General features: G+C 38.5%; 1 protein-coding gene across 1 annotated transcript; it reads right to left on the bottom strand.

The window, feature by feature from the left end:
• Positions 1 to 5,969: 5,969 nt before the first annotated feature.
• Positions 5,970 to 105,966, bottom strand: JMY (junction mediating and regulatory protein, p53 cofactor). The gene is made up of 11 exons (XM_058568160.1): positions 104,642 to 105,966; positions 68,904 to 69,077; positions 51,751 to 51,901; positions 43,265 to 43,434; positions 31,461 to 31,626; positions 30,784 to 30,971; positions 27,836 to 27,922; positions 19,888 to 19,983; positions 17,587 to 18,187; positions 15,913 to 16,223; positions 5,970 to 11,911 (listed from the first exon to the last, which is right to left on the bottom strand). The coding sequence occupies exons 1-10, from the start codon at positions 105,680 to 105,682 to the stop codon at positions 15,916 to 15,918; spliced, it is 2,982 nt and encodes a 993-aa protein (XP_058424143.1). The 5' UTR covers positions 105,683 to 105,966; the 3' UTR covers positions 5,970 to 11,911; positions 15,913 to 15,915.
• Between the last annotated feature and the right edge of the window lie 15,930 nt (positions 105,967 to 121,896).

Genomic DNA, 121,896 nt, shown 5'->3' with positions numbered 1-121,896 from the left:
ATTTGGATTATTTTGGTTGTTGGCTATTATGATGAATGCTGCTATAAGCATTCTTGCATGTCTCTTGATTCAAGCATATACGTATTTCAGCTGGGTCACAGGGTAAGCATATATCCAACGTTTGTGGATAATGCCTAGCCATTTTCCAAAACAGTTGTACTGTTCATGCTACCCACCAGTAGGGTATGAAAGTTCTTGTTTTCTAAATCCTTGACAACACTCGAAATTTTCAATCTTTTAAATTTTAACCATTCTTGAGGGTATAACGCTATCTCATTTTGGTTTTAATTACGTTCTCCTTGTTATTAATGAGGTAGACTATTTTTTTGTATGCACACTGGTGATTTGAATTTATGAATTGCCTACTCAAGTCTCATGTTCATTTTTCTACTGCATTGTCTGTCTTCTTTTCATTGATTTATCAGTGTTTTTAGACAATGTTAACTTTTATAAATTTAAATTTTAATTGTTTGATACTAGTTACAGGCATACCTCAGAGATATTGAGAGCTCAGTTCCAGACCACCACAATAAAACAAATATTGCAATAAAGTGAATCACATGAATTTTTTGGTTTACCAGTGTATATAAGTTATGTTTACACTATAGTGTAGTCTATTAAATGTGCAATAGCATTATGTCTAAGAAAACAATGTACATACCTCAATTAAAAAATAATTCATTGCTAAAAAATGCTAACCATGATCTGAATCTTTAGTGAATCATCATCTTTTTGCTGGTAGAGGCTCTTTTGTAAAAAATGCAATATTTGTGAAGCGCAATAAAATGCCCCTTGTGTGGCAGAGTCATGCCAACCAGATAATCCATCAGCTCCCTCTACACGTGACTGCCACACAAGGTATGCCTGTATACAGAAATTCTGCTGACATGCAAATATTGAATTTTATCAAGCAATTCTTACTAAAACTCTTAATTCTAGTATTTATCTATAGATAGTTTTGGATTTTCTACATACATAACCATAATATCTGCCAAAAATGTCACTTTTTCTTTCTTTCCAATCCTTTACCTTTTCTTGCTTAAGTGCCATGTTAGCACCTCTGATACAATGGAGAAAGTCAGTGGTGATGGGGGCATCGTTGTCTTCTGTATGATCTCAAAGGAGGCTCCCCTGTCTTGCAGTGCATGAGACCTGTCCGTTTGCCACGAGAGAAGGGAAAGATTGGAGCAGTTTTTATGGACTTTTCACTGCTTCAGGCTGACAGTGACACACATTACTGCTTCTTCTATTTCATTGGATAGAACTAGTTATATGGCTCCTCTGACTGCAAGGGTACTAGCAAATGTAGAGGGAGTTGATGGATTATCTGGTTAGCATGACTCTGCCACACAAGGGGCTGACAGAGGATAACAGGGGGACCTACTCAAGGAAGAGGGGGAAGTCCTCCATGAGGACATGACATCTCAGTTGAAACCTTAAGGATGATGTGTTAGTTTCCTAGGACTGCCGTAACAACATACCACAGACGGGGTGGCTTAAACAAGAGAAATTTATTGTCTCACAGTTTAGGATGTCAGAAGTCCCAAATCAAGGTGTTGGCAGGGTTGGTATCTTCTGAGGACAGGGAGGAAAGCATCTGTCCAGGCCTCTCTCCTTGGCTTGTAGACAGCCATTTTCTACTTGTCTCTTCACATCATTTTCCCTCTACACATGTCTATATCCAAATTTCCCCATTTTTAAAAGATACCAGTCATACTGGCTTAGGGCCAAGCCTTATGACCTCACCTTAACTTCATTGTCTCTGTAAAGACCCTATCTCCAAATAAGGACACATTCTGAGGGTTAAGATCTCAACACACAGATGTTGAAGGGACACAGAGAAGTTGGTGATTTCAAAAGAAAGGGAGGGAGGAGAACAGTTCTAGGAAGAGGACAATTTGTGCATAGGTCTAAGGTCAGAAAGAGATTATGTCTGTGGCTAGAGCTCAGCAAACCATGGGGTTGAAAGGAAGGGCCAAATCACATCCAGCCTTGTAGTCCAGGGGAAGGAGATTTGAGATCTTATTCTAACTGCAATAGAAAGCAACTGGAGGGTTTCCTGCGGGGAAAGACATGATCTCACCACTTTGTGGGTGGAGAATAAGTTGCAGGAGACAAGAGTGGCAGTGGAAAGATCAGTTAGGAGGCGACTGCAATAGTCTAGTTGAGAGACGAAGGTGGTCTGGACCAGAGGGTGGTAAGGGACAGAGAAAGCAGTGGATATATGCCAGATGTGAATTGGAGTTAGGCTCAACAGGACGTGTTGGAGAACTGGATGAGGAGGGTGAGGGTGAAAAGGGCAGCAAGGATAACTTCCAGGTTCTGAATTGCAGAACTGGATAAACTGTGAAAGCTGGGTAAAACCGGGACGGGTTGGGTTCATGTGTTGCTGGGGTGGGGGTCCAGGGAACCATTTTGGACATGTTATATTTGAGATATGTATGAGGTATCCAGATGAAGAGATCACTAGGAGCTGAATACGTACAGATCTAGTGTTCTAAGAGCTATAGACCAGGGAAAAATTGGGAATCATCACGACACACAGATGTCATTTAGAGCCATGGGAAAGAGTGAGACAAACTAGAAAGAGAGAGAAGAGAGTTATAAAGAAAGTCTAGAAATATTTAGAAATGGATATTTCTTCATCTCAACCATCTACAAAAGCCAAAGATAAAACCATTATGCTTATATATAATGCAGTGAAACCATTGCTGGAGTTGGTGAAATAATATGTCTAGGTGTTGCCTTCTGATGATTCAACTTAATGAAAGATATTCATAATTGACATTAGCAAACCTTTCAGCAAGTGCTGGGCTACAGTAAATTTAGGGTTGCATTTTCTGACCAGTGTACAGAGTTAACATTCTCTTTCAAGAATTGTGGACTTGACCCATATACTTGCCCAGTTGGCCATCCTATTTCTGAAAAGAGGTGGGTCACAAAGTAGCCTATAGGGAAGACCCAATAATTTTTAAAAGGAGATGTGAACTACTGGAACACTTGACCATTTACTCAAAGCAAATCCCAGAGGTTTGAGAGTCTTTCCTTAAGCATGAAAAAGATCATTTTGGCCTAAAACATTTATGGGATGTTGTTGCCAACTGGACTACTTCCACCACAGAAGCATAGTGTGGCTTTTGCATAATGTAATTTTGAGAAGACTATGTCACGATATGCCCATGACGGCTACAGATGGTAACTTTCTTCCCCTCTTCTTACTCCTCTCCAAGTCACTGAATGGTGTTAATTTATTCTTCTAGCTTAAAATATATATTTACATGCTGTAGAATATCTGCAAAATAAAGAAAATTCAGAGTACAGTTTCTTATTCTAAATCTTTCTTAAGAAGTTTTAGGAATAACTATTTGATTGACTCCTGGTAGACTTCATTTTCTTTGCATTGAAAAATAGCTACAAACAACATAAGGTTTCTTGTAGTTTGCCATCTCCCATCATCTTTGATTACACAAAACATCTGTTGATGGAGGGAGTCCAGTACCCCTGGGGTAACTTTTTAATTGTTCTTGGTAGTAGATTATTCTGACAGAAATTGGCCAGGAGGTTTAACTATTTACGGCTTTTCCTCAAAAAACATTATTATACTCAAGAGTTGCAATGACTTGATAAAAGCATTATTTAATATTATTTCCATATGAAAGGGCTCCAGATGACCAAGGAGATACAGCAAGACACTGAGGGCTGAAAGAACTCAGACTGGCCGCAGTCACTGGGAAAGTTCTAGGTCGTAAGCATGTGGAGAGAAATTAATTGCTGAGGCTGAGTAAGAGCACCTGCAGCTTTGAGATGTCACTGAAGTGAGACAAGTAATTGTCTAGGCATATCTAGCAATATATGTTCCTAGGAGTCTCCTTGCAAAAACTATGTCATGGGGAATAAGGTTCGTAACCTACACTACGTATTAGCCTATGTTGAGCCCAAAGCACTTCAAAGGAATTTGCTATAACTCATTCACATCTTAGGGTAAGTTGCCTCTGAAGAGGTTTGAACTTAATACCCTTTTTTCTGTAACTGACTTTATTTGAAGTCACATCTTGATGACTTTGATACTTTTGTTTTTTTCCTTCTTGAACATTTTTACTGATCAAGAGTTTCTCTAGCACCTCTCCACACAGGAGACTCAGGTCTAGTTTTAACCCGGAATGAAGAGCTCTTCTCAAGACCATCTCAACTGAAAGCTGAGCACTAGTTGGACCTTATAGGGTAAAGCTGAAGATGCTGTGGGGATAATGGAGGGGTTTTAAAGCAAAGCTCTCTGCCACTTAGGAGTTGTCACCTTGGATAATTTAGTATCTAACCCCTTTTCTTGTGCTTCAAGTGATTGATAACATTTGTAGAACTGTGAAGATTAAATGAGATTTTGTAATTCTTCCTTTCACATTTTAACTTTCTTACTCCCCTACTTTCAATGTTCTGATTAAGAATGTTGAGACACAGGGAGGGTTAGACACATATTGCCCAGTCTTTCCAACTCAACGCTCAATGGATGGAAATTCAGATGGTGTCAAGATAAGGAAGAGACGCATTTTAGACAGACCCATGTGCAGGTAGAAAGGCATGAGATGAGTATGTAAAATGGAGATTTGGGGTCAAGGCTTGGAAAGGAGACCAAAGGCTGCCCACAGAAAGCCTTGTAGCATTGTTCCATGTTTTCCTTAGCCAGCGTGGAGGGAGGAAGTCCAGGACTCTACTGAATGTACTACAAGGCCTGACCATCAGAATTAGGGACAGGGAGGAACTTGAGATCAGACAGATGCTTAATGGCTTGAGTATATGGAGTCATTCACAGCAACAGCCAAGAGCAGATGGAGGAGGCAGGAGTGAAAGAAAGCAGTAGGCGGTAGCTGTGATTAGAGGATGGTCCCATATGAACTCTGTCAGAGAATTAACGGGTCATCAGTCTGTTAGAGTTTAAGCAGTTGACAAATAGCCTAGTTCAGAGATAGATGACAGCACACAACTGGTGAGCAAGAGGATCTTGTGAATGGGCAAGATTATTAGTGGAGAGATCTGGAGAAAATGTCAAAAGTGAAGAACAAAGTTTCTGGTGAGCAACAAAGTTGTGGGGTCTCTGGAAAGGGTATCCATGTAATAACTTGGCAGAGGGACAGAGTGCTTAGGAAATACAGTTAAACTTCGTTTTCAATCAGTAACTGTCAGAATGTGATGGAATGTTGGTATTCTTGCACCAAAGAATTTTAAACCTTTCCCAAACAGCTTCCTGTAGCAAAGAATTCATGAGGTTTTCAACCAGCCTATGAACTCAGCAAGGTCAGGATGAATGACAGAGTCACAAAGGACTAAGGAATTCTAGTCAGGCCTAGATTTCCAGGAGAGATTCCCACCTGTCTTAGTAAAGATGGCTAATCCAACGAAACGTTACCCAGTAAGCCCATCCCAAGCCAACCGCACCATGATTTTCACAAGGGTGAACCAGGTACTAGGATTCTTCTGAAGTACTATGAAGTACTATGCAGGGTAGAGATGGAAACTGGAGCCCTTTCTCAGGCTGGGCGGCATCTGGGACCCAAGTCCTAGCATGCCTCTTATGTGCAGGGGCTGCAGCAATTCAGCATCAGGTGGGGACATCTGCCCGGCTCTCGTTAAGCTCGTCCTATGTTTCAGTAGAAAGCCAATAATCTCCCCCAATTTAGATGATCACAAACTGACTGCTAAAATGACAGGCACTTAAAGACCTTCCAATTTTGGAGGTCAACATTTCCAAACTATGTCGACAGTTACATGGACACGAATAAGGCTGTTACTAGCACAAGTAAAGTTGCCATTCAAACACTTCAATACAAACAGTGATTGGGAAGAGACAAAAGTACAGGGGTGGATAGTTTCTGAATCCTGCTCAACATGTTATAACAAATGCACAACTTGCTATGTTCCTTCTATTTGAAATGAAATGACAGTATCACCACCAATGCTATTTTAAACAAACAAAATGAGGTTAACTCAATAAATATCTTTTATTAAAGAAAAAAGGAATACCGTTAAGCACCAAAACTGTACGTTGTTACATTGCATGTACAAGAGAAAGGTGATTGCAATACTTGGTGTACAAGTACTTAACTCTGAAGTCATGAGTGTAAAAAACATGAAATACAAAGCAATACAATAATTACAATGCAGAAAAGTTGCACTAAAGAGCAAAAGGCAACAGTCAAAACAATTGGAGATTTCATAGTATTGCTATAAATGCTTGCTTAGTTTTTTCTTTGTACTTTTAATACTTTAGAATGTTAATTGAGCATATTAAGTATTGTAAATTTGCACAAATTGGCATTTACAATACACTGTGCCCACTGTCCAATTAATGTCTCGGTGTGAAAGCCATCCTTACAAGCCAAGCACAGTGTACTAGTGTTTTGCTTCTACCAATATAATATTGCACAAAGCTAGTAAATGGTGAATCAGTTTGCCATTAAAAGTTGCATTTAACCAGAAAGGCTAAAAACGTCCGTTTCATCAGCCCTAATGGGCTTTATTATTCATGCAAAATGATCTGTAGCCTTTGATGTTTCATAAACTATATATTATGGTCTCACACTTGGCAAGACATACAGTACAATGAGAAATTCAATGAGACAGTTGGGATTCTGTCCAAGTCAAAGAATTCAGAAGTCACTGTATGGGTTGTATTGTCTACCCCTCTTGGTTCATGAAGGGAAAATGCCATCTTGTGATTATAGAGACTTCTTCAAACCAATATAATTAGAACTGGGAAAAGCTGGAGTAACTTGTTACACTCTTTGATAGTTTACCATAGAACATGCAAGTTAAAAAAAAAAAAACAAAACTTCCCGTGTTAAAATTGAACTCTAAAACCAACACCCATACCTTCTGTATACATCTAAAGATCACTTTCCATGGTCTTTCCTTTCCACCCCTAACTCCCCAAATTGAGCCACTCTTAGTTATACCTGACTTTAAAAAAAAAACAAACTTTCCCCTAACCCTCAAAACAAATGACTACTTTGAGATTCAGTGTGAAACAACACTGATAAAATATTTAATATGTCAACCTCAGAGGTATTTTCTGTACATGCACCTTACAGTGGCATAATAAATATGTCTGGAGAAGGGGAGAAACGTTTATAAATTTGGAATGCAATCAACTAACTTCCTCAAATACCAAGCTGTACATTTACCCTGGGAAAAAAAGAAAATTTTAGAATGAACATATCTAAAATAACTCAATGGGCAAACATTTCACATACACACACAGACACACACACACACACACAGAATCTAGACTCCCTCTGACCTTTAAAAAAACCTCTGTTTACATACATGATAGTTTAGGCAGCAATATAAACTCATTTTGTAGGAAAAACTTTTAAATTAGACTATATTTACAGGATAAAAAATACCATTGCATCATTTTACAAAGCTTCATCAAGCAGAGACTCTTCTTTATGTGCTTTAACTATAAGAGCGCTCTGCAGCAGTTCAGAAGTAACTACTGAATGGTTCAGTAGCTTGAAATAAATGCAACATGCTCCAAAAGTAAGGTGCTTCTACTTTCTTACCTCTCTTCCATCTGAAATAGATCTTGTTGGTCAATCCTCTAACACTAAGCATAGTTCTTCTTTTATGCTAAGCAATAAAAGGGAAATAAAATCTGTTTAAAATGCACATTTAATTTTATATTATCATTTAAATTCAGTGCAAGAATTAGGCAAAATTTGTTAAGGTTTCTGCTTTCACTATCAAATGGCTGCATGTTAACAATGCGTCTGCCATGGTTTTTAAATGTTTTACAGTTGTTCAAAAAGATTTTTTACAAATAACCTAGTAAAGTATATAAAATTTCAACTCCCTGATAAGGCCTTTAAGGACCCATGAGTACTTTACAGGTTGGTATCTGATGTTGAGTGCATAATAATTAAATTATAAGGGGAAAAAACACCTTCTATTTAGTGAAAAAAAACTTTCCTTAGGCTAAAAGCATTGACTTAAATTTATACACACACTCAATGAATGTAATTAAAAAATAGAGTCTCAGGCAATGTATAAAGTTAAATTATATTAATTGTACACTGGTCCCATTCCAAACAGAGAGGATGCTGCCCATTAATTTTTGTTCCACTGATATAACAAGTTTTAATTCTTAGTGTCTGCTATGGCGAAAGTATGCTTTACGATTGAACACATTTTATGACATCAAGTGGTCATGCCATATGCTACCATGTATTGCTACATACTGCAGCTTTGTAGAAACAAGGATTTTTTTTTCCCTCATTATACAGAGTACATGAAAGTGCTGAAAATTTTCTGTGGTTTCATGTAATGAGAAAAGCCCCAGATTCCCACCGTGGAAATGCTACTCCTGGATCAACTGTTACAGCTGTGACTCAGAGTCTTCTTAAAAACGCATTTGACAGAAATGTTTCAGTTCCACAATGAAGAAGGAAGGAATGATTGTTTTCATGCTGCTCACAAACTCAGTAGGCCTATAAAATATACATCAAGTAAGCAAGACAACTGCTGATCTTTTAAAAATCCTGTTTAGCCAGGCCTTTCCTCACACCACTACGCTACAGTACCATTAGGATTTTTAAATCATTAGGAATACCTTTTCTACACATGCCACACTGGTTATATATACATAATTTTGGTTGCATTAGTAAGAGAAATACTTAAAATTGACATTCAAGTGAGCAGTAACATTAACCTCAAAACATCCCCAAGTCATCATCTGTTTCCCTATTTTAAATATATTGCTGTTGAAACTAGATTGGTAAATTCTGACTTGACTCAGCATAAGCAAGCAGTTGTTTGTGGATTCTTAATACAGAAATGACACATTAACAGAAATATAACTGTCAAATATTTTAAACCATATAAATAGTACAGGCAAGTTTGGAACTTGAAACACAATCACCTGTAAGTACCATCATAACTAAATATATACAAATTTAATAGTAAGGCCGAAGATGCTCCTTTTATTAGGGACAAGGGGAAAAAAAGAAAATTTAATCATGTTTACATATAATTTTTGTTGGGTTCTGAAACTTCTTTAAAATTAACATGAGATGGGGCTGCCTTGGTGGCTCAGTGGTTAAGTGCGCACAGTCCGCTGCGGCAGCCCGGGGTTCGCAGGTTTGGACCCCGGGCGTGCACTGACGCACCGCTTGTCAAGCCATGCTGTGGTGGCGTCCCATATAAAGTAGAGGAAGAGAGGGACGGATGTTAGCCCAGGGCCAATCTTCCTCGGTGAAAAAATAAATAAATAAAAAAGAGGACTGGCATCAGATGTTGGCTCAGGGCTAATCTTCCTCAAAAAAAAAAAAAATTAACATGAGGATTCAGTTGGTAATCTCACTTTGATGGACAAGTGGACTACAGTTACTTGAAATTTTAATATTATTTATGAGAACTGCAAAGTTGATGACCTGCAGTTAAAGTGTAACTTTACGGAAGTAGGAACCTGAATCTTGAGGAAGGGCAGTGGGGGTGTTGGAGACTGCTATTTACCAGAGAAGGAGCACAGCGGCTGCTAATGAGGCTTTGCTTTAAACCACTCACTTTCAAGCGTGAAATAACCTTCATGGAGTGCTACAACGGGATGTGCTTAGGGCTGTCGATGCACCCTACAAGGGTTCACAGGCGTCTGTACACCCTCCGGTATTTGCTAGAGACTTATTACAACACAGCTTAGGAAGACAGATCACAGGAATCTTGTATAAGTGAGCATGTCTTTTAATGGAATCCCAGCTGTAACACTAAATAGTTAGCAACTCCCTCTCAACATATGCAAGTTCCAGTGCCTCTGCTGTTAATTTAACACTAGATCCTCCTGTATTTTTCTAAATGTCAATGAATGAAAACAAACAAAAAAACAAAACAACTTATGTAATGAACAAGTATCCAAAGGCATAAAATTGATACATGATTTTCTTAAGGTTTGCAAATTTGCTAAAAAGATTTTTTCAAATGTATTAACAATCAAACCAATCATTCTTTGGGTTAAAAGGAATGCTTCAATGCTTTACTGAAGGTGTATAGCAAAAAAACCTACCCCTGCCCTCATCATGGGATGAAGGTTTCTAATCTTCCCAGACAAGATGTGGGAATAATGCTAGAATGAAACCAATGTATTGTGAAAATGCTGTGCAAAAAAGCTCCTAGTCTCATCAATAAACATATTACCAACATTTAAGAAGTAAGATTTTGTTTTATATAACCTGTTGCCAGAAAATTTTCCCCATAATTATTTTAAAGGAAATAACATTTTAAAGCGATAAAGGTGTGAATATTTCTTTTTTCTCCAGGAACACCAATTCATATACATTGGAGGGCTTTCACTCTGGGACTGCTTTCTGGGTCTAGGCCAGAGAATTGCCTCATAAGAAATAAAGTTCTTTTTGGTACTTCAGTCCTTAACTCCTTTCAGATCAAGGCCAACATCTGTCTTAAGCAGAATTACACTCCACAGCATAATGTAAACTGAGTCCAACATATCTACCTTCATTCAAGCCCACAACAGTCCTGCTGAGAATTCATAATGTCTCCATTCCTATAAATGGAGACATTTATAGGACTCCTTTAGGACTCCATTACAGCAAAATCAGCACCTAGAGCTACACACATATGTTTAAACATTTAGTGACAATAACAAAGGCTCTCTCCCAAAATTCCACTCAAAGCATGTGAAGACAGTGAAATGCCAGCTGAGGAGGCTTTTCTGCCTGTCTACTTTCTGTATACAGTCACGTGCCACATAATAATGTTTGGTTGACAAAAGACCGCATATATGACGGTGGTCCCATAAGATTAGTACCACACAGCCTAAGTGTGTAGTAGGCTATACCATCTAGGTTTGTGTAAGTACAGGCTATGATGTTCACATAATGACGAAATGGCCTAAAGACACATTTCTCAGAATGCATACCCGTCATTAACTGCCACATGACTGTATTTGTAGAGCACACTTTTTTCACTGTGGAGCATAAAAATAAAACTTAAAACGGTGCATGTTAAAAAGACTCAAGATCTGCATCCCTATTATTGAAGCCTGATTTTTGATTCTCAATAGGAAAGTCATGTTGAGTTATAGTCATCAAGCAATAGGTTCAAACAAAAAGACTAAAGATAATTTGAAAAATTATCAAATTACAAAGTATTGCTTCTCATAAAGCTGCACATAGAATTCAAACTATTATAAATTCACAATTATGAAGAGCAAAGCATGGAAATTTTTACTTCAAAATCTTACAAAGTGTAAGAGTGTGGTCTTCTAAAAATATGCCATGTTAAATGTATCGTGTTGTGGTAAACACATTAATAGGTGTATCTCCATGGTTATGTATCTTTTCAGATGTTGTTGAACATCTTTATGAAAATTCCTTTGGAGATGAGTAATGTGGAAATTGTCAGTGCATTTCCATCTGATTTTCTTTCAATTCTTGTCATATAGCTATCGTGATAAATTTCTTTTTCAGAGTGTCGAACTACTTATATAAGCTGATATGGAAGAAGCTCTGTATTTTCAAGCAGATGACTATTCAGTGCACTGAAAGGTGGATTTCAAAGCAGTCTCGATACAGCTCACAGTAGCTCTCTGTCAACCCAGTGTTCTTCCAACTCATAGCAACCCCTAGTTTTACTGGCCACTACACGGACGTGAATGGGTGGACAGGAGGGGAAGGCCTTTCTTCACTGCAGTCAGGAACACTGCGCATCTAAACTCACGTTAACCACCATCTACCGGAATGATGGGAGCAGTGACAGCTTGCCAATTGTGCTTCCTTTTTCACACCACTGAGCCAATACACTGGATCTAATGGAATCCAACTGTGAGCCAAGTGCTTAAAATTTTGTTTTCCAAAAGAATAAGAACCAATCTTCAACTGTAGGCATCTTTTTCTTTCTGTTGGGTCACCTGTTTACAAACAAAATAATACAGTGTATTACAAAAAAGACAACCTGTGAAAGGTACTGTGTATATATGCTTCCTCATACCCTTTGCAATATCCAGGACAAACACTGATGGTTTTTTCTTATAAGTGGCCATTTATAGATAGTGTACAGGAGACATGTTTTTTAAAAAAAGAATATGCTTGTATTCCTAAAGCAATAAAAACGAAAACAAAAATAATCTGAATATGGATTTTGAACACTGCTAAAAAGGTTGTATGTTAGATTCACTTTCCCTTTATTCCTTTTTGCTCTAACATGTTATGTCAAAACTATATACTAAAAAGGAAAATACAACCTAAAATATTTGCCTCATAAAATGCTAGTATAACAACTATGAAATGGTATCTGTAAAATTCACTAGAGACTGAGGTTTTTGTTATACTGATATTTAGAGGACAGGATTAGTACTGGTCTTTAAATGGATGCTTTACCAGGACTTTCTAAAATTCAAAATAGTTGTGTTTGAGATCTATGAGCTTACCCACATCACATCACATATATAAAAACTAATTTGTCAGATAAAAGCTGACATGCATTATCTAATACTGTTGCTACATGTGGCTGTTGAGCACTTGAAATGTGGCTAGTGTGGCTGAGAAAGTGAATTTTTAATTTGATTTAAATTAAAATCTGGAGCAATATAAAATATCTGTCCATTAAATACAATTTTACTGTTTCCATAGGACATTTCACTTTAACCACTGAATACTTATTAGCATCCAAATTGAGACGGGCTACTAGTAAGTGTAAAACAAACACTGCATTTTCAAGACTCAGTACAAAAAAAGTATAAACTACACTGTGAATTTTTTATATTGATAACATGTTGAAAGATACTATTTTGGATATATTGTGTAAAATAAAGTATTACCAAAATCTATTTCACCTGTTCCTTTTAACTTCTTTTAATGTGACTATTAGAACTTTTAAAATTACATCTGTGGCTCATATTGTATTTCTACTGTACAGCATCATTATAGTTACTTCATAAGTTTAAGAAGGATCCTGGAGGAAACAAATTAGAAACTCCAGTTTATATAATTACATGTATTTCCTTATGCTTAGAAATCCCCTTCAAGGAAACTATTACCTATGGCTATCTCTGGGAATAGTTTTTAGAGGAGGATGAGGCAGAACACGGACCTTCTTTTTTTTTTTTTTTTTTTAGTGAGGAAGATTGGCTCTGACCTACCATCTGTGCCAATCTTCCTCTACTTTATACATGGGATGCCGCCACAGCATGGCCCGATGAGTGGCCCGTAGGTCTATGCCTGGGATCCGAACCTACAAACCCTGGGGTGCCGAAGCAGAGCGCATGAACCCAACCACTACATACCACTGGGCCAGCCCTGGACCTTCACTTTTTATTTCACAAAGTTTTGAGAAATCAGCTCTTCAAAAAAACGTATGTGATTACATTAATGATTTAAAATCTAAAAGAAAGAAACAGATTAATAATAGCCAATACAAATTATAGCCTTTTTAGTCAACTGTAGAGAAGTACCTGAAATTTCAGGGCCTTTAAAAATGATTTCCCAAGCCACACATACAGCAGAGATACACAGCTCCTTGGTCACTGCCTGCTCAACTAGTGGGGATTTCAACTACAGCCATGCACCAGGTAATGACCTTTTGGTCAACGACAGACCTCATATACTATGGTGGTTCCATAAGATTAGTAACATATAGCCCAGGTGTGTAGTAGGTTATACCATCTAGGTTTGTGTAAGTACACTCTATGATGTTCGCAAAACAACCAAGTCACCTAACAACACATTTCTCAGAACATATCCCCGTTGTTAAGTGACATATAACGATAGTCTATGGTTTGTTTCTGGTGCAGGATACACTCAGTCTTAAAAGTGACTTTGCAGACATCCAAGCTCACATTTTCTGGGAGTATTTCATTGTTTCTCTCAACATTATACTACATACACCACCCATAAATAATCAGCCAAAAAAAGAAAAGTTTTAGGCAATTTTCAAAGTGGTATTCCTCATGGACCATTTTCTTAACATCTGATATATGGCTAAATTAGCAGCCAAAAGCTATAAATAACATCCCAGCCACTTGCATATACAAAATGCTGTTGCAATATCTATGTTTTGGGCAGGATCTGGTGGGATGAGAGAACACAAACAGGGATGGGCTGGCCTGAGCAGCTGCTGGTGGGTCATGTACCCTGGCTGGGTCACTGCAGGCAGGGATAACGAAAGGACTAAACAACGATTTATGTGAAGGCCCAGCTGCGGGATTAACCACTCAGCACTAAGATGCTAGTTTTAGGCACAGGCTTAGCAGCTCGCTGAGAAGTGACAAGCAAAAGGAGACAAGGCAATAGGTAACAAGCACTGTAAAGTGGGAGACAATTCAGTGTGGAAAAGATTCCCAATCAGACACATCTGCGTCCCCAGACACATTCACACACTGAGTAGACACACTAATATCTTTACACTCCCCTATAAAGCATAGTGTACATATGTACAAATGCAAATAGTTTACAATTATTTTGGGATTCAAAAACACTAAGTCATACAAAGTAAGTGATAATTAGGGCCTCTATAAATAACAAGAAAAAAAGATACCAACAGTCCAAGACCCATGGCAGGACAGTGGTACTATCCACTGTTGGCTGAAGCACATTAAAGGTAACACAACCATGTATCAAGAGCAATGTGATTTTTCACCCTTTTTGTTAAGCCACTGACTGCTGCATATGCTGATGGGAGGGGCGGGGCTGGCAGTGTAGCAGAGGAACATTTTCCTAATATACCATGCCTAGAAGGAACAGGTAAAATTGCTTTTAGTAATATTTTATTTGATATATCCAAAATAGCATCTTTTGACATATAATCAATATAAAAAATTAATGACATAGTTTACATTTTTTTTTTTTTGTATGAAGTCTCCCAAATCCAGACGTATGCCTGCATATACATCAGATCTCCTCAGTCAGAATCCTTGGGAGTGAAGGCCAGGATCTTCATTTTTAATCAGCTCCCCAGGTAATTCTTATGATCAGGCACTTTTAAGAATTACTGTGATAATGAATAAGTTTATTATTCCTTTACTTACTCCCTCCAGGACTAGAGTCTTCCCCGTTTTGGGGAATGGTGTGAAGCCCACAGAAACATATTTCATCAAGAGAGCATAATAATAAAATATATTTGTATATTTTATATTTTGCACACATTGTAACATTTCAGTTATGATCATTATTATCAATCCTATATCCTATTTAATCTATAGCATGTGTTATCTTTACCGATTCTATATATTTAGCATAATTTGTGCCACATTATCATCAGCTTATTAAAATGTAGTGGAGTACAACTCTCTATTACCTTAGGAAAATGCCAAATGTGTAACCAATACCCACAGAGGTACTCAATAAGATATGTATACAATTTTTATATATTTATTATGTTAGCTGCAATTTTATCTAGACAAGGCAGTAACTACGGTAAGCCTTAAAATGATAAACTTTAGTTTTAAAGGCTTAGAAAGCTAAATAATAAAACAATACAACAATCTTTCCAGACTGATCTTAAAAAAGTCCTTTGTGGGCAGCTAATGAGACATCAAAATTCAATATGCATTTTAACAGTTTGTAACTGAAATAGTCAGAAAAAGCCTTTCTTGTTTTTTAAAGCTAGAATAAGACCATGCCTCTACTAGAATAAGACCATCCTCTTTACTTGGGATATAGCTGTACTGCAGAAATTTTTAATGAGCAGGATATAAAAAACATAGCATTTACATAGCAACATCTTTAGAAATTTCTTCTCTGTTAAGTTCCTTGAAACTACAGAAGAAAAACTTGAAGTTTACAAATGTATGATCCATGCTATAATTAATTGAGCTGAATAATAAATAATAAGCCTCAGACTCAAAACAGAACAGACTTCATCACCCACTATAAAAGCTGTATCACTGAAAGCTACCAAATAAAGACCATTTACTTGTTAGTTTTCCCAGTCTGTGCAAGGCAAAGCCTCCTCTTCATCCTCTGACTCAGGGGATGCTTCTTTAATTCTTCTCAGAGCTTCATGGATGCTCCGTGTTAGAGGGTCTGTGTCGGGCAGAAGCGTGAAGGATTCTCTTAAAACTTCCTTCTGTACCTTCTTCAATTTTACCCCTTTCCTTATTTGTGCCAAGATATTATTACTATCATCTTCATCAGGAAAAGGAGGCAGAGTTCGCTGTTCAACCTTTTTCAGATGAAAACTACCACGCTTCAAGGAAGCTAGCACCTCATCCATGGGTGAGCTCACTTTAGAAAACGAAAGAGAACAATTATAGTTAGGATAACACTTCAAGTCAAACTGTACACCTCTAGACTTTAGGACTGTGATAGCCCAGGACACTGAAAACAGCATCTACATAACAGACCATGAAGTGTGGACAGAAGGTTGCCAGAGCATAGGGGATCCTCAGTAGGCTTGTTTAAAAAAAAAAAAAATCCCAAGACTCAAATTCCATGTCAGAGATTATTGGTATTCCTATCATTTCCCACGTGAGAGAAGTGAGCAGACTCAGGGCTAGGAGGTAGTCTTTAGTAATATCATGGGTGAGACTCCCAAACCATTTCCATAATGCACAGCCCAAGCTAAATTCAGACAGTGACTGGGTTACACATTTAATTTAAAAAAATTAAATTTTGGTTCATTATGGTGATTGTGCAGTTTTTTTTCATTTTGTTGTTTCACGTATGAAATTCTACTCGGGGTATAGTAAGAAATATTTTACAGGATGGTCTCTCAGATTAAAATGTAATATGCAAATTGTTTTACATAATATTCTTCCTATGCAAGCTAAAGCTCCTTAAGGGCCAGGACTATTCTGTTCTTTTCAAAAATAGCTGTATTAAGGCATATCTGACATGTAATAAAGTATACATATTAGTCCCTCTTCTTCTTTGCTTCTCTATACAAAGAGTATACCAAGGTCCTCAATAAATGTAATCAAATGTTACATGGTCCTACCAACATCATCCTAGTGTGACAGTCTTGACCAGATGGCTTACCTTTTCTGATGTGAATACCTTTCTTGTATTTCCCAAGTTTAAAACCAGATTTTCTTTCTATCACAAAAGGAGCCACCTACTATGTATTACCAAATAGATCCAGTATCACTTCAGAAGATATATATTTTTTTTTGTGAGGCGATCAGCCCTGAGCTAACATCTGCCAATCCTCCTCTTTTTGCTGAGGAAGACTAGCCCTGGGCTAACATCCGTGCCCATCTTCCTCCACTTTATATGGGATGCCTCCACAGAATGGCTTGCCAAGCAGTGCGTCAGTGCGCACCCGGGATGCGAACTGGCGAACCCTGGGCCGCCGCAGCAGAGTGTGCGCACTTAACCGCTTGCACCACTGGGCTGGCCCCCAGAAGGTATATTTTTAAAAACAGTCTCAGAGCTCAAGGAGGTAGACATTTCTGTGTCTGTAGACGTTTGCTGATGTGGGTTGGTAAGAATTCTGCCCTGCTGCGACCCTGAAAACCTGTCTGCTATCAAATAATGTTCAAAAATAAAATAATGTTTCAGGCTGTGTAAAATCCTATGAAATAAAAAGTCTTTTGATTATGCCTCAGTTTACTCACTAGATGGACACGAAAATATCTGTTTCACTTACCTCTCCTCCTCTGCAAACCTTCAGCAGTCTTTTTGAGCTTCTTCCTGGCACTGACCAGCTGGCTGCTGTCAAAGAGGTGTGCTGAAGGGGCACTTGCAGACTTTGGGATCCTCTTCTCGTTCCCCTCCATTCTAGGCAGGCCTTTCTCCAGTGTCTCTAGGGTGTAGTCCTTAGCAACAGGCAGAGGTGGTGGCGGTGGGGGAGGGGGAGGAGGGGGTGGTGGGGGAGGCGGTGTTGGAGGAAGAGGTGGTGGGAGTGGATCTAAGGTAACAGAACCTGGTTCAAGGTCAATATTATTCAAAAGTGGAAGAGAGACAGTGGGGGGCAGTTCAGAGGTAATACCACTGAGAGGTAATGAAGTGGCTTCAAGTTGTGCTAACGAAGTATCTTCAAGTTGTGGGTGGCTTTGGGCCTCTGTTGTCTGTGATGGCCCAAGCTTGACTCTTCCTTCCTCCACCTCTTCGCTTTTCTCTTCTACCTGCAGCGCTCCTGGCAGAGAGTCACACGGGTCCTCGCAGGGCACAGGACTGGCTGCACTTCTTCTTCTTGCATGAGCTAGTCGCAATCTGGTTGATTTCAGTATGACTTGGCCAGGGTACCTCTGAAAAATCAGAAGTTATTGTAACTGGTTACATAATTATTAAAACAACTTAGGAACAAATGACTATTTATTTTCTCCCTCAAATGCAAGATGTTGTTTTGGAGATCTTGTGATTTTCAGGGAAAATTCTTTAATAAAGCTACCCAGAAAACCAGAATACCAAAGTGTAATACCTTTCAAACTTATCACCAAACTCTTTATTATCTGTTTGTCATTAACTTCTTTATCAAGGCCCTGTCCCCTCTTATCCACTTAAGAAGACAGCTGTTCAAAATTACCACATGATTTAAAAAAGATCTTTAATGATAGGCCAGCCTGGTGGCATAGTGGTTTAAGTTTGTGCTCTCTGCTTTGGCGGCCCGGGGTTTGCCGGTTTGGATCCCAGGTGTGGACCTACACACCGCTTATCAAGCCATGCTGTGGCAGGCATCCCACGTATAAAGTAGAGGAAGATGGGCATGGATGTTAGCCCAGGGCCAATCTTCCTCAGTGAAAACAGGGCAGTTGGCAACGGATGTTAGCTCAGGGCTAATCTTCCTCACACACACACAAAAAAAGATCTTTAATGAATAAAATTACTAATTTAAAAGGAAAAATAACAATAGCAATGTAAAATACAAAACATAAATGATGTCAAACATACAACGTTCTTTTTAAAAAGGTTACTTGACATTTAAAAAAGCTCTGAGGGCCGGCCCCGTGGCTTAGTGGTTAAGCGCGCACGCTGCGCTGTTGGTGGCCCAGGTGCAGATCCCGGGCGCGCACTGACGCACCGCTTCTCTGGCCATGCTGAGGCTGCGTCCCACCTACAGCAACTACAAGGATGTGCAGCTATGACATACAACTATCTACTGGGGCTTTGGGGGAAATAAATAAATAAAATTATAAAAAAAAAAAAGCTCTGAAAACAATATATGCATTTTGTGTTAGAAGGAAAGGGAATAGAACTTTTTGGAGTACTGATATACAGAACTCTTATTCTATATGTTTTACTGTAGTAAAACGGAGCATTAACATACTTGGTAGACAGTTATTTAACACAAGGCTTATCCCTGTGTTATCCCCCCTCGCCCCCACATAATACTAAGAGGACTTGATCAAAAGCTTCCTTCACTGATAAGGTGATTCCTCAGCACAGACAATGGAAGCAAGGCTCCTGAGCACTTTAACAACTAGAACCACTCAGCTTAAGCACGGTCCCAAGAAAATATTTAGCTGCTGGGTTATCAGTGTCCAGAGTCACAGGTTAGCCTGGCAAGAGGACTGCTGAAGCATTTCTCATGTATATTGATCCACCTTCTAATTTTGCCACCGGCCATTTCCATAGATCATAACCACAGGTTGATGTATGTGGAATTAATAACAAGTTGATGCTTGAAATGGATGGTCGGTTATGAACTAACTAATTTTATAAAACTCAAGAGGCCTTCCCAGAGGCCCTGAACTCCTCTTATGCTACTGAAGTGGTAGGCTAAGGGTCACAATAATATTAATTCTGGAAACAACCAGAGGAAAGGTAGCCATGCAATCAAAACATTAATAAAAAGAAATTAAAAAGGACTGCCATGATTATAATTATTTTCTAAATAACAAACAGAAAATCAAGTTTTTCTCATACAAAGAAATCTTACAATAGGAGTGTGTATGTAGCTCTGTTTAAAGAGCAATGAAAAACAATAAATTGACCATACTTTTATTACCTGTTTGAAAGTTCGAAGTCTATCCAGTGTTCTCTGTCTTTCTTGGCTAACCCAGGCACTTTTTCTTTCCTCTTCATCATGTAATTTTTCTCTCTTCTGGTAAAAAATAGTAATTCCATTATGATGTGTCCCATTCATTTTTATCATTAAAAGGAAAAAAAGAAGAGTTCTCCCAATATGTAAACTGGATGACTCCAAAGAATGATGCATTAAATAAAATGTTTTACAGCACAAAACACTATCAGTTTTTAATAGAAATCATTTTAAAATTCATAATGACACGTTGACAAAAATACTATTTCACTTTTCTGCATTTACTTCCAAATAAAAATGTTTGCTCTGTAAAGTAAAATAAAATCTTCTCTGAACTAAAAAAATGCTTCTTTCATCTTTGCAGTTCTGGCTTAAACAATTTTAGTATGAAATACTTGTAGCTGCTGTATTCTGCTAACTCAAATAGTTGACCTTAAAAATAAAATCAGAGGCCAGCCCAGTGGCGTAGTGGTTAAGTTTGAGTGTTCCGCTTTGGCAGCCCAGGGTTCGTGGGTTTGCACCCCGGGGGCAGACCTACACACTGCTCACCAAGCCATGCTGTAGCAGCATCCCACATACAAAATAGAGGAAGATTGGCACAGATGTTAGCTCAGGGCCAATCTTCCTCAAACAAAAAGAGGAAGACTGGCAGCAGATGTTAGCTCAGGGACAATCTTCCTCACCAAAAAAAAAAAAAATTATAATAATAATAAAAAAATAAAAATAAAATCAGCAACCACTTGGTCAGTAATTTAAATATTACACATTACTATAAGCAATATAAACAGGAATTCGAGAAAAAGAAAGTACTTCCAGCATTATACATGAATCATTTGGTTTAACATCACACCTTATAGTTGGCAGTTATCTGTACAGAAATTTACAATTTTTCCCATGTCATTGAATCACCTAAAAGCTGTCTAACTAAATCTCATTTGGCAGAACAAACATTAAATAAATGAAGAGACTTACTAGATAGGTAATTGGGTGATGGCTTTATTTTCCTGCTTTGTTTTAAAAAATTGGAGATACCTCCCACAAGACCAGACAATTTCACATGGAGATGACGGTGGTCTCCAGTGTGTTATTAACCTGCTTTCTTCTATCATCTGTTGTCCTTTTCAAATTCAATCCTCCATTATTCTCCTAGATTCTATTATCTCTCTCTTTCTCACCAGCTTTTCCCTGGACAACATAATTTCTAATGAGTTACTCCTATATTTGCCTTGGATGATTACATCAAAATTTAAAGGACAACCTGGATCCTCAGAGTGAAAGTGTACATCATGTTTCAGAAAACCCTGGTGCACAAAAGTGACCTGATAAAGTTACTAGACTTTACAATAAAGAAAGACTCTTTATGGGTCTCCACGCAGAAACATCAAGTCTCATACGGAGGTGAGAGGAGGGAGGGGTGACTTCGGGCCTCTCCACTGCAACATTAAATGCTACAAGACATCGTAGCAATGTCTCTAGAATTCTGATGGAGAGGAAATATGATAGTACGACCCAGCTAAATTATCCTTTACATACAAAGGAAACAGACAAGCATTCCCAAAACATGCTGGAACTCCGAAAATACAGGAACCATGAAACTTTCCCAAAATAACACCTTAATGAAATCTAACAACTCCCAAGATGAATCAAAATAAACTCAGGAGTAGAGAAATTGCGATAAGAGGACTGGCACTAAACAATGAATCCACTTAAATATACAACTGAATCTAAACAACTCTGGGAATTAGGATCACATGAAATAACTGAATTCTGACTATAAAATAAAGAATATAAAAGTTATACAATTATTTTTACGTTGTGAAGGTTCATAAAATATTGGGAGCTGGAAGGAAAAGGGAGTTGTGAGAAAGCATAAGGCAATAATTTCTTCATTTTCATGAAGCACGAGTCTAAAGTTGAAATAACTTTTAAAACTATGATCACAATACTCAATGTTTTGCTAAATCTTACTGTGGTCAAGAAATTTATTGAAATTTCAGTAGTTCTTTCAGATTCACTTAAGTTATCCTGTTAAAAGTAAAAGTTATTTTGGCGTTGATTTCTTCTTTGTAACTTTTTCCTATATTGCTTTAAAATCTTTTATAATGATCATGTCTGTCTTTATAAACACCATCAGCGTTTTTTTTAAATGTATAATAATGGTTGAGAAACATTTCTGCAAGCCACTAATTAAAACTGCTCACAATAGAAGGATTTTTAAAGTAGTAATGAATAAAAGAAGTGTTTAGGATATATTTTTTAAAATCTGATAAGTGATCAAAATTTATACACAGACATCAAGATACTCAATTATTCAGGAAAAAATCACCTTGCTTAGATAACAGGATCAAATTAGAAAATACTAAGTAAAAAGAAAGAAAACATTTTAAGATCACAGAGTAAAAAAAGTCATATACCATGTTAAGATACCATCTAAGACAGTAATACGGCACAGAAAAGGCTGCTTAAGAAATTCCATTCTTTTAACATTTATTATCTGTCAAACTAGGTACTCTATTAAGCCCTAGGAAAAAAAGCAGGGCTGTCTTAGGTGGCAGAGAGAAGGAAAAGGCATGTTAGACATCAGGTTTAGTGCTGTCAAGCACCAAGGAAGAAACTGACCCTGGTGGAGGTGGTGAGAAAGAGGAATTCAAGTTTTCTCACTTGGCCAACATTGGGTGGATGGTGGTACTGTTAATCCAGATTGGGAATACAAAATGAAAGAGGTCTGGGATTGGGGAATGGGCCAGACGCTACAGGAAATTACACTGAGAAGAGTGTCGAGGATAAAGTGGAGTTCTTGTCAGAGGATCAAGAGTGGAAGCAGTGTTTTGATAACAGCACTGTTGGGCGACAGTGACGGATCTGCAGTTACCAGTCAGGGAACGCAATGAAGAGGGCATGACAGCCAACCTGTTAACTATCACACACAACAGAGGTCAGCCTCACTTTTTATCTCTTGGTGAGGTGGGCTGGATCCTTTGTATGTAAATTAGCCCCTTGGATTTATGGGAGGGGGGAGGCGAGGAGTTAATGGGTAAGGAAAGATGAACATCCTTCCATCTCTTCCTCCTACCAACGGTCAGAAAAACCTTTTGCCTTTGCGTAGAGAGCTCTCGCTGGGAAAGTCTTAAGAGTTCTCAAAGACCATTTATTAGTAGATACAAAGTCAGGCATCTCTCAGTAATAGTGCCAGATGCCAGAAGACTTACTATATAATCCTAAGTTTCCAGATGGGAAAACAAAGAGAAGATATGACCTGAGCTCTGCATTAAAAGCAGACATAAAGGTCCCATGTGGATGCTCTCCTTTAGAAAGGAAAGCCCAGAATAGCTCAAGGACACAGTAAAGCAAGAACTTATCCCACCTCCTCGTCCCTACTCCATGCTTCTTCCACTTCGCATAGTTATAACGGGCAACTCTTCCAGCTGAGTCAGCAAAAGGAAGGAACTGAAAAAATCTCATGTACATCTGATAACCACCTGGAACTGGGAGTGAGCTTGTACCTTCCCACACCTGGATACCTGCCACGGATACCTGGGGACAAGAGTCTTTCTAAGGCCTGTAGAGGAGCACTGACTCCAGAGGTGAAGAGATCCTTCTATACTTAGAGAAAGTATATTATCTAATGGATAGAGTTCTTAGTACTTGGGGGAAAAACATTAGTTACTTAAGAGGTACTTAGTTTGAGTTTTCAAACTGTGAATGTGGATCTCTAAACATAATATATAAATAGTTGGATGTGGAGTTCAGAGATAAATTAACTGATTAATCATATTACTGGTCTGTCGGCCAGTATATACAAAGTCAAATCTTACTATAATCTAAAAGATCCCAGATGGAGAGAGAAGGAGAAAGCTTCAGACTCCTGAGGCATGAACTGATGAGCCTGCATGGGGAAATCAAGTCGTTATAGAGCACAGCATCAGAGTTACGTTTAAGAGCATAGCAAGTAACAGACAAGCCTGGGTTGAACACCAGGTCCTCCCTTACTAACTGGATCATTTTGGGAAAGTCATTTAATGATTCTGTAAAATAAACATAATTTACCTTTTATTTGGGGGGGAGGGTACTTACAGGATGGTAACACAAGGGGCTTTGGGCTTCTGTTAACATTCTGCTTATCAGTCTGAGTGCTGGTACATAGGTATGTTCAATTTGTGAAAATTCTTCAAGTTATATACACTTATGAGTTGCACATTTTTCTATATGCATATTATGCTTCAATAAAAGTAATAAAGGTTTTCATAACAAAGTACTGTTTTAAGAAAATGAGAACAGACAGTGATTCAGCAGGGCACATATCAGAGCATGGAGGAAGTAGGTAGTATTAAAAGAAGCCATTGTGAGCAAAATAATCTAAAAAGTTCTGATCAGTTTCCATAAACTACAGTTTAAAAGTATTCTATGTGCACTTTCTTGAAGTGAAACCCATGAGTTATGACTGTGGTTTTACATAATACAAGACTGCATTTTCTAATGGGGAAAACTGACTAGTTTCCTGACCACTATTTCCTTCTCTTATCTAATTTGTCTCTGAGCCAAAAAAGAAAGAAGTAACTATACTGTTTTAGGGAGTTTACAATCAAATATTAAAATAAATTCCTTAGTCTTACTTACATACTTAATTTGCAAGGATTTCCAGAAGAATTTTTGAAACAATAAGGTTACAATATAAGGATCAACATTTTAAACAATCTACCACCCAAGAGATTTTGGTAAAAGTGGTTTCAAACTGGCTTTAAAAAACAATGATTTATTTAGATCTAAGCCAACTTTCATCTTCCTCTAAGCTATGCATGTTAAAGATGACTAGGATGGTTAATAGATTCATTCTCCCACAATGAGTTTTCCACTCAAAGCTGGTATTAGGCAAAATTATAAGGTAGATAACATTTATCTTTGAGATTCCCCCAAGTATTAATTTCCTCATTTTTATTCCTCTATGTCCCATAAAACTCTTTGAGAAAGGATTTGATAATCATTCTAAAAAGTTAGTTAGTTACTCCATCCACCAAAGTATTGGTGTTTGATCAGAAGCCCAAATCTCCATGTAATAAGGAACAAATTCTAAGTGTGGATCTCAGTAACAAGCTGACAACACAGGGGCTGATGGTGATGATAGGGGGCATTCTGATTCACCTGTTATGCTGGCCCATTGTTGAACCTTCCTTACAAAGCAGTTTATGACCCATGAGAATAGTAATGAAAAATAAAAGTGTGATAAATTAATTTTGCTATTTGTAGCTTCTGGACAAAGATGACTCTTACAATTTATGGGTAGTTTGGCTACTTTTATGTGTTTAAAATCAAGAGTAAGAGGTAGCTTTAGCTATCATGCCAAAATGAGCTTAAGGAATAATACAAATAAATTTAAGTCCTTTGGCCTTTGGTGTGACACTAAAGAAAGAAAAAATTTAAATAAGCATAGTGATATGGTCATGTCAGCATTTCTCCTATTTAATGAAATATAAATTATTAATAAATATGTGTCTAAAAAGACCACTATCAGGATAATATACTGCAGGAATGATGAGGTGCAGCAATACCAGGGGTAGAAGGTTTCTAATGTGATTTTTTAAAAAGCAAACTAAGGATCTTGGCAAACTACAAATAGAGGGGAACTTCCTCAACTTGATAAAGAACATCTACAAAAAACCCTATAGCTAACATCTTACTTAATAGTGAAAAACTAGAAGCTTTCCTATTTTAAGATCAGGAACGGACAAAGATGTCCCCTCTCACCACTCCTTTTAAACATCATAGTGGAAGTCCTAGCTAATGCAACAAGAAAAGGAAATAAAAGACATACAGAGTGGGACAGAAGAAATAAAACTGTCTTCATTTGCAGGTGGCATGATTGTCTATGTAGAAAATCTGACCCAAAAAAGTAGATAAAAGAACCAACAAAAAAAGAAAACTCCCGGAACTAATAAGCAGATTATAGCAAGGCTGCAGGATACAAGGTTGACGTATAAGTCAACTGCTTTCTAATATACCAGCAACGAACAACTGGAACAACTGGAGTTTCAAATTAAAAACTATTGACATTACCACCACCAAAAAAAAAAAAAAAGGAAGACAGATTTAGGTATAAATCTAATAAAATATGTACAAGATCTATATAAGGCAAACTACAAAAGTCTTATAAAAGAAAATCAAAGAAATAAATAAATGGAGAGATACCCTTTGTTCATAGATAGGAAGCCTCAATAATGTTAAGGCGCCAATTATTTCCAACTTGATCTATAGATTCAATGCAATCTAAACCAGAATCCCAGCCACTTATTTTGCGGTTATCAACAAGCTGATTCTAAAGTTTCTTTGGAGAGGCAAAAGACCTAGATCAACGGAACAGAACAGAGAGCCCAAAAATAGACCCACACAATTATAATCAACTTGTCTTTAACAACGGAGCAAAGGCAATTCAATGGAGAAAGGACAGTCTTGTCAACAAATAACGCTGGAACAACTAAACATCCACGTGCAAAAAAAAAGGGAAGTTTAGCCACAGACCTTGCGCCCTTCACAAATATTAACTTAAAATGGATCATAGGCCTAAATGTAAAATGCAAAAGTATAAAGCTCTTAGAATAAAACATAGGAGAAAATCTAGATGACCTTGGGCTTGGTGATAACTTTTTAGATACAATATCAAAGGTATAACCCATGAAAGAAAGAATTGATAAGTTGGACTTCATTAAAATGAAAAACTTCTGCTCTGTGAGAGATACTGTCAAGAGAATAAAAAGACACGCCACAGACTGGGAGACAATATTTGCTACAGACATAGCACATGATAAAGGACTGTTATCCAGAACATACAAAGAATTCTTAAAACTCAACCATAAGAAAACAAACAACTCAATTTAAAAATGAGCAAAAGATCTGAACAGACACCTCACCAAAGATATACAGATGGCAAATAAGCATTATGAAAAGATGCTCATCATCATATGCCATTATGGAACTGCAAACTAAAACAAACCATAACAACTACAACTACACACCTATCAGAATGGCCAAAATCCAAAACACTGACAACACCAAATGCTGGTGAGGACATGCAACAAGAAAGCTCATTCTTTGCTGGCGGGAATGCAAAATGGAACAGCCATTTGGCAGTTTCTTCGAAAACTAAACATACTCTTACCATATGATCTAGCAATTGCACTCCCTGGTATTTAATCAAAGGAGTTGAAAACTTACATCCACACAAAAACCTGCATGGATGTTTATAGCTTTATTCATAATTGCCAAAACTTGGAAGTAAGTAATCAAGATATTCTTCCGTAGGTGAATGGATAAATAAACCGTGGTACATCCAGACAACAGATTATTATTCAGCACCAAAAAGAAATGAGCTATCAAGCCATGAAAGGAAATGAAGGAACCTTAAATGCATATTACTAAGTTAAATAAGCCAATCTGAAAAGGCTACATACTGTATGGTTCCAATTAAACATTCTGGAAAAGGCAAAACTATGGAGACAGTATAAAGATCAGTGGTTCAAGGGGTTCGGGGAAAGACAGGGATGAACAGCTGGAGCACAGGGGATTTTTAGGGCAGTGAAAATATTCTGTATGATACTATAATGATGGATTCATGTCATTACACATTTGTCAAAACCAAGAGAACATACAGCACCAAGAATGAACTCTAATGTAAAGTATGGACTTTGGGTGACAATAATGTGTCACTGTTGGTTCACTGATTGTAACAAATGTACCATTCTTTATGTGGGATTTGGTTGGCAGGGGAAGCTATGCATGTGTGGAGGTATATGGGAACTGTATTTTCTATTCAATTTTGCCTAAAACTGCTCTAAATGATAAAGTGAACTAATGCTAACATCTAGTTATAACACTTTCTTATTCTCTATAGTTTTGTTTTAAGTCTCCAAGAGTCCAAACTTACTAGCTGTATTGTGTGATGGCTTCTGTATTCATCTTCACTCCGAAGGCGCTGTTGGAATTTTTCATTGTGTTTTGCAATACAAATTTCCTATAAATACAAAAAATAAGTGAAATGTAGAAGACTCAAAACACCACACCAGGGTTTATCTGATAGGCTAAATTTTAATCTTAACATATACCTACGTAGCAAAATACCAAGTACGCTACCTCTGGTTTCTCATCTGGAGTACTGAAGCAGCATAAGCCAAATAACCAGGATCTTAAAAAGACTCTTCTTCTGAACTATTAACTTCTCTAGAACTCCTGATGTCTCTTTTTTTAGAGGGAGAGGGATGGGGCAAGGTAGAGTGGAAGAAGATGTCCTTAGATAATCTCAAATGTCTCTTTCAGGGGTCAGCCCAGTGGCGTAGTGGTTAAGTTTGCACGCTCTGCTTTGGTGGCCTGAGGTTCATGGGTTCGGATCCCCAGCGTGGACCTACACACTGCTCATCAAGCCATGCTGTGGCAGCATCCCACATACAAAAATAGAGGGAGACTGGCAAACATATTAGCTTAGGGACAATCTTCCTTAAACAAAAAGAGGAAGATTGGCAACAGATGTTAGCTCAGGGCCACTCTTCCTCACCAAAAAAAAAAAAGAAAAAAGGTCTCTTTCAGCTCTGAAGTCTGTGGTCAGAAGATTCTAAGTCGTACTGGACACTTTAAACTAGTCTGGGCAAAAAAGGATATACAATCTTTGGCTTAGTCTGTATTCTTAAGCTCTCTCTGATGAGTTAAAGAACATGATTTTGCCCAGATGGTTTAAACATTATCATAAAATCTTAATCTTCTGTTCATAGACTTCAGAGTTAAGAGGACTTAAAGATTAGAAAATCAGAATTATAAAGAAAATATAGGTTTGATTATTCTAATCACATGAAAATAAAAACATAATAATAAAATAGGATGGGGCTGGCCTGGTGGCATAGTGGTTAAGTTCGTGTGCTCTGCTTTGGCAACCTGGGGTTTGGATCCCGGGCATGGACCTATGCACCGCTTAGCAAGCCATGCTGTGGCAGGCATCCCACAGATAAAATAGAGGAAGATGGGCACAGATGTTAGCTCAGGGCCAATGTTCCTGGGGAAAAAGAGGATTGGCAACGGAGGTTAGCTCAGAGCTAATCTTCCTCACCAAAAAATAAATAAATAAATAAAAATAGGAGATTTGTGCTTCTTTACAAAGTAATGCACTATCATCCACAACTTTTTAGTGGCACCACACTAAGTCTTCATTTCCCTGGGTCTTTCTGGAGAAGTCCTCCAGAGAAAAGGGTTAACATTAGTTTCCAACACTCTCAAAGCTATACCAAAAGATCACTCTTCTAACCAGAGAAAAGTCATAATGAATGACCTTTTAAGCCAGTAAACTCTATTTTAAAGTAACTATTTCTATCAGTTGACTGATACAATGGGTTGACTCTATCGTATCAGTCATGAAATGAACCTGTCCAGGGCCATCTCCAGGGGAAAACAAAGGTAGTACTATATAGTGACACAATATAGTGATATACTGACTCAGCACTAAGTCACAGAGACCTAGGACAAAAATCCTACCTCTGCCTCACACCAGCTGCTTTTCCTTGGGTGACTGGAAGCCTTGGTTCCCTTGGTTATGAGGATACAGGCCCACAATCCCTTAACCATAACAGAGGTCAGATGTGTTTTGAAATTAAAATTTTTTTCAGATTTTAGAAAGATGATATGTTGCATATATCATATATTACCCAATAACTCCAGCAGGATCTGAAGCAGCACCCCACAATAAGTAATACTAATATTTTTGCAGTGAAATATATGAATAGTCAAAGTAAGTAAGACAAAGAAATAAATAACTACTTCATATCAGTGCAAACCGGGCTTGGGTTTGCCACTAAATTAAGTATGAGAATGCTTTTGATTTTCAGAACTTTCTGGATTTCAGGCAAAAAATTATCTCATTTGACTAGTGGCAGAATTAAAGATAAAATACATAAAGAACAAAGTTATTTCCATTATTCTCCTTGAAAAGTTTAACCACAAAGCATAGACTTCAAGTCCTCAAGGCACAGCCAGAGACCATCTTTGTTCTCTCAAGAGGAGAGGCAGGGCTGAACCACTTGCAGTCAGAACTACTCCGGGTATGAAATCCTATTGTGGGTGCCAGATAAACCAAGCAGCCTGTGACCCTGGGCATGTTGACATGGAGACAAGGAATATAGGACGATGTTACATAAAGCAGCATATTTTTATCTTTTGCATTGTATGGTTTTTCTTCTCATTCTCTTTCTTTTTAGGACTCAGTGTTTCTAGTTTTCTCTTTCCAGCCTTCTTCTGTCACTCCTCCTTCCCTCTGCAGCTCTGCCAACTCAGTTGGTGGGCCTGAGTGGCTGGGGGCAGGGAGGCGGGAGCCCCCCGACTCTGTGTGACGTGGGTTGCAGCAGATCTGAGGCTGCGGGTATAAATGGCCAGATTCTCTGGGATGAGCTTCCCTACCTCTGATGTGGATTAAAATTAGAATGAAGAGTGAATAATATGGATTAAATTGACATTAGCTTATATATATAAGACCGAGGTCAGAACTAGGACTCAATTGTAGCACATCACTGGCCTCCTTAAATAAAAAAGGAGCAGGAATTGCATTACATGGGATCCTACAGTCATGCCCTTTAGCAGAGCCACCTTCAGGGTAGCTAAGGCAAATAGCACATCTGGCTGTTGTAACGTGTTTAAGAGGGCGATTCTCAGAGAACTACACACGTTTAATACAATGGCCTGAGCACTCAGAAGAGGTAACTCTTACTTAGTTTTAAAAGATATGTAGGTATTAGTGACAAATTGCGTTAGAATTATTAGATATGGTCAAAGATTAATTAATAAAAACAAGATTTTAAATTAAGGCCATATATTCAATGAATACCTAACCTATTATACCTTTTTATTTCTGAGGTAGGCTTTCTTGGCCGAAACCCGTCCACGTCTTGCTTCCAGCTGGCGTGCTTTCTGCTGAAGTTTCTGTAGCTCTTCTCTCTGTAAATGCACAGATGCTGCCATCTCTTCCTTCTCCAGCATCGCCTCCATGCTTTCGTAAGTGTCATAGTACACCACTTCATCTCTCTTTTCTGTTACAGAAGAGCAACAAGGCGTGGTGATTAAGAGCATTGGCTGTGGAGCCAGACAGCATAGGGTTCTAATCCACTTACTGGCTCTGTAACCTCAGGCAAAGCCATTACCTCTTGAGCTTCTTTGTAAAACAGTGATTATTAGGAAATACACCTTATAAGGCGAATGTGTGTGCAAAGTGCTTAGCAGTGTCTAGCACACAGTTAAGTGCTCAATAAATCACTATCACCCTCCTTGTTTTCCAAATTCAAAATTTTTGAGAATACAGTAACGTTTACCAAGTATTTTACAAAGGTGATAACACACAGTTGCACTGCTCAGTCTACTAAACCACTTGTCTGACTTTACGAACTCCTTAAAAAGATTTTACATTAAGATTTTTTTTCAGTCTCAACAGAAGAAACATAGTTGACCATGTCAATGTCCATGTCCATTTTCCCTACGTATGTAACCTTTTGCTGATTTACGTGGTTAAATGCACACCATACCCGATATAAGTCTTTTGATGCTTTCCAGTTGTGCTGTCAACAGTAACTCTTCACACTTCAAGATTTCAAACTGTACTTCATACAACTGAAGTTGCAGATCATAATAATCAGCTTCTAACTGATCCAATCGGGCTATGGCCTCTGTACCACCCTGCAAACTCTGCATCTGCATCGAAAATAAGAAGATTTCTAGTTGGCGGGACAAGAAAAAAAAAAATCAAGGTATGATTTGAAATGAATGCTAATCAGACAGGACAAATCCATGAAGCAACCATTCTAAGAAACTTGTAGGCAACAAATGATGATTTTAAAAAAGATCTAAAAACAGTAATAATCAAAACATAGGGTTTTGCAAATAACTGGGAAAACATGGTAAAAAGAAAGTTTTTAAAGCTTATTTATATTACAGCTCATTCATATTTAGGATGATAATCTATTATTCTAACTGTCTTGACATAAATATCAATAGCATCCCTTTTTACTCTCAAAAGTAGATGCTAAGTTACGCAGTTATCCTTTTCATGTAAGACGTATGAATTAGATTAGGCCATACTCGGATAGTTATCACAGAGGGGTAAAAGTTTGGTCAACCCCACCCATCTGGAGCTATGTTTTGCTCCATGGTTACAGCCTGATACCTTCTAGGATCTGCTGACTGGAGAGCGAGGTGAGTGAGCGTGAGTGGAGCAGCATGACTGAATTGCTTTTCCTGGAAATCCCTGCAATCTACTGATAATGATCACTATTAGTATCTTTAAGTAAATGCACTCAGGGTCCGACACCAAACCTAAGGTGGGATTCAGAAATTTCTGGGCGTGTCTCATGAAGTGGTGGGCGGTCTCCCATGAGCTTTGCTTGGCTGGTTGGTTCTCGGTCCTGAAGACAGAGGGAAAAGAGATTTTGCCAAGCACCACAAGGAGATCACTAAGTGGAAAGTATGCCTCAGATATTGGTTCCTATCTCCCCACTGTTTCAATGGATTCCTATTTGGCTCTACAGAGAAAGGTAGCTGCAAGAAGCAGCTGACAGGATGGCTTTTCAGGAGTTTGTAAGAAGTGAAGTACAAGCATAGTCTCACGGTGTGCGAGAGTAAGCATTCTTCCAAGAACATTTCTTTTAAGAACACAGCACCACTGCTTTGGCAGTTTAAAGGTTCATGCTTAGAAGTTCCAGGAGACTCTTGGTACAGGTATCAGTGTGCCTGGGGGAACTAGCAGCATTGCTGAGGAGGCCCCAGCCTCAAGTGGCATCCCAGGGAGCGACTACCAAAGGGGGTGTGGGAGGAACTGAGAGGAAAATGAGAGAAATGTTTATGAGCTCATGTGAGGCATCACCTGGAGCTCCCAGAGTAACAGGCAAACACTTGACTGGTAGTCCTGGGACAGCCATAGCAGCAAAAACAGAGAATTCTTACTGCTGCAAAAGAATCCCTTCTGTCTGGTAAGGTTGGTAAAACATGTTAGCACATAAAGAGAGCGTGTTCTAAACAAGATTCCAGCCTTTCTTTTACATTCCCGATATCCACACAGTCTTTTACCCAATGACTAGAATGTTTTTTGTTTTTTGTTTTTTTTTTGTGAGGAGGACCAGCCCTGAGCTAAGATCCAATGCCAATCCTCTTTTTTGCTGAGGAAGACTAGTCCTGGGCTAACATCCATGCCCATCCTCCTCCACTCTATATGGGACGCCGCCACAGCATGGCCCAACAAGCAGTGTGTCAGTGCGCGCCCGGGATCCGAACCGGCGAACCCCAGGCTGCCGCAGCAGAGCGCACGCATTTAACCACTTGCGCCACGGGGCCGGCCCCTAGAATGTTTTTCTTAGAACATAATTTCAAATTCCTTTAACAAAAATTTTGAACCACAAAGCAACAGTTAGGCTGTCGTCTAAATGTACAATGGTATACATTAAAAAATAACCAGGTGAATTAAACACAGCGCTATTTAATAAATGTTATAAAAATTTTGTAAGTAAATACTTACTAAATTATCTAAATTGGAAGCCAGTGATCCTGCTGCAGTAGGAAATATTTTATGAGTGACAATAAATATAGAACAACCCCAATGGGTTTAATTACAGTAGCTCACAGAGGGAAATGTTGACATTCTGCTGCTTCTGTCCTAAGTCACAAAATAGAAACCTCGGAGTGATTTCTTTCTTGAGACTCCCAGCCTCACTTTAAATGATAAACATCCCTTTACATACCGTCTTGGGGCTCTTGTCCAACTCTGGAGACCACAGCCCCAGGATGCATCTACCTCTGCTATCTGCACCCACACTCTCTGTGAGCACAGCATACAAACAGGTAAAATACATAATGTTAGAAGGCTTTATCCTCAAAGGGGGGAATTATAATCAGTTAAGCTAAAACCTCAGTGTGAATCAGTCTAAACACCTTCATCTAAGATCATTACAGGGGCACTGTTTAAGTGCAGGCTGTCAGTTCCATCTTCACCACGTCCAGTTCTCTCCAGCTGGAAGTGACCACTATCTGCCACGTTCATGACACTGTGCTAAGGCTTTGGCTAGCACTCTCTACGTCTGCCTCTCCTGTCCACTCCTTTGCTAAGGAAGGAAGCGGAAAGCCCCCTGCTGACATACCTTTACACTGTCAGCTGCTTCAACTGCAAGTAGGACAGTACTCCGCTCCCTGCTCAGGGCCCACTTGAACTCCAACAACACTTGAGATGCAGAGTGACACCAGACTATAGCAAATATCAAATATCAAACTGAGAAAGCAAGGGGGTATTTTCTTACAAGATGTGACCTCAATCCCCAATTTTCTGGTTTAGTGAGTTCGATTCAGACTAAGGGAGTCCAGAGGCTGATTTGCCATGGCTGGGTTCGAAAGAAGGACAAAACCTCATCAGAGGCAGAAATGGGATCTGTTAAATCCCAACCTCTGAAAGAACAAGCCATAGGGCAGTGGCGGGCCTCAGAAACGGAAAAGGGTGATAGGACCACAGTAGAGAGGACTTTTGCGGGATAAGCTAAGGAGAAGGGGATAAGAGACAAGTCAGGAAATCCGGGAGGGCAGAACAGTGCTCTGAGGTTTATCTAAACTTTATCTAAACGCACGGCGGCAAAATCCTCAATGAAAGGCATGAATGGGGTATGGGAAGGCTATGCTGCTCCAAGTCTCTTCCCTATAACATCTGAAATTTCCAGACTGATTTTTTCCAGATACCTAACCCAGCTGACAGCCACCGCACTAAGGGAACAGGAACCCAGAATGGAAGGAGCACTAACTCCGGACAACGGAGCAGTGCAGAGAAGGTAGGTGCCGCAGCTGGCGTGTCTTTGTTACACCTAGGAGCAGTGCTTCCCCAGGCAAGAAGGGAGCCTAAAATGTAGGTTAAGCACTCAAAAAAGCAGACAATCAAGTGCCAATGAAAATTTGGCTACTTTGAAATTTTACTCAGCTTAACTTTCACCCTTCTAAACAAACTTAAACTATCAGGATATCAAGACCCCAAACCAAACTGTGACCTCCAAATGTAACCCAGGGAATACACTAGCACAGCTGGAGCCAGACCTGACTCTCCCAACTCCTACGAAAATGGTCTTTCCACTAGACAAAGGTAGGGAGCATCACTCTAACAAATACGGAAAAGAAACAAAGAAAAATGTTTTTACAGTAACTGTAGCAAGGAAATGAAGTACCAGTTGACGTCCCTGTACTCACATAAGTACATCACACACTACTGACCCCACAGATGATCACTCCCACCAAGCACAGTAATGACAGTTTTCATGTGTACCTATTTTGACTGACTGTAGTGTATCATGAAACCAGATATAAAGCAATTTATACAAACTAATGACGCCTCTGTCCTACTTTTGACCCTACTGTGCTAGAAAACCTCATGGCAGGTGAGGGGCTGTGGCAAATAGAGCTTTCAGAAAACCTGTGGGTTCAGCCATTCATTCAACAAATACTCACTGAGCACCCACCACTGTTTGAGATACGGAGTACAGCAGTAAACAAGAAATGAAGTGAGGGCTCAAAAAGTAGTCATAAATGAGAGCATGAGAGAAATGACAGCAAGAGAGAAATAAGATTAAAGGCAAGCTTGGCAAGCTCTCAATCAAGACTAGCCCTTTTACGTGGAAAAGAAGGAAAGAACATGAGACTTAGAACCAGACCAACCTGAGTATAAATACAGGTTCTATCAATAATAGCTGCACAAACATGGATAATACATACAAGCTGTCAGAATTATTTGGAATTCCACATTTCAGAAATCTTGGAAAACTGAAAATATCCATAATTTCTTTGATATCAAAACCTAATTGCACAATCCATTTGTAGAAAAATATGATACTTGATATGAGTCCTCACTTATTCTATTTAATGTGAATATCTATACGTTTCATTATTGGAACAGTAAAACGTGTCCAGAAGTTATATGCTCTAAATTACCTTTCTTAAAATCTGAAAAACAGAATTCTGAAACATACCTGGCCTCGGGGGTTTCAGATAATGGTTTATGGACTTGTAGCATAAAGGGTTATGTTTCAGAATTAAATGAGATAATATCCACAAAACACTATGGACAGGGCCTGAAACATTGAACACATTTCTATTTACTTTTTCTTGTTTTGTAACCACTACAAAATATAATTTAGATGGCTAAAATAGAATTTCATAATTAATATAAATTAAAACTTTTAGAGTGGAACCTAGCCTGTTGTACTTACAGACTTTAAAATTTCTAGTGTGCAGATATGGAACAGACTTATTGACAAATAAACTAAAAACAAAACAACAGCCTCTCTGCCTGAAGAAGCAGCCCAGCTTCCCTACGTCTGTTCAGACTGTGTCCACAACAGCTCCTTGCTGTTGAAACTTTTTGGCAAGGCCCATAAGAAATGCCAGTGAGGAGCCGGCCCGGTGGCTTAGCGGTTGAGTGCGTGCGCTCCACTGCTGGCGGCCCGGGTTCGGATCCCGGGCGTGCACCGACGCACCACTTCTCCGGCCATGCTGAGGCCGTGTCCCACGTACAGCAACTAGAAGGATGTGCAGCTATGACATACAACTATCTCCTGGGGCTTTGGAGGAAAGTAAATAAACAAACATTTTAAAAAAAAAAAAAAAAAAAAGAAATGCCAGTGAATGTCGTAAGCATGAAAATTATATTTTTCTCATGTTTGTATTCCCTTCCATGATACTTGCACAATACCTAACATAGATCAGAGTACTAATATCTAATATTTATTGGGTTCTTACTCTATGCCAGGCACTATGCTAAATGCTTTATATACATTAACTCATAACTGTCCTAGAAGGTATATATTATTTTATATTTTATAGAGAGGTTAAGTAATTCACCCAAGGTTACATGAGTAATAAGTCTGCAGAATCAGGATCTATAGAGCTGCTCTGTCCAAAATAGTAGCCACAAGCCACATGTGGTTATTTAAATTTAAATAAAATAAAAAATTCTCTTCTTCTGTCACATAAGCCACATTTCAAGAGTTTGATACACACGCAGCTAGCAGCTACCCTACTGTAAAGTGCAGAAACAGAAAATTTCCATCATTGCAGGAAGTTCTACGTAGATCCTAAACTTCATCCACTATGGTATCCTGTAAATGCTCAATAAATACTTGATGACAAATAAAACTGACATAGGGGAATATAACCTTAATTAATCTAATTTAGCTTATGCTTTTAGGAGAAAGACAAAATTATGAAATATAAGGAACTAGCCTCAGGACTGGTATATATTCAGCTCAATATTCTAGCAGTTTTTATACATTCATAGAGATGACCTCAAGGAATCACAGTTTTAAAAAAATGGACGGAGAACAGTTAAAATCCTCTGCCAAGTCAAGAAAGCACACGATATACTGTTAGAACCTTCAACCACAAGGACTGGAATCCAAAGGGTTTTCTGGTTAATTCCCTGTTAACCAGAGAACGTGGTTAACCAGAAGATAACAGTCTACAAGTTAACTGAGATATAACTGTACTTTCTATGATTTGTTTCACGATGGCATCTTAATTTTAGTATCTCCTATTTCAATTAATAACTATAGAGAATCTCCTTATTTCATTAATAAACCTTATCTGAATAACACTTCTAGTATACATCCTACTCCTAACCCTGTGTGATTATATGTATTTTAATCTTGTCCAACAGTTTAAAATATATCTGATGTGATCTGTAAAGAATACACATCTGAAAGTAAAGGTGTATTTGCATGGTCAGATTGTGCTGTTATTTTTGAATCTGGGTTGTGGGGAGTATACTATTTAAAGAGTAAATTACAGCAGCTACAACTAATTAAACTCACCCTGGATTCTTTCAAAAGTATTGGGCCAAAAAAACATTGATATTTTCAGGAGTTTTTGATGGGAAAATCTGAACACCAGAGGACAATCTGGAATCAGGGGCTCAGGTACAGATGATTTGAGAACCTACTAAATTTGTGTGCAAAGCTGTGTGTATACGTATATTTCTCTGAGTACAGGGTTCCAAGCTTTCAAATTCTTAAAGGGGCAGGAGTCTGTGACCTAGAAAAGGTAATAACAACTACAACCAAGAATCAGAACCAGTTAACAAGGAGATAAATTAAAAGGAATAGTACTTACTCCTCAGTGTAGTTAAAGAAAATTTAAAAGTCAAATGGAATTTTTCTTGCTTAGGTGATATTTAACATTTCAACATTTAGAAATTTTTTTTTAAGTTCAGCATTATACTTGTGGCAAATATTACTAAATATTTAAATTTAATTTCTAATTTTAATTTTTAAAGTGTTTTATTGTCACATCAGAAAGAAGTGTTCTGTTTTTAAAATAATCTAAGGAGACACAACACATCAACATTTTTTTAAAGAACAAAAGTCTCCTCATAATTTAAATCACAAGGTAGCCCTTATTATAAAGCCTTCACCGGCAAAGCGTGTCTGGGATGGGCTTAATAATTCACATTTGCTCTGTTTCTCATGAGTAATGCAGTCACCTTAAATTAATGCTAATAAAACTGGTGCAGTACATCTTCACAGATATATATAAAAAGTACAATATGTATATTATATACACATAACAAGCATAAACCTGGCAAGAATGACTAACTGACAGTTTTACCAAATCCTTTGAAGAATGCCAACACAATCTAGAACATTAAAAACCAGGCTATTAAAGTAATGGAATGGCCCCAGGGAAAATGACCCCACAGATAATCATCCCAAACTCTCGGTGCCATTTCAGCCTCGCCCTTCCTCTACCACCCTAGACCAATTTCAGTAAGAACAATGTTCTTAGGACAGCAAGTAGTCAGAAATCTTACCCTCAGCAGCTCTTTTAGGCACCCTGTGTTGACAACTCAATGTCAGGCTGGTGAGAACAATAAAGCTAGTCAACATGATGAAGACCGAGTGATAGTCTACTTTGCAGGCAATGAAATGCTAGGATTTTAAGTTTTAAAAGTTCTGGAACTTAAGAAAATTCCAGACAGCTAGTAACATGAAGGAGAAAGCTAACTAGAAAAGGAGAATGCAGTAGAAATGCTTCAGGGGAACGCAAGATGGGGCTGAAATCCTCGCAAAGAGATTTTGAACATAAAGTGTGACGAAGTTCCAGGACTAGACAAGTTCCAATTTTACCTTAACAATAGCAGCAAATAAAAAAATGTAAGAGAAAAATAATATCACAATTTAAAATCCATTAACAAAAAGATTTCCTTCTAGATCACAGCCACGATACATTATAGGTTACCTATGATGCTACTTTTTATTTTTTTTGGTGAGGAAGATTCGCTTTGAGCTAACATCTGTGCCAATCCTCCTCTATTTTCTATGTGGGAAGTCACTACAGCACGGCTGATGAGTGCTATAGGTCCGTGCCTGGGATCCAAATCCTCAAACCCGGGCCGCGGAAGCAGAGCGCACCGGACTCAACCACTAGGCCACAGGTCTGGCCCCCTTCATGTACTGCTTTTTAAACAAGGGTAGATATGAATATGCACTTTTAAAATGTCAATGAGGACTATCTTGGTCTATCTCCTAAGACAAAGAAACTTTCATAAAGCAATGAATTTTACATAAAGCTGCATTAATAAAAATGGAGACAACACTTGGTTCTTCTCTAGAGACTAAAATATACTACTTTCACAAATATATAGCCAATGTTTTAGAAACCAATATGGTCAGTCCACAGAATGGGAGCAAATATTTGCAAATCATATATGTGATGAAAGACTTGTATCTAGAATATATAAAGAACTCTTTCCACTCAGTAATAAAAAAAAATCCAATTTAAAAATGGGCGAAAGATCTGAACAGACATTTCTCCAAAGAGGATATATATATGGCCAACAAACACACAAAAAGATATTCAACATCAATGCCATCAAGGAAATACAAATCAAAACCACAATGAGATACCACTTCACACTGATTGGGACGGCTATAATAAAAAAGACAAATTGTAAAAAGTATTAGTGATAATGTGGAGAAATTCTAACCCTCATAGACTGCTGGTAGGAATGTAAATAGTACAGTTGCTTTGGAAAGAGTCTGGCACTTGCTCAAAAGGTTAAAAAGGGGGCTGGCCCTGTGGTGTAGTGGCTAAGCTTGGTGTGTTCCCCCCTTCGGTGGCCTGGATCCTGGGCACAGACCTACACCACTCGTCAGCCATGCTGTGGCAGTGACCCACACATAAAGTAGAGGAAGACTGACACAGATGTTAGCTCAGGGCTAATCTTCCTCCAAAAAAAAAAAAAAAGTTAAACAGCAGCTTCACTCCTAGATATACACCAAGACAAATGAAAATCAATGTCCACATAAAAACCTGCACACGAATGTTAACAGCAGCATCATTCATGACAGCTCCCAAAGTAGAAAGAACCCAAATGTTCACCAACTGATGAATGCATAAAACATGATATAACCATACAATGGAGTATCATTCAGCAAAAAAAACTAAATTAAGCACTGACACATGCTACAATGTGGATGAACCTTGAAAACATCATGCTACGTGAAACAAACCGTAAAAAACTTACATGTTTTATGATTCCATTTATATGAAATGTCCAGAATAGCACATTTATGAAGATAGAAAGTAGATTAGTGGTTTCCTGGGGCTGGGGAGGCTTGTGGGGACATGGGGGATGACCACTAATGGGCAGGGTTTATTTTGGGGGTGATGAAAATGCTATAAAGTAGATTGTGGTGACAGTTGCATGATTCTGTTAATATACTAAAAATCATTGAATTGTACACTTTAAATGGGTGAATTATATAGTACATGAATTATGCCTTAATGTGATTTAAAAAAAAACATTTTGGGCTATAAAGTACAACAAATCTAATGATGAATCAAATAATTTTATTCTTACCTAATCCTTCTGAAGTATAATTGCTCTTTCCAAATAACTAATATAAATTCAGTCGCCTCACCCAGCTCATTCTCCTGTGCCCAACAAAAAATCCACATTTCTTCCCTCCTTTCCCTATTCAAGACTGCAGTACTATCTGCACAAAGACACAGCCCACGTACCCTGAGGCGCCCAGGCATGAACAATCTGGATCTCCCCGTCAGGAATCTGCCTTTACTGAGTGCTCAACTGCCCAGCAAAGTCCTGCAACTCTGAGCAGCTGTAAAAGCAGCAATTTCAGGTTGCCAAAACCTAATGTAAGTTTAACTTTTCCCAAATCCCTGTTGCCTTCAACCTGAACTTCTTTCACTACTGAGCTAAGGGTCCAAATTCCTGATATTTACACTCATTTCCGAGAAATGCTTTGCTTTCTACTGTCAGCAATGAAACAGTTTGAAAGGCAGAGTTTCCCACGTAAGGAAACGGGCTAAGGATTTAAGAATGGCCCTCCAATCAATTCTCTATAAACTGGCTGGAGTAAAACTTCATATAACCAAATTTGATCACTGTTACTCCTTGATTAAAATCTTAAAATGGCTCCATACTGGTTTTGGGTAAAATTCAAACTCCTTGGCAGGACATAGAGGACCAACTCCAAACTTCACTTACTTTTCCAACCTCATCTCTCACTACCCCTTCTCCAGGTAACAAGGCTGACTGACTCTTCCTGCCCACACTGGAACTCCTGGAACATGCAGTTCTCTGCAACTATGGCCCTCTGGTCAAAGCTGAGCACTCCTCCAATGATCCACTTTGTCTATGGTGATACCTGCCTAACTCACGGCTCCTTTTCTCACTGCACCTGTCTTGCCCCACCATACTCTAAATACCATAACTGCATTTTATTCATGTTTTAAAAATATAGCTTTAAAGAGTGGGGGAGGGCAGTGGGGGAAAAGGGGTATTAAATATGTCTTTATCCTCATCATCCATTGTAATTCCTGGTAAACACATAATAAATGTTTGTTGAGTGAATAACTGAGCAGGGACATCTGAGTTGGGCAGAATTTCAAAAGGCAAAAAAAGAAGGCAAAGGAAAGGGAAGAGTTAAAAGTGACCCTAAAGTCTAGGCCTGGAGTATCCTGAAGAAGCAGGGGCCCTTAACAGAAAGGGGAAATTTGAGGAACACCTGCTAGGGGGAAATAAAGGAGTTTCGTTTTTGAAATAATTCATATATGGCATATTGGCAAAAAAAATGTGATTTTGTTTTTTTCCAAAAATGGCTTAATAAAATAATGTATGATATAATTAATTGTTAATTGTCTCAAGTAAGGTAGAAAATGAATAAATGAAATCAATGGGAAAACAATCCAAAATTAATTTAATAATTCAAACACTTTTCATCTTTGAAGTATTTTGAGTTTTAACTCTGGGTACAAAAGGCACAAACTGAATAGCTGTGCCTAAACCATCAAGTCTTACTTTATGCCATCTAGAAAACCCTCTGAGGTTCATCTCTAACACTAGCCTTAATCTTCATTCACTATTTAAACTACATACTTTCCTTATTTTCAAAAATATCGTACTCCTAGACTCCAATATTTGCTTCTTCTAATACTTAGAAAAACTATCAGCAAATGGCCAATATAGATGTTTAAGTACCCTTTCATAAAAACAATCTGTTCTGGCCCAGTTTAATAATAAAACATAAAATAGCTTTTAAAAATAATGCCGTAGGAGATAAAGAAAAATAGTATACATCTAACAGTTTCAATATTTTCAAGCAAGACTTGGGCAACAATGGTATATTCAGTGCTGTATTAGGCACTAAGAGGAATACTAAAACCACTGATGAACAGGATGACAATAAAAAAGTGGTTAATTTTTAAAAGATCACTTCAGATACGCTTTAAATATATATACCAGCAACGCTTTTCAAGGATTTCTAACGCTATTCCTATTTTTTTCTGTATCCATGAAGAGGTCTTAATGAAGCACAATCAAGAAAATGGCGCCTCCATTAATCCTGTTTTGTTCCAGTAGGAATAAAATGGGAAGTTCCAAAAGGTAATGGTTTGAGCATAATAAAATCAATTCTAACAAAATGCTACTGCCTTAGGATTTTTACTCAATTCCTCTGGGCAATGAAACTTTCTTAATAATTGTCAGAAAGCTATGAACTTTACATTACAAAAAATTTTAAAGACAACAGAGAAATTCTGATGTCTACCCCTTTTTGTTTTAACATTCTGTTGCTGCCTCGGTCACTGCAATGCTGTGAAAATACTGTGTGTCTAACTCTTCTGGTTAGTGGCAACTCAAATCGTAGGCCCCATCGTGAGTATTGTCAATCTCATGGAGACAGTGCAAAATTAACAACTGCCATAGAATTAGAAAAATCTGTCTTGTACAAAGATAAAAATCAAATAGCAAATCAATTATTTTAAATTTTATATATTTTTTGATGGTTTTTATTACCTCTTCTTTCAGTACATGTTTTCTCTGTTCCAAGCAGATCTCCTTAGCTCTCATCATCTGCAGAGTCTCCTTAGAAACTGCATACTGGAGTTTCTCCATACGTTCAGCAGCTGCGGCCCATGATGCTTTACCAAATTTCTTCTGATCTGCTCGCATTCGATCGTACACAGCTATTAATAATAATTTTTTAAAGAGACATTAAGACATAAAATAACTTGATACTGAAGCATTTGAAAGTCTTAGATTTCACTGACCACACATTCAATGATAAACACACACATCCTACCCCCATGATAAATTACCCATAATAGCTCTAAAATATAATTCAACAATATCTTAGACTCTCTCTATTGTCTTCAATAAGAATTTTAAATAATCATCCTCAGAAATAACTTTCCGAAGATAAAACTGAGTTGTCAGATTAATTTTAAAACTTTTAAAAATACTCTTTTACATGTCCAGTGTTATTAACTTTCAAAGTTTCTAAAAAACTTTATTCTGTGAGGGTTTATACTTTTCCTGGGTATGTTAGTTGAAATCAGAGCCACAACTATTCAAGAGTATTTAAATCCATGTGCTAAATTTTATCATTCTGACTCCTCCAAAAATACTGTAATAATCTGATGTAGGAACAAATAAATCCCAGCTGTTAACATCTAGATGAGGTTAGAGTTTGGAGTGGTAACCCCCTCTGCAAACCACCCCCCATACACACACACAAAAGGGGAGAAGGAAGAACTTCCTGGTTTGCCACAATAGAGGCCTAGTTCAAAACCTATTTCTTGGCCATCAAAAGTTACTATCTTCCAGTTAAAGAACTTGATCATTGATAGTAGTATGTTAGTGGTTCATCCTGGGTCCCTATACAGTTAACCCAACCATCCTTATGCCCAAACACTTTAATAGGTCAGAGACACGCTTTAATTATCCTAAAAGAGGTAGACAATCTGTTAAGTACCAAATGTAATCTTTAAGTCAGTACTCCTTCACTAGTAGTTTCTTTTATATGTTCAGAGCTAAGTGATAATTTTTACTGCTACTATGTCCTAACTAGGTCTACCTTTTGCAAAGAAGTATATCTCAGTAAACTTTGCCTCAGACTTTTATAAAATCTTTATATTTTTTGTAATAATACATGTACATTATTTAAAAATTAAAACTGTACAGACAGCCTTATAATGAAAAAGAGCAGTTTCTTGTGCTCAGCTCTCCCTTACCCTTAGTCCCAACGCCCAAATGCAACCAACCTTTAATCGCTTCTGGTGGTTACTTCCATACAAGAATACTGCTATTTCTTGATTTACTGTCTTTAAAAATTATCTGTTGAGTTCCAATTATAACAGATGAAGAATTTGCTAACTTAGAATCTCCTCTCAATATAGTTATATCAGTTCTTCTGGTTTCTCCATGGCTTTTAAATGCTAACATATAGGAGGTAATGTTTTCAATTCATAATCTCACTCTGAATCTCAATTTTAGGGTTTCTAACAAATAAAAGCTACTCATGTTGGTTGAATATCAAATGATTCTGCCACTTTTAATTTCTGCCGATCTTTTAAAATTGTATTATAATATTTATGCAGCCATAAGATCAATATAGTAGTCCACTGTAGGAAAAAAACACCTGGGGATTTGGAGTTACATAGCTTTGAGTTAAATTCCCAATTCCACCCATATTTGATATTTAACTTGCGGCAAGAAACTAAACTGTTCTTGGGCTTGATTCCCTTGAGCAAAAAAAGTAAAGAAATACAGTACATAGTCGGAAGGCTTATGAAGGAATTAAGTAAAAGAATGATAGGTACTGAAATTCTCTCTGCCACTTCACATGGCAACATGAATTGAATAGATGGTCCGTTTTGTTTCTTTTCTTTTTTCTCTCATGTATACACCACCGCAATCACTCATACTTATATGATGTTATATTATTTTCAAAGTACATTTTCCATATGTTATCTCTGTTTATCTGCCCAGCAATCCTATGGAAGAGGCAAAGTATGCACTGTCTACCCCTTCTGATTGCAAAACATGATATGCAAAACTGAGGAGGTTTGGTAACTTAAAAGCAAGGTTACACACCTTAGTGTACAGTTAAAACGAGCATCTAAGTTGTTTAAACTCTTAGTCTACTACCTCTACCATTTTTACCTGAACTTGTAATCACAGCATACAGTGAAACATTCTGCACACTCACCAACTGTTGGGAGCCTTTTCTCTTGCTCCCCACTTCAGGACCATGTCTAGGAAGCAGCTGCCTGTTCTAAATCAGTCCTGGGTTGTCATCTACCACAAGAGCTAGTCAATACTTTGTCTTCCAATGTCTTTGGACAGAATGTTTTCTTACATCTAACTGCTGTTCACTTCACTTGGAATTACTTTCCAACATTTTAGGAACATGAAGGTAAAGAAGAAAATTATTTGTGAATATAGAATGCTTGGAATACCCCTAGAACAGTATTGGAATACATCTAAAACAGAGTCTTCTCTTCCTCTGATGGCAGGAATAAAGATTCTTGCTAAGATGATCATTTACATTATCAGGATAATAACCTGGTAATAATACTCTATGATGATCATTATATATAAAAAACCTCTGAAGCCAACACAGTCCTGGTGTTTACAAGGTATCATGTTAAATCTATAAAAAAATTTAACGTACTAAATTGTGTATCCTTGTCAGAAACAGGTCCATTTAAGATGTTTTTAAAAACTAAGGAGTAATATATGAAAATGAGGTTACATCTGGCTTTATACAAGGAAACAAATAAAAATTTTACTCCTCCTCTAAAAAGAGCAAGTAGAAAGTTACCTTCTGATTAGAAACATAAAGGAGGGCTATTACTCCCAACAGCATAAATCCATACAGAGATCTTCATTCTGTTTCTCTTACATGGGAGGCGAGAAACATGCCCAGAAAAGGAAAATTAAAAGATCAAGCAAACTAAATATTTATCTCTTCTTATTTGGGCTCAAAGGCTACCTGCTAGGATAAATTAAGTCACCAGAATTGAGATATAAAGAAGTCTAAAATGACTTTGATAAAGCATTTGGAACCCTAGAGTGATGCTCATCACACAGAAAAATGTCTTGTGTAAAACTGGAGCAGCAAAGTATAAAAAAATAAGAGCAATAATCAAAATTACATAGAATCAGAACCAACAAACTATGAACTATACATGAAAATATATACAGAATCATTGCATTTATGTAATAAATCATCTGTAGAGAAAAAGAATTGACAGACACACAAAGTAGTCACATAAGGCTGGTAGGATTACAGATGTGGGATTTCTTTTTCCTCTAATATTCTAAATTTTATATAATGGTTATATTTTTTAAATTATAATGCAAAGACTTTTTTTAAATGTTAGAGAAGAGTGCATCTATAAAGCAGATTCTAAGCCAAGTTTAAGTACAAAGCTATCATAAAAATAGTTTACAGCAGGGAAAGATCTTTAAACATTCAAAGAAACTATATTTAATATAATGCATTATTTTTTAATTTTTATTTAAAAAATTATCATACTGCTCTAGGGCAAATACTCAGGAGTGGGATTGCTGGGTCATATGGTAAGTGTATCTTCATAAGAAATGCAAAATCATTTTTCAGAGAGACTATAGAATTTTGCATTCCCACCAGCAATGCAGGAGGAATTCCTGTTACTCTGCACCCTTGTCTGCACTTGGTATTGTCAGTATTTTTTATTTTAGCCATTCTAATAGACATGCATTGGTACGTCATTGTGAGTTTCATTTGCACTACCCTAATGACTAATGATGTCGAACATCTTTTCAAGTGCTTATCTGTCATCTTTATCCTCTGGAAAACTGTTGAAGTCCTTTCCCCATTTATTAATTGGACTGTTTTCTTATTGTTGAGTTTTAAGAGTTCTTTATATATTCTGGATATAAGTCTTTTGTCGGATATGTTATTTGCAAATATTTTTTCTGAAATACTCTCTTGTCTTTTCATTCTCTTGACAGTGCCTAGAAGAATAAAAGTTTCTAACTTTAATAAAATTCATATCAATTTTTTCTTTTATGGTTCATACTCTTTATCATTTTTATCTTTTACATTTTATCTTTCACAGTTTTCTTTTATAGATTTTTATCTTTTACAGTTTACCTTGTATTTGTGGTGTCATTGCTAAGAGCTATCTAAGTCTAAGTTACAAAGACTTTTCTCTCATGTTTTCTTCTGGAAGTTTTATAGTTTTACATTTAGATCCATTTTGAGTTCATCTTTAAGGTATGAGATTTAGGTCAAGGTTCATTTTTCTGCATATGGGTGGCCAATTGTTCCAACACTATTGATTATTTTCCATTGATTTGCTTTATCAAAGATTAAACACTCATGTTTTGTGAGTTTAGTTCTGTATTCTCTATTCTCTCGCACTGATTTACGTGTCTATCCCTTCCACAATACCATGCCACAGTTGCTCTACAGTAATTTGTAAAATCAGGTAGTGTGAGTCTTCCAACGTTGTTTTGGTTTTTTTTTTTTCCAAAACTGTTTTAGCTATTTTAGTTCCTTCACCCTTCCACATAAATTAAAACCAGCCTGTTAATATTTACAAAAAACTCTGCTGGTATTTTGCTAAGCATTGTGCTAAATCTACAGATCACTTTGGGGAGAACTGACATCATTACTATGCTGAGTATTCCAATCCATGAACACAATGTCTATCCATTTACTTAGGTTGTGATGTCTCTCATGAGTGTTTTGTAATTGTCAGCATACAAAGCCTGAACATGTTTTGTTAGATTTATACCTATTTCATTTTGTGAGGAATTAATATAAATGGTATTGTTTTTTAAATTTCAATTTCCAATTGTTCACTGCTTGGACAGATAACTATGATTCACTTTTGTGTTGATCTTATTTCCTGTGACTTTGAGAAAGTCATTTATTAGTTCCAAGAGTTTTTTTTAAATAGATTCCATACAAATTTCTACATAAACAATGTTATCATCTATGAATAGGGACAATTTTATTTCTTCCTTTCCAAACTGTTTGCTTTTTATTTCTTTCTCTTGCCTAAGAGAACTGGCTAATATTTACTACATTGCGTTGAACAGGAATGGTGAGAGTGGACATCCTTGATTTTCTACCTATTTTAGGGGGGAAGCATTCAGTCTTTCACCATTTAATGTGATGTTAGCTGTAGATTTTTGTAGATGCTTTTATTAGGTTAAGGAAGTTCCTTTCTAGTCCTAGTTTGCTGAGTATTTTCATGACACACAGATGTACTTTGTCGAATGCTTTTTCAGCATCTATTGATGATTGATCATGCTTTAAAAAAAAAAAAATCCTAGGGTTTCTCAACCTCAGCATTTTTGACATTATGGGGCAGAAAATCCTCTGATGTAGGGTGGGCTGTCCTGTGCAACACAGGATGTTGAACACAATCTCTGGCCTCTATCTGCTAGACGCTAGTAACACCCTTTGCAGTTGTGACAACCAAAAACATCTCCAGTCACTGCTACATGTTCTTTTGTGTGGCACAATCACCCCCAGTTAAAAACCACTGTTTTAGACCTTTAATATGGTGAATTACACTGATTGGTATTGAAATACTGAATTAGGATAAACCTCACTTGGTCATGGTTATTAATTTTTTTAAGCATTTTAAAAATCTGCCAATATTTTGTTGACGATTTTTGTATCTATGTATGTGGGATGCTGGTCTGAAGTTTTTTTTTTTTTGTGCTGTCTTTGTTTAGTTTTGGATTTAGGGTATTGCTAGTCTCATTTAATATAAATTAGAAGTGTTCCTTCCTCTTCTGTTTTCTGGAAGAGATTGTGTAGAGCTGGTATTTTGAATGTTTGGGCAAAATTTGCCAGTGAAACCATCTGGGCCTGGAGAATTCCTTTTTGGAAGATTTTTAACTACAGTCCAATTTCTTCCTTAGTTATAGGGATACTCAGGTTATTTACTTCATCTTGTGTGAGTTGTGGCAGTTTGTGTTTTTTAAGGAATTGTTCCATTTTACCTAGGCTGTTGAATTTGTAGGCATGGAGTTGTTTGTAGTATTCCCTTATTATCCTCTTAACATCAGCAAGTTCTGTAGAAATATCCCATCTTAATATAATGTATTTTTAAACGAAAAATATTTTTGTATTTGAAACGTACATGAAAGAACAGGAGATGAAGAATGGTGGCAGAGTAATAGAGTACATGTGATTTGCAAAATTCTTTAATGATGTTATACTATCTTTCTAATAAAAATGAGGATGGGGAGACAAGTAATATGGTTTATTTAAAACCTTCTAAGCTAATACTGCCACCTGCTTAGCCAGATACCTCTATTTTAGGAACAGGCAAAATGGGACACATTAACCTTGATGGCTGAAATTATAAAATGAGTTTAAAAAGTAGCAATAAGCATCATGGTCAGATACCTTTTCCAGCATCTATGCACAAAAATCACTCAGGTTAACATTAAAACAAAAAGGTATATAGTTGACCAAAACATACCTTAAAAGAATGAAAGAAAGCATTTACATCCAAACACTAAATGTTAACTATATTCCACCTATCTGAAGTATTTTACTAAATCTAAGAAACAAACCACATTCACTTTACTTTTCAACAAATAAAAATCTCTTATAATTACACAGTTTTTTATCATAGCTATCAAATTTCACTTTGTCTAGAAGTAAAACATCTGAGTAAGCATCTCAATACATTCTATATCACATTCATCTCCAAAAGAGGAACAAAGGCTTAAAGATTAAAAAACAAAGCTCAAAATCTATTAAAAGTAATAACATCCCTTTCATAATCATAACAACAAAAATAAAACATAAAACACCCAGAAGTGAATGGAACAAGAAATGTGTAGAACCTAGATAAAAAAATAAAAACCCTATAAAACTCCCCTGAAAAAAAGAGACTTGAATAAATGGCAAGATATACCAACCACACAAATATTTTTCTCAAATTACCACATTAACATAGAAATAAACCAAGCATTTACTCTTCTACATGAATATTAAAATCCTCTTGTCAAATTCTAAGATATTGCATTTCTGATCAGAATTACATTAGTTTGAAAAGAAATAATTCCAATTGTTAAAAAAAGAATTACAATACTATCTTAGGAAAGAATAATTGAGTATAACCAAGAAAAATTTGAAAAGTAATGATGAAGGGTTATATGATAAACTGGGCAATAAATTTCATTATAAAGCTACAATAATCACAGCATAAGAACAGAAGAGGCATACCAATGGGAAAGAGAATTCAGAAAGAAATCCAGGTACCTTAAAAGGATTTTACTAGGGTTTAACTATTTGGAGGAACACAGCAACCTACTTTAGAAAATGCAACAAATTAACATAATTTAAAAAGACATCATTCTTAAAAGCTGACTGTTTTTACAAATAAAATTTGTGTAATGAAAAAAGTCATAAGAAAATTTAGGAATAGATATTTGTAACAGATGTCAAGAAGTTAATATATAACAATAATATAAATATCAATGAATATAACATACAAACCTCTTACAAATCAACAGAAAAAAACACCACCATAGAAAAAAAGGCACAAGATATTAACTGGTAAAAAAGAATGGATATGCAAACACCAATTATTACATGAAAACAAAAAAGATCAATACTTAGTAATAACCAAAGAAACGGAAAATTTAAAAACATGATACTATTTTTCACCTATCAAATTGTTGGTTTTATTTTTTTAATGACAATGCCAAATGATGCTGGAATCAAGGAAAGCGATCTCATTCAGCATTGACATTCTGAAGGAATAAACCGCTTCAAGCGAAACTTTTAAGGAAACATGGATTTGCTGAAAGAATAACCTGAATCCTAAACTATATTAATGCCAGGTAGATAGATTATTAAAATAAGGAACACCAGTGATTTTTAAACTGCCTATTAAGGAGCCATGGAAGGATTTCTGCGGCCACCTATGGAAGGGAGTTGGAAGGAATGCACCTTCACAGATCTTGCTTTATGTGTCTCTTCATTTGGCTTATCCTGATTTGTATCATTTATAAACTGTAATCATAAGTACGTGCTTTCCTGGGTTCTGTGAGTCATCGTAGTGAATTACTGATCCTAGAAGGGCTGTGGGAACCCCCAAATTCGTAGCCAGTTTGTTAAAACTGCGGACGGCCTGGGGACTCCCCCAAATTTGCAAGTGGTGTCTGAAGTGAGGGCAGTCTTATTGGTGACTGTGCCTTTAAGCTGTGGGGTCTGTAACTGTGAATCGTTGCTGTCAGAAATGAATTATGCTATACCAATACCCCATTACTATTATTTTTTAAATGTGGGGTATATGTAAACATATATGCCTAGAAAAGACTGACAGGATAGACCTTAATTTGGTAATAGTGCTCTTCTTCAACTGCTAGGATATAAGTGGTCTTTATATGCTTTTCTCTATAACTACTGCAAACATAAAATACTTAAACCACTCATTTTCAGAAATACCTAAGAACAATTTTACTGGGAAACTCACCTTTTTGAGCTTTAGCTGTTATTTCAAAATATTTGACAGTAAGATCTTGAATAGATAGCACAGCCATGTGAGCTTTCCGCTGCCAATCAGCATCTTCTTTTTGTAGACTTTCAATTCTTCGGGGACCCAGATAATCATTCTCCATGGAAATCTTTAGAGAAAAGAAAGAAAAATTAAGAAGTTCATTCTTTCTTTCTTTTATTCATTCCTTAAATATTTACTGAATGTTTATAAATCATGCATTGCATCTGGTGCTAAAACAGAGAATACTTGTTTTTCCCTGCTCTATAGTAGAAGCTACTAATTTACAAAACAAGTAAATTAACAATAATGTTGAAGATATTTGACACAGAAATTTGTTCCCCTTTCCTCCTTCACTACCTTCTCTTTCATCCTTCCTTCCTCCACATATAAACAAAGGACATAGAGCAAAATGTTAAGACTGATTATTTTTGGGTGCTGAAATAAGAAATTTAGTTCTTTCTGATAATTATATTTTCAGGTTAGGAATTATTTGTGCCAATATAATACTTATTTAATAACTGACAAATAAATAAAATAGTTCAAAATTTTTAAGATTGAAAATATATAAAAATCAGCCCATCTACCTACAGAAGGACTCTGCATAAAAATGACAGAGAAAAATCAGCTATGTATTATTTACAAGAGTCACAACTAAAACAAAAGGACAAAGGAAAGTTGAAAATCAAATGATGGACAGGGATATACCAGGTGAATACTAAAATAAAATTCACAGAAGTCACAATATTAACATAAAAGTATATAAAAGCACTACACAGGTATGTTTAACCTGTAAGAAAGGTGCAATCAAGCAAGAATAGCAATGGATCCTTTGTACACTCCATCCTGCTTCACCATATATTGAGAAAAAACTACTAAAAATTAAATAAGAAGTTAATAACACTATATTAGGATGATGGAAAAAAACATTACAGAGAAAAATGTTAAGCCACACATGGCACACTTTAAAAAACTGATCAAGTATTATAAGACACTAAAAAATTTGTAATAAATTTCATAAGTAAAAATAATACAGACCATATTCTCTAAATGGTGTAATAAATAGAAATTGAACAGTCTAAAACTAAAATAAAATTTTAATCACCTGGAAATTTACACTCAGAGGAAGGTAACATTTGGTTTTAGTCTTGAAGCAACAATATAGTACTCCTCAAGCAAATGAAGACGTCTTCCAGACAGAGGGAAAAATATATGAAAAAGTACTTACTATAGTGTCCAGCACACAGTGAACAACTTATTAGCAGTGTTAAGAGGGACAATGGCAAGGCAGAGAGAAGGGTCAAGTCAGAGAGAATGACTCCAGGGTCACTGGGAAAAAATATGTACATGGAATTGTCAGTTCCTCAAAAAGTAAACAATGGAAGAGTAGCTGATTTCAAAGAGAAGACCAAGGATTTCATTTTGCATATGTTAAGCTTGACTTTGCAAAGGTCATGGCCAGAGATACAAATTTGGGTATCCTTGATACACAAAAAATATTTAAAGCTATGAGAGTGAATGAGGTCATCTAAGGAAGTCATGAGAAAAAGGCTCATGACTGAATCCTAAGGAATTCCAACCCTCAGAAGTGTGTGAAGAAGAGCCCACATAAACCAAAATGGGGGGGGGGGGTTACCAGGAAAGTGTGGAATCACTTAAGGAACAAGATTCAAAAGAGGAGAAATCGACCCTGTCAAACACTGCTTAGGGGTCACATAGGATGACAACTAGTATCCATGGACCTAACAACATGAAGATCACTGAACTTAGCAACAACAGTTCTGGAGGACAGGCAAATTTCCTTTGCCTAGTAACTCCCATCACATCTTCAGATCTCAGCTCAGTTACTGGTTTATGGAAGTCTTCCCTGACTCCCCATTATAAGCTCTTCAGTGCAATACATATACCTTTCCTTCCTCACACTTATCACAATCATACTTTATATTATTTTGTTAACTTAAAAATACTGACTGCTTCCCCCTCTGCAAGTTCCACGACGGCAGAGAACGCATAGGTTTTTTGCTTTCACTAGCACACAGCCTGGCATGAACTAGGCAATCCAAAATATTTCCTGAATGATTGAATGAATAAAAAATTCACTTCCAGATATGTTTTTAATGAGAGGAGAGAAATGTAGACATATGTATAAATAATACTCTTTTGAGAAATTTGATTGTTTGAGGGAATAGAGAAAATAGGGTGGAGCTAGAAAAGGAGAAGACTTAAGGGTAGGCCCTTTGATTTTTGTTTTATTTTAATGGCAGATCATGGAGCAGGCTGAGTGGTGGTAAAAAGTATCCAGCAGGGGGAGAACCTAAAGATGCAGGAAAGAGATGGGGCTAAGCAGAGTAGGGAGGTCCTTGAGAAGAAAATGGGAAGGGACAGGATCCAGAGTACTGGTGTAGGGATTTGCTCTTGGTAAATGGAGGGACAATTCCTCCATGGGAACAAAGAAAGGCATTTTGGATTTGGTAGAGGTAGCATAACGGGAACTCCTGTTTGATGATCTCTGTTTTCCCCTGTGAAGAAAGAACTCAGACAAGAATAAACTAGCGCAGGAGAGGGGAGGAGAGAAGACACAAAATAGCTGTCTTTAAATGGTAGGATAACAAGCCATTTAGAAAGACTCATTAAGTAAATATTAAAAATCAGACTAACCAGGGTTAGTGTAGTCATGATGAAACAGGCACACACTCATACACTGCTAGTGGAATTATAAATGGATTAAAATCTTTTCCGGGAAGTATTTTATGATATCATACTCTTTAAAGGTACTTAAGAAAATATCTTCAAATAATGATAATCAAAGATGTTCACTGCAATCTTGTTTGAAATAAAGGAAAAAACAGATCCCAGATATCTATTAGTTATATATGACACACCCATAAAATATAATTCTATGCAAAAATTAATAATGCTTATAAAGTTTTTAATGACAAAGGGAAATGATTATGCTATAATAAAGTGAAGACAGATCAAAATCATAGATAAAATTGCAATTACATAAAAGAATGTCCAGGGGCCGGTCCTGTGGCGTAGCGGTTAAGTGCGTGTGCTCCGCTGTTGGTGGCCCGGGGTTCGGATCCCAGGCACGCACCAATGCACTGCTTGTCAGGCCATGCTGTGGTGGCGTCCCATATAAAGTGGAGGAAGATAGGCACAGATGTTATAGCCCAGGGCCCGTCTTCCTCAGCAAACAGAGGAGGATTGGCATGGATGTTAGCTCAGGGCTGACCTTCCTCACAAAAAAAAAAAAAAAAAAAAAAAAAATGTCCAGAAAAAAAGACAAAATATGTACAAGTATTATTATTGATGTCATCTTTTGGTAGTGGATTATGGGTGATTTTTTCCTTCCTGTTTAAAATCTGCCCTTTCCAAATCTTCTTTATTGTGTATATACTGCTTTTACAATAATGAACAAGAAAAAAATGCTTTTATCTCTTCTCGGGTTCATAAGCCACACCAACTAGACAGGCTGAAGACACATTATCGCAGAGGTTTCCTGTTTCCAGTCAAGCAAACAATGAGCTCATGTTTTCATACACGAGGCCCAGCAAGAGGCAAAATTATGAGTTACCTCTTTTTTCCAGTGTGTGGGGGAGAGAGGGGAAATGGAGATATGAGCACAACCTAAATGTCTTCCTTAATAGTTGGAAAACAGAATTATGTGAGCTCCATTTCTGGGACTATATAAATAGTGCCAAGCAAAGACAATTAAGCCAGTAGCAGCAGCTTGGACTCTTGATACCGATTCCCTACTCATCTGGACTGGAATTTTTTAATTCTCAGAAGATGATTACTATATTTCTAGTCTGACATCACAGGAGACAAACTTACATGATGCTAGTGGATATGGTTGATATTTTCTCCCTTTTAGACTTTCCCACGGCTAATATTTGGAAATCATTTCAATTATATACTTTGAATAAAGAAACCACTGTACTACATGCTTCAGGGGATATAAATATGAGTAAGATACATAATCTTCTCCCAAGAAACTTACAGTCTAATTGGGGGGTGGGGTAGGCAGAGATATCTGTGATGTAGAAATCTGTCTTGAAATTAGGAGACCTGGCTCTACTTATTAACTGTGAGACCTTTGACAAATCTTGTAACATTCAATTATTCATTCAAAATGATGATGCATTACATCTGCTCAGTGCCAGTATTTCACTAGGCACTAGGCATAGCAAGATATTCAGGCTAGGGAGGACACAGACACCCAGATAAAGAATTACAATAGAGTATGAAAAAATGTCATGGTAGAGTATGCCTAAGATACCACGGGGAGCACCAGCTGTGGAGGTTGGAGTGCAAAGTCTGGGCAGACTTGCTAACGGAAATGATGAGTAAGTGAATTCTTAAAGAACAAGCAGAATTGTAGCCAGGTATTAAAGATGGTGAGAGTGTCTCTGTGTAAAAAGAATAAAGGTAGTTAAGACCTCTAAGAAAAATGAAAGGTTTGTGGGGAGAGAACATATTTGGCTGCTTAGATCAGGACAGACTTTAGTGAGGCTCATAATTGAGGGGGGCTTTGAAGGAGGGGTAGGATTTTGACAGGTAATATAGAGTATATGGGAAAGAGAACCATCCAAAAGGCATCCTGGAGGCAAGAATTAATCTGAGCAAAAGCCTAGAGGCAGGTAATTTCAGTGCGTGGTAACAGAGAGCAGTCGAGCCTGGAGTTTAGGCAAAACAGATAAGGGTAATGGGAGACAAAACCAGAAAAGTAGGATGGGGTCACTACGAGGAGGCCTTTAGCCGTCAAGCTGAGGAGTTTGTATTTACTTCGACAGGCAACAGGAAACCACTGTGGGATTCCTAGCAGTAAGTGGCATATTTAGACTTCAGCTTAGATTTAAGGGTTCTAGAAGCCCTGTTTACTGTAACAAAGCCATCAAGTTTTGTGCTTTTTCTTTCTTTTTTCTTTTTGCTTAGGAAGATTCGTCTTGAGCTAACATCTGTTGCCAATCTTCCTCTTTTGTAATGTGGGCCGCTGTCACAGCATGGCCACTGACAGATGAGTGGTGTAGGTCCATGCCTGGGAACTGAACCCAGGCTGCCAAAGCGGAGCACGTTGACCTTAACCACTAGGCCACCCCAGGGCTGGCCCTGCGCTTTTGTTGTGATTACCTCTGATTTTAAAACACGTACGTTAAAAAAGCATAAGATTAGCATTCACAAGTAAGGAATAGAAATTTAATAAACTGAGCACTGCAGCCAAAATTTTAAACTCTTACTCCGCACATTATGATTACTCCGCACATTATGATAGAAGTCCATTTCAATGACATGATTAAACTTCGTACCCTTTAAAGAACTTGTATGTTTATTGTACCAAAGACCATAAGCTAGGTTACTAAGTTGTTTTCCCTAACTTGGAAAGTCTGAAGATGTATGTAAATTCTAGTCTATCAGCTTCAAGTTCAACTTTCTGCCTTATGATGCTAGGGTTTGGGCTCTGCAAACCACATTTAGGCTTTGCCAATAGGAACAGCTGGAGGAGGGAGAAGGGATTTGCTTCTTCCTATTTGCAACACTTGACTTTCCTGTTTGCTGTTCTTATGAGCATCATCCCAGACTTGCTTCTTTACTCCAGAATCTGCAATTCCTTCCTGAAGCAGTTAACAGAATCCATTTTGCAGTTTCCAACCTCTGCAGAACTAGACTCACTGTGCACCCCCCCAAGACAAACCAGCACTAGCCCACCAGTGTCCTATCCCTAGGGGTCCAGGCCTCTCCATTGAGCTCAGACACACCAGCAGAAGATGAGCAATGTTGTCTTTCTCAGAGGGCAGCTCCACAGGGCCCATCCTCTACACCACACTTTTAAAAATTACCACCTCTTTGTACCCCCAATGCTAGGAGTGGTGGTTATTTTTGCAACTGTTAACTCAGATATTTTAGAGTTACCTTCTTGCCTTCTTAATTATCTAGTTAACTTTATTCCTAGTTAACAATTCTTTACATTAAATTCCCTCTGTTGAAACAACTGGTTTGATTTTCCAATCAGACCCCAACAATGGAATAGAAATTTAATAAACAGAACAAGCAGTGTTCAAAATTCAAAAATCTTAACTCAGAACACTAAGATAGAAATGTTTTCCACTTGCTTGGCTAAACAATACACAGAAGTGAGAAAACCTTGCATTACGGCTTTTTGGACAGAAAAAGTAAAAAAAAAAATCTAGTGGTCATTATTGAAAGATAACTTGTACTTTGCTGTGGGATTATCTTTACCTTCACTGTACATATATATTCAAACATACAGAACACAAATGTGCTTTCTACACTTTTTTAATGCTTTTTAACTGACTTCTGAAACTCAGCAGCTAATGCTACAGATAACTGTTTGAAAATCTGTTTATAGTTTATTGTACCTAAGACATTAAGCTAGGATCCTAAGTTCCTTTCCTAACTTGGCGAATTTGAAGATGTACAGCACTGGTCAGCTGAATCATGTGCTAAAAACAATGACACTTCTGTTTTCAATTTCAGAGCTAGAAAGAAAACAGTGCCTGTTTTTAACATGGAAAAAAGTATGTGTCAGTTTAGGTAGCTAGGATAGTGAGACTAGTTTATAAATACAAATTCTTGGCATGGAACTACTTATTATAAAGTACATCATTTGCTTGGATATTGAGTTTTACATGAGAAACTTAAGCTTAAGTGTATTTCCTATCTATTGTTGGGACAGTGAAAAAGAAAAACAATTCAGATTTTTAGGCGCAACAAATGCCAAGATAAATTCATGAATATATTGATGTAGTAGTACCCTTAATGCAAACTTTTGAGGCCCAGGAGCCACCTGAAGGTGACTCTTGATTAACATAATTACATGATTAGATTTGGCAGCATCTATTCATGTATTTTTATACTCAAAGCAAATATTAAATGTAATACTCTCAGGAAAGAGGGTGAAATGAGGCATTTTTTTTAAAAGGCGAGGAAAACTAAAGGCAAGGAAACCAAAGAAAAAAAAAATGCTCAGATAAGAGATAAGTACCTTAACGTATAGTGGTGGCACTATATAGTTCACAGTGTGCATACTACACAGCATATAACGGTTCAACAGTGTAAACACTCACTCTGCACAAAAGCATCCAACCAAGGGAGCAGAGTGGAGACTGATATCCAGCCCGAGCTTTGCCAAGCCATGTGCACTGCTGCACGTGCCTAGCAGGGGGCCCTTTTCTAATCTGTCTGCTGGGGTAGGGAGTAGGGGTGCGTGTCTATTTTTATTGTCACAAAGACAACTATAGATTTGCTTGGTCGAGGGCGGGGGGTGGCGGTAATAGGAGGAAGAAGCGCACATTCAAGATTCAACCAGGAGATAAGTAGCAAAATGAGGTGACTGGCTACAAACAGGAGGGGAGAGTTGCCGACGTCTTCTATTCTCTAGCTTATTTACTTTCAGCAAAAATTAAAAGTAAGTTGCACAATGTGTTTGAAGTTCTTATAGTTGATCCAGGAAGATAATCAGTAGGCCAACTCACTAACTGACCCTGACTCATTAACACGCTAGGTTTAAAAATCTAGAGGGGATCATCTACTTTAAATCTCATTTTACGGATGTGAAAACTGAAGCCCAGAGAGACTGTAACTCTGAGTTCAGTGTGCTCCATCCCTTAGCTGGTTCAAGTTTTCTTAGACTTGTGGTTCTCAAACTTTAGTGTGCATCATAATCACCTGGAAGGCTTGTTAAAACAAAGATTGCAGAGCCCCACCCCTAGGGTTTCAGTAGAGGAGAGCTGATGTGAGGCCTAAGAATCTGTTTCTAACAAGGTTCCAGGTTTGTCTGGTCACGCTTTTGAGAACCAACATATCAGACTCAAGAGTCTGAGAGGTGGTGTGTATCTCAGAAAGACTTGCAGCCTAAAATAATGCTGGGTAGGGAGGAGCTGCTCAATGCTTATATATGAGACAGAGGGTTAATGAAAACTCTTTACCACTTACACTAATATAATAATTAAGACTATATTAAAATATATTTAACATAAAATATATAGTAAGTGCATTAGGTATTAGTGTTAACATCATAAAATATTAAATATACAAATACATTATACATTTGAGGTGCCAAGTTAACTTCTTTCCTGTCATACTTAATATCTAGGTTAATGAAACTACTGGAAATTAAGTTCTTTTTTAAAGAGACTAAAGAGTAAAGATCAAACTCCACAGGATGCCATAGCATTCTAGCTCTTGACCATCTTTCCTCTCATCTCCTACAAATCCTGAGACCCAAGGCATACCAAACAATTCACACCCTGTGGTGTAACTACAACAGCAGGCCTTGCAGTCAAACAGACACGTTTCAATTCCAGCCATGCCACTTACTGGCATCTACCAATGCTGCTGGGTTGGTGTGATGATTCAGTAATTTGTTTCAATAATTAGCACAAGTACTATGCCTCTTCACTATATCATTCCTGTTTTTATATATCTCTATTTGGAATATTCTCAATTCCAATCTCCAAGACAGACATACCTACTCACTCCCTGCCGAATTCTTATTTATTCTTCAACAGCAAGGCGCTCAATCTTTCTTTTTCCATTTATCTTTAGGCAGTGTTAATCACCCCATTTTGTGTGCCTCTACATAAATTTGTACATACTGCTCATTTACTTTTCTTTAAAAAAAACATCTTTATTGAATTATAATTTACATACAACATGTACCCATTTAAGTGTAAATTTTGACAAATTTATATACCCATGTAACAACCACTATAATCAAGATATAGAGCCTATCAATCACCCCAAAGGATTCTGTTATACCTGCTCCCTTCTCAACCTCCCCTGCCCCACCCCAGGCAACAACTGTCTAGCTTTCTGTCAGTATAGATCAGAGCAATCATTTCCAGAATTTCACTTAAACAGAATCATACGGTTTATACTCGGCGCCCGGTGTTTTTTGCTCAGCATGATTGTTCGTAAGCTATTTTATTAAGGTTTAATTTACATACAATCAAGTGAATCCATTTAAAGTGCTCAATCTGATAAGCTGTGATAGCTGTATCCACCCAAGAAACAACCACTACAATCAAGATACAGAACATTTCTATCACCTCCAAAACCTTCCTCATGCCCCTTTGCCATTGCCATCCATCCCTTCACACAGTATATACTCTTTCGTATCTGGCTTCTTTGACTTAGCGTGACTTTGAGATTTATCCATGTTGTTTTGTCTACCAGTAGTTAATTCCTTTGCATTGTCAAGTATTATTTTATTATATAGAAATACCAGATTTTGTTTATCCATTCACCTGTTGATGTTACTTGGGCTGTTCCAGTTTGGGGTTACTTTTCAATAAAGTTGGCATGATCATTAGTGTACAAGTCTTTTTTGTGAACAGACATTTTTATTTCTCCTGTATAAATAACTAGGAGTTGAATGGCTGAGTTCTAAGGTATGTATAGTTCAACTTCTGAAGAACCTGTGAAACTGTTTTCTAAAGTGGTTGTACCACTTTAAAATTCTGCTGGCAATGTATGAGAATTCCAGTTATTCTACATTCTCACCAGCTCTTGGGACCAGAAATTTTAATTATACTCATTCTAATCGATGTGTAATAGTATCTCATTATGGCTTTTTTTTTCCTGAGGAAGATTTGCCCTGAGCTAACATCTGTGCCAATATTCCTCTATTTTGTATGTGGGTCACGGCCACAGCATGGCTGATGAGTGGTGTAGGTCCACACCCAGGATCTGAACCTGCGAACCCAGGCCGCCGAAGCAGAGCACGGCAAACTTAACCAACAGGTCACAGCCAGTCCTCATTATGGTTTTAATTTGAATTTCCCCGATGAAAATGTTGAGCACGTTTGTATGTGCTTATGTGTCATTTCTTTAAATGTCTTTAAATATTTAGCCCATTTTTTAATATTTTGGTTTTTGTCTTGTTGAGATGTAAAGTTCCTCTTTCAGATGTATTACAAGTATTTTCTCTCAGTCTGTGGCTTGCCTTCTCATTTTCTTAATTTTTCAAAGAGCAAAAGTGTCTGATTTTGGTGAAGTCCAATTTACCAATTTTTTTTAGTTTATGGGTCAAGTTTTCTGCATCCTATCTAAAAAAAGCTTTGCCTTTCCTTCCCAAAGATTGTGAAAAGTTTCTCCTATGTTTTCTTATATAAAAGTTGTACAGTACGAGCTTTTATGTTTAGGTCTAAGATTTCAAGTTAATTTTTGTGTATGGTATTAAGATAAAAACTGAAGTTCATTTTTTCTATGTGGGTATGCAGTTGTTCTAGCACCATTTGTTGAAAAGACTATTCTTTTCCCCATTGAATTGCCTTGTCACCTTTGTGGAAAAACTAACTGACCATATAACTATGGGTCTATTTCTGAATTCTATTCTGTTCCATGGATTTACATGTCTATCCTACGTCAATACACACTGTCTGGATTACTCTTTTTCAGTACATTTTGAAATCAGGTAACGTAAGTCCTCCAAATTTTGTCTTTTTCAAAATTGTTAAGGCTCTTCTAGGTCCTTTGCCCTTCCATATAAATTTTATAGTCAGCTTGTCAGTTTCCTAAAAAAAAAAAAAAAAACCTACTGGAATTTTAATTTGAATCTATAGATCAATTAAGTGAGAACTGATATCTAAACATTATTGAGTCTTCCAATCTATTACTATGGTCCATTTCATGGTCCATAACATAGTCTGTTTATTTAGCTATTCTTAACTTCTCCCAGCAAAGTTCTATAATTTTCAATATATAGGACTTTTACATATTTTAGTAAAATCTATCCCTAAGCATTTCATGTTCAGAGATGCAAATGTAAATGATATTTTTAAAACCTTTTTTTGTTTCATTTCTAGAAGACAGAAAATGCAACTGAATTTTTAATACTGACCTTGTAACTAAACTTACACATTATTTACAGTAGCTTTTTTTTTTTAAGATTTCTTAAGGTTTTTACATACATTATCATGTGCTCTACAAATAAAGAGAGCTTTACTTTGTCCCTTCCAATTTTTATGCTTTCTATTTTTGTCTCAGCTTACTGAACTGACTATGAACGCCAAAAAAATACTGAATAAAAGTGGTGAGAGTAGACAGTCTTGCCTTTTTCCCAATATTAGGGGAAAGAATTCAGTCATCTACTGTCACGTATGATATTAGGCTTTTCATAGACGCCCTTTATCAGGTTAAGGAAGTTCCCCTCTCTTCCTAGTTTGTTGAGTTTTTATCATGAATGGGTAATGAACTTTGTCAAATACTTTTCTGCATCTGTAGAAATAATATATTGGTTTTTTTTCCTTTATTCTGATAATATGGTGAATTACATTGATTTATTTTTTAATGTTAAACCAACCTTGCATTTCTGAGATAAACCCTAATCACAGAATATCATCCTTTTTAGATTACTGGATCCTACTGTTTAACACCATGTTAGGGATTATCACAACTAAATTCACGAGGGATGTTTATCTGTAGTTTTCTTTTTTTTTTTGGTAATGTCATTTGATTTTGGTATCAGGATAATGCTGGCCTCAAACACGAGTTGGGAAGTAATCCCTCCTTTGTTTTCCGAATGAGTTTGTGCAGGATTGGTATTATTTCTTCCTTAAATGTTTGATAAATCCTCCAATGATGTCATCTGGACCTGGAGTTTTCTTTGTGGGAAGGTTTTAAATTATGAATTCAACTTTGTTAATATAGGGCTACCAAAATTTTTCTATTTCTCCTTGAATCCTTTGATAATTTGTATTTTTCTAAGAAATATATCTATTATATCTAAGTTGTAGAATTTATTGGCACAAATTTGTTCATATTCCCTTACTGTGGTAATAGCTGTAGAATCTGTAGTGATATCTGCACTTTCAGTCCTAATACTGATATGTGGTTCTTTTTTTTAATTGACGTCTTAATAGTTTATAACTGTGAAATTTTGGTTGTACAATTTTGGTTGTACATTTTTGTTTGTCAATCACCATATACATGTCTCCCTTCACTCCTTGTGCCCACCCCCCACCCCCTTTGCCCTTGGTAACCACAATACAGTTCTTTCTGACCATGTGTTGGTTTATATTCCACATATGAGTGAAATCATGCAGTGTTTGTCTTTCTTTTTCTGGCTTATTTCACTTAACATAATACCCTCCAGGTCTATCCACATTGTTGCAAATGGGACAATTCTGTCTTTTTTTTTATGGCTGAGTAGTATTCCACTGTATATATATATCACATTTTCTTGATGGGACATTTAGGGTGCTTCCACTTCTTGGCTATAGTGAATAATGCTGCAATGAACATAGGGGTGCATAAGCCTCTTTGGATTGTTGATTTCAGGTTCGTTGGATATATTCCCGGTAGTGGGATACCTGGATCACAGGGTATTTCTATTTTTAATTTTTTGAGGAATCTCCATACTGTTTTCCATAGAGGCAGCACCAGTTTGCATTCCCACCAGCTGTGTATGAGGGTTCCCATTTCTCCACATCCTCTCCAACATTTAGTTGTTTTTTGTCTTGGTGATTATAGCCATTCTAACAGGCGTGAGGTGATATCTTAGTGTTGTTTTGATTTGCATTTCCCTGATGATTAGTGATGTTGAACGTCTTTTCATGTGCCTATTGGCCATCTGTATATCTTCTCTGGAGAAGGGTCTGTTCATTTCCTCTGCCCATTTTTTGATCGGGTTGTTTTTTTGTTGTTCAGTTGTGTGAGTTCTTTATATATTATGGATATTAACCCCTTGTCAGATATATGTTTTGCAAATATTTTCTCTCATCTGGTGGGTTGTCTATTCATTTTGATCCTGGTTTCGTTTGTCTTGTAGAAGCTCTTTAATCTGATGAAGTTCCACTTGTTTATTTTTTCTTTAGTTTCCCTAGTCTGACTAGGCATGGCATCTGAAAAGATTCCTTTATGACCAATGTCAAATAGTGTGTTGCCTATATTTTCTTCTATGAGTTTTATAGTTTCAGGTCTCACTTTCAGGTCTTTGATACATTTTGAGTTAATTTTTGTGAATGGTGATAGCAGATGGTCCACTTTCATTCTTTTGCATGTGGCTGTCCAGTTTTCCCAACACCATTTATTGAAGAGACTTTCTTTTCTCCATTGTATGTTCTTAGCTCCTTTGTCGAAAATTAGCTGTCCGTAAACGTGTGGTTTTATTTTCGGGCTTTCAATTCTGTTCCATTGATGTGTGTGTCTGTTTTTGTACCAGTACCACGCTGTTTTGATTACTATTGCTTTGTAGTATGTTTTGAAGTCAGGGATTGTGATGCCTCCAGCTTTGTTCTTTTTTCTTAGGATTGCTTTAGCTATTCAGGGTCTTTTGTTGCCTCAAATGAATTTTAGTATTCTTTTTTCTATTTCCGTGAAGAATGTCATTGGGATTCTGATTGGGACTGCATGGAATCTGTAGATTGCTTTAGGTAATATAGACATTTTAACTATGTTTATTCTTCCAATCCATGTGCATGGGATATATTTTCATTTCTTTATGTCATGATCAACTTCTTTCAATAATGTCTTGTAGTTTTCATTGTATAGGTCTTTCACTTCCTTGGTGAGATTTATTCCTAGATATTTTATTCTTTTTGATGCAATTGTAAATGGTATTATCATTTTGAGCTGTTAGTTCGTTATTAACATACAGAAATGCAACTGATTTTTGTAGGCTGATTTTGTACCCTGCGACTTTGCTGTAGTTGTTGATTATTTCTAATAGTTTTCCAAAGGATTCTTTAGGGTTTTCTATATGTAAAATCATGTAGTCTGCAAATAGTGTGAGTTTCACTTCTTTGTTGCCTATTTGGATTCCTTTTATTCCTTTTTCTTGCCTAATTGCTCTGGCCAAAACCTCCAAAACTATGTTGAATAAGTGTGGTTCTCTTTTTTAAAACTCAATTTAGCTAGATTTACAAAATATACAGAGTTTTTTGTTCCCAAATGACCAGATTTTGGTTTCACTAATTTTTATCTATTGTTTATTTCCTTTCCTTGATTCCACTCATTTTTTTTTTTTTTTTTTTTACTTTTGTTTATCTTTGGGTTTAACTTGCTCTTTTTGTTTCTAGCTGCTTAAGGTGGAAGCTTGGATAATTGATTTTAGACCTTTCTTCTCTAATAAGCACTTGAAGCTATAAATTTCTCTATAAGCATAGCTTTAGCTTTATCCCCTAATATCTTGTCAAGGGTTCAGACTGAAAGGTTATGGGTCTAAGGCTGCTCATTTCCCAGAAAGACACAGAGAGGAAATGAGTAGCAAAAAGAACGACATGAAAAGAAAAACCTCAGAATGAAATAAGTCCCCCCAGAAATGGCAATGAGTCCTGCCAGACTATATTGGCTCCACACAGGGCAATCACTTCTGAGACACGACAGCACTAGCAATTTGGACTAATAAAAGTCACTGTAGGCTAGTACTTAGAAAAAGCATTTATAATACCATCAATTCAATGCATACCCTTCTTACTGACACTTAAGAAAATAATATACTACTAGAGTAAGTCTGAATATTAATGATACTACCATAGATATAAATACACATTCAATTGCTTTCCCTACCTTATCTCATGTTTTGTTTTTTTTTAATTGATGATTGATTAGCTCAGTGCATACAAAACCCACCACACTGACAGCACTACTGTCAGGGTGAAATCTTACTCTGTTCTAGGTGCCAATTCTGTATCTTGATATACAAAAGTTACTAAACGGATCTTACTAAATTAAGATTCAAAGATTAATTTGAAAGTTTGTGCGAGAAAGATATTTTTATTAATGAAGCTAGCCTGACTTAGTAACACAAAAAAATATATATATTTTTTTCTGTTTGATATCTCTTTTTTTTTCTGTGTGTGTGAGAAGATCAGCCCTGTGCTAACATCTGCCAACCCTCTACTTTTTGCTGAGGAAGATTGGCCCTGGGCTAACATCCGTACCCATCTTCCTCCACTTTATATGGGACGCCGCCACAGCATGGCTTGACAAGCAGTGCGTTGATGCACACCCAGGATCCGAACCGGCGAACCCCAGGCCACCGCAGCAGAGCGCGTGCACTTAACCGCTTGCACCACCGGGCCGGCCCCACAAAAATATTTTAAAACACAGAAACAAATGGTCCCATTATGAGTTAGCTGGCTGTAAATTATCTCCATAAAAACTAAAATATTTCTATGGCAAATATCCACACAGTAATAGTACACAAAATAATAGTTTTTAGTACTACTTATAACAAATACTTTACCAAATTGATTATAATTGCTTTTATCCTGAGTATGAATTTTTTAACTTAAAAGTAACTACTAACCAGTAATGCAGTAAAAAAAAACAAAAAAAAATCCTCTGGGATCAGAGACCTGAATTTGAATACTCTACCAGCTCCGCCACTTACTAACTGCATACAGGTTACATAAATCATCCCAATATTAGTTTTCTAAGAATTAAACGTAAGGATTTAACGAGCTATTTTATGTAACAGCACCATTTAACACACTTGTCTGACACACTATATAAGCTTGCAAACTAAATCTAGTTGTTTACTAACAAATACTTCTAATTCAAAAGTTGACAAGAAGAGTAAAGAAAAAAGAGTAGTCATAGGCCGGCCTGGTGGTGCAAGCAGTTAAGCGCACGTGCTCCGCTGCAGCGGCCCAGGGTTCGCTGGTTCGGATCCTGGGCGCGCACCGACACACCACTTGTCAGGCTATGCTGTGGCGGCATCCCATATATAGTAGAGGAAGATGGGCATGGATGTTAGCCCAGGGCCAGTCTTCCTCAGCAAAAAGAGGAGGATTGGCAGATGTTAGCTCAGGGCTAATCGTTCTCACAAAAAAAAAAAAAGAGCAGTCATAGTTGATGGGGCATTTTAGGGGCAGTGTCATAGAAAAAGAAACGTAGTAAAATACCATTTTTACCTTTAAAAAAGTTATAAACTTTAAAAATATATTGTCTCTTCCTCCTCACCTATCCTCTGCTTCCCAAGAAAAATGGAGAAATAAATGATGCTGGTAGACAAGATGGCCTAACAAATAGGTTCAATCAATTTGCTAATGTGAATACTCAATACAAATCATGATATAATTAATATAAAAGTAAAAATGCATATAGATTCCAATAGTCAATGCTAAGCTGTATAGGTTATGTCTGCTAAACATTGCAGCCTAGTCTAGAAGTAGGTGGCACCTCCATGTCATCCAGTTCATTCCTGGCCTTCCAGTCAAGTTCTCAACAGACAAACATCTACAGTTCATTTTTAAAAATTTGGAGGAAATTCTAGTGTCTAAAAATTCTTAGTTACAAGTATTTTTACCATTTTAACCAAAATGCCAAGTTTATGATAAAATTGACTGACAACCCATTACTTTTCAAAAGTATTAATAAAGGAGAGTGTGTCAATTGTGTGACTAAGTCTGTGCTGTTCTATATCCTGATTCATTAGTAAAGGGAAAAAAGACACACAGACATGCTTTACATTGTCATAATTTTTCAAATATACTACTCATCCTTGCCCCTAAGCACGAAGTTCTCAGAATAACTGCCAATTTTTTCAAATACACATTTCTTACATAATGTTCCAACTTAACCCATTATGCAAAAACAGAATTTTACTGTCCTAGTGCAGCAACATTTCCATGTGAATTAAACATAGTAACATTGATTTGAGGTCAACCATAAAACCAAACCCTTAAACACTTGCCTCAAAAAATGTAATACATACTTTATACCAGAAAATTAAATGTCATGAATTTTAAAGCTTCACATTAAATCCTCATAACTTTCAAAACAAGGTCTTCCCAAAACAGATGTTTCCAAAACTTCTGGTAAAGAAATCTAGGATTACATAGTATCCAAAACATTAAAAGGGAGGGAAGAGTAGACGGAAAAGAGAAGTATAGGAAAAATGGGAAAATGGGGATCTCTCAATGTATTAATGTATTTACAACTTTACTTTCTAGGATGTTCTCAACCCTGGCTGTCCAGTAGAATTGCCTTTTGAGGGGTGCTCAGGCTGTATGTAACCCAAACCTACCAAACCAGAATCTTTGGGGAGAAAGGAGCAGATATCTGCATTTTTAAAAAGCTCCTCTAGTAATTAAGATGCATGGCCAGTCAGGCTGAGAACTATGAAACAGGCAGGCTATTTAGGTTTAAAAATATATACATACTTTGATCTGCTGTCGTCGTAGCATGGCAAGTTCTCTCATGTCTCGGAACGGCTGTAGTAAGTACTGATAGAGCTCAGTTGTGGCTTCTGCAAGGCTGCTGTAGGCTTCATCCTCCATCTGATACAAGTCTAGGAGCTCCACCATGCTCTCTGTATTCTTGTGCTTATCCAAAAGCTGCAGAACAAGAAAGTTTCACTACAAAGAAATCTGACAATAGCCTATAAATATTTGCTTTTAACTCCATCACCTCAGGACCTTGGAACCCTGAAACATAGAAGCAAGAGGGAACAAAAAGCCCTGATTGCTTTTTATCACTCATTTCCGTGCCTCAGGTATATTACTACTCACGACCACTGCCTGAATCATCCTTTTCAAGCTGCTTTTCCCCTATTATTCCTATTCTCTGTATTTTCTGGGACTCCATACTATCTGCCTAGCCTTAACTCTTTAACAAATTTTTTCCGCCATCTTGTAGCTTTCTCCATATTTATAAAAAACCCTTTTTCATCCCTAATCTACAAAGCAGTTATTAACTCTTGCCAATATTATTTTACTAATTTCCCCAAATCTTCTTTCCACTCCTTTCTTCCTCCCAATTTGGAGCATTCCCTCAATAACTTTCTTCAACTCAAGCCTATCACTTCCTTCAAAATCTAGGTGAAAAAAAAAAAACCTCAACTCCACTAAAGAGTTTAAGACAGACTACATTAGATGCTTATAACTCTCGTACTTTGCATTCTTTGGTACTCATGTATATATGTATGTATGTGTATATATACTCATTCCTCAACAAATATGGATTGAGCATCTAATACATGTTAGGCACTGGGCTAGAGCTGGACATACAAAAACATGGTCCTTGTCCTCATGTAGCTTACAGTATAATAAACAAACAGAAACTAAGTTTTTAAAATTACAAGCTGTGATAAATGTTATGAAGATTATTTTAAAAGTTTTAAAAAGTAAAGAATAAAAATAACACAGTGAAACAATGGGTCGCGTGAGAAAGAATAAGAGGCTGGGAGGTAGTGGTAAACTATGACCTAGTTTAGGACAGGAAGAGAGAAAAGGCTATCCTAGGAAGCTTAAGCTGAAATTTAGAGAACCTCTGAAAGAACCATGTAGCAAGACAATATTTTATATACTTACTCTTGGTGTCCATTTACCTGGTGACAGTCTCATCTCCCCAAAGGCACAAAATTCTGCTATTCTTTCTCATATCTAAGAGTTTCCACTACTATGTTCCTCCCCAACTTCTTGCTTTAGTTATCATATTGTGTTATACAGATTATTATGCTGAATTCAGACTTCAGATTCACTTCCTGCCCAGGTTTTTGGCACAAAGCATAGCAGCACCTAGGCATTTGGTATTCTGCCTACCATATCATTAACAATCATAATAAATCAGATAATCTATACTAAAGTGCCTTTACAACAAAGATGTACCATATAAATATTAGTTATCATTCTATTGTTTTAAGGCTATTGTAATTCCAACTTTCATGGCTAATATGGAGAATTTCCACTTCTGGTATCAGCTGAGTAGTTCCTTAATTAGACCAACTCTCCCACTGATAATAAACTCTGGACAAAATATTACAAAACAATTACCAGAAGGCAATGTAGAGTGACCAAAAAAGGGTAAAAATTGGAGGCAGCATCAAGACATGGAAGAAGGGAAGGCCATAGCTAAGTTTTCAATTCATGGCTTGTAGCCTGATGGCAGGCCCCAGTGGCTACCAAAGGAGAAGAGGAGTGTTGCTAAAATACAGAAACACTCAGCCTTGGCAGCTTGAAGAATCAGAGAAGAGAGTCTGGAACCACCACAGCAACCAGAAAGTAAGGGGAAAATGCTGAAAAAGAGGAAGCCAAAGGAAGAAATCCCAAATTTGTATATAAAATCTACTCAAATCTCAGGCTGATCACTGGAATTATGTATGCACAGGACAGGTTCTAAGCAGTGCAGCTAAAGATAAAAATGTAGTATTTTAGCTGCTGCCCTTTGCAATGGAGGCCAAATTTACAGTTTGAACCAATCAAATGAACTGTTTGGTAAAACAAAACTATAAAAATCAACACTCTCTGGAGGAACATAACTCAATCCAGAGGCTCTACAAGGTATCATTTATAACATCCAGAATACAATCCGAATTCAGAAGATCTATAAAGAAATAAGAAAACAAAACTCAGTACTCAAAAGGCAATCAATGGAGACCAAATAAGTGCAAGATGAAACAGAGCTGGATTTAGCGAAGATTTTAAAGCAGTTATTATAATTATGCTAATGGGCACAAAGGAAATATGCTCCTAAAGAATAAACATAGAAAACTTCAAAAGAAAAATAAAAACTTTTTTTAAAAGGACATTCTAGAACTGAAAAATACAATATCTGAAATTTGCTGGATGATTATAAAATATAGTAGTAAAGACAAAAATGGTCAGTGAACTTGAAGATAGCTTAAGAGAAATTATCCAACCCAAAAGAGGGCAAAAAAAAAGAACAAAGCCTCAGAGACCCATGGGACAACACTAAAAGGTCTTGATAGGTTTAACTGGAGTTCCAGAAGAAGAGGAGAAAATGCGGTAGAAAAAAAAATTTCATGAAATAATGGCCAAAAAAACCCCCCAAGTTTGGTGCAAGATATCAATTTACATATTCAAGAAGCTCTGAGAATCCCAAGCAGATAAATGCAAAATAACCCAGCAGCCAGAGAAAGAACACATCACATAAAGAAGAACAAGTACACATATGAATGCTGACTTCAAATCAGAAACAATGGAGAAAAGAAGACAGTGACCTGACATCTTTAAAATGCTGGAAGGAAAACAAACCCACCAGTCAAGCCAGAATTCCATTCTCAAGAAAATACCCTTCAAGAACAATGCCAAATAAACATATTTCCAGATAAAAGAAAACTAAGAGAACTCCTCATCACTAGACTGACACTATAAAAAATGTTTAAAAAATGAAAAAAAGCTGTTCAAGTTTTTCGTATGCTAAGGGACCTAATGGAAATAGTAGACAACATGCAAGAACAGATGGCTAATGTAAGCAAAGAGTTGGAAATACTAAGAAAGAAGCAAAAGGAAATGTGAGAAATCAAAAACAGTGTAACAAAAATGAAAAAATGCCTTTGATGGGCTTATCATTAGACTGGACACAACCCAAGAAAAAAAATCAATGAGCTTAAAGAAATGTCAACAGAAACTTCCAAAACTGATATGGAAAGAGAAAAAGAATTTAAAAAAACAGAATTAACTAACAAGTGTGGGACAATTACCTACAGAAGAGCAAGGATGAGAATTACATAAAACTTCTCTTCAGAAACCATGCAAGCAAGGAGAGCAGAGTAAAACAGTTAAAGAGCTCAAAAGAAAATACCCGGGGCCAGCCCGGTGGCGCAAGCGGTTAAGCGTGTACGCTCCGCTGTGGCGGCCCGGGGTTCGCTGGTTCAGATCCTGGGCACGCACCGACCCACTGCTTGGCAAGCCATGCTGTGGCGGTGTCCCATATAAAGTGGAGAAAGATGGGCATGGATGTTAGCCCAAAGCCAGTCTTCCTCAGCAAAAAGAGGAGGATTGGCAAATGTTAGCACGGGGCCAATCCTCCTCACAAAAAGAAAGAAAGAAAATACCCCACCAACCTAGAATTCTGTATCCAGCAAAACTACCTTCAAAATGAGGGAGAAATAAAGACTTTCTCAAGCAAACATAAATTGAGGGAATATGTTGCCAGTAGACCTGTGCTGCAAGAAATATTAAAAGAAATTTGTCAGAAAGGAGGAAAATTATATAAGTCAGAAATCTGGATCTAGATAAAGAAAAAAGAACGTTAGAGAAGAAATAAAGGTAAAATATCATCTTTTCTTATTATTATTCTTAACTGATCTAACAGATAATAGTTTGTTCAAAATAGTAGTATAATGTATTCACAGTGGTTATAGGTTATGGATAAGTGAAATGAATGACTCCAATGTTATAAGGGACAGAAGGGAAGAATTGGGAACACCCTGTTATAAGGCACGTGTACTACATGTGAAGTGGTACAGCGTTATTTGAAAGAAGACTTAGATTAGTTGTAAATGTATATTGCAAACTCAAGGGAGACCACTAAAAATGTTTTAAAAGTAGCATTGATATGCTAATTGAGAAAAAATAGAATAATATAAAATGCTCAGTTAAAACCAAAGGCAGAAAAAGAGTGGAAGACAAACAAAAAAAGAGAAAAACGGCAATGAACAGAAAATAGTAACAAATATGGTAGATATTAATCCAACTGTATTAATAAAACCACTTTATTTTTATTTTTTTTAATAATTTTATTATTTATTTATTTTTCCCCCCAAAGCCCCAGTTGTATGTCATAGCTGCACATCCTTCTACTTGCTGTATGTGGGACGCGGCCTCAGCATGGCCGGAGAAGCAGTGCATCGGTGTGCGCCCGGGATCCAAACCCCGGGCCGCCAGCAGCGGAGCGCGCGCACCCAACCTCCAAGCCATGGGGCCAGCCCAATAAAACCACTTTAAACATCAATGGTTGAAATATACCAATTAAAAGAGACTGTCAGGGTGGATATAACAGTAAGATCCAACTATATGTTGTCTAGACAAAACTCACTTTAAACATAAAAAGACAGATAGATTAAAAGTAAAAGGATGGAGAAAGATATACCATGCTAACACTAATCAAAAGAAAACTGGAGTTCACAGTGTATACAAATATCAAATCATTGTTTTATACCTGAAACTAACATAATGTTATATGTCAATTATACCTCAATAAAAAAAAAAGTGGGGTAGCTATATTAATTTCAGACAAAGTGGACTTTGGACAAGGAAAATTATTAGAATAAAGAGGAGCATTATGTAATAATAAAAGGGTTAATTGTCCAAGAACACATAATAGTTCTTAACGTATACATGTCTCTAACAACAGAGCATCAAAATACCGGAGGCAAAAACTGATAGAACTGCAAGGAGAAAAAAACATAATCCACTATTATAGCTGGAGACTTCAAGATCTCTCTATCAGTAATAGACAGATCCAACAGGCAGGCAGGAAATCAGTGAGAACCCAACAGCACCATCAATTAACTGGATATAACTGACATCTATCAACTACTTCATCCAACAACAGCAGAATACATATTCTTCTTGAGCTCACGTGGACCATTCACCAAGAGAGACCACATTCTGGACCTAAAACACACCAGAACAAAATTAAAAGAACAGAAATCATACAAAGTATGCTCTCAAACTACATGGAAATTAAACTAAATATCAATAACAAAAAGATGGCTGGAAATCCCCAAAATACTTGGAGATTGAACCACACACTTTTAAATAATGCATGGGTCAAAGAAAATGTCTCAAGAGAAATTTAAAAATATTTTCAACAAAATGACAATGAAAACACAACTTATCAAAAATTTGGGGATGCAGTAAAAGCAGTGCTTCAAGGGAAATTTATAGTATTAAATGAATATATTAAAAAAGAAGAGGAGGCCGGCCCAGTGGTGCAGTGGTTAAGTGCACGCGTTCCGCTTTGACTGCCCAGGGTTTGCAGGTTTGGATCCTGGGCGTGCACCAACACACTGCTTGTCAAGCCATGCTGTGGTGGCATCCCATGTAAAGTAGACGAAGATGGGCATGCATGTTAGCCCAGGGCCAGTCTTAATCAGCAAAAAAGAGGAGGATTGGCATCAGATGTTAGCTCAGGGCTGATCTTCTGCACAAGAAAAAAAAGAAGTCTAAAATCAATAATCTAAACATTCACCTTAGGAAACTTTGAAGAAGAAGAGCAAATTAAATTCAAAGAATGCAGAAGAAAAAGAAATAAAAATTAGAGCATAAACCAATGAAATTGAAAACAGGAAGTCAACAGAGAAAAATCAATGAAACCAAAAAGTCTGATTCTTTGAAAAGATCAATAAAATTGATAAACCTCTAGTAAGGTTAACAAAAAAAGAGAAAGAAGACACAAATTACTAACATGAGAAATGAAAAAGGGAATATCACTACTGATCCCACGGACAATAAAAGGATAATAAAGGAATATTATGAACACTTCTATGCCCACAAATTTGACAACCTAAGTGAAATGGACAAATTCCTTAAAAGATACAATCTAACAAAACTCACACAAGAACAAATAGATAATCTGAACAGGCCTATATCTATCTATCTATTCAAGAAATCAAATCAATAATTAGTAACCTTACCAAATAGAAAGCATCAGGCCCATGGGCCGGCCCCGCAGCTTAGCGGTTAAGTGCACGCGCTCCGCTACTGGCAGCCCGGGTTCGGATCCTGGGCACACACCGACGCACCACTTCTCCGGCCATGCTGAGGCCGCGTCCCACATACAGCAACTAGAAAGATGTGCAACTATGACATACAACTATCTACTGGGGCTTTGGGGGGACAAAAAAAGGAGGAGGATTGGCAATAGATGTTAGCTCAGAGCCAGTCTTCCTCAGCGAAAAGAGGAGGATTAGCATGGATGTTAGCTCAGGGCTGATCTTCCTAACAACAACAACAAAAAAAGTATTCCTTTCTAAAAAAAAAAAAAGAAAGCATCAGGCCCAGATGCATTCACTGGTGAATTCTATCAAATATTTAAGGAAGAAATTATGCCAATTCTGTACAATTTCTTCAAGAAAACAGAAACAGAGGGAATACTTCCTAACTCATTCTATGAGGCCAGCGTTAGCCTAATACCAAAACCAAAGAAATTACAAGAAAGGAAAACTACAGATCAGTGTCTCTCATGAACACAGATGCAAAAGTCCTCAACAAAATATTAGTAAATTACATCCATTAGTGTATAAAAAGAATTATATATCCTGACCAAATGTGATTTATTCCAGGTATGCAAGACTGGTTCAACATTCAAAAATCAATTAATGTAATACATCACATCAACAGGCCAAAGAAGAAAAATCATATGATCATATCAATAGATGCAGGAAAAGCATTTGACAAAACCCAACACACATTCATGATAAAAACTCTCAGCAAACTAGGACTATAGGGGAACTTCCTGAACTTGATAAAGAACATCAACAAATAACCTGGAGCTAACATCATATTTAATTGTGAGAAACTAGATGCTGCCCCACTTAGATGAGAAACAAGGCAAGGATATCCCCTCTCACCATTCCTATTTAACATCATACTGGAAATCCTAGCTAATGCAATAAGACAAGAAAAAGAAAAAAAGGTATACAGATTGAGAAGGAAGAAATAAAACTGCCTTTGTTCACAGATGATATCCTTGTCTATGTAGGAAATCCAAAAGAACAGACAAAAAACCCTCCAAATACCATTTACATTAGCACACACACAAAAATGAAATACTCAGGTATAAATCTAATATATGTACAAGATCTATGTGAGGAAAAGTACACAACTCTGATGAAAGAAATCAAAGATCTAAACAAATAGAGAGATATCCCATATATGTGGATTGGAAGACTCAATATTGTCAAGATGTCAGTTCTTCCCAACTTGATTTATAGACTCAATGCAATGTCAATTCAAGATCTCAGCAAGTTATTCTGTGGATATCAACAAACTGATTCTAAAGTTTATATGGAAAGGCAAAGGATCCAGAAGAGCCAATACAATACTGAAAAACAAATGCAGAGGACTGACACTATCCAACTTCATTACTTACTAGAAAGCTACAGTAATCAAGACAGTGTGGTATTGGTAAAAGAACAAATAGATCAACGGCATAGAACAGAGTCCAAAAATAAACCCACACAAATGCAGTCAAGTAATCTTTTGACGAAAGAGCAAAGGCAATTCAATGTAGAAAAGACAGTCTTTTTAACAAATGGTGCTGAAACAACTGGACATCTACATGCAAAAAAAAGGGTCCTTATACCTTTCACAAAAATTAACTCAAAATGGATCACAGACCTAAATGTAAAACGCAAGACTATAAAACTCCTAAAAAAAGTACAGGAGAAAATCTAAGCGACCTTGGGTTTGATGATGACTTTTCAGACAACACCAAAAGCACGATCCATGAGAGAAAAAATTGATAAGTTGGACTTCATTAAAATTAATATCTTCTGCTCTGTGAGAGATACTTTCAAGAGAATGAAAAGACAAGCTACAGACTGGGAGAAAACACTTGCAAAACACATTTCTGATAAAAGATTGTTATGCAAAATATATAGAGAACTCCTAAAACTAAACAATAAGAAAACAATCCAATTTAAAAATAGGCAAAAGATCTGACCAGACCTCACCAAAGCAGATATACAGATGGCAAGTAAGCATATGAGGAGATGCTCAACATCATAATGTTATTTGGGAACTGCAAATTAAAACAATAATGAGAGGGGCCGGCCCAGTGTTGTAGTGGTTAACTTCGCACACTTCACTTCGGTGGCCCAGGGTTCGCAAGTTTGGATCCCAGATGTGGACCTATGCACCACTTATCAAGCCATACCGTGGCAGGCGTCCCACATATAAAGTAGACGACGACAGGCATGGATGTTAGCCCAGGGCCAATCTTCCTCAGCAAAAAGGGGAGGATTGGCAACAGATGTCAGCTCAGGGCTAATGTTCCTCCCTCCCCAAAAAAACAATAATGAGATACCACTACACACCTGACAAGACCAAATGGTGGCGAAGATGTGGAACCAGAACTCCCATTCATTACTGGTGGGAATGTATTCTGATGCTCTGTTGTTAGGCACACACATACACATTAAGGATTATTAGGTATTCTAAGAGAATTAACCCTTTTATTGTTGTGTAATGCTCCTCTTTATCCGTGATAATTATCCTTGCTCCAAAGTCTGCTTTGTCCAAAATTAATATAGCTACTCCAGCTTTCCTTTTTTTTTTTTTTTTTGTGAGGAAGATCAGCCCTGAGCCAACATCCATGCCAATCCTCCTTTTGCTGAGGAAGACCAGCCTTGAGCTAACATCTATTGCCAATCCTCCTCCTTTTTTTCCCCAAAGCCCCAGTAGATAGTCATTTGTTATAGTGGCACATCCTTCTAGTTGCTGTATGTGGGACACCACCTCAGCATGGCCCGACAAGTGGTGCGTCAGTGCGTGCCTGGGATCCGAACCTGGGCTGCCAGTAGCGGAGCGTGCGCACTTAAGTGTTAAGCCACGGGGCCGGCCCCCAGCTTTCTTTTGATTAGTGTTAGCATGGTATATTTTTCTTACAAAACTAAACATACCCTCACTATATAATCCAGCAATCATGTTCCTTGTTATTTACTGAAATGAGCTGAAATCTATGTTCAAACAAAAACCTGCATATGAATATTATAGGAACTTTATTCATAAATGCCAAAACATGGAAGCAACCAAGATGTCCTTCAATAGGTAAATGAATAAACAAACTGTGGCACATCCATGCAATGCAATATTCAGCAATAAAAATAAATGAGCTATCAAACCACAAAAAAGGTATGGAGGAACCTTAGTCGCATGTTGCTAAGTGAAAAGCCAATCTGAAAAGACTACCAACTGTATGATTCCAACTATCTTACACTCTTAAAAAGGCAAAATATGGAGACAGTAAAAGAAAAAAATCACTGGTTACAAGGGGTTGGAGAAAAGCGGCACTCTCCAATGAATAGGTGGAACATGAGATTTTTAGAGCAGTGAAATTGTTCTGTATGATAATGTAATTCATTACTGGTGGGAATGTATTCAGACATTATCCATTTGTCAAAACTTTGTACAATACAAAGAATGAACCCTAATGTAAACTATGGACTTTAGTCATAATGTATTAATACTGGTTCATCAATTGTACCAAATGTACCACTTCAATACAAGATGTTAATAATGGGGAAGACTATGGGCAGGAAAGAAGGAGTAAATGGGAACTCTCCATATTTTCTGCTCTATTTTCCTGTAAACCTAAAACAGATATAAAACAAAGTCTATTAATTTTTAAATGATGATACAAACCTATTTAAACACACAATTTTATATTTTACTGTGTGCTTAAATTATTTTTAAAGCAAAACAAAAAAGTGATTAAAAATAAATCCAGGGGCCGGCCCGGTGGCGCAAGCAGTTAAGTGCGCGCGCTCCGCTGCGGCGGCCCGGGGTTCGCTGGTTCGGATCCCGGGCGCGCACCGACGCACTGCTTGGTAAGCCATGCTGTGGCGGCGTCCCATATAAAGTGGAGGAAGATGGGCACCGATGTTAGCCCAGGGCCGTCTTCCTTAGCGAAAAAAGAGGAGGATTGGCGGATGTTAGCTCAGGGCTGATCTCCTCACAAAAAAAAAAAAAATAAAAATAAATAAATAAATAAATAAATAAATCCAGGCGCCGGCCTGGTGGCATAGTGGTTAAGTTCACATGCTCCACCTTGGCAGCCCAGGGGTTTGTGGGTTTGGATCCCAGGCACGGACCTAAGCACCACTTATCAAGCCATGCTGTGGCAGGCGTCCCACATATACAGTGGAGAAAGATGGGCACAGATGTTGGCTCAGGGCCAATCTTCCTCAGCAAAAAGAGGGCTGGCAAAAGATGTTAGCTCAGGGCTAATCTTCCTCACAAAAAAAAAAAAATCCGTAATAACCAATTAACTCTGATTTTCATCCCTGCTAAGCCCTATTGTTTTGTAAGGTGATCAGACCAATGTCTTTCTGCTGTATTAACAAGTGGTTTTTGGTTTTGTTTGTTGGTTTCATTTTAATAGAAGTCAACTAGAATCAATTCAAACATCGGTGATTTTAACAACTGATAATACATAAATGATTTACAGATGTGGACAGAGGCCAGGACAAGTGGGATTTTGCTTTATGCTAAAAGCAAAGAGACATCATTAAAGGTTTTCTGTTTTGTTTTTCCGTAAAAGACCTCTCTGGTTACAAGGAAACATCACGGAATACTTTCCTAAGTAAAGGAATCTTGCTTGACTTGTGCTCTGAAGGATAAAAAGGCATAAACTAGGCAAAGTGGGAAGGGAAGACTGTGTCAGAAAGACAGAAAGGCATGTCCATGGAGACAATAAAGTAAGGTTAATGGGGGGCTGGGGTGGGGGGTGATGGACACACACACAATGAAAGACAATTCTGGAGACACTAACAGACCATGATGGCCCTGAGTTATACCACAGTGGTGAGTACAGTTTGGATGGGGCACCAGAGTGGATGCAGAGAGATCAGTACATAGGCTTCCTGGTCAGTCCATCAAAGTTGGTGGTAGGTTAGATTGCAGGAGAGAAGAGAACAGATTCAAGAAATGCTCTGGAAATAAAATCAACAGGACTTGATGAAAGACTGGGTTTTAGGGCAGAGGGAATTAAGGATGATTACTAGGTTTCTGGCATTTATTGAGACAAAGAACACAGGAATAGAAACAGGTTTAGAGGCAAAGATTACAGATTCAGAGACACTGCATCCAAATTGCTTTTTAGATACCCAAGTGGAGAGGTCATGTAGGGGATGCAAAATGTCCAAGATAGACCTTGTCTCTAAGAAGTCTACAATCTACCTAGGGAAACAAACCAACACACATAAAAAGTAAAATACTGGGGCCGGCCCCGTGGCTTTACGGTTGGGTGCACGTGCTCTGCTACTGGTGGCCCGGGTTCGGATCCCGGGCACGCACCGACACACCGCTTCTCCGGCCATGCTGAGGCAGCATCCCACATACAGCAACTAGGATGTGCAACTATGACATACAACTGTCTACTGGGGCTTTGGGGAGAAAAAGGGAAAAAAAGGAGGAGGATTGGCAATAGATGCTAGCTCAGGGTCGGTCTTCCTCAGCAAAAAGAGGAGGATTGGCATGGATGCTAGCTCAGCGCTGATCCTCCTCACACACACACAAAAAAGTAAAATACTGATTGTAAAAGACAGTAAAAGTTTACAGAAAAGACGAATCAGAGTGTGCTGAAGCAGCTGAAAAAGGTGTTCTAAAACCAGGATTTGAACTGGATCTTGAAGGATGAGAAGTGCTGGACAGGTGAAGGAGAGCAACCCATACTTGAGAAATCACATGAATTAAAGCATCACAGATGAGAAATCTGGGTGGGAAGAAGGGCGTGGCAGAGTGTCGTCATGCTCCCTGAAGTAGAGGGTACACACTAGTGAGCAGCATCACACTGAGTCTGTTAAACGCAGCACATTGTAATAAGCAGTGAAACCGACTATGAGCAGGAAAAAAGAATGATGCATGTGGTCAATCCACCCTGTTTAACTTTTAGTTCCCAGAGCTTAACTAAGTAACCATATCAAAGTGATGGTCATTTAGTACCTGGTTACTCAAAGTATGGTCTGGGACCAGCACCATCTGGGAACTTGTTAGAAATATAGAACCTTAGGGCCCACTCCAGACCCACAGAATCCAAATCTGAATTTTAATGAGTGCCATCTAATGAGTATGTATGTCAAAGTTTGAGAAGTACTGCTTTAGTAAATATCTTGATATACCCATATTAATTATAACGTGAGGCAAGTCTCTGTAAAGTTATAGAAATTATGTATTCAACTTTCAAATCTGTAGAATTATGGTATGTAAGCTTTTTTCTTGGATCTAAAGCAATTTTCCCCTCTCACTACATTTACTGTTATTTTATATTACATGTATTAGCACTCTTTAAACTAAAATTGAGCCAAAACTCACATTTCTCATAGTTCAGTTCTCTACTAAAGCATTTTTTGCTATTCTATGAAAAATACACTGTTATTACTGAAGCCAATCACAGAATGATCTTCATCTTTAAAGAACAGGTACAGAGTGACAAAGTCAGTCTGGTCTTATCTCCAGCACCGGCCAGCATCTTATCTCTAGTATATATATAGGCCATTCAATGAAGGTAAATGTTTAAAGACAATGGCCATTAAAATTATCAAATTCACTCTCTTCATTCTGATGACATGCTTTCCTTTTTTTTTTTTTTAAATTATAATTTGGCCTTTTACTCCTACAAAAATACAATGAAAAGATCATAAAGATACTCCAGATCTTTTGACAGAATTCTGCCTATTAATTTAAAAACTAGCCATTTAGAATACACTCAAAAAATGCAACAGAAATAGAACTCAATAAGCTGTTATAATTTATATGTAGAAACCAATCACCCTTTTATGGTAAATACAAACAACCAGCAAGGTTTCCATTTACAACAACAACGAAAAGAGAAAAAATATATAGGAATAAACTTAAATCTATTAAGAGCCATGTAAATAAAACGTTAAAAGGTACCAAAAGATGATGTAAATAAATGGAAGGCTAATAATAAAAATATGAATTCTTACTAAATTAATCTATAAGTTTCATGTGGTAATAGCCTCTTGACATTTTTACAGCATAAGAAAAGGCCAATTTTAAAGTTCACATGGAAAAATAAGAGGACAAAATAGCAAAAAAAAAAAAAAATTTTATAAAGAAGAGTAATTGTGAAGCAGGGCAATGGCCTTACCAGGTATTATAAATATTTGATATAAGCTCCAAGTACAATGAAGTAGCAAGGAGTTCAGATATATGAAAGTTTACTGCATGATAAGTGTGAATCATTCAAGAAACTGTGATAACTGTCATTTCGTCAGGAAAAAAATAAGTTGGATCCCTATCTTATTCCCTACACCAAACATTCCAGCTGAATCAACAATTTAAATGCAAATAAAATCATAAAAGTCAGGGAAGAAATTAGTGTTTTTGTTTTTTGCTTTAACTAATCTTTTCATGGGGGACTTTCAAAGCATGACTCAAAATCCAAAACTATCAAGAGACTAATAAATTCTGCTGTAAAAATTTTAAACTGGCTGGCTACACAGGCATAAAAAATAAAATCAAGAAACAAACGACAAACGGAAAATTACTTCCAACACATAGACAATTTCTGTAGTCAAATAACACAATCAAAAAACGGGTAAAGAATGAAATGGGTTCACAGAAATGACTCCTGAGAAAATGAAGACTAACTCATTAAAAAATTGCAAAATAAATTACAAACTAAAACTTTTCACGAATAAGATCAAAAAAGGCTTTGAAAATAAAGTCTTCTGTTGAAAAGGATATAGAAACAAAAGGCAGCAACCTTTTGTTTGAGGGAGTGTAAAACTGGTACATCCTCTATAGAAAGCAATTTAATCAAAATGCATATTCTCTTTGACCTAGCACTTCCTCTTACAGAAATTTACCCTATACATATACTTGTACATGTGTGAAAAGATATGCTATTTTAACAGCAACAGCAAAAGATCAGGAAAAAATCTATATTAAAACAAATCCATTAATGGCGTAGTTTTTAGCATTAAAAGAAACACAGCCTGTTACGAGGAAAAAACCCAAGATGTGTAATAGAGTATATAATATACTACCCTTTGAGTTGTTAAAAGGGTAGGGACCATATATACATCCTATATATTTTTGTATATGTGACTGAATCTGGAAGACACCAGAAACTCTTAGGGGTGGCTGTCTCTGAGAAGGGGAACCACCGACAGGGGAATGGGGGTGGGAGGGGAGAAGATTTTCATTTCATTTACACTTTTTTCAATTATGATCTATCAAATAAATATACTTCTTTTTAAAAGGAAGGTTTTATACTCTATTCCTTCTCCACTTCCCCATCCCAAAGGTATTCCAGCTTACACATCAAAAAAGGAAAATTAAATGATCCCCTTTGCCATGATATCCAAAACTACACATATAACTTTTCCAAAAGATAAAGTATGAGAAATATGAAAATGATACATGCTTCTCTTCCTGTGTCCATGCATTATTCATAAGTAGTTAAATCCTGTGTTGAATCATCTATTTTAAGCTACAATTGAAAAGTAGGATTTTGAAAGTAATAGCAGCTGCCGTGAATGATCAATTTCTAATCACAGCCCTCTTCTCAAAAGTCCCAGAAATCAGTTCTAACTGGTGGCAATGGTGCCTCCTCCACAGGATTACCACCTCCAGGCTGCAGCACATCAGAAACACAATAACCAGGCCGGCCCCGTAGCTTAGCGGTTGAGTGCTCGAGCTCCGCTGCTGGCAGCCCAGGTTCAGATCCCGGGCGCCCACCGACACACCGCTTCTCCAGCCATGCTGAGGCCGCGTCCCACATACAGCAACTAGAAGGATGTGCAACTATGACATACAACTATCTACTGGGGCTTTGGGGCAAAAATAAAGAAATAAAATAAAATCTTTAAAAAAAAAAAAGAAAAAAAAACACAATAACCAGATTAAGGAAGGAAAGGACAAGAAAACTAAAAAAAAAAAAAGTGAATGTGTAACAGAAACAAGACAATGAGAGTCTTTACAATGAATTATAAACTATCCTTTTATAGTTTTAAAGGCAATAATTCTACATTTACAGAAGCTCTTTATCTTTTATTCCAGTTGATAATGGAACACTTTCTTTGAGGATGATTTTCTACCAAGTTTTAAGAATAACAAAACTGTTAAAAGAATGAGGACTAAACCCAAAGGGGTAGCAACAACTTTCGATAATAAAGCCCCCCTGAGCCCTTACCAGCAATCAAACGCCACGATTCAACAGTAAGACAATCCTCAGACACTAGGCTTCTTTGAGCTCTTCTTACAGAGACACTAAAGTAAATGTAATGCACCAAACAGTCAGATACTATTTTCTGCCAACACAAAAACATCAAGTCACTATATGCTTATTAAGTCACAATACCACTCTGCACAGATATGTGCAATTGAAAGGACAGAAAATCAGTTATTCTATTCAAATATTAACATATTTACAAATTATTTTGCACATACCTTTTATTCTCAAACAATAGTACTTTACAAAGCTATTATGCAGCAACTAAACTTAATACTCTCACAGAGAAGCCCAAGGCATCTCACTTAACACTGCTAATTTATTAATTTGTCTTCTTTGCTATCAAGTTTCATGTTTTTCCAACATTAGATTATCCTAAAACCAATTATAGCTTCAATTGGCAATCTATTTTAATCTAAGTATCTGAAAATAATCTCAAAGTAAAGAAAATGCATTTTAAAACTTCAAAAGATACAATTTACTAAGCATTAGACATGTTAGTCTAAACCACTTCCTATAATCCATGATAAAAGAATTCAACCAGTAAAAATATAATCACTAACCTAATATAATCACCAACTGTGTTAATAATAACATAATTTAATTTTTTATTTTGCTAACCAAAACTGAAGAAATCCAAGGAATAAACGAACTGAGCTGAGGACATCTGCCGGTTGAGAACTGTGAAATGTGTAAAGTGCTATAAATAACGCACACACAAAAAGATGAGAAAGATACTGGAAAGAGAGTTGTATCATTTAGGATTGATAAATAAATGGCAAGTAATAGGATATATTGGAGCATAAAAGGAAGCCCTCTGGTGTAAAACTAACTCGGCCTGAGTTTGTTTTTCCAAAAGGGCCTGTAGCCTTTGAACATGCATTGTGTATCTGCTTTACCATGTCCCAAAGAGAAGAGTAAATACCCTTAAGATAAGGATGCAACTTTCCCCACATTGGCATTTCCTTAAGGACAAGCATTTCTCCCTAGGCTAGGATTTGATTGCTGCGCTCATCCTGTGACCACACAACTTGAAACAACAGACCTGCTACCGGCTGTGTCCATCAATATATGCTGACAGGGCAATCTTGTGACTACTGTCATTGTGACATTGTAATCATATGTGATACATGCTCTGTGATGGTATATAATCGCTCTGTACACCCCACTTCTTTGGTGCCCTTCCTTCCCTTGGGGAAGGAAGGCCCCGGGCTATATGGCCCTCAAAAGTTGGCTCATAACAGACTCACTCCAATTTTGATTTATAGATTGATTATGGATTATTTGCATCGACATGATTAAGGACCTTTGAGATGTATAGGGAAGGCCTGAATTTAAAATGTGGAAAATACAGGTTTGCTAAATTTGAGAAGATTCACTGATGGACACAAACTGAATCAGAATATAGATGGATCTGAATGAGAAACACACATGCAAAGGATCTCTGCAGAAGGGCTGAAGGGCAGCCAACACAATTTAGAGATGCTTATAGCAGGATGCAGAGGAAAGGAGGGACAGGCAGGAAAAAGAGGCCCAGAAAGTAGAGTTGAATTATCCTTGCTTCAAAATCTGACACCTCTCACGCAATTTTAGAAATTTATTTGGCTCCACTGATTCACTTAAAAAAAATGAAGTAGAATTGTATAAAGCATTAAATATTACAATTATATTACTGTAATAGCTAATTATATTAGCCTAATGAGTACAATACTTCTCCCCTTCCCTTCTTTCTAGCTTCCCTGATGGATACCATTTTTTTGTTTGTTTTGCCTCCCCTGATCTAATCCTGACAGGAACTAGGCTCTTAACCTAGGAGGTCTCAATTATATGATATTTGAAACAAAACTCTGCTTATTGCAAAATTTCTCTGGGGCAAGGATCCACAACTTTTATCAGATTCTTTATAAAGGAGTCAGTGACAGCAGATAAAAAAAATTTTTTTCAGACTCCCTATAATCACTGCAACAGAGAAAACTGCAAAACAACTCGGTGCTGCTACTTCTTTCCCCAGTCCTACTCAACTTGCTTTCTAAACCAGTGACCAGTCACAAATAGAGCAGGAGAGAGGAAGACACTTCCTGTGCTTAATTATGGAGTCCCCATCCTGTATCTTGCCAATCAGAGTCCTAGGGTCATCTCTCTGACTTCAGCACTATAGGACTAATATCTTTGAAAATTTGGAATAATTTTTGAAGTTCTAGATATAAAATTTAGAACCTATACACTCCTATACATAGTTTCATAATTTTCTTCCCTACTCTAACATGTCAAACCCAGGACTGAGTGCTCATTTTTTTTTTCTTAAATCAGGAAGATTTACGGTACTTAAAGCAATTATGTTGCTTTAAGAAGTAACATAATAAAATCTACAAATAATATCTTCACCATTAAGTTATTAAGGCATGCAAATAACTATCTGCTGGTGAAAAGGTGTGACTCAGGACTAGCAGTGGGGTACTCAGATGGAAGAGGCCTGTCCCAGCAATGATACTGGATCTGTGGCCCTGGGAACTCCCCTAAGGTCTATCGGGTCTGTTTCCTCAACTGACAAGGAAGAACCAATGACACACACGTTCACCACATTCACGAAACACACTGCCCAACTCTGTTCTTGTTTTGTACAACTGTTGAATAATTTTTATGTTATTTCTATATTAATCATTGATTATTTGTTAATAACTGTTAAAGCTGAAGTCCAGTTTTAGAAAGTGTTAGGGCTACTGACAGTAATGACCCATTCGGATATTTAAAAAATTGATTTTTTTTAGGTTCTTTACTCTAGAGATAAGTGGTAAATTTGATTTCATTTTACTCCTGGGGAAACACATACCTTTAACCAATATGTTAGCTACATGCATACATGTCATGTACAGAAACCAACTTTTAAATGGATCAAAGAACATCTACTAGGCACACACTGTGTACAGAAGCACTAAGGGATTTGAAGCATTAGAAAACAATAAGAACAAAATTCATCTTTGTCTCTTAGGGGCTTTAAAGGTGGATGCTTCAGGTAGAGCCACAGACCAAGTCAGAGACGGCAGGTAGAGGATGTGCCCTGGATACATGGAATGAATAGGAGACTGGCAGGACATCCAGGCGTAATGGGAAGTTGGAAATGCAGGTCTAGTCCTCATCTGGGATGAGGGTTGACCACAGGGCAGAAGGAGAGTAAAACTTCACCTAATTTTTTAAGACTCCAGGGGCACACAAACAAACACGCATGGATATCAAACACCAGTTTTAAAAATAACCTATTCATACATTACACAGGATACTGATAAAAATCAACACTTTATGAAAAGTGAAAAATTATATCTCCAAAAACCTTGACCTGCGGCACAACAGTGATGTGCTATAATCCTCCCTCTACCAATTATTCCATTGCACTTTCCAAGATGGTTACTTGACCCTAAAGGCATTGCAGTATATCCAGCCCTGCTGTACTTTTCAAGTTATTCAGTTAAAAAGGGGGTTTAGGATTATCTCCAGAAAAACACATTTGCAATAACACTGCTGTTCTTTGGTAAAGACTGGGTAAGCTTGGCACATATTTTCTATAATGGCTTCACATTTCAGGAAGTAAACATTATGAGACTGGTTCAGTTAGCCAGCTTACTTATATTTATACACACAATTTGGGAATGAGATGAAGCAAAATCTACATTTACTACCTAGTAACCCTGTACACCAAACTGCTTGACCTTATTTGTAATAAAAACACACAAAATCCAATATTACACCTATAGAATAAAAAAATAAATTATATTACTTATAATAATAAACAACCAAAGGTATGCCCAATTGTTTTAAACCACATTAATTTCCCACTCCTTTCCAACCAAATGTGACTGGAAATTCTCCGCATATGCAAATACCTAAATAGTCTTCATATGGAGGGTGACATCAGCATCCCAGCTGAGTGAGTTGTTCCCTTAGTCTCTCCTCTTTAAGTTACAACTAAACGGACATTCATTAACCAGCACAGGATTCCCTGCACAACAGGGCATCTGAGAGATTCTTGCAGCTATACATCTGTAAGTGGGTGGACTGGATCCCTGGGAGGCAGTGGAACCAGGTGAGTGCACCCCACCCCTCCCCAGCGGCAGCAAGCCAGATCGCAGATCCTCACACAGCAGCCAGTGCAACTGTAAGAGGAGGCAGGGACAGCCTGGCCTGCGCAAACACTTTCAGAGTCTCCAGAGACAAATCCTGAACCCACAGAAATTTACAATCTAAACGACAGAGAATTCAAAATAGTTATCATTAAGAACTCAACGAGTTACAAGAAAACTCAGAAGACAGTTCAATGAGCTCAGGAATAAAATTAATGAGCAAAAGGAATACTTCACCAAAGAGTCTGAAACTCTAAAATAAAAACCAAACAAATTCTGGATATGAAGAATACAATTAATGAGATAAAAAATAATCTAGAATCCATAAAAAACAGAGCTCACATTATGGAGGACAGAATTAGTGATTTAGAGGATAGAAATGTAGGAATGCTCCCGGTGAAAGAGGAGAGAGAACTAAGATTTTTAAAAAATGAAGAAATTCTTTGAGAAATATCTGACTCAATTAGGAAAAGCAACATAAGGATTATAGGTATTCCAAAGGGTGAAGAGAGGAAGAAAGGAACAGAGAGCTCATTCAAAGAAACAATAGCCGAGAACTTCCCAAACCTGGGGAAGGAACTGGACTTACAAGTATATGAACCCAATAGAAATCCTAACTACATCAATGCAAAAAGACTTCCTCCAAGCATATAATATTAAAACTGGCAAAAGTCAATGACAACAAAAAAATATTAAGGGCAGCAATGCAGAAGAAAATAACCTACAAAGGAACCCCTATCAGGCTTTCAGTGGATTTCTCAGCACAAACCTTACAGGCTAGGAGAGAATGGAATGATATATTCAAAATATTGAAAGACAAAGACTTTCAGCCAAGAATACTCTATCCAGCAAAACTATTCTTCAGATACACTGTGGAAATAAAAGCTTTCCCAGATAAACAAAAACTTAGGGAGTTCATCGCCACTAGACCTCCCTTACAAGAAGTGATGAAGGAAGCCCTCCTACCTGATACAAAAAGGCAAAAATTTACAAAGCTTTGAGCAAGGAGATAAACAAAGAAAATCAGAAAATTGCAGCTATCTATCAGAATAAGCCAGCAAACATTTAATTATAACATAAAAGATAAAGGGAAGGAAAGCATCAAAAATAACTATGAACACTTCAATTTAGTCACAAACTCACAACACGAAACAGAATAATTTGTGACAACAATAACTCAGAAGAGGAAGAGAAAAGGGATGGCACCTGCTTAGGCTAATGGAGAGGTATCTATCTCATTTATGAGATCTTTTATACAAACCTCATGGTAAACACTAAATAAAGAATCAGAATAGAGCCACAAATCATAAACAAAGAGAAAACTGAGAAAACCATCACAGAAAACCATGAAACTGAAATGGCAGTCAGAAATACAAGAGAAGAGAAACAATGGAAATATAGAACAACCAGAAAACAAGAGATAAAATGGCAGTATTAGCCCTGATATATCAATAATAACTCCAAATGTAAATAAATTGAATTCTCCAATCAAAAGCAGCAGGATGGATTAAAAAACAAGACTCAACAATATGCTGCCCGCAGGAAACACATCTCAGCTCTAAAGACAAACAGAAGGTTCAGAGTGAAGGGATGGAAGATGATACTCCAAGCAAATGGCAAACAAAAGAAAGCAGGTATTGCCATACTTATATCAGACAAAGCAGACTTCAATATAAAAAAGACAATGAAAGGGGGCCGGCCCCGTGGCATAGCAGTTAAGTGTGCGCGTTCCACTGCTGGCAGCCCAGGTTCAGATCCCAGGCATGCACCAACGCACCACCTGTCAGGCCATGCTGTGGCGGTGTCCCACATAAAGTGGAGGAAGATCGGCACAGATGTTAGCTCAGGGCCAGCCTTCCTTAGCAAAAAGAGGAGGACTGGCGTGGATGTTAGCTCAGGGCTGATCTTCCTCACAAAAAAAAAAAAAAAAAAGACAATGAGAGACAAAGAAGCGCAGTATAAAATGATAAAAGGGACATTCCACCAAGAGAACATAACACTTATGAATATATATGTACCTAACACAGGAGCACCAAAGTATATAAAGCAACTACTAACAGACTAAAAGGGAGAAATTAACAGCAACACAACGCTAGGGGACCTCACCCCAGTTACATCAATGGCTAGATCATCCAGACAGAAAGTCAACAAGGGAACAGTGGCCTTAAATGAAACACTGGACCAGATGGACTTAAAAGATATATATAAAGAACATTCCACCCAAAAACAGCAGAATACACATTCTTCTCAAGTGCACATGGAACATTCTCAAGGATAGACCGTATGCTGGGAAACAAGGCAAGCCTCAATAAATTTAAGAAGACTGAAATCATATCGAGCACCTTTTCCAATCACAATGCTATGAAACTAGAAATCAACTACAAGAAAAAGGCTGGAAAAGTCACAAATATATGGAGATTAAACAACATGCTACTGAATAACCACTGGATCAATGAAGAAATCAAAAAATATCTGGAGACTAATGAAAATGAAAACACACATATGAACCCTTATGGGATGGAGCAAAAGTGGTACTAAGAGGGAAATTTATATTAATACAGGCCTACCTCAACAATGAAGAAAAATCTCAAGTAATCTTAAACTACACCTAACAGAACTAGAAAAAAGAACAAACAAAGCCCAAAGTCAGCAGGAGGAGGGAAATAATAAAAATTAGAGTAGAAATAAACAAAATAGAGACTAAAACAACAGTAGAAAGGATCAACGAAACTAAGAGCTGGTTCTTGGACAACATAAAAAAAACTGACAAACCCTTAGCCAGACTCACTAAGAAAAAGAGAAGGCACAAATAAATAAACTTAGAAACGAAACAGGAGAAATTACAACAGATACTGCAGAAATACAAAGGATTATAAGAGAATACTAAGAAATATTATATGCCAACAAATGGGATAACCTAGAAGAAATAGATAAATTCTTAGACTCACAGAACCTCCCAAATCCGAATCAAGAAGAAATAGAGAACCTGAATAGACCAATCACAAGTAAAGAGATTGAAACAGTAATCAAAAACCTCCCCAAAAACAAAACTCCAGGACCAGCTGGCTTCTCTGGAGAATTCCACCAAACATTCAAAGAAGATTTAATACCTATCCTTCTCAAACTATTCCAAAAAAATTGAAGACGACACAACACTTCCTGACTCATTCTGTGAAGCCAACATTACCCTGATACCAAAACCAGACAAAGACAACAAAAAGAAGGAAAATCACAAGCCAATATTGCTGATGACCCTAGATGCAAAAATCTTTAACAAAGTATTCGCACACCAAATACAGCAATACATTAAAAGGATCATATACCATGATCAAGTGGGATTTATACCAGGGACGCCGGGATGGTTCAACATCTCCAAATCAATCAATGTGATACACCACATTAACAAAATGAGGAATAAAAACCACATGATCATCTCAATAGATGCAGAGAAAGTATCTGGAAGATCCAACATCCATTTATGATAAAAACGCTCAATAAAATGTGTATAGAAGAAAGCACCTCAACATAATAAAGCCCGTATATGACAAACCCACAGCCAACATGATACCTAACAGTGAAAAACTGAAAGCCATCCCTCTGAGAACAGGAACAAGACAAGGGCACCCACTCTTGCCACTCCTGTTCAACATACTACTGGAGGTTCTGGCCAGAGAAATTAGGCAAGAAAAAGAACTGAAAGGTATCCAAATAGGAAAGGAATCCAAATTGGAAAGGAAAAAGTGAAACTCCCGCTGTTTGCAGATGACATGATTCTACATACAGAAAACCCTAAAGAATCCACCAGAAAACTCTTAGAAATAATCGACAACTACAGCAAAGTTGCAGGATACAAAATCAACTTGCAAAAATCAGTTCCATTTCTATACACTAATAACAAACTAGCAGAAAGAGAAGTCAAGAATACAATCCCATTTACAATTGCAACAAAAAGAATAAAATGCCTAGGAATAAATTTAACCAAGGAGGTGAAAGACCTATACACTGAAAACTATAAGACATTATTGAAAGAAATTGAAGAAGATATAAACAAATGGAAAGATATTCCATGCTCATGGATTGAAAGAATAAACATAGGTAAAATGTCCATATTACCTAAAGCAATCTACAAATTCAATGCAATCCCAATCAGAATCCCAAAGACATTCTTCACAGAAACAGGAGAACCCTAAAATTTACATGAAACAAAAAAAGACCCCAAATAGCCAAAGCAATCCTGAGAAAAAAGAACAAAGCTGGAGGCATCATAATCCCCGACTTCAAAATACATTACAAAGCTATAGTAATCAAAACAGCATGGTACTGGCACAAAAACAGAGGCACAGATCAGTGGAACAGAATCGAGAGCCCAAAATAAAACCACACATCCGTGGATATTAATCTTCGACAAAGGAGCCAAGAACATACCATGGAGAAAGGAAAGTCTCTTCAACAAACGGTACTGGGAAAACTGGACAGCCACATGCAAAAGAATGAAAGTAGACCATTATCTTACACCATACACAAAAATTAACTCAAAATGGATTAAAGATTTAAATGTACGACCTGAAACCATAAGACTCCTAGAAGAAAACATAGGTGTTACAATCTTTGACACTGGCCTTAGCAGCATCTTTTTGAATACCATGTCTACTCAGGCAAGGGAAACAAAAGAAAAAATAAACAAATGAGACATCAGACTAAAAAGTTTCTGCAAGGCAAAGGAAACCATGAACAAAATGAAAAGACAACCCACCAACTGGGAAAAAATATTTGCAAATCATATATCCAACAAGGGGTTAATTTCCAAAATATGTAAAGAACTCATACAACTCAACAACAAAAAAACAAACCTGATCAGAAAATGGGCAGAGGATATGAATAGACATTTTTCCAAAGAAGATATACAGATGGCCAATATGCACATGAAAAGACGTTCAACTAATTATTACAGAAATGCAAATCAAAACTACAATGAGATATCATCTTACACCTGTCAGAATGGCCATAATTATGAAGACAAAAAATAACAAATGTTGGAGAGGATGTGAAGAAAAGGGAACCCGTATACATTGCTGGTGGGAATGCAAATTAGTGCAGTCACTATGAAAAACAGTATGGAGATTTCTCAAAAAACTAAAAATAGAAATACCATATAATCCAGCTATCCCACTACTGGGTATTTATCCAAAGAACTTGAAATCAACAATTCAAAGAAATTTATGCACCCCTATGCTCACCACAGCATTATTCACAATAGCCAACCCAAGTGCCCATCAACTGATGAATGGATGAAGATGTGGTGTATATATACAATAGAATACTACTCAGCTATTAAAAAAAAAAAAAAAATCGTCCCATTTGCAACAACATGGATGGACCTTGAGAGTATTATGTTAAGCGAAATAAGCCAGACAGAGAAAGACAAACACCATATGATTTCACTCATATGTGGAAGATAAACACATGGATAAAGAGAACAGATTAATGGTTACCAGAGGGGAAGCGGGTAGAGGGGTGGGCAAAATGGGTAAAGGGGCACATATGTATGGTGACGGATAAAAATGAGACTCCTGGTGGTAAGATGCAGCCTACACAGAAACTGATATATAATAATTTACATCTGAAATTATACACTTTTAAACCAATATGACCTCAATGAAATAACTGAGAAAGAAAAGAAATATAAAATCAATGACTATGTCACAACTGTGACATTTAAAAAATAATAATACTAGGGGCCGGCCAGGTGGCGCAAGCAGTTAAGTGGGCGCACTCCGCTGCGGCAGCCCGGGGTTCGCCTTTTCAGATCGCAGGTGCGCACCGACACACCGCTTGGCAAGCCATGCTGTGGTGGCGTCCCATATGAAGTGGAGGAAGATGGGCATGGATGCTAGCTCAAGGCCAGTCTTCCTCAGGAAAAAAAGAGGAGGATTAGCATCAGATGTTAGCTCAGGGCTGATCTTCCTCACACACAGAAAAAGAAAGAACAGATGAGTAGAATTTGTAGTGAAGCTGAAGGAAAGCAGCTGTCTGCTGTTTTGTCTTCTATCATAGTATGCCTAGCACCTGGCCCAAAACGACTTATTGAATAAATGACTGATGAAGAAGACTTAAAAGCATTTATAAGGGCTTCCAGAGGTTAATGCTTACTATTTTCTTTAAGAGTTATTTCAATTGGAATATCTACAAGTCAATTGTGATCAAGGTTGTCTGGGATGCTTACAAACAAAAAGGAAGGGGATTACAGAAAAAAACAGAAGAGCTACTGAGAAAATTTACTTTAAAAAAACACTGCAATCACAATTATAACCAACTGCAGCAACAGGACCACCCTGTCCTGTAAAGTCGACCAAAATAGTAATGTTCACATCAAACAGCAGCAACAGGCTTGGGAACCAGGGACTACAAGAGGCTTAAGAACAAACTCACAACTTTTCTTGCTGTTTTGACATTGTTTTAGTTTGGAAATATTTTACCTGTATGGCACCAGCTTCCATTAAGACTAATCTGGTTTGTAGCAGAAACAGGTTTGGGTCCAGGAGGAACCCAAGCCGTCAGAATGAGTTGCTTCAGGAAACAGTGGTGAAGAAGTCTCGTGAGAGCAGCTGATACTTACTGAGCATTTCTAGCACAGGCACCACGTGGGAGGCCCTTGACACACATTCTTTTTTATTCTTCCTAACAACCTTCCTATGTAGACGTAACTACTATGCCACTTTACAGAAAAAGAACCTGAGGCAGAAACTCAGTAACTTGCCTACAGTTAGTAGCTGGTGAAAGGTGGAGGTAAGGTATGAATTCCCAGGAGCCTAACTCAAGCTCTTAACCACAGCCCCGTATATCCTTACTCATAGCTAGTCTATTATTTTTCCCTTATGAGAAAGATACCAATCTTTTGAGTCTAGGAAGACTGAAAACGTGATGAAATATTTCATGGAATGGGGGAAAGTGAAAAAAGTAAGTACGGAGCGGCGCAAACAAGATGAAAAAAGAATAAAATTATAATTTTGGAATTCCTTCCAGTTTTCATTTAGCAAACCCACAAACATGCTCAATACTTCAGATAAGAAATATCTGATCCTCTATCCAACTTAAGTAATTTCCACCAAGGTAAATAAAATAGTTTTATTTCAAGTTTTAGGTCTCACAATGCTCAATGTATGGAGTAAAATCTGCTCAGAGCCAACTCTGAGGCCATCAACAAAGTCAGAGACTTTATATAACACATTATTTACAAAAGCAAGCATCCAGACAGGTTTCACTGAGAGCTGGCATATAATTTCCTTTTACTAAATTAATGTTATTCATTCCCACAAATTTTCCAAGTCTAAATACTGCTACTCTAGAGTTAATTCTTGCCCCCTTTCTCTCTCCTTCGTTTTTCAACCCTACTTGTCATAACCCTTCCATTTTCATTTAGCAACCCCAATACCAAAATTCACATCACCTGATATAAAATAAAAAGTAGGCATGATTTCCAACAAAAAATAAAGCAAGAGAAGTTACCATCTTTAACTGCCCTCCTCCCACTCCTAGCCAGAAAAATTTAGCCGATAAGGAAGATAATTATTTAGTATAGTTATGAAGGGAAGACGAGAACAATATTAACTATTCAATGTTATGGACTAATTACTTAAAATGGGAACAGTGGGAGGAAGGAGGCAGATTTCAGGTCTTATCTTAGAATATATCAGATTCCCCAGATCTACCGTGAGAAAAAAAAAAAGTATCACGAAATGTTCTTGGAAAAACTAAATTTTCTTTAAAGTAAGATACACCTGTAAAAACTTTTAAGGAAAATTATCACACCATCTAAACCAACTCACCCTTAACAAGCTTAATACAGAACAGAATTTACAATAGAATATTTAAACATCAGTATAACATTTATCCTTCTTATGGTTACAGAAAAATCATTTTTATAAATGAGTCTGTATAAGAAAGACATGCATTCTGTCTCACATTAGAGCTTTATGTTTCTATCATACATGCAGGCACAAATTTAAATTAGCCTCCTTTGGGATTACAATGTTCTCTAATCACAGACAGTATTGCTGATTATAGTATAGGTACATAATCAAGATTTTCCAAAAACAGTCATCAGCCAGACACTGTTAATGTTTTTGTCTAGTGATGAGATGTTGACTACGTGTTTCAATTTGACAATGGTTAAGTCTATCAGTTAGCCTTATTCCCTTTCTTCAGGGATGAAGATAATCCATGGTTAAGAAAGCAAGCGGAAATCAGTTAGGCCTGGATGTGAATCCAGTTTTCTTATATACTAGATGTTATCTTAGGCAAATTTACCTAATCTTTTTGAATCTACTTCTCTACCTCTTAGGTTGATATGAAGACTAATTAATAATTTACTAGATACATAGCACTGTTCTAAGTACTTGACATAAAACCTATTTTTAAATCAGTCTATGAGGCAGCAGTATTATTCTCCTCACTTTACAGATGAGGAAGCTAAGGCCCTGAAAGAATTAGGCAGGCCCAAATTCAGAAAGTTATTAAATAGAGGAGCCACGATTCAAACTCACTTGAACCCACCTCTTAACTCCTATCTACATGCTAACTGAGGTAAGCTACTTATGGATGTGCACACAGTGCTTGACCCACAGGAAGCATTCAGTAAAGGTTAGATATTGTGATTATTGAAAACTAGAGCCTCACATACTTCTCTACACATAGGTCGCTCCAGTTATGGCCCCATTCGTGTCGGTAAAGAGGACAGACTCACCTAGGTAGGAAGGTGAAGAGGAAGAAAGGCTTAGAGAAATAATTTTATTAAGTAAACATTCATTTTGTAAGTGTAACTTCAGTAAGTTATCAAAAACGGATGGGAAAAGTACTTTTAATACTAAAAACCCGAGGGAAAAGCACAAAAAAAAACCTTCACGTACAAGTAAGGAACCAAGTGAGGATGAGAAAACAAATACAAAAACAAGAGGAAACGCTACCTCCTGCCTTATTCTAACTCCCTCTGCACCCAACAATGAATTAGGTTTTTCAAAGCCTCCAAACTCCAGCAACAGTAGAAGTGCTGTGAGTTGGACAGTCACCTCACTACAGGAAGACCTAACCCTGGACACAAGCATGTGAAACCAGGGGATCAGGTCCCAAGCCTCGCCACACTGTGCCTGTAAACTACCCTGGATCCTTAAAAAGGACACTATAACCTCACTTTACAATGGGAAACTAAGGCCCAAAGAGGGTAAGAAAGAGCCTAATGTCAAGCAACCATATTAGAATCAGGACAAAACCAAAGATTCTCCTGAGCCATGTCGAACCAATTTTCTTTCCACTAAGCACTACTTAAAGACGTGTAGTGAGACGCTTCTTAAAAAATCCCTGCCTGGGGCTTGGCCCGGTGGCATAGCAGTTAAGTTCTCGAGCTCCGCTCTGGCGGCCCAGGATTCGCAGGTTTGGATCCTGAGTGCGGACTGACACACCACTTGTCAAGCCACGCTGTGGCGGCGTCCCATATAAAATAGAGGAATATGAGCGCAGATGTTAGCCCGGGACCAATCTTCCTCAGCAAAAAGAGGCAGACTGGCATCAGATGTTAGCTCAGGGCTAATCTTCCTCACAAAAAAAAAAAAAAAAAGCACCCTGCCTCAACTAATTCCTAGCAGGATGACTCAGTAATCAATTTTATTTAAAATTTCTTCCTGAAGAAAATGACCGTTCTTATTTATCACTGTAAATAATGTGCCTAATGTAAATACCCTGTGCCTACATTACTTGAATGCACTAATATCTATTGAATAAACAAAGCCCCAAGCAATCACATTCAAACCTTAAAGTTACATATAAAACCCCAAATCATTCAAGGCACTTCATACATTTATCTGTAAGATCATTCTCCTCTATAAAATGTCTAGCCCATCACGCCTATTTGTTATTTTACAGCCTATTCTAAAAAACCTTCACTATAAGTCTGAAAAGAATCTATTATATGCAATTATAACTATATATAATTTAAAATTCAAAGACAAGCATAAAAAGGCAATCACCACATTTAAGAAAACTCACAAAATTTTCTAGCTTTTTGCTGAATGAATCCTTCTCTGACCCTGTGCAGTTTTAATAACTCAGATACTCTGTTTTAAGGCTACTTGGTATTAACAGTCCCTTACAAGAAGCCTGAAAAGCCAAATGAACTTCACCACCTCTACCAAAAAACAAACAGCACCAAGAACTACTACTTAGTCTTCCCTGTCTATGTCTCTTACCCTTGCAACTTAATTTTTCTCCTATGAACAACTGAGGGAACTGGGCAGATTTAGAGGGAGCAGATCCTGGCCTATCAGAGAGCGAAAAGAGCCACGGGAAACTTCCCATTACAAAAAAATAAGCACATATACATTTAACCATCAACAGAAGGCCACCCTGTGCTTTCAAGTCCCACTTCCAACAATATTCTACAGTCAATGAGAGAGAATAAAGTAGCAATGGAGAACAGTGAGAGACTGATTCAAGTTACATGTGAAGATCTGGGGAGTTCAAACCAAACCAAACCTCCCACTCACCTTCTCCCTTCAACACACACACACGCACACACCCTTGTACTCACATGACTAAAGTGTTTGTCAAAGTTGGCCTTGTTTTATTTAGCAAGGAGGAAACATGACAGATTTCAGGTCTGTGAAATGTCTGGTGGACTGGGCATCATGTGATGTTGCACGCCAAGCAGAGAAACCACCACATAAATTAGTTATCAAAAGGCTGTCATCCTGCCACCAGTCTCCATGTTTCTGCTTTATAGAAGTGCTAACCTAGAAGCATAAATTCATCTTTTATTCTGTACTTATTTCCATGATATGAAAAATGGTCAAAAGTTTACTTGCACACAGGATTGAAGAAAATGATTAGTATCTAAGTCATTATTTTAACAGCTTCCAGCTTTCAAGTCTTTCATCATAACTTTCAAGAAATCCCACAGAATCCACTTAGCTTTATTATTCTTTAACTGTGTTATACAGTAAGATAGCATTATTCTTATGGGACTATATCATGATTAGACAAGACATCAAGTTACAATGTTGACATATCTCCTAGGCCCTAAAAGGCCACAGCTCCCGTATGTCCTCAACATGTAATATCCTGTCTTTCAATGCCTCCAGTCACTGCAGTCAAGAAGTACCAGGCAGAACAGCTCTCTCCACTGCAACCACATTATGTTCTTCCCAAACCTGCTTCCACTCTTTATACCTAATCATGGGTCCTGGCTCACTGGCTCAATGAAAGACCAGCAACCTAGGGCTCCTAAAAGACTGTCATTTCTCTAATGTATATATCGGAGTTTCAGCAGGGCTCAAGAGTTTATAACTAATCTTAGTTTTCCAGGAAAATTAGGAAATTCATAATTGGGAGGAAGGGTGGTAAGCAGTCTTCTTAGAGCTCCTTGCCCCTTCTGTTAAATAACCTCACAAGTCAGGAGCTGTTTAGAGCTGAGTCATTTTAAGATACAAAGGGAAACAGTGATTGGGCACTCTGGTCTAACATAAATCCATCCTTGAACCCCTAGGCAACCCCTTTCTTCTAATACACAACCTGTAGATGCTGCCCCACACCATGCCTATCATAATTAATTTGAAATGTAACAAATGAGTCATCCTAATTTAAAAGTCATTATGGAACTGACTACAATGTCTAAATATTGACACTCCCATATTCTTAGGAGTGGAGACTGACATTCCTTCTAATGTCTTCAGGGAAACAAGGCATTGCACACGTTTGGATTAAGACAAACCTAAATTTGAATCTGAGTTTGGTCACTCAGCTGTTTAACGTTGGCCAAATCCAAGTAACCTCTTTAAGTCTCAACTTCTGCTTCAGTAAAATAGGTATAAAACACCACTTATCTCAAAAGATCATGAGGAGGATAAAAGGAGATAGGTAATGTGAAGTGCACAATATCTAAGTAGTGCCAGTAAATATTAGCTACATTCCACGAAGAAGTGTTAAGTTGAAAACTCTGGAGAATACTTATTACATGAAACAAGAGACAATAACACTTCCTGGAAGCCTCCTTGATAACTGCCAGACACTTTTTCATATTGTCTTACTTGAATCTTAAGATATCCTTTAAGTATTTTCCCCATTTCCCGGTTTTAAAGAGGTTAAATAACTAACTGGGTCACAGAAGTGGTGAGTCCAATTTGGAACCCAGGTCTTTCCGACTCCAAACACTAGGTAGGCTCTGTCTACTGCATGCCTTGCATGGTTACTCTTAAACACATGATGCTCTCAAACAGTGGTTTCAACTGAAAAGAAAGGAGAATTGAGCACAGTTTCACAAACATAATAAATTCCAAAGTGAACGCTGATTTTTAGATCTTAATCAAGCCATCATAGTTAAGGTTTACTATCTAAAAGACCAAAATTAATCATTTAAAGAATAGTTGTCCTTACACAAAAACCATTATTTACAAAATCCAGGTCATCAAAAGTAATGCACAGTATGGGCCGCCCATGCACACACACTATAATAGGATCCTCAGCTCTGACCAACAACCAAGGCTACTGCTGAAACCATTCCGAGAGGCCTTTGGTGGCACTTGATTCATTCAGGGATTGAGTACCTGCTATATAAATAGCACGACTTACAGTAAACCCTTGTAAAAGTCCAAGATAAATCGACCATGTAATAAATTTCACATTTCCTTTGTACTCAAGATTGAGGCCCTAAGTAGTAAACAATCTCTAGTTTCTATGTTATCTAAAAGTAATTTCTCATTAGTATTGTACAAATTGTAGCTCCTCACAAACTATTATTTCCAGTCAGTTGATCAAATTTGTGAATCATTAATAAAAACTTTTAGCTGAAACCTTAAGGTTTAATTCTTCAATATTTCACAAGACAAGGATACAGGAGTACTTCCTGTAACCCCATATTACATCATAACTGTATTCCAAAAATTAAACTCCAATAGAGGTATGCCCCAAGCCTACAAAGTAGCTAAGCTTTTCTCTCCAAAAAAGCAACTATGCCTATGTATCTAAAACTCTGCATGTTACTTAAAGTACCCCATTAAAGTTCACCTATAGCTCCCCTCAATTTATAGGGAACTCACCAACTCAGATAAAGACCTCTTATTTAGGAACTTATTTACAGTTTTAAGAGATTTTTCTCCCAGTTTTTAAATAGTATGGTCTCTTGAGGAATTTACATTTATCAATTTATAAAATTTTATTTACCCACAACTTTACATTAAAAGGACACTTCTTTCAAATCCTTTAAATTGTTGCAATACTATAAAAAACTCTGGTGTCCTTTGCCCATTAATATGAGTGCTCCCAAGATGTGTGGCCCTGAACTAGGCGTGGCAAAGAAGAGAATTCCAAGATATTGTCAAGGCCAGTGACCGTGAGAAGTTTAGAATCTAGTTCTAGTCTGTTCTATTTTAAAAAAAAAAAAAACAAAAAACTTTTCAACAATTTACTGACCATTTTGAACAAAAACAGGTGTGGTCTTTAAGCTGAAACCTTTAAATGGATAAGAAAAGGAATACTGTAGAAAAAAGGACCAGAAAATAGATTCAAAGAAATAAAGAAGGAAAAACAAGACCAAAGGACTACATTTTCTAAGTAACGTATACCTAAGAATGTGTTTGATTTACCAGATATACCCAGCTTGAAAACCTATCGCCAATTCCACAAGTTAAGTCAACCTGAGAACTGGGAATAAAAAACACTGAATTAGGGGCCGGCTGGTGGGTAGTGGTTAAGTTTGCATGCTCTGCTTTGGCCGCCTGGGGTTTGCTGCTCTGACCCTGGGTGCAAACATACACACGGCTCGTTAGGCCAGGTTGTGGCGGCGTCCCACATACAAAGGAAGACTGGCACGGATGTGAGCTCAGGGCCGGTCTTCCTCAAGCAAAAAGAGGAAGATTGGCAACGGATGTTAGCTCAGGGCCAATCTTCCTCACCAAAAAAAAAAAAAAAATTGGATTAGATGTAATTACTAGACTCAACAGAATCAATAATACAAAAATAACATAACTTCTATAAAGACTTTACCCAAAAAAATAGTACTGCAAACTATTATCATAGCAAAGAATTTAAGCAGCTGGAGAACAAAACAATACACGGCTGGTGTGCTATACATCCCCATTATCATGCCCATGGCAGACATCAGTAATCAATCACACCACCCTTTCGCCACTGAGCCGCATATTTTCAACACAATCTTCCAGTAGAAACCAGGGTGGCCATTATAACTGACCCTTTTTGTTGTCCTTGATAGCTGTTTTTCAAATACTGTTCAAGTCATCTAAAGCACCAAAACCTTACGTATTTAATGTTCAGTGAATTTATAATAAATTTCATTTACTTTGAGTTGTTCTCCAAAACATAAAATCCTCTTTAAAAGTTTAAATTTTTCTGTTAAATAGAATACAATATGGTCAATATACTCTTAACTAGGAAAACATATTCCTTTTAAAAAATGTAAGCATAATAAACTCTTTCTAGAAAACTAATTTACTATATTTTTGGCACCCCTCATTTTGCACCCAATTTGAATTAAAAAAACAAAGTAGACAAAATTACTTTTCCTGAGTAACAATAAAATTAATACCCGACATGCTTATGCCATTTAGAGATTAAAAAATAGAAAGTTTAAAAAAAAAAAAACAGTATTACATAGATCTGTAAATCAAGTGAGAGAAAGAAGAATTAACTTTGTCCTTGCAGTTTAAAAGACATACAGGTCAATATCAACAAAACTCTAAAGAGAATATACGTGACTATTTAAGATTTCTGTCACTTCCTTCCAAAAAGAATTTAAAGTAGAACAGACTCCAGAAGTGAGACGATAAAAAGAGATATAAAAACAGATCTCTGGTACTCTAGGATCATATTACCAACGAGTGATGTTTAGCATAGAGTAAACTTACAGGAAGGAGGGAAAACCTGGATTCAGGAAGTTTTAAGAGCACTGTGGGATAAGTGAGAAAGAATTATTTCTTAAATCCTCGAGTCTAGCAAAGAAAAATATGAAATATCCCACAAAGAAACCAGGAGGCTCCAGCTTCCTGGCCTTAATAGCAGAATTCAAGTATTATGCAAACATAGGCAAGGTTAACAGATGACAACACAATGTCAGAAATACAGACACCATAAAAGGGGCATTCCCCCACGCCAACTCCAACCTCAGTTGGTACTAAAACTAAAAAGAAATCGTTTTGAGAAAATATCTGTCAGCGTCCATTACGGGACACTAAGTATATCTTAAAATACTTTTTTTAATCAAGTTCTTTCAGCAGAAGCTGTTAAGTAGGCATATCTTACACATATCTTACACATTGTAGGGCTCCCTATGCACATCCATTCAGACCATTTCTCCATTATCTCCTGTTATTTTAAGGATTAGATAGTTTGAAAAAGCTTTTGCATGGCTTTCACTCTTAAAATACAAAAGTATAATAAACATTCCTGCCCAGGACCTTTTTTCTCCCTAAAACTGGAGTGAAACACGCGCCATCTGTAAAGACTTGAGATATTCCTAGAGTGTGCATAAAACCTTTAAAAATACATTTGCATCCAATTGTCAGTTGGTGTCTCTTCATTTGGACAGGCCAATCATTTGGAAGAAAATGAATTTAAAATTTGTCTAAGTTGTTAAACTACATACGAACTTAAAAAAAAAAAAAGACCAACTTTGCTCCATAAGACAAACTATTCTGAGTAAAGGAACATGACACCAGGAAAGAAGCGTTAATATCTGGGCACTTATTGCCGGAAAGAGCTTTAGGGGCAAAAAGCTCATTTAGCTTATATTTACGGAACACCTTTTTCTGAGTGGCTTTAATTTTGCTGCCTGTACTGAGCAGCAAACAGAGCACTTATTATATAGAACCTATTTGATAAATCGGGGGAGGAAATCTACTGACTTATCAAAGGTCCTTCAGAGGGCCAATTAAGGAAAGCCACGGTTTTCCTACCACTGAAAGGAAAGAAGGATGAGACAGGTCAGGAACCCATCTTCATCCTTTTCCCTTGTCTAGAAAAACAAGTGTCCCAAATGCGCACAGCTCAGACCGAGGCTCCGGCCTTTGGTGCTGCGTAACCAAAAGTGACGCCTAGAGCCCAGACTAGCTTCTTACCTCCTGGATGCGCTTCCTGGCCCGCTGCAGCACTTCCTCGTAGCCCTTCTGCCGCAGCTCGCTAAGGCTCTCGTAATACTCCTCGGGATCGTCGGTCTCGGTGAAGAGTACCTGGGAGAGGATCTTCCAGCCGCAGGTGTCCAGGCCGTGGCCCAGGTAGACCTGGAGCTGGTAACACAGTGTGTCGATCTCCTGCTCGGTCATCTCTGGGGCGCCCCCGAACAGCACGGTCCACATGCCCGAGGGCTCCTCGGGGAACAGGGGCAGGCACGGCTCCAGCTGCGAGTTCACGGAGCACAGCTGCTGGTGCACGGCGCGCAGATCCTGGAAGGAGAAGAGCCCGGCCCAGCTGCACTCCTCGGCCGGGGACTCCAGCTCGGAGGCGGGCAGCGGCTGCTCCGCGTCGGAGAGCGCCAGAGACGCGGGGGCCGCCTCGTCCTCCCTCACCATCTCCAGCACCTCGATCTCCTCGGAGACCGCCCCGCAGGCGCTCACCACCCGCACCGAGGACGCCGGCGCCTCCCTGGGCGCCGGCGGGGCTGCCGCAGCGGCGACCGCCGCTCCGTCTCTGCCGTCAGATGCCCTGCGGCTCGGGCTGGACCGGGCCCGCCCCGGGCTCCTGAGGCGGCTCTCCACCCCTCTGCCGGCCGGACTCCGCAGCAGCGGGTCCCCCCGAAGGCTGCGCGCGCTCCGCGGAGAGCCGCCCTCCGCCCAGGCCGGGCTCCTCCGGGCGCCGGGGCTCCGGCCCAGAGTCGCAGACGCGGAGGCTTCGGGCCGGCCCTTGCCCGCCGGGCTGCCCGGCCCACGGGTCCCGTCGGACGCGGACGCGCCGGGCTCTGGGCCCCCTCGCGCCCCCGCCTGCTCCCGGGAGCCGCTCCTCTGCCTCTGGGCCGTCCGGTTGTGGCACGTTATGGCAAACTTGCCCTCGATCTCGTTCCAGGCCACGATGAAGACGAACTTGTGCTTCTCGCGCTCGTCGAACACATGGGGCCGCACGGCCACCCAGTCCGACTCGAGCGTCTCCTCGAGCGCGAACGACATGATGGCTCCGGGGCAGGCCGCGGGGGAGGCGCCGCCGGGCCCGCCGCCGAGGCCTCACCGGCTGCTGCGTCGCGCCCCCCGCTCAACCCCGCCGGGCGCCTTCAGCCATCTTAGCGCGCCGGCCGGCTCCCCCGCTCGCTCGCCCGCCCGCCCGCCCGGCCCGCCGCACCCGGGCCGCCGCGCTCCTTTGTGGCGCGGCTCGCGGGAAAGACAATACGCGTCCCCGGAGCAGGTAGTTCACATGGTCACGTGCGGCCGGATCTGTTTACAAGCCCGGCCGAGGGGCTGCGTCTGCGGCGCCCTGGAGGTGAGGCGCGGGGCCGACGGGGCCGGACAGGCCGGTCGGCGGTCGGAGCCGGCGGTGTGTGCGTCCCCGCCGCTCGCCGGGCCGATCTCGCCGCCCCTCCTCCTCCTCCTCCTGCTCCTCTTCCCGACCGCCGGGAGCCCGCCTGACGGATGGACGCGTCTCCTCAACTCTGCGCCTCAGTATCGCCACAATGTTGCCATTCGGCTGCTGACGTCGGCGGCTCCACGAGGGACGTAAACACGGGCACGTGCCGCACGCTGGTGACGCGGCGGCGGCGCGCACACCCCGCGCGCGCGCCGGCCCCTCCCCTCGGCGTCCCCGTCGCGCGCGCGCGCCAGCGGCCGCGCGCCCGACTCTTTCCTTCCTTCCGCACAGCGTCTTGCCGCGGGCTGGAGCTGAAGACCCGCCGTCTGCTCGCTCCGCGGGCGGGGAGGGGGTCAGGTGTGCCCGGCGGGACAGGTGGCCTCCGAACCCGAGAAAAGAGGAACAAAAGCGGAGGAAGTGAGACTTTTCCAACTCCGGTGAATCAGAGGTACCCCCAGATGTAAATTTGCCTCCATCCGCCCGGAGGAAGTCAGGATGGATAACATATTCAGAAAGAAGTACTCTGTTAACATAACACGAACTATGTGCTAAAGTTTATTGGGATCCCCCAGACTGTTAGATTCCCCGCTAACACCCTTGAGACACAATCTAAGATATGAAAGGAAGGTGTCTGAAGACAACCCAGTAGAACACCAAGGCAAAATAGATGAAAATTCAGGCATGTCCTAATGGTATGAGTGCTTACATTTCGGTTCATCAGTGTTTTATTTCTTCACTTTCATCTTTGTGTACTGTTCTGTGCGCCTCATTTTGAGGTCACTGGCTTGAGCCCTTTTGAAGTTGTATTCAATAATCAGAGTTCCCAGAATGCACGTATAAAAAAATGTGTAAATCTGAAGAATTCTATTCGTACTGAACTATGATGAAACACATTCTTAAAATTGCCTAGTGGATCTTATAATTCAGTTTCTGTTATTGGCATTCTCTGTCCTATTAGTGTCCAGTTCATATTGCAGGTGTTCTGCATCCACAGTAAAGTACAATGGGAATTATTTCTTCTTTGACTTTTATGCATATTTCTAAAACATATGCAAAACCATTTGGCTTAACTGTGCATTGTCGGCTACACGTAGTTCACTATTGTCCTCACATCTGAGTAAAGAGCTGAAAGTTCTAGTTCTGTCGCTCAGCTGGACATTTTAGACCTATGAATCTGCTTGGCCCAAAAAAAGGCACTTTGGACAGGGTGAGCAAAAGGGGAAAAGGACTGGTTTTTAAATCCTTTTACAGTTTTTTATGTAGAACTGCAAATTTTCAAAGCTTGCAACTGAATTTGTGTCAACTCTCGAATGCAAATCAGAGATATACCTTTTGAAAGGCAGGAAGAAAGAAAGAAAAAAAACTCATTGCAAATCTGTATCACCAGCTAAGCAAACAATAGCACATTATATTTCCCATCTTTTCTGCTAAAAAGTTACTGCTAAAAGTTTTTCTGATAAAAAGTGATGACATCATCACTAGCTGTGTTTTTGTAATACATTATAGATAAGTATGAATACTAAGAATGAACACTAAAAGAATATGTTTATAGAAAATATTTTTGTTTATATGTATATTAATATTGCGGTATTTATCCACAGATAAAATTGTGCTGTCACAATAGTGCTAGAGAAAATTGGGTCGTGGTCACACAGGTGTTAAGTATTTTTCCTGAATAATCTGGCCACTGTGTTTTGTCAAAAGGGTTGTTTCAATGTTTCTCATTTCCTCTGTCTTAGTAATTGTTATCCTAGAAAAGGAAAGAAACAAACCAAAATTCCCATGGCAGGTTACTATAGTACCAAACAGTTCTTTATTTAGGTCTGTATCTGATTGTCAAGCAAGATCTCTGAGTGTATAAATTACTCCCTGGGAATAAGTAAAGCTACAGAAAAACCACTTCCACCATACTGGCTTTGAAAGGGCTTGAAAACAATTATCTGTTTGAATTTTTTTTTAACTATTGAGGATTGTTAGATAATCTGGGAAATGCTTTAACTCTTTAAGCCTTTCAATAAAAACTGTAATAGTTTACATAGCGATTTTCAGATTACATAGAACTTTCCTGCACATATTCATTTTATCCTCACAATAATCATATAATGATTATTGGTATGAAAGGAGTAAGTCCTTAATTTTATATATGAGAAAATAGCAGTTCTGATTAGTCAGGTCACACATCCCAGGATGGGGACCAGGGAACAACTTGAATTCAGAGGTCTCATGGACACGTGTGTTCCAGTTAGATTCTTCCAGAAGCAGACACTGAAAAGAAGTTAGGAATGCAAAAGTTTATGGGGGGTAACACCTGTGAAAGAAAAGGGGCAGAAGCAGGATTGGGCAGGCTACTCCAACAGGGAGCTCCAGAGCAAAGATTGTTCCTTAAAGAAGTTCTCCCACTGAGTAGAAATGGTTAGGCCTTGCTCAGTCCTTGGCTGGGGACCACCCTGAGAAAAGCGTAGGATGAAAACCTCAAGCTGACTCCGAAGACACAAACAGCTGGGGACTGTCAGCTAACCACCCTCCTTGCAACTGAGGAGTGAGTCCTTTCTTGAAGGAGGATCTGACTGGCGCATCTCCACACCTGCCACAATTCACCTTGTGTGCCACGTGGATCCACTCCATAGCACATTTGTGGAGCAGCTCCTCTAGGGCTCTGGTGCCTCTCTTCCTGAGGGGAAACTTAAAAGAGGGAATTTAGAGGGATGAACTGTAGCCCCCATGGCTACAGTTGGTCTCATGGCCCCAACTGATACTCATAGTCTCTCTCCTCCACTAACTGTTCTCAAGTCCCTCACTCTGCGGGCCTCAGTGGCTCATGTGTAGTGTTTCCCAAACCATCCTTCCTGAGGGGTCTGAATTCCTGGTAACCTTACCGGTGTATCGGCTCCATTACTACAACACTACATTTGTCACAATTAGGCAAGAGTGTTCCAAGAGGCAGCCAAAAGTGTCACCTGAGTTCCGCGCGCGTTCCTCCCTGCTCCCATCATGTAATAGCAGCCCTGCCTCCTCCTGCTGATCAGGGTCAATTATCCCTCTCAAGATGTGATTCTTCTTCTTGCCTGCTGGTAACTGGCCACACAGAACCCAGAGTGTCCAAGTGGCAGCTGCAGCTTGTAGTTCAATGGCATTTTTGCTGTCCTCTGCCAAGAACACTCCCATTCTGGGGGGCAGGACCTCTAACCCTACAGAATGCAGAGCTGTGCAGAATCTACCCCTGGTGGGTCACTGAAAGTGAGGCCACTCCTGCTTCCACCCCTTGTTTCTTGGACCCATGTATTCTCCCTCTTGGAGACATAGTGCCATATAAAGGTAATTCAACATGTATCCATGTCCTAAAGGATGGTACCTGCCTCCTGGCAGGGGGTTGCCTCTGAGCTGGTGCTTCAGCTGTGCCTTCAGCACGCCGTACCAACATTCTGTTTAGCCAGCAGCTTTTGAATGACACAGTATATCACATGACCAGTGGGTCTCTAAAATGGATTCCCTTGCTGGATACTAAGTTGTTTCACGTCTGTAGATCAGGCATTCTGTAAGTGGCTTGATAGTGGCTGAGGCACTGCAGGCAGGAAAGGCAAACCCATACTCAGATTAAGTATCTATTCCTGTGAGAAAAATCGTTAGCTCTTCCAGGATGAAAGGACCTTTCTATATAGACCATTTGCTACCAAGTGACCTGTTAGTCTCCTTAAGGAATAGTGCCATACTAGGGGCTCAGTATTCCTGTCTGTTGCTGGGGCTGGGGGCAGGTTGAACATTCAAAGCAGGCCATCACTAGATGGGCCTTTCTAAGTGGGAGTCCCTGTTTTTTGACCCATGCAAAACCTCCATCTCTGCCGCCGTAGCCATGTCATCTGTTTGCCTATCATGTCAGAGAATGTCAGCTGGTCAAGTTGTTTTGCCCACTTGGTTATTTGGTGCCCATGCTATGTGGGTACTTTCAGGTGAGCATTAATATTTGATACAGGGCCAGCCCCGTGGCTTAGCGGTTAAGTGCACGCGCTCCGCTGCTGGCGGCCCGGGTTCGGATCCCGGGTGCGCACCAACGCACCGCTTCTCTGGCCATGCTGAGGCCACGTCCCACATACAGCAACTAGAAGGAAATGCAGCTATGACATACAACTATTTACTGGGGCTTTGGGGGAAAAAAATAAATAAATAAAATTATAAAAAAAATATATTTGATACAGAAATCTTCACACCTTGTGCCCACTCTCATGTGTCTTTCTATATGTCTCTTCCCAGACCTCCTTGTCTCTGATATTCTAATTTGTCTCCTTCCAGCCCCATGACCATTCACCATTGTCCATGAGTCCATGTACATTTTGACTTTAGGACATTTCTTTCACACAAAGTGGATAACCAGTTGCACCTCCAGAAGCTCTGCCCATTGGGAAAATTTGTCTGTCAAACCGTTCTCATTACTGCCTTTCACAGCCAAGCCTGAATAAGGCTATAATACAGACAGCATCCACTTTTGGTTTTCACCCACATACTGAATCAACCCATCCATAAACCAAGGTAGGAGTTTTTCTTCCTCCTTCAGCTGGTTGAATTGGAGGACCATATGGTCATTAGTGTGAGCTCAAGAGGGACACTGCTACACAGTGGAAGCCATGATGGGACATTGTGGATACCATGGGGTCCTGGATCCACTGCTCATGCTCCTTGTTATGTCATCTCTTCCTGCTCATGCTCAGTCCCAGATGTGAAATGTCCCATTTCCATCTTATGATGGATTGCTACTGGGCCCTTCTGACTTTATGACTGTTCCCAACTCATGATGGGCAGTTCCAGACTCGGGATCAATTGGTATCCCAAGGTCAAGCATTCCAGCTCTATCAGGGCCCATTAGCATGCTGGGAGCTGCTTTACAAAAGGTATGTAATCCTCTGCTGCAAATGGTGTGACCTTGCTCCATCGCCTCAGAAGCCTGGGTTGTGATTCTTCCACTGGGACTCGCCATAAACTTCATACCATATCTTTTCCTACTGCTGACATCTGAAATATCACAGAATGTGCTGAGATTTTTGTTTTTGCTGCTTGCTTTGCAGCCAGAACCTGCTACAGAGCCGTTCTCTCCTCTGAGCCCTACTCAAAGCTGGCACCTTCCCTAGGGGCTGGAGCAGTTTTCCTAGGTGTGGAATGTGTTGCTTCCAAAGCCCAAGGAGGCTTAACAGTCATTGTGCTTCCTTCATTGTAGTAGTGGATACATGTACAGCAATCTGTCCTTTACTTTGAAGAGAATGTCCTGGCGTGCACCTAACCATGGGCTATGCAGAAACTTGACTGAGTTGGCTAGTACTTGAATTTTTATAGAGTTTATCTCCCTCCCTCTGGAGTGCATGTGTCTTACCAAGGTCTCCAGCATGCTAGCACTCTTACTCATGCTGCCAGATCAGCATGATGTCATCATTGTAATGAATCAATGTTCTGCAGTATGTCCAGATGGTCCAGATGTCTTTAGGCTAAATTATGACAGATGGCAGAAGAGTTAACATGGCCCTGGGGCAAGCTGTTTCTGATCTTCTTTCCTGACTGGGATAGAAAAGTACACATTCACTAAATCAATGGCTACATACTACATACCAGAGACCATATTATCTGCTCTAGCAAAGAAACTATGCCTGGCTGGGCAGCTGTGATAAGGTGATTTCTTGGTTGAGCTAGTAATAGTCTCCAGGATCCATCTGGTTTCTGCAAGGACCAGACCAGCAAATTGAAGAGAGCTAATCTAGGGCCACCATGCCTGCATCTTTAAGAGTGGCCCTACTGTCTGCATCCCCCTCCAGTGTTGTACTGTTTTTGATTCACTATCTTGGGGGCAGGGGGGAGTTTCTGAGGCTTCCACTTGACCTTCCCTACTATGATGACTCTTACCAATAGGTCCAATGTGTGGGTTACTCCAACTGCTGAGTATGTCAATCCCAAGTATATATTTGGGGACCAGAGAAATGAGTAGCAGGTGAGTCACAGACCCAGTGGACCCAGACTTTGGCCAAGACTCCATTTATCACCTGGCCCCTGTATGTCCTCACTCATACACAGAGCCCATGATGAAGTTTCTGGTTGTTGGACATCAGTATCAACTTGGACCCTGTCTTCAGCAGTCCTTGAAGTGTCTGAGTATTTCCCTTTCCTCAGTGAACAGTCACTCAAGTACATGGCCTATATCCCTTCAGAAAAGCACTAGGTAAATCATTATTTTTGCAGGGTTCTTCACGCTGGAATTTAGGCATCTCTTCAGTCAAGGGGCACCAGGTCTGAAAACTGATTCAGGTCCAGAAACTGGGCAAGAGACTTTTTTTTGGATGACGTCCCTCAACCTCCCACTCATCCACTTTTGCTTGATTTTGATTGTGTGTATTAAGCAGTGCCTTTTGGCTTCTCAGCTGTTTTGCCTCTAACGATGCTGTGTTCTATTAACCGACCCATAACTGTGGACACCGTGACCCTCCGGCTTCTGATGGTGAAATGCTACCACTGGCTTCTATTGCTCCAGGGCCTTCGCATCACCTTTGCTGTCAGTGAGCCAGATTCTGTGACTGCGTCCCCTGCCTTTCACCCTGGCCTACAGAGGAGAGCCACACTGAACGTCATAGGGTGCTGGGGCCCCTCTCTCCAGCGCATTCCTAACGCCCTTGGTGAATGGCACATCCTTTGGGCCTTCCTGGGAAACACATTTCTCTGGCCTCATCCATTCCAGCATTCCCACTTCCCTGAATCTTACTCCCTTCCTCTTCTGTACCATGGCAATTCAAGCATTTCAATTCAGGCTCTGTGAGGGCCATTGCTTTTTCCAGGTTTTTAGGAGTCACCCTAGTTGCAAGTTTTCAACATCCCCTAGGGTCCTAGCTTGGATGTTAAATTCTCTTGTCCTGAGAGAGTGACCTCCAAGTTAGTAAACAAAGTTATTACCCACGGCTTTTCATTATCAGTCTGTAGGGTGAAAATAAAACTTCATAACAACACTCTAATTCAATTATCCTTATATTGATCATTCCCTTTACAGTTCAAATGCCTGAGTCATTGCACCAACCAGTGCATTCCTCTCCACTAGTGCATTGTCCTAACTAACCACCAGTGAAAATTTTAGAAACAGGACTCTCACCTTTTGCCAGGGGCTCTCTCTTCTCTACCCATCACTCGGAATGGGGTGCCTATTGCTAGCCAGGTGGTGAGTGATCCAGTCCCCAAACCCTATCTTACTGCCTGCTTTCTCAGACTACTTCTGGTACCAGCTGTGCCAGCTAGGCTCTCTGGGAAGCAGACACTGAGAGGGAGTGAGGAGTGTAGAAGGTTTATGGAGAGGAACGCCTATGAAAGAAAAAGAGAGGAGGCAGGATGGGCAGAGGGGCATCAGCCTGGAATCTCTGCCAGCCCAGTGGGGAAGCTGGAGCAGTGATTGTTAGGGGAGGTGAAAGTTGGGTGGAAGTGGCAAAACCCTGGTACCCCTGCTTTGCTCGGTCATCAGGTGGAGGCCAGCCAAGAAGAATGTGATCTCGGCTACCATTGTCACAATCAGTCATAGGGCTTGGGGCCACCCTGAGAAGTGTCTGACCTGGGCTCAAAAGTTGAGGTGAATCCTGAAGGTGCTGTCAGCTGAGGGTGCCAGCTAAGCCCACTCTTTGCAGCTGGGTAGCATGGACTTTCTTGAACAGGGGTCTGAGTAGTGCGTGTTCATGACTGCTCTTTTTAGTATTTTACATTACATCAATTATGGCCAAGTATCCTTATTTTACAGTTCCCAAGGGGTGAGAGTGAGGGAAAAAGGAAGAAATGAGGTGAGGTAAGATGTGAAGTTCTGCAAAGTGATGCCTGACTGCACTGGCAGTGCTTTGTAAGACACAGGAGGTCACTCAGCACGTGTCTTCCCTCAGCAAGAGGGGCTTCTCCAGAAATCATGCAAGAAAACACCCTGCTCAGTGAAGTCCCAGGAATTGAGAAAGACGGGAGAATGTGTCTGACCAGCTCCTTCCCATCTCTCATTTCCCAAAAGTCGAGTTTCACCCCAAGGGGAGCTCATACTTCCAGGCTGCATCATTCAGCCCTTCAGGGAGCCAGAGTCTGGGCCTTGCACTGTGGCGTCTCAACTAAGCCTAGAAACGGAGGGCAACTAGGCACTGACAGTTCAACCAGCACCACCAGATGGGAACCAGCCACGCAGCTCTGCAAAGGCAGCAGCGGTGGGTGGTCTGGGATACAGGCAGTGTTTTCAGAAAGAAAGGCAGTTGAGGAGAGCTGAGAAGGTGCACAAAGTTTATGTCTGATAAAAATCTAGTTTTCATGTTTGACAGTACCTAAGAGTAGCATGCTTACTTAATTAAGGACTTCAATATTTCTTTAAAGCTTAAAAAAACTTTCTTGTGTTATTATAAAAGCATGTGTTTATTGTAGACAAATTTGAAACTGCAGATGAACTGAAACAAGAAAGTTTAAATACTGCCTAGAGATACCATTTTTAAAATCTTGGTGTATATCTTTTATACCTTTTGCTATGCTTATTTACAAAAACGAGATCCCACTATAAATACTGTTTTGTAAACGTTTTCACTTAATAATGTGTCTTGAAGATGTTAATAAATATACATCTTTAATATCACTTTTAAAGAATCTTTATATCCTAAACCTTTGAGCACACAGTTATTTCTCTTTTCATTTTAATGTCCTATCTAGGGAATCCTTTGCAACTCGTGCACTTAGCCACTGTTACTTAAGATTCTCTAAGAAGCAGATACCAAGATGGGATTAGATGTGCAAGAGATTTAGGGGGGAAACACCTATGAGGGAAAATGGGGAGGAAACCAGAGCAAGAGGGAGTACTGGTAGCTTGTGAAGGAGAGGAAGAAGAAAGGAAGTCTCAGTGGAAAGCATCTTAAAGTGCAATGCGACCTAAGAAAGTTTTCGATAGGCCAGGGGGGGTCCTCTGGCCAGAGTTACCTGTCAGAGGAGTTTCGTGTCTCACACCACCAGGCCTGCCTGAGTCTCCTTGCCGTGCTCAGTCCCTGGCCCGGAGCAGCCTGGGGGAAGTGGAGTGATTCATAACGCAGCAGCCCTGGCGTCAGTGTTGTGCTCGGAGATCTGAGAGGCACATTCTCATGGCTGCCACAAACACCATCTGTGCTTTAAAAAAACTTGTTACTATTCATTCATTGATTCGTGACACATCAAGGGCACGAATATGAATGTGATGTGGTGCTCACATTCTGGTAATTGGCTTCAGTTTCAGTGGATTATCACGAATAATTTTTCAGAAATTAGAAACAGAAATAGACAGATTTCCAGAACCTCCTGAGGCAGATCTTCGGGGCATGGCTTCATTATTTTGTTTGAAATTATTTTTCAGATTCTGAGGTAAACTCTAAGCTAAATACTAAATGGGGTTTGGGTTCTTCCTCTTTGGGTAGCACCAATTCCTGTATTCATCTTACCTGATACAGAAAATATGGATGAGTTTAACATAATAAATTAAAATCTAGAACATGAAATAATAACTGCATTTCTAAAAAATGTTTTTTGAGAGAGAAAAATGTACACATCCCCATGTACACATTTTTCCTATCCACATATCCCTTATTTTATATGTATGGTTTTATATTAGTTTTCTATGGCTGCTGTAACAAATTACCACAAAACTTCATGACATAAAACAACAGAAACTTATTATCCTAAAGTTCTGGAAGTCAGAAGTCTGAAATGAGCCTCTCTGGCCTGAAGTCAAGGTGTCCGCAGGGCTGCGTTTCTTCTGGAGACTCTACGGGAGAATCTATTTCCTTGCCCTTTCCAGCTTCTAGAAGTTGCCCACATTCATAGGCTGGTAACCCTCTTCCTCTGTCTTCTAACCCAGCAATAGTGGGTTGAATTCTCATGGCACGTCACATTTCTTCTCAGAGACAGATCTTGCTTCTACTGTCATATCTTTTTCTCTGACTCAACTTCTAGCTGCTTCTTCCACTTTTAAGGACCCTTGTGATTACATTGGGCCCACTAGGATCATCCAGAATAATCTTATTTTTAGGTCGGCTGATTAGCAACCTTAAGCCACCTGCAACCTTAATTATACTTTGCTGTGTAACCTCACATATTCACAGGTTTCAGAGATTAGCACTTGGACATATTTGAGGGGCCATTATTCCACCTACCACAGGTCTTATAGCTGAGGTCTTCAAAACAAAATTGATTAGAAACAGTTCTGGTGTTGATCAGTCTTCTTCTGGACATTCATGAGAATGATTCTAAAGATTTATCATTCTTAGGATGTTTTTCATAGTTTTTGGTATCTATACGTTATCATATTAAGGAATTTATCTTCTATTCCTATGGTCCTCTTATATATTACTGTGTAATAAACCACCCCAAAACTTAATGATTTAAAACAGCAATTTATTATTATCTCTCATATCTCTGCAAGTTAACTGGGCATGGTTGCGTGGTTCTCACTTGGTACTTGATGAGGTTGGATGTCCAGTATAATTACTTCACTCACATGTCTGGGGCTTCTGTGCTCCTCCATGGAGCCTCTCTCACCCACAGAGTAGCTTGTAGCATGTATTGAGATAATCATATTTTTCTTTAATCTGTTAATGATGGCAGAATTTAACGTGCTGGTTGTTTACTAAGATATGCCCTTGGGATCAAGACCTGTGGTAGGAAGAGGAAGAAGCAGGGGTGAGGAGAGGGAGGCGTAAGCTGCAGTAGGGGCCCAACATCCTTGACTCCATGGGGAGCTCTGTCGCTGAGTTGCTCCTGCAGTGAGCCGGATGTTTATACATTCACCCAGTCATCGGATGGGGGGTATCCCTGGAAGGGTATGACCTTGGATGAAGTTGAAGCAATTCCCTAAAGGGGCTGAAGGCTGAATGAAGGTTGTACGCTGACAGCACTCTCAGCAGCTGAGGCAATAAGCCCTTCCTTGAAGGAGGATCTAGACCCTGCCTCTCCGTGTCTCTACTACAAGGTTCGTAGTAGTATATTTATAATAGTAAAAACTGGAAACAAACAAAAAAAACTGGAAAAACCTAAATCTCCATCATACAGTAGTTAGTAAACATGTATTATAGTCATATGATGAAAAAATATTCAGTGAAAATGAGTGAAGGAACACTGCGTCTGTCAAGAACTAGAGTTACCATCTATCAGCACAGTTAAAGCTCAGAAAGATGACGTTAAGTGAAAAAAGCACCTAGAGAAAAAAGCGTGTAAATCATTTCTATACAACTTAAAAACATTCAAAACACAACTATATTTTGTTTATGGATCACAAATATGTAGGAGAAGTATTAAAATATTCGTAGGAGTTACAACCGCTAAAATCCTCATAGTGTCTAGGAAGGGAGGGTGGGGACTAGGATCAGGGAAAGGGGTGCAGGAGGCTACAAATGCATCTGTAAATTTTGTTTCTTTAAAAAAGATCTGAATTAATATGACGCTATAGCACAGTGCTAATATATGATGAAATTTGGTCTTGAGTACATGAGTGTTTATTATTTTATTTTTTTCTGTTTTTTAAAAATACTTCATAATAAAATTGATAATTTTTTAAACATACCATGCAGTCATTAAAACAAAATTAATGACAGCTACGCATTTTAACATGGATCTATTTCAAAAGGGATGTTACATGAAAAAAAAGTTGCAGTAGGGTATATACATTATGATGCCATTTCAATTTTTAAATAAGTGAAATGACATTCTGTATTATTTATAGATTTATACTTATGTGGTAAAAGTGTTTTAAAATGCAAGGGCAGGACGCCACCAAGATCCAAATAGTTTTACCTGTGAGGGGGGAGAGATGAATAGGATTGGGGAGAGATACAAGAGAATTTGCAGATATTCACATTGGCTAAATCTGGGTGCTGAGTTCATGGGTGTTTATTACGTTACTCTCTGTGCTTCTTGGTATGTTTGAGATAGTTCTTAGAGAGATTAAACATTCCATTCTGATTGGTCTTTCCCTTTGGTTATAATGAAAGTAACCACATAAGTACATACCATCACTTGGTTGGCATGAAAAGGACAGAAAAAGAATGTCTTCTATAAATCTGCAAGTGCCATTTTTTCTGGTATATCCTTCGCTGCACCCATTTTTTTCAAAACACTGATTTGATGTCACTGATTAAAAAGTACTCCCCTCCATGCTTCTGTGCCCAGTTATGTTTGTGGGTGATAAACTGTGTTGCTGCAGTGGGAGAACATTGGAGTGCTCAGGCACAGGAAGTTAAAAGAATAAGCACAGTAGTTAATTCTGCTACAGGCAAGTCCTAGATTCTGCCCACCCCCCCATTAAAAAAATCCAGATTTTAAATGATTTTCTGGAGAAAGGATATTAAGCTATAACTATTTCCATCCCTCCATATAATTCTATGATCTTCCTTAGTTCACAGGTCTGTTTTGCATAGTAGCCGTCCCGATACAGGAGTTTTGTTGTTTTTTTATTTAACTGCAGCTAACATTTCCGTATATCCGCCTAGGCCACACACTGCTCAGTGTTCCATAGTTCTCCATCTTGATAATGCACTGCAGTTTACTTAGCCTAACCGCTATTGTTGAACTTTTGAGATTTTTCCAACTCTCCAGTATTATAAATAGCATTTCTATGACCATCTTTGTACAAACTACTTCTTTTCTTTCTGGTCATTTCCTTGAGGTATAAAATGGAATTAGGCCAAAGGGTATGAATAGTTTCATGACTCTTAAGTTGATATTCCAATAATGTATCAATTTACCTTAAACCCAACAATATTGGGTTTACACATTTTAATGTATTTTTTAAAAATTTAGTAGGTATATAATGATTGTTACAAGTTACTTAGTTAAAAATTCTCTCAGATGCTTTCTTATCTTTTTTTTTTTTTTTGGTCTAAGTATTAAAAGTAATACTCTCTCACTGTGGGGAAAAAAAAATTAAGTAAGTGAAAGTGCCCTCTAAACCTCCATCCCCAAAAAGTTCCACGTTCCAATTTGGCTTACAATCTTTCACGTTATTTATTTATTTATTTTTTTAAAGACAAGATTAATTTTATAATTTTATTTATTTATTTATTTTTTCCCCCAAACCCCAGTAGATAGTTGTATGTCGCAGCTGCACATCCTTCTAGTTGCTGTATGTGGGACGTGGCCTCAGCATGGCGGGAGAAGCGGTACGTCGGTGCACGCCCGGGATCCAAACCCCAGGCCGCCAGTAGCAAAGCGCGAGCACTTAACTGCCAAGCCACGGGGCTGGCCCCGTTCACATTATTTTATATGCATGTAATAGTTTCATTCTTGAGACTTTAGGCAACATTTGGAAGTTCTTTAGAAACCCACCTGATCAATGCATCCTGTGTATTTGGTACTTCCCTCTCTTGACTTTGCTGTTCTTCCCATTATTCCCTTTCTCTCCAAATCTACAGCCCTGCTCTCCTCACCAGCTCTTTTTCTTTCTTTTTTTTTTTTTTTTGGTTTGTTGGATTTCTTTTTAGGCTTGCCTTTATTCTTCACAATCTGTGGTTCTGAGCCTCAGCAGAATCTCAGAATACTATCGTTGATCCCACCCCAAATTATGTAAATCAGGGTGTTAAAGGGTGGAACCCAGGAATCTACATTTTAAAAAATGCCCTGGGTAATTCTGAATATAGGCAGGGTTGAAAACCACTGTGTTACTCTAATTTCTGGAATGATTGCTCTATACCTGCATGTTTTTACTTTTTAGCTAATCACTCCTCCTTAATTACCTATAAACTGGACTCGGAGTCTTCTGCTTTACTGAAAACAGTAACTTCCTTTTGATCAGATCAGTTGAGTCCTGAGACGAGTGATAGGTCTAGGAGTTGGCTCTTTTGCCTCTGGTATACTTTTCATGTGACTTTACAAGTTTCATATTTGTTTCGAAGTTTCATGTTTGCTAATGTGTGTTATCTATTGCTGCATTGCAAACTACCCCAAAACTTAGTGGCTTAAAACAACAAAAACCATTTCTTTCTTCCAGTTCAGCAATGTGGGAAGGGCTGGGTGGGGCCTCGGCTCCATGTGGTGTTGGCTGGGACAGCTTGACTGGGCCTGGAGGATCCAAGATACTTGACTCACATGTCTGGTGCCTCTGCTGCCTCTTTTGCTCCAACAGAGAGGTTGGGCTTTTTTACATAGTGGCTCAGGGCCCTCAAGAGAGCAGAAGCCAAAGCTGCCAGGTTTCTTAAGGCCCAGGCCTGCAAACAGCAGGGTGCTGCTTGCTGCATTCTATTGGTCAGAGCAGATCACAGGCCAGCCAGATTCAAGGAGAGAGGAAATAGACTCAGTCCACTCTGGGTGGAGAGGAGCAGCGTGTGTAAACAGGATGGGAAATTTCAAGCAGTGGTAACATGCCAGGCATGTGGTAGACAAATAGTGCTAGTTGGAATCATTGAGTGAAGGAACAAGTGAATGAACCAATGAATAGAATAATAAGAAACATAAGGCAGAAAATATTTTTACATATACAAACAGTACATAGACAATAAAATGTTTAAATCTTTTATATAAAGGGAATGTATTTAATGGTAGAGACCGACTGCATTCAGTTTTGCACCAAAAGAAAGACTGAGGGAAGCGATGGATATTCTAGATTTAGACAGATTGTGTCAGGCCAGGCCAGAGTGTATGAGGCCAGAGACATTTCAGCTAGACCAGGAGCAAGTATCCACAGCAGGAGCCTAAGGCAGGCAGGACAGAGGTCAGTTCCAGCAGTGTTGAGCAAGAGCAGGAAATGAGAAGTGAGGGAGGTTCTGCAGGTCCAGGCAGCAAGTCCAAATCAGCAAGGTCACACCCCGGGACCAAAAACCCAGGACAGGAAAATGAGACCAAAAAGGGGCCCAGGCCAACGGGAGACAAGATACCGGACATCAGCATCAAGTACAGCGCTTGACACTGGGCCCACTGCTCAGCCAGCTTGGTGCTGGGCAGGGCCTGGAGCCTGGGTCCGCAGTAGCTGGTCTGAAGTCTAGGTCCTCAGGGGCCAGCCTGGTGCTGGCTGGTCAAGATCTCTTTTCCTTTTCCTTACTGGGTCATCTGTTCTTTATCTGAATTTGCAGGAAGAAGCAGCTCTTAGTATGAGCTGATATTAATCATTTTTGCCAGAATTACTCAAAATGTAGTGTGGTAGTGAGCCTCTAAGATGGCCTCCAATGATCCCCACCTCCTGGTATTCACACCCTTGTCTAGTCCCCTCCCACATTGTATGAGGATTAGTCTGTGTGACCCATAGAGTATGACAAAAATAGTGGTATGTCACTTCCAAGATTGGTTATGAAAGACTGAGGGTTCTCTCTCTCTCTCCTCTCTCTCTCCCTCTCTATCTCTGGTCACTCACTCTGGGGGAAGTATATTGTCAGGTTGTGGGCAGCCCTATGGAGAGGCCCACATGGTGGGGAACTGAAGCCTGTGGCCAAAAACCACTGAGAGAACTTGGAAGTCAGATTCTCCATCCAAGCTGAGCCTTGAGATGACCGCAGCCTCTGCTAACAGCTTACCTACAACGTCATGAGAGACCTTGAGGCAGTAACAGCCAGTTAAGTCACTCTAGAATTTCTGAGCCATGCAGCAATAGATACCTAATACATATGGCCTATATCAGAGTTCTCTGGAGAAGTTATTTAACATGCAATTCCTAGGTCACATTTGAATGAAAAAAAAATCTTTGGAGTAGGGGCCAGCAATCTATGTTTTTAACAAGCTTCTGAGGTGATTCTTGTGTACTCCTAAATTTGAGAACCACTGCCTTATGCATTTAATCTACTAGTATTACTTCTTCCAAATGAATTTGCATTTTAATTCTAATTTCAAAGACTTTAAGCGATAAGTGTTA

The sequence above is a fragment of the Diceros bicornis genome, chromosome 1 (assembly GCF_020826845.1).
Source record: "Diceros bicornis minor isolate mBicDic1 chromosome 1, mDicBic1.mat.cur, whole genome shotgun sequence".
In the NCBI taxonomy this organism is placed as follows: domain Eukaryota; kingdom Metazoa; phylum Chordata; class Mammalia; order Perissodactyla; family Rhinocerotidae; genus Diceros; species Diceros bicornis.
Note: the sequence above shows the minus strand (reverse complement) of the source record. Positions and strands in the feature narration are given on the sequence as shown.

Bases quoted from the DNA above. Each gene is read 5' to 3' on its own strand.
- JMY (XM_058568160.1), bottom strand. From the start codon at position 105,682: ATGTCGTTCGCGCTCGAGGAGACGCTCGAGTCGGACTGGGTGGCCGTG. The intron at 51,902-68,903 runs GTATGTATATAT...TTTTCTCTAAAG, and splicing joins TACGACGACAGCAGATCAAA to ATTTCCATGGAGAATGATTA. The intron at 43,435-51,750 runs GTGAGTTTCCCA...TATTATTAATAG, and splicing joins AACAGCTAAAGCTCAAAAAG to CTGTGTACGATCGAATGCGA.